General features: G+C 47.9%; 1 protein-coding gene across 2 annotated transcripts; it reads left to right on the top strand.

Moving 5' to 3' along the window:
* The first annotated feature begins 27,101 nt into the window (after window positions 1-27,101).
* Window positions 27,102-143,356, top strand: LOC138658180 (uncharacterized). 2 transcript variants are annotated; one of them, XM_069745707.1, is made up of 10 exons: window positions 27,102-27,183; window positions 42,770-42,844; window positions 43,250-43,343; window positions 66,069-66,119; window positions 83,728-83,778; window positions 87,181-87,237; window positions 140,403-140,494; window positions 140,588-140,628; window positions 142,018-142,143; window positions 143,047-143,356. In XM_069745707.1, the coding sequence occupies exons 1-10, from the start codon at window positions 27,141-27,143 to the stop codon at window positions 143,161-143,163; spliced, it is 747 nt and encodes a 248-aa protein (XP_069601808.1). In that variant the 5' UTR covers window positions 27,102-27,140; the 3' UTR covers window positions 143,164-143,356. The 2 variants fall into 2 exon arrangements, with proteins under 2 accessions (XP_069601808.1, XP_069601804.1); XM_069745703.1 differs by having other exon boundaries at window positions 43,205-43,343.
* Window positions 143,357-144,179: the final 823 nt, after the last annotated feature.

Genomic DNA, 144,179 nt, shown 5'->3' with positions numbered 1-144,179 from the left:
GGTCACGTGGTGCCGCTTATTACAGTAATGAATATGCGGCTCCACCCCTATCGGAGGTGGAGCCGCATATTCATCACTGTAATGTGTGGCACCACGTGACCGCTCACTACAGGACAAGCAGCGATGCTGAAAGGATGTAAGCGCCGAGGGAGCTGGGTAAGTATTTTAATGCCAGCGGGGGGGCACACAGGGGGTGGGAGGGGGCAGATTACCGGCAACTTTATTTTAAAAACAAAAATAAATAAAAAAAAAGATTATTCATTCCTTCTTTCCAGCAAACGCTGCTGGAGAGAAGAAATGAATGGGGCTTCAGCACCACACGTGGGGGGGACAGCGCTTACAGTAGCGCTGTCTCCAGCATGGCACACGGACTGCACACGGACAACATCCGTGTGCGGTACGTGTTTTACACGGACCCATTGACTTTAAGGGGTCCGTGTGATCCGTGCGCTCCCACGAACACTGACATGTCTCCGTGTTTTCCAAACGGACACACGGTCCGTGAAAACACGCTGACATGTGCAGAGACACATTGATTTTAATGTGTCTACGTGAGTCAGTGTCTCCGGTACGTGAGGAAACTGTCACCTCATGTACCGGAGCCACTGACGTGTGAAAGCGGCCTAAGAGAATAAATAGTGATTGTTCACTTAGTGACAGGTGACTGACAGCTGTGGGCCTAAAGGTAAGTTCACACAGGGAGTTTTTGCAGCGTTTTTTAATGCTAATTTTCAGCTGCTTTTTACAATACCAGCAAAGCCTATGAGATTTCAGAAATCTCATGCACACACATTGGTTTTTTGTTTGATCAGTATTTTGTGCTTTGCTGCGTTTTGGACATAGAGCATGTCACTTCTTTCAGCGTTTTTGCTGCGTTTTTCCACTTGAATGGGTATTGAATAAAAACGCAGCAAAAACGCAGCAAAAACACAGGTATCATTATTTGCTGTGTTTTTGCTGCTGAAAATCCAAGGACATTAACATGGACAAAGATAAAAACGCACCAAATACGCAACAAAAACGCACCTAAACCTGTGTTTTTGACACAGCTTCTATCCTGCCAAGAAGATCAGGTTTTGCTGCAGAAAAAAAAGCAATAAAAATGCCCTGTGTGAACTTACTCTTAGGGTGTGAAACAGCAGGTTACAAGAGGGGAAGGCTACTTACAACACGAGTGGGGAAAAAGCGAGGTCAAGGGGGAATAGGCCTGGTGCTCGACGTGTACGTGGTTAGATGTTAATGAAGAGCATGTGCCTCAGTGAATGGCAAGACTTGCATCAACTGGCCTCTCCTCCTCTTCCTCTATCTTAACATCACACACAGTACATTCCTTAGGCTACGTTCACATTTGCGTTGTGTGGTGCTGCGTCAGCGACGCAACGCACAGCGCAAATGTGAACGCATGCACAACGCAGTGTTTTGTCACGCATGCGTTCACTTTTTCATGGTTTTTGGCGCAGAAAAAACTGAATCATGCAGCGTCCTCTGTGCCCTGATGTATGCGCTGCAGTGACGCATGCGTCACAAAACGCAAGTGCAACACATGTCCATGCGCCCCCATGTTAAATATAGGGGTGCATGACGCATGCGTCGCCGCGGTTGCACCCGACGCAACGCAAATGTGAATGTAGCCATAGAGGTGGCACCTAAGTTTCCTCCAGCGTCAAAAATTTCCAAGCACCTAACTGTGGGGAATCTCGGATAGGCAAATCTGAAGAGCTGTTCACGCATTGTATTCCATGGGCATCAGCAGTGTACTCTGAAGAATCACAGAATTCAGAGGAGGAAATTATCTGCACCTATGCAACAAATTTTGACTTTGTCCGGCCCCGGATCCAGCATGACAAAATGCGCTGCTACGGAAAGCACGGTCGCTGTGCGCTCGCTTCTGCACTTCTGTTACGTTCCTTACATTTTTCACCAGGTCGTAAGTGAGACTTCAGTTCCCGGCTGTAAATGCTGGGCCAGACCCGGATACCTCATGCATGGGCTATGGCTTCTGTACCATTACCAAGTTTCTACTGTTGGTCAATTGATGCCAGTTTTCATGGTGTCAGCCCCTAATTTTAGCTATTTGGGAAACATTTTGTCGCCCCTTAAAGTTTATTTAGTTTTTGCTCCCATTGAGTTTAATGGGGTTTGTGTACGTTTGTTAAATATTTTCAGCGAATGTCTAAACGTTCACCGAACCTTGAAAGATTTGCTCATCTCTACTGACACTCTCCATTATAGGTGTTGGATGGGGCTGAGGTCTGAGCTCTGTGCGGGCCGCTCATGTTTTTCACCCTCCATGTCTGTATGCACCATGTGCACTGGGCATAGTCATGGGGAACAGATAAGGCCCAAACTGTTCCCACAAAGCTGAAATTACAAATGTCCACATTGTCTTGTGCTGAAGATCAAGATTTCCCTTCACTGGAGCTGAGGGTCGGTGGCCTCCCCCTGATAACAGGCCAGAGCATTATCTTCCTCCACCATCTGTACAACAGGTACAATGCAGGTGTGATGACGCAGAATTTAATCTTAATTAACCAGACTTCTATTTTCAGCAAGACAGGAGGAATAGACTGTTATCTATATCATAGAATCCTAGAATGTTACAGATGGAAGGAACCTCCAGGGTCATTGGGACCTCCAGGGTCCTCGTGTCCAACCCCCCCGCTCAATGCAGAACTCACTAAATCATCCCAGACAGATGTCTGTCCAGCCTGTGTGAAGACTTCCATGGAAGGAGAACTCACCACCTCTCGTGGCCGCCTGTTCCACTCATTGATCACTCTAACTTTCAAAAAGTTTTTTCTAATATCTAATCTGTGTCTCCTCCCATTCAGTTTCATCCCATTGCTTCTCGTCTTTCCTTGTGCAAATGAGAATAAAGATGATCCTTCTACAATGTGACAGCCCTTGAGATATTTGTAGACAGCTATCAAGTCTCCTCTCAGTCTTCTTTTTTGCAGCAAAAAATTCCCAGATCCCTTAACTGTTCTTTGTGGGACATACTTTGCAGTCCACTCACCATCCTGGTCGCTCTTCTATGAACTTGCTATAAGTTTTAAAGGTCTTTTTTTAAAATGTGCCCAGAACTGCATACAGTATTCCAGATGAGGTCTGACCAAGGACGAGTAGAGGGCAATAACGACTTCACGTGATCTAGACTGTGTGCTTCTCTTAATACATCCTGGAACTGTTTGCCTTTTTTTGCTGCTGCATCACGCTGTTTACTCATGTGCACTCTGTGATCTATTAATATATCCAAGACTTTGTCACACGTGCTGTTGCTTAGTTCCATTCCTCCCATTCTATAGATGTAATTTTCATTTTTCTTGCCCAGATGTAGAATCTTGCATTTTTCCCTGTTAAATACCATTCTATCAGTTGCTGCTAATTGTTCAAGCTTCTCTCAATCCTTCTGAATCCGTTGTCGTCTCTCATGTTAGCCATCTCTCCTAGCTTTGCATTGTCTGCAAATTTAATCAGTTTACCTTCAGTTCCCTTAGTAGATCCTTTATAAAAATGTTGAACAACACTGGGGCCAAGACAGAGCCTTGTGGTACCCCCAATTGAAACACTTTTTGCAATAATATATGCAACCATTTATTACCACTCTGTGAGTATGATCATTGAACCAGTTATGAATTCATCTAACTGTAGCCTTGTCAATCCCATACTATAGTAATTTTTTTTAATAAGGATAGTATGAAATACTTTATGAAATGGTTTGCTGAAGTCTAGATATACTATAGCTACTGCATTTCCCTGATCAACCTAGTCAGTGATTCCATCATAGAAGGAAATTAAGTTAGTCTGGCATGACATGTTTGCTAAAAACCCATGCTGGCTCTGGTTAATTACTGCAATTTTTTAGGTTCTATTGATATTTCTAAATGGATAAATGGCTTATTGTCTGCTATCTTTGCAAGACCGTGATACAGGGTCATTGAACAATGATATTTGCTGTAATGTTGATTACACATTGTCCAGAGAAGCCAGTTTGTTGATTTGCAAAACAAAGGAGGAAAAACTATGCAAATAGATTACACAATTAAACAGTACAAGTTTATCTTGCCACCATTTTTCTCCTTTACTTGTGAAAGCTGGATGAAGGACACTTGTTAACTATAAAAAGAGATTATAAGCCTCTGTAACTAGAGACAGATATTCAGCCAAGACATCCAAAGAACCAAAGACTCTCTATTGGACAGAAGCCAAGACATCATGGCTCCATCACGAGGGACACAGATTTGACTTTCTACAGGATACCAGCTTAGGGGACCATGGGCCCGGCTGAAAGAATGCAGATGTGCTCCATTGACCATCGCTGAACCATGAATATGTTTGGGGTAGTCAGGATTAGCCAGGTTGTGACTCTCCCTTCAACTGATCTTGTACCTCAATGGACTGTCATCTTCCTAAGGCTGGTTTCACATTTGTGTTTCACAGCCCTGCATAGGGCTGCGTACTTTTTCCCTTTATAACCGCACAGCTGCGCATGCATCCTGCGTACCTTTCTTTAACATTGTGTACACAGGGACAAGCGTTTGCGGATACGTCCACGTACGTCATTCTGATGTGCCGCCGAACGCAGCATGTTGCGTTCCCGTGCGGTCGGCAGGCACGTCAAAACGACGCATGCGGACGTGTCTGCAGACAAACGCATATCCCTGCGTACCCAATGTTAAAGATAGGTACGCAGGGGGGGCGTGGCCAGCTGCTGAAGGAACAGGACATGCTCTCCCTGTGCTCCTCTGCTGGACGCTACAATCCACCTATTTTAATCCAATAAAGATACAATCCACTATACCTGAAGGTACCATCGGCTTGCCCTCAGTCCCTGGAGGCATTATTTTGCCACATTGGACACTGGCTGTCATCACGAACGCTGCAGGATCTTGAGGCCTAGAGACGGGCCTGGAGCCTGATCGGAGACACCTCCGGCCCGCCTTCTCATCGCGGTGCACAGCGCTCCTCTACCCTCGCTAGAAGAGGTATTTTCAACACTCCTCCCTCCTGTATAGCTGGAGGCCGGAGGTGCGCCCCCGGGGCCTTGAGACGGTGGAGGAACCCGTGACGAGCGAGGGCCACAGCTCTGTCGGCGGTGTTTCCTGCCCGCCGCCTCTGCCTACTGCTGCGGCCCCGGCACACTTAATCTAGTGACGGCGCCTGCTCACCTGGCCGCTCCGGAGCTGCCTCCTGCCGAGTCGCCTGATTCCTGACTCGTCACCGCTAACGCCGAGGCCGTTGGTGGGGCTGACTGTGGGGAGAAAGCTGCTAGTCCATTGCCGTCGGCGGTGGAGAAAGGTCCTTGGACGCTGCTCCCTCGGCTCTGCTAATCAGCTGACTGGCACCTGGGGGATTCCCTGAGGGTAGCCTGCGCGGTGGCTGTGTCGGGAGAAGACTACCGCAAGGCTGGGGTGATCGCCAGGCCCCTGTATCCGTCACCATAAATACATATAAGACTCATCAGAGTCACTCTTTACCCCCTGGGGCTGTGGGACGCCAGCTGTGGGACCAATAGCAGCTACATACGAGGGTTGCTGTGATCTGTGGTTCATCAGAGTTACTCTTTACCCCCTGGGGCTGTGGGAAGCCAGCCGTGGGACTAATAGCATTTATACATAAGGCTTGCTGTGACCTGTGGTCCCCCTGCAATAAAGAGAAGAGGCTATTTTTGTGGTACTACACTATGATCTAACGGTGGCATAACGGACCTGTTTTTATTTCAGACTGTAATTAACCGCCTCACATATTAACAGGGATAAAAATCCCTTTGTTGATCGATTCGCTACCTATAGGAGGTAACAATACAGAAGCTACTTCATGGTACCACACCGCCATCTCATGGTAGCATAACGGAAGTGCTACTTATTCTTTCTTCCAGACCTCAACCCTGTTTAGTTCATTCTCATTGTTTTTTTTTTTTTCATATATTATATTTAGTGGTTTGTTTTTTTTTACTTCCGTCAAAAACAAAAATGGTTCAACACCGAGGTGACACTTATTGCTAAGTTTATAAAGAGTCGCTCTACACATAACAATGGACAACTAACTTCTTTCTGAATGTTCAAGCGGTGATCATTGCACATCGCGCTACCAGAAGCTTAAACATGGGCAAATAAAGAGTGTGATAAAAGTTCGATTAAAGCTCTAACGGAGAGCCAGAAACGCAACGCTCATGGTGATCTCGATAAATACCTTAAAAAGAGACCTGACGCTGCACAGACCCCTTAACAGCTAAGAGGCCTATCTCCCCTGACACTTTGGGAGACTCAGACTCCAGCGGGGACGGTTCGGATTGCGAATCTACCTTGGCGGACTCGGTTCCAATCTCCAGAGCCTTCATGAAGAAGCTGCTGGCGCAAAGTATGGAACCGCTGCTGGAGGAAATATCTGGCTTGCGGGCAGACATACAATAAATGGGCCAGAGAGTGGAGTCCCTGGAATCGGCTAACGCGGAAGCGACAGATGCCATAATTTGCTTACAAGACCAACTCCTTCAACAACACCAGCTAAACACAGCCCTCCTGGCTGCGGAAGACCAGGAAAACCGTAGCAGGAGAAAGAATATTAGGAGGATGAGAGGTATTCCTGAATCTTTTGCTCGTGAATCCCTGGACAAGGTCTCCAGAGAAATTTTCTCTAACCTTCTTAGCAAAGAAAGAGCCGACCAAATAGTAATCGTAGGAGTCCACCGTGCCCTCAAACCCAAGCCAAAACAGAACGATCCCCCAAGAGACGTCATATGTGGCCTCCTGAGCTTCGTTGACACAGCAGCCATTTTAGCCAGTGCAAAAGAACAAGACAGTCTCTCATATGAAGGCTCCCGACTTCAAATTTTTCAAGATCTCGCTCCATCCACCCTTGCAAAGTGGCGGATTCTCAAACCCCTTCTAACATAATTGAGATCAAGAGGCTTGATATACAAGTGGCTTTACCCTTTTGGTCTCGCTACCACAATGGGCAATCGTCAGATCACAATACGTTCCCCTGCAGACCTAGAATGCGCTTGGAAAGTTCTTGACATTGCACCAATAGACATTCCTTCCTGGATGCCAGTTGACATGGGATGGAGCCTCCCTCAGCTGACGAAGCCGCAGGAGTGGTCTACCAAGAAGAAACATGCCTCCCCTAAACCGAAGAAATCCATATCCAAAATCCACCCCACTTGACTTCTTTAAAACAGTGTGATGGTTTATACTTGGTTGGTGATCTCCTAGTTGCCTGTTCTCTAGTGCACTGTTCTTTTTTGACTACACACTTATACCTTGACTCAGTCTCTCTTCCACTGTTTTACTAGGCTCGGTGCTCTGGACAAGTGAAGTTTTCTCGATGTTTACGTTATTCTTTCTAGACTGCTTGTTGACTGCGGCTGAGCCCGACCTATCTGGAGTTGGCAAAACTCCTTCTACTGTCTGAATAGCTTTTTTTTCTATTATTTTTACTGTTCCATTGGTTCTCTGGAGATAATTTCTTTTTTATGCTTGTCTTTTTGGATATTTCCTTTTCGTTACAGAGTCACCACTTGAACTATCTCTCCTATGTTTGGGTACCTGCACTTCCCCTGCAATGGGCGATTGTCGTTTTGTACAAAGTTGGTTATTTACCCTGTTTTGTTGTTTTTCCAGGCTCTATGATGTGACAAGGGACCTCGAGGACAGGATTGATGGCAACTAGTTTGGTTGATGCGGGCACGGCCACCGTAGCATCTTTTAATGTAAAGTCGGCAGTGAGTGGAGGCCAGGAAAACACCTACAGTGCCCATTTTAATGCCAAAAACATCTATTCTTATTACTGAAGCTTGTTAATCTTAATTTACCTTATAATAATAATTAGGCATTGAAAACAGGGGGTCATTTGGCTAAAGTTTTGGGGGGATAGGGCTGGCTCAAGATTTTTGTGGGCCCAGGAAATGTGGACTACGTCACGGCGGTGGAGCACGGAGAGGTAAGTATTTCAACTTTGCAAGTGCTGTGATCCTGAGCAAGCGGGGGGGGGCCCACAGTGGTGGAGCAGGGAGAGGTAAGTATTGCAAGTGGTAGAGCACTGTTCGAGCTGGGGGGAACACTCTCTCGTGGGCGGCAGTACTGGCACAGGGCCCCTCATATTACGACGGTGTGTCTGACATTGGTTGTGCACCACCACCATCAGAGACACTTCATTGTACTATGAGGGACCCTGTGCCAGTGTCGTCACCCAAGAGTGGGCACACCCACCTGTCCAGGCAAACGGCACTCGTACGGGTGCTTGCGCCAGGTGCTGACCACGGCCCTGTGGGGGGAGTCAGCCCATTTAGGGAGGTGTAAAAATGGCCTATGGTGGACATTCAGCAGCTGCAAATGGAGGAATTGGAGCAGTCAGTAACAGGAGGCCAAAACCAAGACATTTTTCAGGTAAGCTACGTGTCAGCAGGGGAAGGTGGGGCAAAATAATTAGAAATCCATGATTGGTTCATTTTAATTAAGGATAGATCATCTACATTTTGGGTAGCCAGACGAGTCCTTTTTTCTGTTAGTATTGAACCTGCAGCACTGAATACTCTTTCTGATAGGACACTAGCTGCCGGGCAAGCAAGCTTCTGTAATGCATATTCTGCCAATTCAGGCCAGGTGTCTATTTTAGATGCCCAGTAATCAAAGGGGAATGACCTGTGAGGGAGAACATCGATAAGGGAGTAAAAATAGTTAGTAACCATACTGGACAAATGTTGTCTCCTGTCACTTTGAATTGATGCTGCAGTACCTGTCCCGTCAGCGGTCATTGCTAAATCACTTCACAACCTGGTCATAAAACCCCTCTGTCCAACGCCACTTCTGATTTGTGCACCTCTAACTCCTCTGCCCTGTTGCGCCCTGCAGCTCGTGTGAGAACCATCACTGGCACTGTGTGCTGGGAATGCCTGAATCAAACGGTCAACAAGAGTTGCTTGTTTGGTTGCCAATATTTGCTCTAGGTTTTCATGTGGCATAATATTTTGTAATTTTCCTTTATATCGTGGATCCAGGAGGACTGAAGTAGATCCACTTTGTGAGAATTTGAATCTCCCTTTTTTTTTGGGGGGGGGGGAGGAGACTAAACCAAAACTCAGGCCCAGTGCATAAAACAACACAATATAAGTGGCAGACCGTGGCTGGAAGATATATGAAAAAATTCAAGGACTGTAGTACAATTTCAATCTCCCTACAATGATCTCAGGACAAGTATGGCAGCAATAAAAAGGACTGCAGCACACAAAAGTGTGGACAAATATACAAGATAGCTGTGCAGAAAGGAGCAACAGGATTTGTGCTTTGAAAAAAGCAGTTGGTTTGCACAGCGGCGTACAAACAGCAATGCAGCTATCAGGGAGCCTTATAAGGCAGCCTAATAAGCTACAGAGCTGATGCACAAAAATATAAACTCCACTGTCCCTGCAAACAAAAGGTGGTGTTGGACAGTGGAAATCGCTACAGCACAAGCAGTTTCCCTCCCTCCCTAACGATATCCATTCTTCTGACGAAGCGGCAGCAACCTCTCCCTAGGCTCAGATCAGCAGCAGTAAGATGGCGGTCGGCGGGAACGCCTCTTTATCGCCCCTGTGACACCGCAGAAAGAAAGCCAATTACTGTCATGCCCTTCTCAAAGATGGTGGGGACCAGGACCTATGTCATCACGCTGCCCACACTCTGCGTCCACCTTCATTGTCTAAAAAATGGCGCTGAAAGCGGCATACGAAACGCGACTTTTGCGCGCAGATCGCCGACCTCATGGCCGAACCCACAGTGGGATCGGGTCGGGTTTCATGAAACCCGACTTTGCCGAAAGTCAGCGATTTTTTTTTTAATTTGTCCGATCCGTTTCGCTCAGCCCTACTCCCTGCAGTTAATAGACCCCTGGCGTAGCTTCTTCCCTACCACAATAGATTACACTTTCTTCTCGCCTCCAAATAACTCATATCATCGTATAGACTATTTACTTGTACAATCCCGAGCTCTACAGTTAATCAAATCAGCCCGTATTGGTGAAATCACAATTTCGGACCATGCCCCTGTTTTCCTTGAGATACTTATTTTATTATTATTATTTATTTATATAGCACCATTGAGTCCATGGTGCTGTACATGAGAAGGGGTTACATACAAGTTACAGATATCACTTACAGTAAACTAACAATGACAGACTGATACAGAGGGGCGAGGACCCTGCCCTTGCGGGCTTACATTCTACAGGATTATGGGGAAGGAGACAGTAGGTTGAGGGTTACAGGAGCTCCGGTGTTGGTGAGGCGGTAGCTCCGGTGTTGGTGAGGCGGTAGCTTCGGTAGTGATGAGGAGGCAACGGGGTCAGTGCAGGCTGTAGGCTTTCCTGAAGAAATGAGTTTTCAGATTCCGTCTGAAGGATCCGAGGGTGGTGGATAATCGGACGTGTTGGGGCAGAGAGTTCCAGAGGATGGGGGATATTCGGGAGAAGTCTTGGAGGCGATTGGATGAGGAGCGAATAAGTGTGGAGGAGAGAAGGAGGTCTTGGGAGGACCGGAGATCACGTGAGGGAAGATATCGGGAGATTAGTTCAGAGATATATGGAGGAGACAGGTTATGGATGGCTTTGTAGGTCAGTATTAGTAATTTGAACTGGATACGCTGAGGGAATGGGAGCCAGTGAAGAGATTTGCAGAGGGGGGAAGCGGAGGAGTAGCGAGGAGAGAGACGAATTAGTCGGGCAGCAGAGTTAAGGATGGACTGGAGAGGTGCAAGGGTGTTAGCAGGGAGGCCACAGAAAAGGATGTTGCAGTAGTCAAGGCGGGAGATGATGAGGGCGTGCACAAGCATTTTAGCAGATTGGGGGTTGAGGAAAGGACGGATCCTGGAGATATTTTTGAGCTGGAGGCGACAGGAGGTGGAAAGAGCTTGGATGTGTGGTTTGAAGGACAGGGCAGAGTCGAAGGTTACTCCGAGGCAGCGGACTTCCGGTACGGGGGAAAGCGTGTTGTCATTGACTGCAATAGATAGGTCAGGTAAGGAAGATTTGTGGGATGGAGGAAAGATGATGAGTTCAGATTTGTCCACATTGAGTTTGAGGAAGCGAGAGGAGAAGGAGGATATGGCTGATAGGCACTCTGGGATTCTGGACAGCAGAGGTAGATCTGAGTGTCATCAGCATAGAGGTGGTACTGGAATCCATGGGACTTTATGAGTTGTCCCAAGCCAAGTGTATAGATTGAGAAGAGTAAGGGTCCTAGAACAGAGCCTTGGGGGACTCCAACAGAGAGAGGGTGGGATGAGGAGGTAGTGTGGGAGTGGGAGACGCTGAATGTGCGGTTGGAAAGGTACGAGGAGATCCAGGATAGGGCGAGGTCTTTGATGCCAAAGGAGGAGAGGATCTGTAGTAGGAGGCAGTGGTCAACTGTGTCGAAAGCAGAGGACAGGTCTAGAAGGAGGAGTACAGAGTATTGTCCAGTAGCTTTGGCGGTAAGTAGGTCGTTAGTGATTTTGGTCAGGGCAGTCTCAGTTGAGTGATGGGGGCGGAAACCAGATTGTAGATTATCGAACATTGTCGATTATTTCCACCTTACCTAGAGCCACCATGACTTGGCGACTAAACGAATCACTGCTTGATAATCCAAAACATGTAAACAATTTAAAAACAATCATTTCACGATTCTTTGACGAAAATATTAATACTGGCCAAATTACACCCATCATTTGGGAAACACATAAGGCCGTCCTCCTAGGGGAATTTTTTTAATTAAGTTCATATATCAAAAAACCGAGAGATAAAGAAATCCAATCCCTTCTCCATCAAATCAATATATCCACTGGGTCGACAGAGTCCCACCAGGAGCTTATCTCCCTTCGTAATAAACTCCAAGACTTGTTAAACGTGAAATCAGGCAAACTGTTCATGTATTGCAGACATCGCTTCTACATGCATGGCAACAGAAGTGGCAAGCTCACTACACGGATGCTTAAGCAGCAAAAAGAGAAGACATTTATAAAAAATATTCTTACTAAGACAAACAAGAGAGTCGCAGACTCAGACGAAATTGCTGAGACCCTTCGCCAATATTATGAATCCCTCTATAATTTGTCCCCCTCTGACGACATGAGACTGTTCAATGGCCACAACGAAAATTCAAAATTTCTTAGCCCCTCTCTCTCTCCCAACAATTTCCCCTAAAGATTGTAACATACTTCTTGCTAAAGTTACGCTAAAAGAAGTAGAAGACACCTTAAAAAATACCCCCATTGGTAAGGCTCCTGGTCCGGACGGCTTCCCAGTGGGCTACTATAGAAAATTTTCTGACATTCTCCTCCCCCATCTAGTAAATCTTTTCAATTCCTTCTTTGAAGGGAAGACCCTGCCTCGCGAAGTGTTGGAAGACTACATTGCCATTATCCCAAAAGAGGGGAAAGACCACAGCCTATGTAGTAACTATCCTCCCATTTCGTTACTTAACACCTATCTAAAATTTTGGGCTAAGATATTGGCCTCAAGAATTAATGGAATACTGGGTGAGATTATTCGCCCTGATCAACTGGGTTTTGTGAGGGGTCAGGAAGGCAAAGACAACTCTGTTAGGGTCCTCCACACCATTTCTTACGCAAAGAGAACCAAAACGCAACTAACCATCCTATCAACAGATGCTGAAAAAGTGTTTGACAGGATTAGCTGGCAATATATGGTTTGGACATTGCAAAAATTTAGCTTCCCGCCCCCTTTCATAGATGCTATCATGTCCATTTACGTGGACCCATCTGCCAGAGTTGGAGTGAATAGGATCTTCTCAGAGCCCTTTAGTATACGAAATGTCACCAGGCAGGGCTGTCCTCTTTCCCCCGCCCTCTTCGTCATGGTTATGGAGACCCTGATTGAGAGGATAAGGCAAGACACTGATATTAGAGGCCTCGTAGTTGGTGGGGTAGAGGTAAAAGCGGCTGCTTTTGCCGAGGACCTTCTGCTTTTAACCACTAACCCAAATTCCCAGACTTATGACACAGTTCGCAGAATTTGGAGAAATTTCTAATTTTAAAATAAACATGAACAAATCAGAAGTTTTAAATGTCTCGGCTAATACCTCTGATATCTCGGTATTGAAAAAAGACACTTCCTTCAACTGGCCCATAGAAAAATTGAAATGCCTTGGAATTTATTTAACAGCTGATCCTTCCTCCCTCTACAAACATAACTATATCCCTCTCTTAGCTAATCTACAAATGGATTTAAAGAAATATAACCTACCATATTTGTCCTGGATAGGGAGAATCAATGTCATAAAATCTTATATCTTCCCAAAGATTTTTTACACCATGAACATGGTACCTATAACTCTCCCTAACTCCTTCTTCCTCTCGGTTGACCAGTTGGTCTCGCAATTTGTGTGGAAACGCAAAAAAGCTAGACTCCCCCTAAAAATCCTTTCCCTGCCCAGGGGCGGAGGCGGCCTCAGGCTGCCTGACTTCCGCACTTATCACAAAGCAATCCATCTTGCTAGATGGATGAACTTATTAAAACCTAACCTAAGTTATTCCCTGGCTAACGGATTCCAACTACGATGATGCATATGGACTTTGGGAATCCCTGCCTAATGCCACAATGTCCCAATTTCTATCCAAACAGATTCCTTGCACTGACAATTGGCCGACCAATGCTACAAAACAACCCTCAAATTTCCTTCAAAGGAACCATGTACACCACATCATGTCAAAACTTAAATCAATTGAGAGACAATCTTCTGATTGGCTCTGGCTTGAATTTTTGGTCAGACTGAAATCGCCAGTTACTAAATTAGTCTCTAAACTTTATACAAATCTTCTCAAAACCCCAAATCAGTTTAAACCTCTATACCTCTCTTCATGGGAGTCAGAGTTAAAGATTACACTTTCACCCCAAGAAACCCAACCGGTACTAGCTAACTCTCATGGATTTTCTAGATGTATCGTACTACAAAGGTACTGTCACACTAGACGATATCGCTAGCGATCCGTGACGTTGCAGCGTCCTCGCTAGCGATATCGTCCAGTGTGACAGGCAGCAGCGATCAGGCCCCTGCTGGGAGATCGCTGGTCGGGGAAGAAAGTCCAGAACTTTATTTCGTCGCTGGACTCCCCGCAGACATCGCTGAATCGGCGTGTGTGACACCGATTCAGCGATGTCTTCACTGGTAACCAGGGTAAACATCGGGTAACTAAGCGCAGGGCCGCGCTTAGTAACCCGATGTTTACCCTGGTTACCAGCGTAAAAAAACAAACAGTACATACTTACATTCAGCTGTCTGTCCCTTGCCGTCTGGTTCCTGCACTGACTGCTGGCCGTAAAGTGAAAGCAGAGCACAGCCACAGCGGTGAGTCACCGCTGTGTGACTCACCGCTGTGCTGTGCTTTCACTTTCACTTTACGGCCAGCAGTCAGTGCAGGAACCAGACGGCAAGGGACAGACAGCTGAATGTAAGTATGTACTGTTTGTTTTTTTACGCTGGTAACCAGGGTAAACATCGGGTAACTAAGCGCGGCCCTGCGCTTAGTTACCCGATGTTTACCCTGGTTACCGGGGACCTCGGGATCGTTGATCGCTGGAGAGCGGTCTGTGTGACAGCTCTCCAGCGACCAAACAGCGACGCTGCAGCGATCCGGATCGTTGTCGGTATCGCTGCAGCGTCGCTAAGTGTGACGGTACCTCAAGAGAATGCGTTCAAAATTCTCTCTAGGTGGTACAGAACCCCGGGACGATTGTTCCATATGGGATTAACAGATTCCCCATTGTGTTGGAGATGCTCCCTGTAACGGGGTCTACCGTGCTGGAATACCTCTTTCAGTACCACCTCGTGTTTCATGAGGTCCACTCTGCTTTGGCTGGAGTCTGAATGAAGGACGCTGGCTGGAATTGATTGGTTACATGGGCGCATATAAAAGATCACTGCTTCTCCACGCATTTCCAGTCTGACAAAACTTTACTCACAGGACACAGAATATATCGCACAGATACAGAGGGCAGGCCAATAGAAAATCGGCAGGCCAGACATACATTACAATAGCAGCAGGTGGCCGGAGCCTGCCGATATTTACTGTGGGAATTACAAAGGTGGGGGGAGGACAGAAGGGGAATATCGTGTCCCCAGTAACACGGCTCCCCTTTTCAGCGACGCGATCGGCATACACAGTCTGATCCTTAACGGATCGGTTTGGGGATGACCGAAGTTTATGGGGTTGATACAAGTTCCGTTTGTCGACTTAGTCCATCGGCGTTACCGTTTTGTTTGCCGGGTCTGTAGTGGATGGTGAAGTCCAGAGGTTGTAGGGCTAAACTCCACCGCAGAAATCTGGCGTTGTCTCCAGAGACCCGATTAAGCCAGACTAGGGGACTATGGTCCGTTAGGAGGGAAAACTGTCGTCCATACAAATATGGTTGCAACTTTTTGAGTGGCCATACTACCGCCAGGCACTCCTTCTCGATGGCCGCATAGCTCACTTCACGGGGCAGTAGTTTCCGACTCAGGTGAGCTACCGAGTGTTCTTGGCCATCTGGCCCGACTTCGCTCAGTACTGCCCCCAATCCAAACATAGAAGCGTCTGTGTGAACAAGGAAACGTTTAGTTGGATCGGGTGCGGCCAATACAGGGGTATTGGTGAGGGCGTCCTTTAGCTGGCGGAAGGCTTCCTCACACTCTGGGGTCCAGGTTACCTGGCGGGGTTGGTTCTTACGGGTTAGATCAGTGAGGGGCTTGGCCACGCTACTGTAATTGGGAACGAATTTCCTGTAATACCCCGCTGTCCCTAGAAACGCCATGACCTGGGTTTTAGTGCGTGGGGTGGGCCATTTGGCTATGACCTCAATCTTGGCTGGTTCTGGTCGCTGTTTCCCACTTCCCACCCAATGCCCTAAATACTGAACCTCTGCTTTGCCCACGTGACACTTGTTTGGGTTCAGGGTGATTCCGGCCTTGTGGATCTTGTCCAATACTGTCTCTAGGTGATTTAGATGGTCTTCCCATGTCACACTGTAAATGCCGATGTCGTCCAGGTAGGCACACGCATAGTCCTGGAGACCATCCAGAAGCCGGTCAGCCAGCCTCTGGAAGGTCGCCAGGGCATTCTTCATCCCTAATGGCATAACTCGAAACTGGAATAAGCCGAACGGGGTGACAAATGCCGACTTGGGAATAGCATCAGGACTACGGGGAATCTGCCAGTAGCCTTTGCATAGATCGATGGTGGTCAAATACTTTGCCCCCACCAGCCGGTCTAACAACTCATCCACATGCGGCATGGGATACGCATCCGTCACTGTTTTCTCATTGAGCTTACGATAGTCTACACAAAACCATGTAGTCCCATCCTTCTTGGGCACTAACACTATGGGGGATGCCCAGGGACTATCTGACTCTTCAATGACCCCTAAACGCAACATCTCTTCTATCTCTTGTTGCATCCCTCTCGTACAGACTCAGGGACGCGGAAGGGGGGTTGTCGCAGGGGGTCTGATCCTGGGTCTTAACCTTGTGTTGTGCCAGGTGAGTGTACCCGGGTTTCACCGAAAACATCCTCTGTCGCTGCCTCAACAACTCCTCTGCCTGCTGTCTCTCCCGGGGACCTAAGTCTTCACCCCAGTGTACCTGGTCCCATGTTTTAGACTGAGTCCTCTCCCCTAAGACATCAGGCAAGGGAAGTCCGGCTAAATCCTCTGCTTCAGGTGCACAGATGGCCACTACCTCCTCAGGGCGCTCCCGGTAGGGCTTCAGCATATTCACGTGGAACATGCAGATAACCCTGGGGTCATCACAATCGACGACATTATAGGTTGTGTCGGCTAATTTCCCCACTACCTGGTAGGGCCCCTGCCATGCAGCTTGGAACTTGTTCTGCCTGGTGGGCTCTAAGGGTACCATCTCACAGTGGCACTTTGGTCGCTACGACAGCACGATCCGTGACGTTCCAGCGATATACTTACGATCTCGCTGTGTCTGACACGCTCCTGCGATCAGGGACCCCGCTGAGAATCGTATGTCGTAGCAGATCGTTTGAAACTTTCTTTCGTCGTCAAGTGTCCCGCTGTGGCGGCATGATCGTATCGTGTAACAAAGGTGTGCACGATATTGTATACAATGTAATGGGTGAAGGAGCTTGATACGTACGACTTCAACATCGCAAATACGTCATGAAATTATCGCTACAGCGCCGTGCATTGCGAAGTGTGACCACAGTCTACGATGCTGGAGCGATAATAGAGCGACGCTGGAGCGTCACGGATCGTGCCGTCGTAGCGACCAAAGTGCCACTGTGAGACGGTACCTTTACACCAGGACCTTCTGTCCTATTTCCAAGGTGCGCTCTCTGGCCCTCTGATCGTACCATACGCGCTGGCGCCGCTGGGTCACCTGCATATTCTCACGTACAGCCTGGGTCAGCTCCTGTAGGCGGTCCCAGAATTCCAGCACATAGGGTACAATAGGAACCCCTTCTATGATGCCTTCCCCTTCTCAGTGTTCTAGCACTAAGTCTAGGGGTCCCCTTACCCATCTCCCGTATACCAGTTTGAACAGGGAGAACCCCGTGGATTCTTGGGGCACCTCCAGATAGGCAAACAGGAGGTGTGGCAAGAATTTCTCCCAGTCCCTGTAGGTCCTGGTAAAAGTCCCAATGAGTTGTTTTAACATCCCATTAAAGCGTTCACACAACCCATTGGTTTGCGGGTGGTACGGGGCGCTTCTAATGGACTTTACGCCGCACAGCTTCCACAGTTGGTTAGTCACCTTTGCTGTAAACTGGGTACCCTGGTCCGAGATAATCTCCCGGGGAAATCGAACCCGTGAGAAAACCTGGAGCAGGGCAGCCGCCACCATCTCTGCCAGTATGTTAGGTAACGCAACCGCCTCTGGATACCATGTGGCATAATCTCCCACTGTCAATATATACCTTTTCCCTGATGGACTGGGTTTGGCTAACGGCCCTATCAGATCGATCGCTACTCGGCTAAATGGTTCCTCCACAATTGGGAGGGGGCGTAATTTGGCCTTGCATCGATCTCCCCTCTTGCCAATGCGCTGGCAACTGTCACAGGTCTAGCAGTACTGACGAACATCATAGGTTACCCCCGGCCAAAAGAAGTTTTGTGTCAGACGATGCCTGATGCGACTAACGCCGAAGTGCCCAGCCAAGGGTATGTCATGAGAGATTCGCAGTAAAAATATGTAGAAAAAAGCATCACTGCACCACATGCACACCATCCGAATAATAGATTATTATTCGGATGGTGTGCATGTGGTGCAGTGATGCTTTTTTCTACATATTTTTCTGGTTCTGTTTATTACTGCTTTTTGCACCCTCCGAGTTAATATTATATTTATATAGCTGTGCGCCTTATCTTTATTCTGAGAGATTCGCAGTAACTCCTGCCTATACTTCTTGGAACTACCAGCTGTCGTTTTATAGTGGAGCTCGTCCCTGTGTGGTGCTGCTCTGTGATCCGGTAGAGGAGTCCCTGCTTCCATATAAACTGTTCCCCTTCCAATACCCCTCTCCCCTCCTGTGCCTTCCCACGATATCCCTCCAATTTAGGATCCTCAAGTAACTCCCTCTTAACTTCATCTTGGGTGGCCCAAGAAATGTGTCTGGCTATGGGAATACGTGTAGGGCTGGGATGTCTTACCTGGGCCTCCTCTGAGTGTGATTCCACCTCCGCAGCTCGAGCTTGTCTCCGGGTGGTCATAGGATATGTCTCAGCCAGAGGGGCAACCGAGAAGGCAGACAACATGGGCCCCAAGTCATTTCCCAGCAAGACGTCTGCAGGCAAATCCTCCATCAAGCCGACCTCTTGGTTAGTCGTAGCCCCCAATGCCGGGTCAGCATCACCTTGGTAGCAGTGTATGGAGCGCCCCCACGTAAGGGCAATGGGGCACCCGGTATCAGGTCCTTCAGTTCCTTCTGCGAGGATGTCACGGTGGCCCGACCCAACCCGTGGCCCAATAAAAGGCATAGTTCGTAGATAACGGTAGTGTTCGTGACGCCGCCTGTGGTATTTGGTCAGGGTGACCGACGCTGCTTAGGGGTCCGCTGGGGTGGTGTTATGGCAGCTACATGGTATACCTTCCCACAGGGGAAGTATATCCCTAGGGCTTCCCAGAAGTCTAGATGGTGATGGTGCAACGCGCGGTGAATAACGAGGACACAATGGGTGCAGTCTCTTTACCTTTACTGAAGGCTTCAACATCCACAGTCCAGAGTGCCGGATGACAGGGTAGGCAGAGTCCGGCCGGTCTGGTGACAATTCCAGAGTTCCCTTATCCAGGTGGAAATCAGTAGCCTTCCTATTAGCGCTTGTGCATTGTAGTACCTGTTCTTAAGCACATTCAGTCTCTGCTGTATTCAGTGCATAATTGAGATCAGTTTGTGAGTATATGTTCTTTGATCTTTGTAATAAAGAATTACAAAAAAAAAGATAGGTACGCAGGACACATGCGCAGCTGTGCGGATATGAAGGGAAAAAGGTATGCAGCCCTATGCAGGGCTGCAGAACGCAAATGTGTACTTAGCCTCAGCTTGCCGTTACTTACTCTCTGTGTGTGCCGCAGATGGGGTAGTCGGCCCTGGAAGCTCTAAAGCAACAGCTGCTCTTATCTGGAAAGTCAGCGGAAGAGTGAGACTCTGTAATCTGCACCATCTTGGGTACTGTGCTGGGACTGTTCTATGTGTTATTTGCCTGTTTGCCACACTGTTTTACCCTCAACCTGTGTTCTCTGAGTAGCGTCATGCCCCTCGTAGAATGAGAGTGGGCGTTCGGTCATCTCTGGTCCATGTGGTTTTGGGAAGCGGACAGGGCACCTGCTGTACCCCTGTGTCTCCACATTATGGTAGCAGAAGTGGGATACTATGGAAGAAATCCCGTTCTGCCAAGCACTTTATCACATACAAGCAGTCCCTCGCCAGCTTCAAGTCTACTCTCACTGCCTCAAAACAAACTTACTTCTCATCTCTCATATCCTCCCTGTCTCACAACCCTAAACAGCTTTTCAACACTTTCAATTCTCTACTCCATCCCCAAGCACCTCCTCCTTCTCCTCATTTCTGCTGAAGACTTTGCCTCTTTCTTTAGGCAGATCGATAACATAGCAAGCTTTGGCCCGCAGCCCCCAATGCCCTTCCTCTTAACTGCTCAGCCCTGTTCTTCCAGAACCAGCTTTTCCACCATGACAGAAGATCAGCTCTCCACCCTTCTGCCAAGATCACTTCTCACCACTTGCACGATTGACCCACTCTTGTCCCACGTCATCCCTAACCTCGCCACAGTCTTCATCCAAACCCTAACACACCTCTTCAACCTTTCAGTTGCAAATGGTGTCTTCCCCTCATCCTTCAAACATGCCTCAATCACACCCATCCTCAAAAAGCCCTCTCTTGACCCATCCTCTGTGTCTAGCTATCGCCCAATATCACTTCTCCCTTATGCCTCAAAACTACTGGAACAGCACGTCCATCTTGAACTGTCCATCCACATCTCATCCTGCTCCCTCTTTCACCAGTTACAATCTGGCTTCCGACTGCATTCACAATTCAATCTGCCCTAACTAAAGTCACCAATGACCTAGTGACTGCCAAAGCCAAGCGACACTGCGCTAACCTCCTCCTGGACCTGTCTTCTGCCACTGACACTGTGGACCATTCCCTCTTGTAACAGATTCTCTCATCTCTTGGCATCACAGATTTGGCCCTATCCTCGATCTCGTCATATCTAACAGACCGGACATTGTGTCTCCCTCCCCCACACCACCTCCTCACTCCGCCCCGTCTGTTGGTGTTCCCTAAGGCTCAGTTCTTGGACCCCAACTCTTCTCCAGCTACACTTTCGGCCTGGGACAGCTCATAGAATCCTATGGTTTGCAGTATCATCTCTACACCGATGACACTCAGAACTACCTATCTGGACCTGACCACCTTCTTACTGACCAAAATCCCACACTGTCTGTCCGCTATATCATCTTTCTTTTCAGCACATTTTCTGAACATGGACAAAACAGAATTCATCATCTTTCCCCCATCTCACTTTACCCCTCCACCAGACCTATCCATCAATGTCAATGGCTGCTCAATTTCCCTAGTCCGGCATGCTCGGTGCCTCGGGGTGATCCTCGACTCCGCCCTCTCTTTCAAGCCACATATCCAAGCACTTGCCTCCTCCATCCAACTCAAACTCAAAACATTTCCCGGATGGATCCATACATTTTGAAACTGCAAAAACGCTTGTGCATGCCCTCATCATCTCCTGCCTTGACTATTGCAACCTCCTACTCTCTGGACTCCCCTCTAGCACTCTGGCACCACTCCAATCTATCCTAATCTCTGCTGCCTGACTAATCCACCTGTCTCCCGGTTATTCCCCAGCCTCTCCTCTCTGCCATGTCCTTCACGGGCTTCCTATTGTCCAGAGGCTTCGGTTCAAAACCCCAACTATGACATACAAAAAGCCATTCACAAACAGTCTCCTCCATACATCAGTGACTTGGTCTCCCGGTACTTACCTACATGCAACCTTCAATCTTCTCAAGATCTCCTTGTCTACTCCCCTCTTATCTCTGCTTCGCACAACCGCATACAAGACTTCTCCCGTGTTTCCCCCATAGTCTGGAACTCTCTACCCCAACACAGACTTTCTCCTACCACGAAATCCTCAAAAGTAACCTGAAGACTCAGCTCTTCCAACAATTCTACAACCTGCAGTGATCCGCAGTCTACTGAACTGCTACACAACCAGCTCTACCCTCTCCTAATGCATCCTCACCCTTCCCCTGTAGACTTTGAGCCCTCGTGGGCAGGGTCCTCCCTCCTTCTGTACCTGTGTGCCTTGTTTTTGCTCATGTTTATTGTACTTGTCTATGTTCGCCCCCCTTTTTCACATGTAAAATGGCAAGGAATAAATGGCACTATAAAAATGAATAATAATAATTAATAATAATACTCAGCGGATCCAGGGAGCTGCAGGGGACTGGTCTTCTCAGACACTGTAGAAGGCTTCACAACCAGGGAGGTATACAGACAGACCCAGCAGACCATTAGTGAAGCATGCACAGCACGTTTTGGATGCAACTATGCCTAACCCCACCAAATTGGCCTTGGGAAGAAGACCAGAGTAGATGTACAGTGGGTACGGAAAGTATTCAAACCCCTTTAAAGTTTTCAATCTTTGTTTCATTGCAGCCATTTGGTAAATTAAAAAAAATCATTTTTCACATTAATGTCCAATCTGCACCCCATCTTGACTGAAAAAACAGAAATGTAGTAATTTTTGTAAATTTATTAAAGAAAAAGTGAAATATCCCATGGTCATAAGTCTTCAGCCCCTTTGCTCAGACACTCATATTTAAGTCACATGCTGTCCATTTCCGTGTGATCCTTCTTGAGATGTTCTACTCCTTCATTGGAGTCCAACTGTGTGTAATTAAACTGATAGGACTTGATTTGGAGCGGCGCACACCTGTCTATATAAGACCTCACAGCTCACAGTGCATGTCAGACCAAATGAGAATCATGAGGTCAAAGGAACTGGCCAAGGAGCTCAGAGACAGAATTGTGGCAAGGCACAGATCTGGCCAAGGTTACAAAAGAATTTCTGCAGGACTCAAGGTTCCTAAGAGCACAGTGGCCTCCATAATCATTAAATGGAAGAAGTTTGGGACCTCCAGAAGTCTTCCTAGACCCGGCCGTCCAGTCAAACTGAGCAATCGTGGGAGAAGAGCCTGGGTGAGAGAGGTGAAGAAGAACCCCATGATCACTGAGGCTGAGCTCCAGAGATGCAGTAGGGAGATGGGAGAAAGTTCCACAAAGTCAACTATCACTGCAGCCCTCCACCAGTTGGGCCTTTATGGCAGTAGCCGACGGAAGCCTCTCCTCAGTGCAAGACATATGAAAGCCCGCATAGAGTTTGATAAAAAAAAAACTCATGAAGGATTCCCAGACTATGAGAAATAAGATTCTCTGGTCTGATGAGATGAAGATAGACCTTTTTGGTGATAATTGTAAGCAGTATGTGTGGAGAAAACCAGGCACTGTTCATCACCTGCCCAATACAATCCCAACAGTGAAGCATGGTGGTGGCAGCATCATGCTGTGGGGTTGTTTTTCAGCTGCAGGGACATAGTAACATAGTAATATAGTTAGTAAGGCCGAAAAAAGACATTTGTCCATCTAGTTCAGCCTATATTCCATCAAAATAAATCCCCAGATCTACGTCCTTCTACAGAACCTAATAATTGTAAGATACAATATTGTTGCGCTCCAGGAAGACATCCAGGCCTCTCTTGAACCCCTCGACTGAGTTCGCCATCACCACCCCCTCAGGCAAGCAATTCCAGATTCTCACTGCCCTAACAGTAAAGAATCCTCTTCTATGTTGGTGGAAAAACCTTCTCTCCTCCAGACGCAAAGAATGCCCCCTTGTGCCCGTCACCTTCCTTGGTATAAACAGATCCTCAGCGAGATATTTGTATTGTCCCCTTATATACTTGTACATGGTTATTAGATCGCCCCTCAGTCGTCTTTTTTCTAGACTAAATAATCCTAATTTTGCTAATCTATCTAGGTATTGTAGTTCTCCCATCCCCTTTATTAATTTTGTTGCCCTCCTTTGTACTCTCTCTAGTTCCATTATATCCTTCCTGAGCACCGGTGCCCAAAACTGGACACAGTACTCCATGTGCGGTCTAACTAGGGATTTGTACAGAGGCAGTATAATGCTCTCATCATGTGTATCCAGACCTCTTTTAATGCACCCCATGATCCTGTTTGCCTTGGCAGCTGCTGCCTGGCACTGGCTGCTCCAGGTAAGTTTATCATTAACTAGGATCCCCAAGTCCTTCTCCCTGTCAGATTTACCCAGTGGTTTCCCGTTCAGTGTGTAATGGTGATATTGATTCCTTCTTCCCATGTGTATAACCTTACATTTATCATGGTTAAACCTCATCCGCCACCTTTCAGCCCAAGTTTCCAACTTATCCAGATCCATCTGTAGCACAATACTATCTTCTCTTGTATTAACTGCTTTACATAGTTTTGTATCATCTGCAAATATCGATATTTTACTGTGTAAACCTTCTACCAGATCATTAATGAATATGTTGAAGAGAACAGGTCCCAATACTGACCCCTGCGGTCCCCACTGGTCACAGCGACCCAGTTAGAGACTATACCATTTATAACCACCCTCTGCTTTCTATCACTAAGCCAGTTACTAACCCATTTACACACATTTTCCCCCAGACCAAGCATTCTCATTTTGTGTACCAACCTCTTGTGCGGCACGGTATCAAACGCTTTGGAAAAATCGAGATATACCACGTCCAATGACTCACCGTGGTCCAGCCTATAGCTTACCTCTTCATAAAAACTGATTAGATTGGTTTGACAGGAGCGATTTCTCATAAACCCATGCTGATATGGAGTTAAACAGTTATTCTCATTGAGATAATCCAGAATAACATCCCTCAGAAACCCTTCAAATATTTTACCAACAATAGAGGTTAGACTTACTGACCTATAATTTCCAGGTTCACTTTTAGAGCCCTTTTTGAATATTGGCACCACATTAGCTATGCGCCAGTCCTGCGGAACAGACTGGTTGTCATTGAAGGAAACATGAATGCGGCCAAGTACAGAGATGTCCTGGATGAAACCCTCTTCCAGAGGCTCTGGACCTCAGACTTGCCTGAAGGTTCACCTTCCAACAAGACAATGACCCTAAGGCTACGTTCACATTAGCGTTGCGTCGGGGGCAGCCGCGGCGACACATGCGTCATGCGCCCCTATATTTAACATGGGGGGCGCATGGACATGCGTTGCTCTTGCGTTTTGTGACGCATGGGTCACTTTGGCGCAACTGTCAGGGTGCAGAGGACACTGCATGATGCAGTTTTTTTTGCGCCAAAAATCATGATAAAATGAACGCATGCGTGACGCAAATGTTAACTTAGCCTAAGCACACAGCTAAAATAACAGAGGAGCGGCTTCAGAACAACTCTGTGACCATTCCTGACCGGCCCAGCCAGAGCCCTGACCTAAACCCAATGGAGCATCTCTGGAGAGACCTGAAAATGGCGTCCACCAACGTTCACCATCCAACCTGACGGAACTGGAGAGGATCTGCAAGGAAGAATGGCCGAGGATCCCCAAATCCAGGTGTGAAGAACCTGTTGCATCATTCCCAAGAAGACTCATGGCTGTACGAGCTCAAAAGGGGCTTCTACCAATACTGAGCAAAGGGGCTGAAGACTTATGACCATGAGATAGTTCAGTTTTTTTTTGTTAAATTAAATTTGCAAAAATTTCTACATTTCTGTTTTTTTCAGTCCAGATGGGGGCAGAGTGAACATTAATGAGAAGAAAATTAACTTTATTGAATTTACCAAATGGCTGCAATGAAATAAAGAGTGAGAAATGTAAAGGGGTCTGAATATTTTCCGCACTCACTGCACATATAGCACAGCGATGCTCAGGCTTCTAGCTGGTTACTATATACCCAACACTGCGGAGTTAGGATTATTAGCGCTCGGTACAGTGACGAACACAAGGGGAAAGATGTTATCTCATCAGTCACTACTGCTGAACATGAGACCGCCATCATTTTGTAGACCATCATCTTTTCTATCTCCTACATAAATGTGACTTGCGAATATTCAGCATATGATTAGTTATGTAGATTTTTGTCATGTTCCTTCATTGTTACTGTTTTGCTCCTAAAAATTTTAATTTTAATTTTACTATTTTGTAAATCCACCTTTTGGTTTTCAGCACGGCCTGAATCCTTCTGCTCTCCATCAGATTCAAACATCTGATCTCAGGTCTCTTCTACACGTTCCCCATGTTGGTGCACACTGGTCGGCTCACTTAGGGATGTAACGAGTCTTGCAATGTGACTTGGAATTGGAAATGGCGCTCTAGAGGTCCAGTCCTCTGTCTCTCTCTCTGAAGAGGCAATTTGCATATTAAATTTCCCAGAGGAGCATTGCATAATAAGCCTCCTCACCTTGGCATGCCAGAGGCGGTATGTCACTCTCCACAAGGAGGAACGTTACCCCTTAGACCCCATTTCCGATATGTAATTGTTGCGCTCAGTACTTCAAGGTATGTAATCTACACAGTGGAGACGTGGCATAGAACTTTTATAGTTATCCTTCTCTGCAAGTTACCCTTTGTGAGTCCCTAGCCCCTCTTTTCTTTTTCTCTGCACCTTTCTTGATTTTAACCAATTGTTTTTCCATGTCATCAATAAAAAATATATTTTAAAGCTTTAACATTTGTAGCACTTCCCTCTACCTGCGGTAAGTCTAGTTTCACATTTGCGTCTATGTGCACAGCGTATCATCCGCCCCCGCATGCAAAAATGCATTCAAACACATGCTAACGCTGCGTTTTTTATTCACATCAGCTTACAAATGACGTAAAAAAAATGCAGCGTTTGCATGCGTTTGCGCTTTTTATGCGCATGCGTTCAATATTTCCAGGAGGGCATGGGCGTACACATTCCGAAATACGCAAGCGCATCGAACGCATGCGTACACATGTCCTTGCATACGCATGCGTTCCCATAGACAGTAATGTGTTTTTTTAATGCACTCATCCGCATCCGCATGCGCATGCCTGCGCATATTTGACTAATTTTTGACGCTTCCAAAAATGTAACATGTTGCGTTCGCCACGCCCCACCACACACCGCAAGAAAAAACGCATGTCCATGCGTACACCATGTTAAAGATAGGTAAGCATGACATATGCGGAGGTATGCGGGTCGTACGCTGCGTGCACAGACGCAAATGTGAAACCAGCCTAAGCCATGCACCTAGGGTACAATGTTATAATGCTGTAATTGAGCAGATGTAAAGCTCAGAGGGCAATAAAATAGCTGAATACACACTAGGTCTTATTATACGGGCAGTGATGGTGACGATCATACACCTTCACCCCAGGACTGAATTCGGGGAGACTCCGCTGATGCCGCTTCCTGTGCTGTCTCAGATTCAGTTATGGCCTTTCGAGGGTTTCTTCACTCATCCTCGATGCGTCATTTGCTTCTTGTATTTTGAAACTTCTGTTTCCTCAACAATTTCCTGACTCTGTGAAAAAAAATATAACCAAAATCTGAAAGAAGATGATTTATGCATCAGAGCAGCACAGACAAAGCGTGAGGAGATGAAGGGACTCTGTGTACCGGCTCTTCTGGTCTTACACCTGAGTAAGTCAATCATTAGTGTTCCTCCTTCGTGCACCTTCATTCCATGGAGAGTGACCAAGCTTTCCTGTTTGTTGTCCATTCTCTTGAGGTCCATACATGGCATCAGTCTGGGTCTCATGGACTGAACTTCACTAATCGGTGTGTTTGGTGGGTAGATGTAAATGCATGAACCCCAACAATCAGTGAGGGTGATGTCCCAGGAGGCCCAAGTTATAAACCCAACCAATCTCACCAGTTTGTGACATGTGGAACCCAGTGGCTGAACCTTACCAATAAGTGTGGGTGATGTTGGGGGTCCATGTTGTTTAGCCCCACTAATAATACAGTGCACAAAGAATCCCTCCATATAGTGACCAAACAACAGTCCCACGCAATGTCTACACAGTATCACCACACTTCCATAATTAATGGTGGGTACTTCTATCAGTAGAGTCAGAATACATTTATGATGAACCTGTCATCCTTTGAATACGTAGTATAAATTGCGAAGTGTCCCCCTCTTCTATCATCACCCTCCACATCTGCAGGGCATAAAAGGATTTCTGTCAGGGCGTTTTGTCTCCACCATTACATATCTTCAGTTCTTTTACCCATCAATGGAGAGACTTCCTGGTCTACACATTTATAATGCACATAGCTTAGTCCTCTCGGATCGGGGGCAAGAACTTCAATAGTTTTCATTTTTCGTTAATTTCTGCAAATTATAAACTAAACTGAAGCCATTCTTCTCTTCTGCTGTGTTATGTTCGTAGATAATTGGAGCTGTTGTTTCCTCCATTGTCTTGACAACCAATCAAATAGACTAAGATGGATCCAAATGTTCCCCAAGTCAGGTCCCGTGATCTAAATAGGTCCTCATCTATGAGCATGTTGTCTGGGAGTGGTACCAAGATCTGTCCTTGGAGCAGTCTACTCTGAGAAAGCAGAAGCTCCAGATGAATTATGGACTTCAGACACTTGGTGTTTCATTGTCTGCGAACCCCCACCACCCACTGCTGCTGTGGTTCATATCATTTCCTTCTATTTTTTGTAGCTTTTTTTTGCATTTTCATAACTGTAACATTTGACATCACCCAGAGGGCACAGAATATTCTAGGGAGGGCTGGTGACATCAGAGAGAGGAAGCCTGGGCAGGAGTGATGACATCACACAGAGGGCGCAAGGTCTTCTAGGAGGGCTGGTGACATCAGAGAGAGGAAGCCTGGGCAGGAGTGATGACATCACACAGAGGGCACAAGGTCTTCTAGGAGGGCTGGTGACATCAGAGAGAGGAATCCTGGGCAGGAGTGATGACATCACACAGAGGGTGCAAGGTCTTCTAGGAGGGCTGGTGACATCAGAGAGAGGAAGCCTGGGCAGGAGTGATGACATCACACAGAGGGGGCAGAGTCTTCTGGGGAGGGTCGGGGACATCAGAGAGTGTAAGCCTGGGCAGGAGTAATGACATTACACAGAGGGCACAAGTTCTTCTAGGAGGGCTGATGACATCAGAGAGAGGAAGCCTGGGCAGGAGTGATGACATCACACAGAGGGCGCAAGGTCTTCTAGGAGGGCTGGTGACATCAGAGAGAGGAAGTCTGACAGGAGTGATGACATCACACAGAGGGCGTAAGGTCTTCTAGGAGGGCTGGTGACATCAGAGAGAGGAAGCCTGGGCAGGAGTGATGACATCACACAGAGGGCGTAAGGTCTTCTAGAGGGGCTGGTGACATCAGAGATAGGAAGTCTGACAGGAGTGATGACATCACACAGAGGGCACCAGGTCTTCTAGGAGGGCTGGTGACATCAGAGAGAGGAAGCCTGGGCAGGAGTGATGACATCACACAGAGGGCGCAAGTTCTTCTAGGAGGGCTGGTGACATCAGAGAGAGGAAGCCTGGGCAGGAGAGATGACATCACACAGAGGGCACAAGGTCTTCTAGGAGGGCTGGTGACATCAGAGAGAGGAAGCCTGGGCAGGAGTGATGACATCACACAGAGGGCGCAAGGTCTTCTAGGAGGGCTGGTGACATCAGAGAGAGGAAGCCTGGGCAGGAGTGATGACATCACACAGAGGCACCAGAATCTTCTGGGGAGGGCTAGTGACATCAGAGAGAGGAAGCCTGGGCAGGAGTGATGACATCACACAGAGGGAGCAGAATCTTCTGGGGAGGGCTGGTGACATTAGAGAGAGGAAGCCTGGGCAGGAGTGTTGACATCACACAGAGGGGGCAGAATCTTCTGGGGAGGGCCGGTGACATCAGAGTGGAAGCCTGGGCAGGAGTGATGACATTACACAGAGGGCACAAGTTCTTCTAGGAGGGCTGGTGACATCAGAGAGAGGAAGCCTGGGCAGGAGTGATGACATCACAAGGAGGGCATAAGGTCTCCTAGGAGGGCTGGTGACATCAGAGAGAGGAAGACTGGGCAGGAGTGATGACATCACACAGAGGGCGCAAGGTCTTCTAGAGGGGCTGGTGACATCAGAGAGAGGAAGTCTGACAGGAGTGATGACATCACACAGAGGGCGCAAGGTCTTCTAGGAGGGCTGGTGACATCAGAGAGAGGAAGCCTGGGCAGGAGTGATGACATCACACAGAGGGCGCAAGGTCTTCTAGGAGGGCTGGTGACATCAGAGAGAGGAAGCCTGGGCAGGAGTGATGACATCACACAGAGGGCACAAGGTCTTCTAGGAGGGTTGGTGACATCAGAGAGAGGAAGCCTGGGCAGGAGTGATGACATCACACAGAGGCACCAGAATCTTCTGGGGAGGGCTGATGACATCAGAGAGAGGAAGCCTGGCCAGGAGTGATGACATCACACAGAGGGCACAAGGTCTTCTAGGAGGGCTGGTGACATCAGAGAGAGGAAGCCTGGGCAGGAGTGATGACATCACACGGAGGCACCAGAATCTTCTGGGGAGGGCTGATGACATCAGAGAGTGTAAGGCAGGGCAGGAGTGATGACATCACACAGAGGGGGAGAGTCTTCTGGGGAGGGCCGGTGACATCAGAGAGTGTAAGCCTGGGCAGGAGTGATGACATCACACAGAGGGAGCAGAATCTTCTGGGGAGGGCCGGTGACATCAGAGTGGAAGCCTGGGCAGGAGTGATGACATCACACAGAGGGGGCAGAGTCTTCTGGAGAGTGCTGGTGATTATTATTATTACACATTTATATAGTACCGTTTATTCCATGGCACTTTACTTGTGAAAAGGAGCATACATAGACAAGTGCAATAAACCCGAGCAATACAAGGCACACACAAGTACAGGAGGAGAAAGAACGCTGCCCGTGAGGGCTCACAGTCTACAGGGGATGGGTGAGGATACACTAGGTAAGGGTAGAGCTGTTCGTGCGGCGGTTCAGCAGACTAAGGATCACTGCAGATTGTAGCCTTGACGGAAGATGTGGGTCTTTAGGCTCTTTTTGAAGGTTTCTATGGTAGGCGAGAGTCTGAGGTGTTGGGGTAGAGAGTTCCAGACTATGGGGGAAACACGGGAGAAGTCTTGTATGCATGGGAAGAAGAGATAAGAGGGGAGTAGAGAAGGAGATCTTAAGAGGATTGAAGGTTGCGTGTGGGTAAGTACCGGGAGACGAGGTCACAGATATATGGAGGAGACTGGTTGTGGATGGCTTTGTATGTCATAGTTAGGGTTTTGAACTGGAGCCTCTGGACAATAGGAAGCCAGTGAAGGGCTTGGCAGAGAGGAGAGGCCGGGGAATAGCGGGGAGACAGGTGGATTAGTCGGGCAGCAGAGTGTAGGATGGATTGGAGGGGTGCCAGAGTGCTGGAGGGGAGGCCAGAGAGTAGGAGGTTGCAGTAATGGCGGCCGGAGATGATAAGGGCGTGTACAAGTGTTTTTGTGGTTTCATGGTCAAGGAATGCACGGATCCGGGAAAGATTTTTGAGTTTGAGACAGCAGGCGGAGGCAAGGGCTTGGATATGTGGCTTGAAAGAGAGGGCAGAGTCGAGGATCACCTCGAGGCACCGAGTATGCGGGACTGGGGAAAGTGAGGAGCCATTGACATTGATGGATAGGTCTGGTGGAGGGGTAGAGCGAGGTGGGGGAAAGATGATGAATTCTGTTTTGTCCATGTTTAGTTTTAGAAAGCGAGCAGAAAAGAAAGCTGAAATGGCAGACAGACATTGTGTGATTTTGGTGAGTAAGGAGTTGAGGTCAGGTCCAGATAGGTAGATAGGCGTGTCATCAGCATAGAGATGATATTGCAAACTGTGGGATTCTATGAGCTGTCCCAGGCCGAAGGTGTAGATGGAGAAGAATAGGGGTCCTAGTGCAGCGCCCCAGGGTCCTGGTCGTTGCAGTAACGCCATTCTTCCACCAGGGGGAGTGATGTTACGTTTGAAGGCAATAAAGGAGATCTCTTTATCAGGTATCACAAACCACACAACACACTTCACACTCCAGTCCACCAGGGGGAGCTATGCTCCTATTCATTAGGGCACTCTTCACAATTAGGTAAAACTGGTGGTCTGGATAGGAAGTTAGGCAGAAGCTGACTGGGCTTCACCCAGGCAGCACCTGTCAGGAAGCCAGAGGGGAAGGAGGAACATCTAAGAGCTGCAGACAGAGAGGTCCCTGACAGGGGTGGGATCCTGTCAGAGGCCCAGACAGAAGGTCATGGAGCTGCGCCTGCCCGACGTGCGGCAGCATCCTAAGAAAGAGACCCGAACAGCGAATTGTATTGTAGAGGGTGAGAAACGAAGTCATAGCAAAAGAAGAGGAAACCAGAAGGAGTTCTGCCCTGCAAAAGGCTGCCTCCTTTCTGAGGCGCAGGATCCGGTAGCCGGAACACCGAGGGAGTAATCGTCTCCAAGCCTTGCTCCAGAGACCGGCAGCACAGTTAATTCCATATTAGCTGCTCGACCCATACCCAGGAGGCACAGTGGCAACTTGTGGGGGCTGGGGCATGCTAGAGTCCCTGTAAAAAGCCTCAGGCCACCAGTCATACGGGTTTGTCCTATCCTTACCATCAGGACGACAGAGAGAAAGACATAACATCTAGAACACCAACATCAGTTGTGAGGACCTTACCGAGACGCTCAGCAGGGAGGTACTACAACACCCAGGCGCTGGAGGAAGGCTACTGATTTCCACCTGGATAAGGGGACTCTGGATTTGCCTTCAGACTGGCCGGACTCTGCCTACCCTGTGGTCTGTACCCTGGACTGTGGATGCTGAAGCCTTCAGTAAAGGTAAAGAGACTGCAACCTTGTGTCCTCGTTCTTCACTGCACCGCTAACCATCCACTATCTACACTCTGGGAAGCCCTGGGGATACACTTCACCTGTAGGAAGGTATACCATCTAGCTGCCATAACATCACCCCAGCGGACCCCTAAGCAGCGTCGGTCATCCTGACCAAATACCACAAATGGCGTCACGAATATATCCCTTTAAAGACCTTTCCCTTTTACGCGGACATCCCTAGGGCCACGGACCGGGTCAGCCACTGTGACATCCCCCTTGAGAACCGAAGGGCCCGGTACTGAGTACCCCACTGTCCCACGGGGGCGCTCCACTAGAACTGAGCCTTGGGAAACACCAACAGACAGGGGAGAGGTGTGGAGGTGATGTGGGAGAGGGAGTCGCTGAATGTTCGTCTGTCAGATATGACGAGATCCAAGATAGGGCCAAGTCTGTGATGCCAAGAGATGAGAGAATCTGTAGCAGGAGGGAGTGGTCCACAGTGTCAAAGGCAGAAGACTGGTCCAGGAGAAGGAGGACAGAGTAGTGTCGCTTGCTCTTGGCGGTTAGTAGGTCATTGGAGACTTTAGTTTGGTGATGTCAGAGAGAGGAAGCCTGGGCAGGAGTGATGACATCACACACAGGGAGCAGAATCTTCTGGGGACGGCTGGTGACATCAGAGAGAGGAAGCCTGGGCAGGAGTGATGACATCACACAGAGGGAGCAAGGTCTTATGGGGAGGGCTGGTAACAGAGAGAGGAAGCCTGGGCAGGAGTGATGACATCACACAGAGGGAGCAGAATCTTCTGGGGACGGCTGGTGAGGTGTCATCAGGGAGAGGAAGCCTGGGCTGTACTGATGACATCACATAGACAGAGCAGTCTTCTGGGGACAGCTGGTGACATCAGAGAGAGGAAGCCTGGACTGGAGTGAAGTTGGATCTCCCCCAGACACAGGGCCACGCGTTCTCGGTACCGGGCCTCTCTGGTTCGGTTCTGAAGCTGTCACGGTGGCTAGACCCGGTCCGCGACCCTGCTAAGGGGCGTCCAATAAAGGTGGTACAGTCTATCAGGTATTCGTGACGCCACCTGTGGTGTTCGGTCAGGGTGACCGACGCTGCTGTGGGGTCCGCTGGGGTGATGGAATAGCAGCTGGATGGTATACCTTCCCACAGGTGAAGTATGTCCCCAGGGCTTCCCGGTAAGGTGGATGGTGATGGTGTGAGGTGCAGTCAATAACGAGGACACAAGGTTGCAGTCTCTTTACCGCTTTACTGAAGACTTCAGGATCCGCAATCCAGAGCATGCTTAACAGGGCTATCTGAGACCGGCCGGTCCGATGGGCACTTCCAGAATTCACTTTGCAGGTGGAAATCGTTGCCTACCAATAGCGCCTGTGTGTTGTAGTGCTACCCTGCTGAGCATTCGGAATTGTCCTCACAACTGCTGTTCTCGTTTCGTTCGTTCTTTACAGCTCTCTCTCTCTTTAGTTCCAGATGTTTCTAGCTCAACGTCCCCCAGGTATGTTATGGCTAGGATGCACCCGTATGACGGGAAGGCCTGGAGGTCTTCCGGACCCTAGAGACGCCCCTCTCCCACTGTTGCCCCCTATGTCTTCGTAGGTGTTTAGGTTAGACAGCCAACCTATACTTAACTGTCCTGCGGAGTTTGGAGTAAGGCGAAGAGTTGGTTACTCCCTTGGTGTTCCGGCCACCGGCTACACGCCTCAGTAGGATGTTGCCTCGGTCTCACGGCACAACTCCTACTGGCTCTCCTTTGTGCTTGATCTCGTTTCTCACTGTCTCACAATATCCTTCGCTTTGTGTCTCTTTCTTAGGATACCGCCGCGGGGTGTGCAGGCGCAGTTCCGTAACGTTCTGTTCTGGTCGCTAGGTACCTGCCAGGTTCCCACGCCTGACAGGGACCCCCCTGTGTCTTCTCCCTGCAACACCCCCTGCCACGGGATGTTGCCTGAATCCAAACCAGTCAGCTTCTGACTAACTTTCTATCCAACCCCTAGTTTTACCAGTGTGAGGAGGGGCCCAATAAATAAAGCCTTTTGCTCCCCCTAGTGGCCGGAGTGTGAAGTGTAATGTGTTCTGGTGATACCTGGTCAGTAGAATTCCTTCAGTGCCATCAGACGTACCATCACTCCCCTTAATGGCAGAGTGTCATACTGCAACGACCAGATCTCTGGGGCGCTACACTGACATCACACAGAGAGGTGAATTGGAGCAACACGGCACTCGTAGTAATGTGTGGAGTAGGTGCTCAAGTAGGGTATCCAGCCCAAAAGAGTTCAAAATTAGAAGAAATTGGCACTCAAATAAGTTTTGTAGTATAAAGAAAAAAATATTTATTGTTGTGCATCCATATAGGCATGTTAAGTTGAACGTTTTCGGTCCACATCCGGACCTTCATCAGAACAAATATACTGGTATAAAGAGAAGCGTATATCCTGTAACTATAGATTCCAAAAGGTTAGATGGGTAGCCTGGATGCAGCAGGGAAGTCCTCTCCATGTCAGTGCAGGTGTAGAGCGACGGAGGTCGCTATGTGAATCACGTGCTGCATCCAGGCTACCCACCAAACCCTTTTGGAATCTATAGTTACAGGATATACGCTTCTCTTTATACCAGTATATTTGTTCTGATGTGGACTGAAAATGTTCAACTTAACATGCCTATATGGATGCCTCCAGGTATTTTCAGTGGTGAGGAAAACGTCAGCGTCTAGTGGTAGTCAGAGGAGGTACACTAGACACGGAGACGTTTTCCTCCAAATTGTCCTTCAAGGGGACAATTACCATAGGCCCATCCACTCTTATGGTAGAGCGTTGTTTGAACTCCGGGAAGGAGGGCAATTTTATGTCATCTGCTTTCCCCCAACGACATGCAATACCCCTGGTGATGCTCACCAAACCTGTGACTGTTCAAGTGGTAAATGGGTCGACACTACCCTCACAAATTACACACCAAACCATTCCTTTCACCATTTCCATGTCTCCATCTCATCAGGAGATTATCTCTGCTCGTCATTCCCGAGGGAATTGATGAGGTCCTGTTGGGGATACCATGGCTGCGGTACCACTCTCCTTATATAGAGTGGTCTTCAGGGAGAATTCTGGGATGGGGTGAATCTTGTGGGGGTAGATGTCAGAGGGAGTGCGTTCAGGTTGCTACAGCTGAGGTACCCGCAGATATTTCCTCTCTCCCCAAGCACTATTGGCCCTATGCAGACGCGTTCTCCAAAAGGGCTGCAGAGACCCTTCCGCCTCATCGCCCCTATGACTGTCCTATTTACTTCTTGCCTGGTACAGAGCCTCCCTGGGGTCGAGTCTATCCGTTATCTCTTCCGGAGATAGAGGCAATGTCCAAGTACATCTGAGAGAATCTGGCAAGAGGATTCATTAGGAAGTCAGTGTCACCTGCAGGGGCTGGGTTCTTCTTCATACAGAGGAAGAGTAGAGAAATACGTCCATGCATGGACTACAGAGGTCTTAACGCCATCACCGTTAAGAATAAGTACCCACTACCTTTGATATCTGAGCTCTTTGATAGGCTACGGGTAGCAAGGGTATTTACTAAATTAGATCTGCGGGGTGCTAAAAACCTGATTCGCATCCGTGAGGGGGAGGAATGGAAGATGGCTTTTAACACGAGGGATGGGCACTTTGAATATCTGGTGATGCCCTTCGGGCTCTGTAATGCCCCAGCCGTTTTCCAAGACTTTGTGAACGACATCTTCCGGGATATTCTCACCACCCCAGTTGTAGTCTATCTGGATGATATTCTCATCTACTCTCCAGATATTGACTCCCACCGGAGAGATGTTTCCAAAGTCTTCGACCTCTTACGGGCAAACTCCATCTATGCCAAGTTGGAGAAGTCTGTGTTTGAGCAGGAGTCCTTGCCTTTCCTGGGCTATATCATCTGTGCCCAGGGATTGGCTATGGATCCTGCCAAACTACAGGCTGTGGTGGACTGGCAGGAACCCCATTCTCTTAAAGCGGTACAGCACTTTACGGGGTTCATGAATTACTATTGCCAGTTCATTCCCCACTTCTCAACTTTGGTAGCTCCTTTGGTTGCCCTCACCAAGAAGGGAGCCAATCCCAAATTGTGGTCGGAGGAGGTCTCCAAGGCCTTGCTCACTATTAAGTCACACTTCGCTAGCGCTCCCATCTTACATTCCCCCGATGTAGATAAGCCGCTTATAAAGGAGGTGGATGCCTCATCCGTTGGTGCTGGAGCAATCCTCTTCCAAAAGGATGCTCAAGGTCAGAAGCATACTTGCTTCTTCTTCTCCAAGACCTTCTCACCAGCGGAGAGGAATTATTCCATCGGGGACAGGGAGTTGCTAGCCATGAAGTTGGCTTTATCAGAGTGGAGACACCTCCTGGAGGGGGCTCGCTGTCCCTTCCTAGTTTTTACAGACCACATAAAGTTTAGCCCAGCGGCTAAATTCCCGCCAGGCCAGATGGTCCCTGTTCTTCTCCCGGTTTCATTTCACCCTACATTTTCTCTCCATGGGAGAAGAACACTCATGCCGACACTCTCTTTCGCTCTGTTGTGTCATAGGAGGAGGAGGAGCCTCCGTTTATTGTCCCTTCTGAGAACCGTAGCTCCGGTTTTGCTAGAGTTTGTGCCCCCGGGCAAGACTTTCATACCATCAAATTTGTGACCGGAGGTTCTCTCTTGGACTCATTCATCCAGGGTGGGTGGACATTTTGGGACCAAGAGGACATTTGAGCGTCTGGCGAGGACATACAGTTAGGGCCAGAAATATTTGGACAGTGACACAATTTTCGCGAGTTGGGCTCTGCATGCCACCACATTGGATTTGAAATGAAACCTCTACAACAGAATTCAAGTGCAGATTGTAACGTTTAATTTGAAGGGTTGAATAAAAATATCTGATAGAAAATGTAGGAATTGTACACATTTCTTTACAAACACTCCACATTTTAGGAGGTCAAAAGTAATTGGACAAATAAACATAACCCAAACAAAATATTTTTATTTTCAATATTTTGTTGCAAATCCTTTGGAGGCAATCACTGCCTTAAGTCTGGAACCCATGGACATCACCAAACGCTGGGTTTCCTCCTTCTTAATGCTTTGCCAGGCCTTTACAGCCGCAGCCTTCAGGTCTTGCTTGTTTGTGGGTCTTTCCGTCTTAAGTCTGGATTTGAGCAAGTGAAATGCATGCTCAATTGGGTTTAGATCTGGAGATTGACTTGGCCATTGCAGAATGTTCCACTTTTTGGCACTCATGAACTCCTGGGTAGCTTCGGCTGTATGCTTGGGGTCATTGTCCATCTGTACTATGAAGCGCCGTCCAATCAACTTTGCAGCATTTGGCTGAATCTGGGCTGAAAGTATATCCCGGTACACCTCAGAATTCATCCGGCTACTCTTGTCTGCTCTTATGTCATCAATAAACACAAGTGACCCAGTGCCATTGAAAGCCATGCATGCCCATGCCATCACGTTGCCTCCACCATGTTTTACAGAGGATGTGGTGTGCCTTGGATCATGTGCCGTTCCCTTTCTTCTCCAAACTTTTTTCTTCCCATCATTCTGGTACAGGTTGATCTTTGTCTCATCTGTCCATAGAATACTTTTCCAGAACTGAGCTGGCTTCTTGAGGTGTTTTTCTGTCTATTTTTGGTATTGATGAATGGTTTGCATCTAGATGTGAACCCTTTGTATTTACTGTCATGGAGTCTTCTCTTTACTGTTGACTTAGAGACAGATACACCTACTTCACTGAGAGTGTTCTGGACTTCAGTTGATGTTGTGAACGGGTTCTTCTTCCCCCAATTAAGTATGCGGCGATCATCCACCACTGTTGTCATCCGTGGACGCCCAGGCCTTTTTGAGTTCCCAAGCTCACCAGTCAATTCCTTTTTTCTCAGAATGTACCCAACTGTTGATTTTGCTACTCCAAGCATGTCTGCTATCTCTCTGATGGATTTTTTCTTTTTTTTCAGCCTCAGGATGTTCTGCTTCACCTCAATTGAGAGTTCCTTTGACCGCATGTTGTCTGCTCACAGCAACAGCTTCCAAATGCAAAACCACACACCTGGAATCCACCTCTGACCTTTTAACTATTTCATTGATTACAGGTTAACGAGGGAGACGCCTTCAGAGTTAATTGCAGCCCTTAGAGTCCATTGTACAATTACTTTTGGTCCCTTGAAAAAGAGGACGCTATGCATTACAGAGCTATGATTCCTAAACCCTTTCTCCGATTTGGATGTGGAAACTATCATATTGCAGCTGGGAGTGTGCACTTTCAGCCCATATTATATATATAATTGTATTTCTGAACATGTTTTTGTAAACAGCTAAAATAATAAAACTTGTGTCACTGTCCAAATATTTCTGGCCCTAACTGTACTGGTTGCCGCATATGGCTCGTGACGTCGGGGATTATATTCGGGCATGTGTCTCCTGCGCCAAGAATCGATCTCCTCGGCAATGGCCTGCTGGGCTTCTTTACCCCCTGCCGGTGGCAGACAGGCCCTGGGAGTTGGTCAGGATGGACTTCGTGGAGGGCTTGCCTAAGTCTCGTAGCTGCACCTTTATCTGTTTAGTCACCGATCATTTTTCTAAAATGGTGCACTTGGTTCCGCTTCCACAGTTATTTTCTGCACGGGCCTTGGCGGCGTTGTTCATAATACATATTTTCCGTCTATATGGCATGCCTGACAAAACTGTCAGTGACCGGGGTCCCCTGTTTGCATCTCGGTTTTGGAGAGAACTCTGTCATTTACTCTGCATTGAGCTGTTTCTCTCTTCTGCATACCTTTCCGAGACAAATGGGATGGTAGAGAGGGCCAACCAGGCTCTGGTGACATACCTGCGACATTTTGTCTCTGTTAGGCAGGATGACTGGGCATCTTTGCTACCTTGGGCAGAATTTGCTTTGAACAACGCTGTAGCCAACTCCACTGGGCAGACTTCATTTCTCCTTAATTACGGCCAGCATCCGTGTGTCCCTGTGCCCATGCCTGTGTCATCCACTGATTCCAGGGTGGCAGACTGGGCAGTGGAGGCATGTGACATTTGGGACCACACACAGGTTGCCAATTGGGCCTCCAAGGAGAGAATGAGGGTTTCTGCCGATGCACACCGGCGCCCCACTCCGACCTTCGCTCCTGGCGACTTAATGTGGCTCTCCGCCCGTAACATAAGGCTGCGAGTTGAGTCCACTAAGTTTGCGCCTCGTTACATTGGTCCTTTCAAGGTTCTGGAACAGGTTAACCATGTGGTCAACTGTCTCTCTATTCGTCCGCGCCTTGGTATCACCGACACCTTTCATGTTTCTCTCTTAAAGGCCGTCTATATGTCCCGGTTTTCCGAGTCATCTGCCAGCACATCGGGTTCATCCATGGATGAGTACGAGGTGAACTCTATCTTGGGGTGTAAGGTGGTACGTGGCAAGAAATAATATCTGGTGGACTGGAAGGGTCACGGTACAGAGGACAGAACCTGAGAACCTGTGGAGCACATTCGGGCACCGCTGCTCATTGCAGCCTTTGAGCATAACGAGGCTCAAGGAGGAGGGGGCTCTAGGAGGAAGGTAATGTTTGGTGTCGAGTTCCTGCCGCTGCACAGGGGGAATCTCAAACCATGTCTGTTGCGGTCTCCCATTCTCCTTCAGCTGCAGTGGAACCTGCTCAGCAGAGACGTCGGTCCTAGCATCTGGCTCAGCCTGATACTGTGTGAATGGTTACTGCTACCTTTCCAGACTCTGTAGCCAGCACTGGTCAGCGGCAAGCAGGCTTTTCTGGGACTAAGTCCTGCTTTTCACGCACTGAGCATGCCCACGGGAAGACCTCTCATTGGAGGTCGGGGGTCACACGCTTAGGTCCTGTAGCAGCTCCTATTGGTCCACCAGAAAGGTCCTGAAGAGCTGCAACTACAAAAGGTTCGCATGACCACGATGTGTTTGGCTTATGCCAGTGGTTACTATACCACTCTATACATATGGGGTGTGAGGCTGTAGATTTGGGACTGTACATCCAGTCAGGCAGCTAGCGTCAGTGGGGGCAATTAGCCTTGGCTTAGCATCTGGCTCCTTCATGTGTGCGGTTAGCACAGAAGAGTTCCAGAGCAAGCACAACCCTAAGTTAGGGTAATAGTTTTGTGTACAGCGCGACTCTGTGAGTCAACAGAGATCGCTTCCAATTCACACGGGGTGAAGCTTAAACCACATGTGAGCTCAGAGGTTATCCGCCATTACTTTGCAGCAGATATCTGCACGGTGGACCCCGGGCTGCGAACGCACCTTGTAGTTACCTATCTATACTCGGTGCGTTCCGCTAGGCCTAACACACGTAGCATAGTTCTGTGTGCTAGACTTGCTCTACTCTTTTTTTTTTTATTTAAAAAATTCACAAAAAACAAAAAAATTATTTATACAGTTTGTTATGTCAGGCTGAGGCCTGGTATATCTGTGGTGGAAAAAATCATAGGTTTGCAGGCAGACGTAGCATACTGTAGTTCTGTGTGCTAGCCTTGTTCTACTCATTTTTTTTTTTCAAAAATCACCAAAAGCAAAGAAAAATGTATACAGTCTTTTATGTCAGACTGAGGCCTGGTGTATCTGTGGTGGAAAAACTGTAGCTTCGCAGGCATACTTAGCATAGTTCTGTGTGCAAGCTTTGTTCTACTCATTTTTTATTTTTTTCCAAATTTCACAAACAACAGGAAAAAAATGATACAGTCTGTTATCTGTGGCTGCGGCCTTGTGTATCTGTGGTGGAAAAATCGTACCTTCGCAGGCATAAGTTGTATAGTTCTGTCTGCTAGCCAAGTTGTACTCATTTTTTTTTCCAAATTTCACATACAACAGAAACAAAATTATACAGTCTGTTATCTGTGGCTGTGGCCTCGTGTATCTGTGGTGGAAAAATCATAGCTTTGCAGGCATACTGATCAAATATAATTTTGCTCCAAATAAATACATTTGTCTTGAGCTTTTGAAATAGTTCAGTAGTCCATTTAAAATGGGCAAGGGGCAAGGGACGGGGAAGTGAACATGATGCTGATGGTGCATGCAGAGGACGAGGCCGTGGCTAAGCTGAAAGTGGGCAACAATAAAGACCCACATCTTCTCGCTCGACCTTCCTGTCCCAGTTTCTAGGGGACAGCAGCACACCATTATTGAAGCCAGAGCAGTGTGAAACTGTTGTTGATTGGATAGCGGATAATGCTTCCAGTCACTTAGCCAGCATCACCACCACCATGTCTTCCACACGGTCAAGTATGAGTTGCATTGAGTGTGGACCGGATATTCCTCACCCTTATCCTCCTTCCTCCCACAATGCTGAGTGCCCTGAGTCAACTAATCCCACACTTGGACACTCCGAAGAGCTGCTCAGTTTACCATTTAAAGATTCTGGACTTTCGGCTGGTCAACTTGAAGTGGGGCCAGATGAGATCACATGTAGTGATGGCCAAAGCTTTGACAGCCACAGTCACACGAAGGCGATGGTGGGAAAGCGTTACAAGAGGTGGACGATGATGAGGCACAATTGCCAGAAAGTCAGGAGGAGGAGCAGGGTGCGGATGTGGAAGATGAGGTGGTGGATGACATAATGACTGACCCAACCTGACAGGAGGACATGCATAGCGAGGACAGCAGCAAAAATAGGGAAGGAGGCATATCACCCAAACAGGCAGGAAGAAGCAGTGTGGTGGCCACAGACAGAAGGCGTGCATCCGTTCCCCGTAACAGCAACATGAAGCAAGTTGCCATTCCAACTGTTAGATCTTTCCTAGTCTCATTATGTTTTAAAGACTCTGCCGCTAACCCGAAACAGGACATTTGCAGCACCTGCCATGCCCACATCAGTAGGGGTAGCAAAACTACCAGCCTGACCACCACCAGCATGATCAGGCACGTGCAAGCAAAGCACCCGACTTTGTGGGCCGAACCCCAGGCTCCAGGACCACTGCCTGCTGGTCACACCACTGCTTCTTCCACTGTTTTGCATAGAAGCCAATCCCCAGTCCACCGTGCATGTGAAGATGCCTCTAGCCCTGCACCTGTTGTGGCCCACAGTCAAGCATGCCAAGTGCAGACTCTTCCTCCGTTCTCTCTACATTATACCAAGTGGAGACTCTTCCTCCATCCTGTCTTCTATATCCTGAATGCATGCTCTCAGGCCATAAATATACGTATTTTCCACTGATATTACTGGCACCCTGGCCACCATTGACCTTTATTATGTACAGGAGAAACATTGGTAACATCCTGGGGAAATCTATTGCAGACATCTGTCGGTTCCTATGTGACAATTTTTTGGTGATCTTTCATGTAAGATACAAGCATTAGGGCTGAATGATTTGTGTCTAACAAGTTACTAGTTTGGTTTCTGTTCTCAGGTTTCTTTGCACCAGGCAGCACCAAAGTCTGTGATGAATATGAAAGTGATGAAGATGGAAAAAGCAGTGATGAGGGTAATGATGAAATTAAAAATTTTCGTTTTGTCGTTGACTTTGATGATAATATTGATTTTGGGATGATGAGAACGAGGGAAAGTGCTTTGATAATGATAAGTATATGGATGATGTCTGTGATAAGGTGAATGATAGTGATAAAGATGATGATGAAGATATGAGAAGATGATGATGATCATCGTGATGTTGATATCATGATGGTATAACTGATTATGATGAGTATAATGATATTGATTTTTCATAAAGCTTTTTTTAAACATTTTCATTGTAGGGATGTGTTGGATGTCACATAACCATGATCTTTGTGTTTCTTTTGTTCACTGGGACTGGGATCTTTCACTAAATTAAAAAAAAAAACAGGAAGAATTATTCTTGAATCTTTACTTTCACTGATACCACTCCCAGATATTTCCACGAGACCCAAAAAGAAGTGTGATGGGGAAAAGGAAAATAAAAGTGGAGGAAGAAGAAATCCTGATGAGAACTCGCTGACCACAAGGTACATGCAGCAGTGAGACTTACATTTTTTAATAATAAAAGTATAAAAACATTTATTGTGACAGCTCAACTCGCCTCCTTGACCTTCAGAAGGTCATTCACCAACAACAATTATAACCTTCAAAATCACTCATGGGTGATAGATGTTTGGAGTTGTTCATATCAAAGGCCCTAAATCCCATCATACACTGTAGATAGTCATTGGCTATATGCTAGCCGACTCTCCCATACACAGGAGTCGTTGATGTGTGACCTGTGATCTCTATGAAAGAGAGACATTTCTGGTGGTGGCTTATCTCTGACATAAAGGATCAGCGAGCAAAATAAGTCATCCAGATCTTTATCTCTCCCAACATTATTTGTTAGGGGCCCCCACAATTAGACTGTTGGCCGAACCCATCAATATTGGCAAGTTCACCTGACTCTGGTATAATGTGTATGTGGACCTTAAACATCTGGAGTGTCCGTAATCAAATGGTGGAGAAAAGTGTATGAAGTCCTACTCCTCCTCCCGCTCACTCTGAAGAGTAGTGTTGAGCAATACCTTCCGATATCGGAAAGTATCGGTATCGGATTGGATCGGCCGATATTCAAAAAATATCGGATATCGCCGATACCGATACCCGATCCCAATGCAAGTCAATGGGACCAAAATATCGGAATTAAAATAAACCCTTTCTTTCCTTGTAGGTTCATTCTACATGAAGGAAAACAACTAAGAATAATGCAGGATGTATTTGGGGAGGTGGCGGAGACATTAAAGGCATAGAGGATTAGCCCAATCAAATAGAATAGCAGGAATTTTTATTTTTTTTAAAGACGTTCGGAGTTACAAAGATATTGACTATGTTTTTTTTTTTTTATTTTGTCAGATATTGATGTTTCACTATTTTACGCCCTTCCCCTTTTTTTTTTTTTACTTTTCCCACACTTTCATCTTCATCATCATCAGCATCTTTGACATCAACTTCTTCTTCACCTTATTCATCTTCTTCTTCATCTTCTACCTATTTTTTTTTTAATGACATTCTTCATATTCATTTTCTTCAACTATTATTATTCTTCCTACTCTACTTCATCATATTCTCATTTGTGACAGGCATTCCCGTAGTTGTTATCTATAAAAGTTTGAAGATTACACCTTCCGTTCTGCCTGTCACAAAAGTTACATTTGTCCGCGTTCAGTTTGGCCTGCAGCATCAGGCTTTATCCAGGGGCACCACGAGGAGGAACGGACTCACCCCCATACACTGCTTAGTCTTCTTCTGCATATAATTTAGATAATATCTTTTGCTCTGATATTAAGTGTTATGCTTAATGTTCTTCTGCTCTTTGTTCTGCAGCCTCTTGTTCTTCTGCTTCTCGGTCTTCCATGTCGTCATCTCCAGGGTCGTCGTCTCCAGGGTCGTCGTCGTCGTCATCGGGGTGGTCTTCAGGGTCGTCATCTCCAGGGTCGTCGTCATCTCAGTGGTTGTCGTCTCCGGTGTCGTCGTCATCTTAGGGGTGGTCTTCCGGGTCGTCGTCTTTAGGGTCTTGAACTTGGAAATGTAGCAGAAGGTACAAGAAGGCTGAGAAAATCCCGAGAACCAGCTGATGGAACTGGAACTCGGATGGCTACCCGAAGGTCCAAGAGCCAATGGAACTACCGAGGACCTGTTGACGTTACTAGAACCCGGTTACTAAGCAGGAGGTACCCGTGCTAAAAAGCACTACCAAGGACCGCCTGACGTTGGCGGAACTCGGATACCCAGAAGGAGGCACCTAAGCCAAAGGCTCTGCCCGGAACCAGCTGACGGTACTGGAACCAGGATGGGGAGCAGAAGGTACAAGAGCAAAAGACACTGCCGAGAATCAGCTGACAGTACTGGAACCCAGATGGGTAGCCGAAGGTCCAAGAGCCAATGGAACTACCGAGGACCAGCTGACGTTACTGGAACCCGGTTACTAAGCAGGAGGTACCCGTGCCTGAAAGCACTACCAAGGACCACCTGATGTTGGTGAACTCGGAAACCCAGAAGGAGGCACCTAAGCCAAAGGCTCTGCCCGGAACCAGCTGACGGTACTGGAACCAGGATGGGGAGCAGAAGGTACAAGAGCAAAAGACACTGCCGAGAACCAGCTGACGGTACTGGAACCCGGATGCGTTGGCCAACTGTGCAAGAGCCAATGGCACGACCGAGGACCAGCTGACGGTGCTGGAACACGGTTACAAAACTGTAGGTACCCGCGCTTAAAAGCACTACCAAGGACCGCCTTGCGTTGGCGGAACTCGGATACCCAGAAGGAGGCACCAAAGCCAAAGGCTCTGCCTGGAACCAGCTGACGGTGCTGGAACCAGGATGTGGACCAGAAGGCCCACAGGAGAGGAGAGAACAGCTAGGCCGTGAGGCAGCCGCAGTTACCGAACACCAACAGTCCTACAGGGGGAGCTGGGCCTACTGGCACTACAGAACCAGCCTTGACTAACAGTTCACGCAGCCCACATAGGAAGCTCCTAAACTGGAGGCACCATGGAGTTGGCTAACCCGACCGCAACACGACGGGACAACGTATAGGTGTGTCAGTGACCTTGACAATACCCGGATCCAGCTGACGGTGCTGGAACCAGGATGCGTTGCCCCAGTGTGCAAGAGCCAATGGCACCGAGGACAAGCTGACGGTGCTGGAACCCGGTTACTAAGCTGTAGGTGCCCGCGCTTAAAAGCACTACTAAGGACCGCCTGGTGTTGGCGGAACTCGGATACCCAGGAGGAGGCACCAAAGCCAAAGGCTCTGCCCGGAACCAGCTGATGGTGCTGGAACCAGTATGTGGACCAGAAGGCCCACAGGAGAGGAGAGAACAGCTAGGCCGCGAGGCAGCCGCAGTTACCGAACACCAACAGTCCTACAGGGGGAGCTTGGCCTACTGGCACTACAGAACCAGCCTTGACTACCAATTCACACAGCCCACATAGGAAGCTCCTAAACTGGAGGCACCATGGAGTTGGCTAACCCGACCGCAACACGACGGGACAACGTATAGGTGTGTCAGTGACCTTGACACTACCCGGAACCAGCTGACGGTGCTGGAACCAGGATGCGTTGCCTATTCAAGATTGTCTTCCTACAGCCCCAACTAGCGGTGTTGGAGCAAAGGGTAAGCAGGGGGAGCAGAGTGTAGGCCGAAGCCTGCACTGGAGGCAGCTTTGTGTCTGCGTTGCGTTTGCAGGACACTTTGCCGGCTACACAGCGGGGGAACAGCTGGCGTTGCTGAACCCCACTGACACAATGGCGGGTGTTTTTCTCTGTGCAGCCTGCACTTCCAGGCACCAACTGGCGGTGTTAGAGCCCAGGGTCTGCAGGAGGAGCAGAAAGCCTAATTGAACCAATTTCAAAGGTAACCTTTAACCCACCCTCAGGTATTACAATGTGGAAGAGCCACACCTTGTGCAGCATTAATGCTCCACAAGTGAAAGGTTGTTCTTTAAATTTTGCTCATTGCACACGCTGAATGAAAGACGTACACAATTTTGCCCTTTATAGAGTAAAACTGTATTGGAGGCGTGACTTGTCTTTGTAAGGAGACGCAGCACAGGTGTCCAAAATAACGCCTTGGTGCTGGGCGCATCCTCCTGTGCGTCGTTATTTGCTGTACAGGAGTCTGCGCTCATTTCATGTTGGCCGGTGCGGTTAGCGATGGCCAGGAAACCCAGACCCGCAGTGTTTTTTCTTTAAGTCACACTACGGGGCTGGGACTCATGGCCTTGCGCAGTAAATTTTTTCGCCTGTCACTCATGTCCTTACACCTGCTTCAGACTGGGCGGCCTCAGCTGATCCCTTCTCGCATGCCGCGGCCATGAGGCCGCACAGTCTGAAGAAGGCGGAAGGAGATGAGTAAAGACAGGCGAAGATATGCACTGCTCGTGCCCATCAATCACACCCTCGCAGTCAAAATAAGTAAGACAACGAGGGGCATTGTTTCAGGCAGGGCGGACGCACAGGCGCAGCCAGCCAACCAATGATGTCAGAAGACGGGCAGCGCTACCAAGGGGGGTGCTGCGTATCATTAGAAAGGAAAGTCACACCTCAGGGACAGTAGAATGGTCTCTACTGAGACACATTTTGTACGTGTTGAGTTCCACGTGGGCAAGGAGAAAAAGTCAGCCACCTTGTATAAATGCAGCATTACTGCTGTACAAGGTGGCTGTTATACATAGAAACACCTTGGGGTGGGTGGCAGGGTCCGTTTAATTTCAGTTCATGTGCCTGCGTGGCGTTTGCAGGTCACGTTGCCGGCTACACAGCAGGAGAACAGCTGGCGGTGCTGAACCCCACTGACACATTGGCTGGTGTTTTTCTCTGTGCAGCTAGCAGTTCCGGGCAAAAACTGGCGGTGTTAGAGCCCAGGGTCAGCAGGAGGAGGAGAGGAGCAGAGTGTAGGCCGAAGCCTGCACTGGTGGCAGCTTTTGCTCGGTTGTGCCAGCGTGGCTTGTGCTGGACACGTGGCCGACTACACAGCAGGGGAACAGCTGGCGGTGCTGAACCCCACTGACACAATGGCGGGTGTTTTTCTCTGTGCAGCCAGCACTTCCGGGCACCAACTGGCGGTGTTATAGCCCAGGGTCAGCAGGAGGAGGAGAGGAGCAGAGTGTAGGACGAAGCCTAGTAGAACCAATTTCAAAGGTAACCTTTAACCCCCCCTCAGGTGTTGCAAGGTACAAGAGCCACACCTTGTGCAGCATTAATGCTGCACAAGTAAAAGGTTGCTCTATTAATTTTGCTCCTTGCACACGCTGAATAAAACACGTACACTATTTAGCCCATTCTACAGTCAAACAGTAGTGGAGGCGTGACTTGTCTTTTTACGGAGACGCAGCACAGGTGTCAAAATTTACACCTTGGTGCTGGGCGCAGCTTCCTGAGCGTTGTTATTTGCTGTACAGGAGTCTGCGCTCTTGTTATCCCTTGGCCATGCGCTGTGAGCGCTGCCTGTCTTCTGACCTCATTTCTTGTTGGCCGGTGCGGATAGCGATGGCCATAAATCCCAGACCCGCAGTGTCTTTTCTTTAAGTCACACTACGGGGCTGGGATTCGTGGCCTTGTGCAGTAAATATTTTCACCTGTCACTCATATCCTTACACCTGCTTCAGACTGGGCGGCCTCAGCTGATCCCTTCTCGCATGCCGCGGCCATGAGGCCGCACAGTCTGAAGAAGGCGGAAGGAGATGAGTAAAGACAGGCGAAGATATGCACTGCTCGTGCCCATCAATCACACCCTCGCAGTCAAAATAAGTAAGACAACGAGGGGCGTTGTTTCAGGCAGGGCGGATGCACAGGCGCAGCCAGCCAACCAATGATGTCAGAAGACAGGCGGCGCTACCAAGGGGGGTGCTGCGTATCATTAGAAAGGAAAGTCACACCTCAGGGACAGTGGAATGGTCTCTACTGAGACACATTTTGTACGTGTTGAGTTCCACGTGGGCAAGGAGAAAAAGTCAGCCACCTTGTACAAATGCAGCATTACTGCTGTACAAGGTGGCTGTTATACATAGAAACACCTGGGAGTGGGTGGCAGGGTCCCTTTAATTTCAGTTCATGTGCCTGCGTGGCGTTTGCGGGTCACGTCGCCGGCTACACAGCAGGGGAACAGCTGGCGGTGCTGAACCCCACTGACACATTGTCGGGTGTTTTTCTCTGTGCAGCTAGCATTTCCGGGCAAAAACTAGCGGTGTTGGAGCCCAGGGTCAGCAGGAGGAGGAGAGGAGCAGAGTGTAGGCCGAAGCCTGCACTGGTGACAGCTTTTGTTGTGTTGTGCCAGCGTGGCTTGTGCTGGACACGTTGCCGACTACACAGCAGGGGAACAGCTAGCGGTGCTGAACCCCAATAACACATTGGCTGGTGTTTTTCTCTGTGCAGCTAGCACTTCCAGGCTACAACTGGCGGTGTGATAGCCCAGGGGCAGCAGGAGGAGGAGAGGAGCAGAGTGTAGGCCGAAGCCTAGTTGAACCAATTTCAAAGGTAACCTTTAACCCCCCCTCAGGTGTTACAAAGTACAAGAGCCACACCTTGTGCATCATTAAGGCTGCACAAGTCAAAAGTTGCTCTATGAATTTTGCAACTTGCACACGCTGAATGAAACACGTACACAATTTAGCCCATTATACAGTCAAACTGTAGTGGAGGCGTGATTTGTCTTTTTAAGGAGACGCAGCACAGGTGTACCAAATAACACCTTGGTGCATGGGCGCAGCTTCCTGAGCGTTGTTATTTGCTGTACAGGAGTCTGCGCTCTTGTTATCCCTTGGCCATGCGCTGTTAGTGCTGCCTGTCTTCTCACCTCATTTTATGTCGGCCGGTGCTGTTAGCGATGGCCATGAATCCCAGACCCACAGTGTGTTTTCAAAAATGCACACTGCGTGGCTGGGATTCGTGGCCTTGTGCTGTAAATATGTTTGCCGCTCACACATGTCCTTACACCTGCTTCAGACTGGGCGGCCTCATCTGATCCCTTATCGCATGCCGCGGCCATGAGGCCGCACAGTCTGAAGAAGGCGGAAGGAGATGAGTGAACACAGGCAAACATATGCACTGCACATGCCCATCAATCACACCCTCGCTGTCAAAATAAATAAGACACCGAGGGGCGTTGTTTCGAGCAGGGCAGACGCACAGGCGCAGCCAGCCAACCAATGATGTCAAAAGACGGGCAGCGCTACCAAGGGGGGTGCTGCGTATCATTAGAAAGGAAAGTCACACCTCAGGGACAGTGTAATGGTCTCTACTGAGACACATTTTGTACGTGTTGAGTTCCACGTGGGCAAGGAGAAAAAGTCAGCCACCTTGTACAAATGCAGCATTACTGCTGTACAAGGTGGCTGTTATACATAGAAACACCTGGGGGTGGGGGGCAGGGTCCCTTTAATTTCAGTTCATGTGCCTGCGTGGCGTTTGCAGGTCACGTTGCCGGCTACACAGCAGGGGAACAGCTGACGGTGCTGAACCCCACTGACACATTGGCGGGTGTTTTTCTCTGTGCAGCTAGCACTTCCGGGCTACAATTGGAGGTGTTATAGCCCAGGGGCAGCAGGAGGAGGAGAGGAGCAGAGTGTAGGCCGAAACCTGCACTGGTAGCAGCTTTTGTTCTGTTGTGCCAGCGTGGCTTGTGCTGGACACGTTGCCGGCTACACAGCAGGGGAACAGCTGGCGGTGCTGAACCCCACTAACACATTGGCTGATGTTTTTCTCTGTGCAGCTAGCACTTCCAGGCTACAACTGGCAGTGTTATAGCCCAGGAGCAGCAGGAGGAGGAGAGGAGCAGAGTGTAGGCCGAAGCCTAGTTGAACCAATTTCAAAGGTAACCTTTAACCCCCCCTCAGGTGTTACAAAGTACAAGAGCCACACCTTGTGCAGCATTTATGCTGCACAAGTCAAAGGTTGCTCTATGAATTTTGCAACTTGCACACGCTGAATGAAACACGTACACAATTTAGCCCATTGTACATAGTTACATAGTTACATAGTTATTAAGGTTGAAGGAAGACTATATGTCCATCTAGTTCAACCCATAGCCTAACCTAACATGCCCTAACATGTTGATCCAGAGGAAGGCAAAAAAAACCCATGTGGCAAAGAGTAAGCTCCACATTGGGGAAAAAAATTCCTTCCCGACTCCACATACGCAATCAGACTAGTTCCCTGGATCAACGCCCTATCAAGGAATCTAGTGTATATACCCTGTAACATTATACTTTTCCAGAAAGGTATCCAGTCCCCTCTTAAATTTAAGTAATGAATCCCTCATTACAACATCATACGGCAGAGAGTTCCATAGTCACACTGCTCTTACAGTAAAGAATCTGCGTCTGTTATTATGCTTAAACCTTTTTTCCTCCAACCGCAGAGGATGCCCCCTTGTCCCTGTTTCAGGTCTATGATTAAAAAGATCATCAGAAAGGTCTTTGTACTGTCCCCTCATATATTTATACATTAAAATAAGATCACCCCTTAGTCTTCGTTTTTCCAAACTAAATAGCCCCAAGTGTAATAACCTATCTTGGTATTGCAGACCCCCCAGTCCTCTAATAACCTTGGTCGCTCTTCTCTGCACCCGCTCCAGTTCAGCTATGTCTTTCTTAAACACCGGAGACCAGAACTGTGCACAGTATTCTAAATGTGGTCGAACTAGTGACTTGTATAGAGGTAAAATTATATTCTCCTCATGAGCATCTATGCCTCTTTTAATGCATCCCATTATTTTATTTGCCTTTGTAGCCGCTGCCTGACACTGGCCACTGAATTTAAGTTTGTCATCCACCCATACACCCAGATCTTTTTCATTGACGGTTTTGCCCAGAGTTTTAGAATTAAGCACATAATTATACAGCTTATTACTTCTACCCAAGTGCATGACCTTACATTTATCCCCATTAAAGCTCATTTGCCATTTATCAGCCCAAGCTTCTAGTTTACATAAATCATCCTGTAATATAAAATTGTCCTCCTCTGTATTGATTACCCTGCAGAGTTTAGTGTCATCTGCAAATATTGAAATTCTACTCTGAATGCCCCCTACAAGGTCATTAATAAATATGTTAAAAAGAAGAGGGCCCAATACTGACCCCTGTGGTACCCCACTGCTAACCGCTACCCAGTCCGAGTGTGCTCCATTAATAACCACCCTTTGTTTCCTATCCCTGAGCCAGCTCTCAACCCACTTGCACATATTTTCCCCTATCCCCATTATTCTCATTTTATGTATCAACCTTTTGTGTGGCACCGTATCAAAAGCTTTTGAAAAGTCCATATACACTACATCCACTGGTTTCCCTTGGTCCAATCCGGAACTTACCTCTTCATAGAAACTGATCAAATTAGTCTGACATGAACGGTCCCTAGTAAACCCGTGCTGATACTGGGTCATGAGGTTATTCCTCTTCAGATACTCCAGTATAGCGTCCCTTAGAATGCCCTCCAGGATTTTACCCACAGTAGAGGTTAAGCTTACTGGCCTATAATTTCTAGACAGTAGAACTGTATTGGAGGCGTGACTTGTCATTTTAAGGAGACGCAGCACAGGTGTCCCAAATAACGCCTTGGTGCTGGGCGCAGCTTCCTGAGCATTGTTTGTTTGCTGTACAGGAGTCTGCGCTCTTGTTATCCCTTGGCAATGCCCTGTTAGCGCTGCCCGTCTTCTGACCTCATTTCATGTTGGCCGGTGCGGTTAGCGATGGCCATGAATCCCAGACCCACAGTGTGTTTTCAAAAATTCACACTGCGTGGCTGGGATTCGTGGCCTTGTGCAGTAAATATGTTCGCCGCTCACACATGTCCTTACACCTGCTTCAGACAGGGCGGCCTCATCTGATCCCTTATCGCATGCCGCGGCCATGAGGCCGCACAGTCTAAAGAAGGCGGAAGGAGATGAGTGACGACAGGCGAAGATATGCACTGCTCGTGCCCATAAACCACACTCTCGCTGTCAAAATAAATAAGACACCGATGGGCGTTGTGTCGAGCAGGGCGGACGCACAGGCGCAGCCAGCCAACCAATGATGTCAGAAGACGGGCAGCGCTAACAAAGGGGGTGCTGCGTATCAGTAGAAAGGAAAGTCACACCTCAGGGACAGTGGAATGGTCTCTAATGAGACACATTTTGTACGTGTTGAGTTCCACGTGGGCAAGGAGAAAAAGTCAGCCACCTTGTACAAATGCAGCATTACTCTGCTGTACAAGGTGGCTGTTATACATAGAAACACCTGGGAGTGGGTGGCAGGGTCCCTTTAATTTCAGTTCATGTGCCTGCGTGGCGTTTGCAGGTCATGTTGCCGGCTACACAGCAGGGGAACAGCTGGCGGTGCTGAACCCCACTGACACATTGGCGGGTATTTTTCTCTGTGTAGCTAGCAGTTCAGGCCTAAAACTGGCGGTGTTAGAGATCAGGGTCTGCAGTAGGAGCAGAGTGTAGGCCGAAGCCTGCACTGGAGAAAGTTGAAAGGGAACCTTTAACCCCCCCCCCCCCAGGCATTTGTTGCTGAAAGAGCCATCTTGTACAGCAGTAATACTGCAAAAGGAAAAAGGTGGCTCTTTAAATTATGCTCCTTGCAAACGTTCGTTGAACTACACACTCATATAATGTGTCCCCTCACACCGTTAAACCATCCCGGAGGTGGAACTTTCCTTTGTAATGTGACACAGCACAGCCGTCATTACAACCCCCTTGGTGCCGTGCGCCGCCTCCTGAGCGTTGTTTGATTCTGTCACGGAGCCTGTGCTGTAATGTTATCCCTTGGCCATGCACAGTTAGCGGTGCCCGTCTTCTGACATCATGTAGGTGTCAGGCTGGCAGTGCCTGTGCGTCCAAGCTGCCCGAGATCCAACCTCGCAGTGTCATCTAATGTAATCCCACTGCGGGCCTGGGATCCATGAGCATGCGCAGTGCATATCATTGCCTCTCACTCCCCTCCTTCCTGCTTCTTCAGACTGTGCGGCGTCACGGCCGTGGCATGCTATTAGGGATCAGCTGACGGCGCACAGTCTGAAGAAGGTGGAGGGAGATGAGCGAGAGCCTGAGGGGAAGATATGCACTGCGCATGCCCATGGATCACAGGCCCGCAGTGTGATAACATCAGAAGACACTGCGAGGCGGGATCTTGGGCAGCGCGGCCGCACAGGCGCAGGCAGCCTGACACCAAATTATGTCAGAAGACAGGCAGCACAAATTGGGCATGGCCAAGGGATAACGGAACAGCGCAGACTCCGTGACAGCTTAAAACAACGCTGAGGAGGCAGCACACGGCACCAAGGGGGTAGGAATGACGGCTGTGCTGCGTCACATTACGAAGGAAAGTCCCACCTCCAGGACGGTATAACGGTATCAGTGAACAACACATTTTATAAGTGTTAAGTTCTGCGTGTGCAAGGAGCACAACTAAAAGAGCTACCTTTTCCTTGTGCAGCATTACTGCTGCACAAGGTGGCTCTTTCAGTAACAAACGCCGAGGGGGGGGGGACAGGTTCCCTAACATTTAGGTTGGTGTGCCAGCGTGGCGGTCGCAGGACACATTGCCGGCTACACAGCTGGGGATCAGTGTTATGGCTGGCAATCAGGCAACACAGCGTGCAGTAATCAGCGCACATACAGAGATCTGGCAATAACCAAAAACAATAGGACGAGCTCTGAGACGTGGAATCTCTGTAGACTGCAGTACCTGATCTATCCTCACACAACTATAAGCAGCAGTGGATTGCGCCTATAACTACCTATGCAACTCGACACTGCCTGAGGAGCTGACTAGCCTGCAGATAGAAATACAAGCCTGACTTACCTCAGAGAAATACCCCAAAGGAATAGGCAGCCCCCCACATATAATGACTGTTAGCAAGATGAAAAGACAAACGTAGGAATGAAATAGATTCAGCAAAGTGAGGCCCGATATTCTAGACAGAGCGAGGATAGCAAAGAGAACTATGCAGTCTACAAAAAACCCTAAAACGAAAACCACGCAAAGGGGCAAAAAGACCCACCGTGCCGAACTAACAGCACGGCGGTGCACCCCTTTGCTTCTCAGAGCTTCCAGCAAAAGTTAATAGCAAGCTGGACAGAAAAAACAGAAAACAAACTAGAAGCACTTATCTAGCAGAGCAGCAGGCCCAAGGAAAGATGCAGTAGCTCAGATCCAACACTGGAACATTGACAAGGAGCAAGGAAGACAGACTCAGGTGGAGCTAAATAGCAAGGCAGCCAACGAGCTCACCAAAACACCTGAGGGAGGAAGCCCAGAGACTGCAATACCACTTGTGACCACAGAAGTGAACTCAGCCACAGAATTCACAACAGTACCCCCCCCTTGAGGAGGGGTCACCGAACCCTCACCAGAACCCCCAGGCCGACCAGGATGAGCCACATGAAAGGCACGAACAAGATCTGGGGCATGGACATCAGAGGCAAAAACCCAGGAATTATCTTCCTGAGCATAACCCTTCCATTTGACCAGATACTGGAGTCTCCGTCTAGAGACACGAGAATCCAAAATCTTCTCCACAATATACTCCAATTCCCCCTCCACCAAAACAGGGGCAGGAGGCTCCACAGATGGAACCATAGGTGCCACGTATCTCCTCAACAACGACCTATGGAATACATTATGTATGGAAAAGGAGTCTGGGAGGGTCAGACGAAAAGACACCTGATTGAGAATCTCAGAAATCCTATACGGACCAATAAAACGAGGTTTAAATTTAGGAGAGGAAACCTTCATAGGAATATGACGAGAAGATAACCAAACCAGATCCCCAACACGAAGTCGGGGTCCCACACGGCGTCTGCGATTAGCGAAAAGCTGAGCCTTCTCCTGGGACAAGGTCAAATTGTCCACTACCTGAGTCCAGATCTGCTGCAACCTGTCCACCACAGAATCCACACCAGGACAGTCCGAAGACTCAACCTGTCCTGAAGAGAAACGAGGATGGAACCCAGAATTGCAGAAAAATGGAGAGACCAAGGTAGCCGAGCTGGCCCGATTATTAAGGGCGAACTCAGCCAACGGCAAAAATGACACCCAATCATCCTGGTCAGCGGAAACAAAACATCTCAGATATGTTTCCAAGGTCTGATTGGTTCGTTCGGTCTGGCCATTAGTCTGAGGATGGAAGGCCGAGGAAAAAGATAGGTCAATGCCCATCCTACCACAAAAGGCTCGCCAGAACCTCGAGACAAACTGGGAACCTCTGTCAGAAACAATATTCTCAGGAATGCCATGTAAACGAACCACATGCTGAAAGAACAAAGGCACCAAATCAGAGGAGGAAGGCAATTTAACCAAGGGCACCAGATGGACCATTTTAGAAAAGCGATCACAGACCACCCAAATGACCGACATTTTTTGAGAAACGGGAAGGTCAGAAATGAAATCCATCGAAATATGTGTCCAAGGCCTCTTCGGGACCGGCAAGGGCAAAAGCAACCCACTGGCACGTGAACAGCAGGGCTTAGCCCTAGCACAAATTCCACAGGACTGCACAAAAGCACGCACATCCCGTGACAGAGATGGCCACCAGAAAGATCTAGCAACCAACTCCCTGGTACCAAAGATTCCTGGATGACCGGCCAGCACCGAATAATGAAGTTCAGAGATAACTTTACTAGTCCACCTATCAGGGACGAACAGTTTCTCGGCCGGACAACGATCAGGTTTATTAGCCTGAAATTTCTGCAACACTCTCCGCAAATCAGGGGAGATGGCAGACACAATGACTCCTTCCTTGAGGATACTCGCCGGCTCAGATAACCCCGGAGAATCGGGCACAAAACTCCTAGACAGAGCATCCGCCTTCACATTTTTAGAGCCCGGAAGGTACGAAACCACAAAATCAAAACGAGCAAAAAATAACGACCAACGGGCCTGTCTAGGATTCAAGCGCTTGGCAGACTCAAGATAAGTAAGGTTCTTATGATCAGTCAAAACCACCACGCGATGCTTAGCACCCTCAAGCCAATGACGCCACTCCTCGAATGCCCACTTCATGGCCAGCAACTCTCGGTTGCCCACATCATAATTACGCTCAGCAGCAGAAAATTTCCTGGAAAAGAAAGCACATGGTTTGAACACTGAGCAACCAGAACCTCTCTGTGACAAAACCGCCCCTGCACCAATCTCAGAAGCATCAACCTCGACCTGGAACGGAAGAGAAACATCAGGTTGACACAACACAGGGGCACAGCAAAAACGACGCTTCAACTCCTGAAAAGCTTCCACGGCAGCAGAAGACCAATTAACCAAATCAGCACCCTTCTTGGTCAAATCGGTCAATGGTCTGGCAATGCTAGAAAAATTACAGATGAAGCGACGATAAAAATTAGCAAAGCCCAGGAATTTCTGCAGACTTTTCAGAGATGTCGGCTGAGTCCAATCCTGGATGGCCTGAACCTTAACCGGATCCATCTCGATAGTAGAAGGGGAAAAGATGAACCCCAAAAATGAAACTTTCTGCACACCGAAGAGACACTTTGATCCCTTCACGAACAAGGAACTAGCACGCAGTACCTGGAAAACCATTCTGACTTGCTTCACATGAGACTCCCAATCATCTGAGAAGATCAAAATGTCATCCAAGTAAACAATCAAGAATTTATCCAGATACTCACGGAAAATGTCATGCATAAAAGACTGAAAAACAGATGGAGCATTGGCAAGTCCGAACGGCATCACCAGATACTCAAAATGACCCTCGGGCGTATTAAATGCCGTTTTCCATTCATCTCCCTGCCTGATTCTCACCAGATTATACGCACCACGAAGATCAATCTTAGTAAACCAACTAGCCCCCTTAATCCGAGCAAACAAGTCAGATATCAATGGCAAGGGATACTGAAACTTAACAGTGATCTTATTAAGAAGGCGGTAATCAATACACGGTCTTAGCGAACCATCCTTCTTGGCTACAAAAAAGAACCCTGCTCCCAATGGTGACGACGATGGGCGAATATGTCCCTTCTCCAGGGACTCCTTCACATAACTGCGCATAGCGGTGTGTTCAGGTACGGACAAATTAAATAAACGACCCTTAGGGAATTTACTACCAGGAATCAAATCGATAGCACAATCACAATTCCTATGCGGAGGTAGGGCATCAGACTTGGACTCTTCAAATACATCCTGAAAGTCCGACAAGAACTCTGGGATGTCAGAAGGAATGGATGACGAAATAGACAAAAATGGAACATCACCATGTACTCCCTGACAACCCCAGCTGGTTACCGACATAGAGTTCCAATCCAATACTGGATTATGGGTTTGTAGCCATGGCAACCCCAACACGACCACATCATGCAAATTATGCAGTACCAGAAAGCGAATAACTTCCTGATGTGCAGGAGCCATGCACATGGTCAGCTGGGCCCAGTACTGAGGCTTATTCTTGGCCAAAGGTGTAGCATCAATTCCTCTCAACGGAATAGGACACCGCAAAGGCTCCAAGAAAAATCCACAACGTTTAGCATAATCCAAATCCATCAGATTCAAGGCAGCGCCTGAATCCACAAACGCCATGACAGAATATGATGACAAAGAGCACATTAAGGTAATGGACAAAAGGAATTTGGACTGTACAGTACCAATAACGGCAGAGCTATCGAACCGCCTAGTGCGTTTAGGACAATTAGAAATAGCATGAGTAGAATCACCACAATAGAAACACAGTCTGTTCAGACGTCTGTGTTCGTGCCGTTCTACTTTAGTCATAGTCCTGTCGCACTGCATAGGCTCAGGCTTACTCTCAGACAATACCGCCAGATGGTGCACAGATTTACGCTCGGGCAAGCGACGACCGATCTGAATGGCCAAGGACATAGACTCATTCAAACCAGCAGGCATAGGAAATCCCACCATTACATCCTTAAGAGCTTCAGAGAGACCCTTTCTGAACAAAGCCGCTAGTGCAGATTCATTCCACAGAGTGAGTACTGACCATTTCCTAAATTTCTGACAATATACTTCTACATCATCCTGACCCTGGCATAAAGCCAGCAGATTTTTCTCAGCTTGATCCACTGAATTAGGCTCATCGTAAAGCAATCCCAGCGCCTGGAAAAATGCATCAACATTACTCAATGCAGAATCTCCTGGTGCAAGAGAAAACGCCCAGTCCTGTGGGTCGCCGCGCAAAAAAGAAATAATAATCAAAACCTGTTGAATAGGATTACCAGAAGAATGAGGTTTCAAGGCCAAAAATAGCTTACAATTATTTCTGAAGCTCAGGAACTTAGTTCTGTCACCAAAAAACAAATCAGGAATCGGAATTCTTGGTTCTAGCATCGATTTCTGATCAATAGTATCTTGAATCTTTTGTACATTTACAACGAGATTATCCATTGAGGAGCACAGAGCCTGAATATCCATGTCCACAGCTGTGTCCTGAAGCACTCTAATGTCTAGGGGAAAAAAAAGACTGAAGACAGAGCTAAGAAAAAAAAATGATGTCAGGATTTTTTTTTTCCCTCTATTGGAAATCATTGGATTGGCTCCTTGTACTGTTATGGCTGGCAATCAGGCAACACAGCGTGCAGTAATCAGCGCACATACAGAGATCTGGCAATAACCAAAAACAATAGGACGAGCTCTGAGACGTGGAATCTCTGTAGACTGCAGTACCTGATCTATCCTCACACAACTATAAGCAGCAGTGGATTGCGCCTATCAACTACCTATGCAACTCGGCACTGCCTGAGGAGCTGACTAGCCTGCAGATAGAAATACAAGCCTGACTTACCTCAGAGAAATACCCCAAAGGAATAGGCAGCCCCCCACATATAATGACTGTTAGCAAGATGAAAAGACAAACGTAGGAATGAAATAGATTCAGCAAAGTGAGGCCCAATATTCTAGACAGAGCGAGGATAGCAAAGAGAACTATGCAGTCTACAAAAAACCCTAAAACGAAAACCACGCAAAGGGGCAAAAAGACCCACCGTGCCGAACTAACAGCACGGCGGTGCACCCCTTTGCTTCTCAGAGCTTCCAGCAAAAGTTAATAGCAAGCTGGACAGAAAAAACAGAAAACAAACTAGAAGCACTTATCTAGCAGAGCAGCAGGCCCAAGGAAAGATGCAGTAGCTCAGATCCAACACTGGAACATTGACAAGGAGCAAGGAAGACAGACTCAGGTGGAGCTAAATAGCAAGGCAGCCAACGAGCTCACCAAAACACCTGAGGGAGGAAGCCCAGAGACTGCAATACCACTTGTGACCACAGAAGTGAACTCAGCCACAGAATTCACAACAGATCAGCTGACGTTACTGAAACCCAATAACACTGGGTCGTATGTTTTGACTGTGCAGCCTGCACTTCTGAGCCGCAACTGGCGGAGTTGGAGCCCAGGAATTACAGTTCAGGTGGTAGAAAGATGAACACATCAGAAGACCTGGATGACACCCAATTACTTAATCAGGCAGAGGAGTGGCAAATTCCTGCGAGATCCAGGCCTGGTTCATTTTCAGAAAAGTAAGCCGGTCAACGTTATCGGAGGATAGTCGCATGCGACGGTCTGTTAGTACACCACCTGCGGCACTAAAGACACGTTCCGATAAGACACTAGCCGCAGGGCAAGCCAGCACCTCCAATGCATACTGGCTTAGCTCTGGCCAGGTATCCAGCTTAGAGACCCAAAACTTGAAAGGGGAAGAGCCGTCTGGGAGTACAGTAAGAGGGCAAGACATGTAGTCTGTCACCATCTGACGGAACCGTTGCCTCCTGCTGACTGGAGCCGCCGGTGATGGTGTAGACATTTGGGGCGGGCACACAAAAGTTTTCCACAGTTGTGCCATACTGGTCTTGCCTTGGGCAGAGGCACTGCTTCTGCTCCCTCTTTGTACAGAGCCTCCTCCACTGCCTCGACGCACTGAGCTGCTTTATAAAGCACTAGCAGCACTCCTCTCAGTTGGACTGGAGAAGATGATGGAATTCACCAGTGTGTCGTGGTACTCCCGCAATTTACGCTGCCGTGTCAACGCCGGGATGAGGTTTTGGACGTTGTCACGGTAGCGAGGATCGAGGAGGGCGTACACCCAATAATCAGGCACGTTGAGAATGTGGTCGATGCGGCGGTCGTCTCTCAGGCACTGCAACATGAAATCAACCATGTGCTGCAGACTGCCAACTGGCCCAGAAACGCTGTCCCCTGCTTGAGACATGATCTCTGCCCGCTCTTCATCACCCCACCCTCGCTGTACACACTGACCACTGGACAATGGTGTAACTCCCTCCTCTGGACGTAGCTCTTCCTCGTCCATTGACTCCTCCTCATCCTCCTCACAAAGGGTCTCCTGCCGAACCCTTTGTGAGGAACCACGTGGCGCTGACTGTCCAGAAGCTGATGGAAAAGGTGACTCCTCATCCTCCACCTCTTCCACATTATCCCTTGCAGGGTTTCTTGAAGCAGGCAGATAAGGGGGACAGTCATGCTGACTAGTGCATCATCTGCACTTGCCATCCGCGTGGAATAATCGAAAGGACGCAAAACCTGGCAGACTTCCTTCATAGTGGCCCACTCTGTGGTTGTGAAGTCTGATCGGCGCTGACTGCGACTTCTTTGCGCCTGATGCAGCTGGTACTCCATTACTGCTTGCTGCTGCTCACACAAACGCTCCAACATATGTAACGTGGAACTCCACCTGGTAGGTAGGTCACATATGATGCGATGTTCAGGAAGGCGAAATCGACGCTGCAGAGCAGCAATGCGGGATCTTGCCAAGCTGGAACGCCGCAAGTGAGCACACTCTAGGCGGGCCTTGTGCAGAAGTGCATCAAGATCTGGATAGTCCCTCAGAAAACTCTGCACAACCAAATTGAGCACATGTGCCAGACATGGGATGTGAGTAAGGTTGCCAAGGGCTAAAGCTGCCACCAGATTTCGGCCATTGTCACACACTACCATGCCTGGCTGGAGATTCGCTGGCAGTAACCACACATCGCTCTCCTGCTTTAGGGCATTCCAGAGCTCCTGCGCTGTGTGGCTTCGATTCCCCAAAGAAACTAATTTCAAGACGGCCTGCTGACGTTTGGCCACGGCTGTGCTCATGTCAGTCGTAACAGGTAAACGTTCACGGGTCCATGTGGAGGTGGACTGTGACGGATCCTGCAGCGATGAATCTGAGGAACTTGTGTAAGAGGAGGAGTCAATGCGTACAGACTGGATTCCTGCAATCCTTGGAGTGGGCAGGACACGTCCTGCGCCACTCGCACGGTCTGTACCCGGCTCAACAACATTAACCCAATGGGCAGTGACGGTAAGGTATCGCCCCTGTCCATGTTGACTGGTCCACGCATCGGTGGTGAGGTGGACCTTGCTACTGACGGCGTTCAGTAGCGCGTGTTTTATTTGTCCCTCCACATGCTTGTGCAGGGCAGGGACAGCCTGCCTGCTGAAGTAAAAGCGGCTGGGCACCTTGTACTGTGGGACTGCCAATGCCATCAAGTCACGGAAGCTGTCAGTCTCCACCAGCCTGAATGAGAGCATTTCCAGCGACAGAAGTTTGGCAATGCCTGCATTCAGAGCCTGTGCTCAGGGGTGGTTTGCCGAGAATGCCCGCCTTTTCTCCCATGCCTGTACTACCGATGGCTGTAGACTAGGCTGGGAGTGTGAGGATGACTGGGAACGTGGTGCTGTGGGTGGAATTACACTAGGTCTCTGGACAACAGTGCCAGAGGTTCTTCCATGGCGATCCAGGGAGGAAGCCGAACCAGCTGTGCGTGAGCTGGAGGAAGAGGCAACACGAGCTGAAGAGGTGGTAGCTGCCGCTGTTGGTTGGCCTAGGTCTTCAGTGTGTTTTTGTAACTCCACCGCGTGCCTGGTCCGCACATGTTTCCACATATTTGTGGTATTGAGGTTGCTGACACTTTTCCCTCTTTTTACTTTCTGATGACACAGCTTGCATTTGACAAAACAAATGTCATCTGCAACTGTGTCAAAAAAGGACCAGGCACTGCAAGTCTTGGGAGCGCCCTTTTTGGCTTGTGGAAGAGACAGGCTCCTAACGGGTGCCAAAGTGGAGGCTACAGGCTCCGCAGTCTTCCCCCTCCCTCTCCCTCTTTGGCCCGTTTGGGGAATCTATTCCTCAGAGCTGCTCCCACCACCTTCCTGTTCCTCACGCCAAGATGGGTCAAGGACCTCATCATCTCCACTACCCTCTGCCACCAACTGCTCCTCCTGGGTAGTCTCGGCAGCACAGTACGCACCAGAAAGCGGCACCTGAGTTTCATCATCAGATGCGTACTGTGCTGTGGTCACCGGAGGCACTGGCCCACCCGCCTCTTCAGAGTCAGAGAGACAAAGCTGTTGGACATCACTGCACACTGCCTCTTCTTCCATTTCTCCAATACTGCTTGGCTGTCCCCCTGTTTCCAAGCCAAGAGATTCAGAGAACAGAAGTAGAGACGGCTCCTGTCCTGGGCTCTCTGACTGCCTGGCCAATTTGGCAGGTGGTGAAGAGACAGATGGCTGCTCTCCAGTGGTCTGTGCCTGAGAGGATGTGGCACTAATTGAAGTCGATGCCAATGCGTTAGCTGCCATCCATCCGACAACGGCTTCAATTTGATCTTCACGCAGCAGCGGTGCACGGCGCTCTCCGACAAAGCTGCGCATGAAGGACTGTTCCCTGCTGAAACTGGGTGATGATAAGTCACCGGTGCCCGCAGCAGGCACAGAATCACCACGTCCTCTCCCTGCTCCTCTCCCTGCTCCGTGCCCACGCCCCTTACTCCCTGCCCTCTTCATCTTGGTTGACAGATAAAGATAAGCAGAAAAGTACTAAGGCCTTAGTGTGCTTATTCCTGAAATGCTCCTCCTAACAGGTGTAAGAAACACTAATGTTGTAAAGTGTGGACTAGACTTTATTATTGATAAAATGTGGCCTACACAAGTGTTAAGTGGTGTTTGGTGAACTTTACTTTTTTTTTGGGCAGATCAGGCTACAGAGCGAGTTTAACTTACACGGGGACCGTGCAGACAGCCGTAAACGGCGCTGCAAGGCCCAAAAACCCTCCTCTAGGTTATCCTATGTAGTGTTTTTCCACTATTTTGCTGGAGACGGGTGGAAAGACACTAATAGGACATTTTTTACAAAATTTTCAACAGGCTGCACTAGTTGAAAAAAAAGGACAAGTTATTTAACGGTATGAGGCAGTGACAAACCCTGAGCTGAATACAACCGGCTGTGGCTGCACACAGACTACATGGCGAGCTGCGCTCACACGGAGACCGTGCAGACAGCCGTAGACGGCGCTGCAAGGCCCAAAAACCCTCCTCTAGGTTATCCTATCTAATGTTTTTCCACTATTTAGCTGGAGACGGGTGGAAAGACACTAATAGGAATTTTTTTAAAAATTTTTAAACAGGCTGCACTATGAGCAAAAAAGGACAAGTTATTTTACAGTATGAGGCAGTGACAAACCCTGAGCTGAATACAACCGGCTGTGGCTGCACACAGACTACAGGGCGAGCTGCGCTCACACGGAGACCGTGCAAACAGCCGTAAACGGCGCAGCAAGGCCCAAAAACCCCCCTCTAGGTTATCCTATGTAGTGTTTTTCCACTATTTAGCTGGAGACGGGTGGAAAGACACTAATAGGAAATTTTAGAAAAAATGTGCAGCAGGCTGCACTATGAGCAAAAAAGGACAATGGATAGAACTGTATGAGGCAGTGTGAACCCCCCCTGAGCTGAATACAACCGGGTATATGGCTGCACACAGACTACAGAGTGAGCTGCACACACACACACACAGAGACCTTGCAGAACGCTGTTGAAACAGCGCTGCAAGGCAAGAGCAAGGTGAACAGTGAAGAACACACAGCGTTTTGCTAAATTAGCCTTGGGAAAGGAAAATAAAGCAATTAGCTATCTCAACTGGCCCTCAGTTAGAACACAGCGTCCTGTCCCTAACTGAAATCACAGCAGAGTGAGCGCAAAATGGCGGCAGCGTTTTTTATAGTGCATGGTGACATCATTTCAGCAGCCAATCACAGCCTTGCCAGTACTTACATACCCACCATGCTAAACAGGATGTGCCCACACTTCCATTCATTCCTCATTGGCTGCTGTGTGCAGTTTGAATTCTGAGAACTTCCGATTCCGGTATCCGATACGCGGGAAGTATCGGAATTTGGTATCGGAATTCCGATACCGCAAATATCGGCCGATACCCGATACTTGCGGTATCGGAATGCTCAACACTACTGAGGAGTCATCTATCACCATGTTATCCATCTATAGGAATCCAGTCATCTCTACACGAAATTCCCAGGTCAGGTCACTCCATCTGTAGGCAGTAACTCCCTCTCGAAGGACAATGTGCCCTACACACAATGGACCTCAGCAAGTTTCTTATTGATCCCATGTAAAGGCCCCTTCACATTAAGCGACGCTGCAGCGATACCGACAACGATCCGGATCGCTGCAGCGTCGCTGTTTGGTCGCTGGAGAGCTGTCACACAGACCGCTCTCCAGCGACCAACGATGCCGGTAACCAGGGTAAACATCGGGTAACTAAGCGCAGGGCCGCGCTTAGTAACCCGATGTTTACCCTGGTTACCATCCTAAAAGTAAAAAAAACAAACAGTACATACTTACCTTCCGCTGTCTGTCCTCCAGCGCTGTGCTCTGCACTCCTCCTGTACTGTCTGTGTGAGCACAGCGGCCGGAAAGCAGAGCTGTGACGTCACCGCTCTGCTTTCCGGCTGACCGACGCTCACAGCCAGTACAGGAGGAGTGCAGAGCACAGCGCTGGAGGACAGACAGCGGAAGGTAAGTATGTACTGTTTGTTTTTTTTACTTTTAGGATGGTAACCAGGGTAAACATCGGGTTACTAAGCGCGGCCCTGCACTTAGTTACCCGATGTTTACCCTGGTTACCAGTGAAGACATCGCTGGATCGGTGTCACACACGCCGATTCAGCGATGTCCACGGGAGATCCAGCGACGAAATAAAGTTCTGGACTTTGTTCAGCGACCAGCGATCTCCCAGCAGGGGCCTGATCGTTGGTCGCTGTCACACATAACGATTTTATTAACGATATCGTTGCTACGTCACAAAAAGCAACGATATCGTTAACAATATCGTTATGTGTGAAGGTACCTTAAGACCTAGATAAATGGTTTGTGGGTTATAAATATGGAAGCAGGTGTGTTTGCTCAGAAATAAGTTTGCAGCCAGTGTTTGAGTTTCTTAACATTTTCATCTAATATTTTTTTATAGACCAACATCAAGAACAACTACAGAGCCGTTGTCAGCTTCCCTATGGAGCAGGTCAGGATTGCTTCTTCTTGTCATAGAGCTCTGCGTTCTGCTTTATAAAGGTTATATTCTAAGACCGATCAATAGTCATAAATACCGTAATTCTTGATAAATCACACAGTCTTTATTAACGTGAGTCTATTCTTTATCATTTTTGATCATTCTAAATGATTTCATTCAAGAGAAATATGTACAATATTTAATAGTTTCTTTAACCCCTTAGCGACCGCCGATACGCCTTTTAACGGCGGCCGCTAAGGGTACTTAAACCACAGCGCCGTTAATTAACGGCGCTGTGGAAAAAGTCAATAGCGCCCCCCAGAGGCCGATTTTCTCCGGGGTCTCGGCTGCCGGGGGTAGCCGAGACCCCAGAGAACATGATTCGGGGTTTTTTTAACCCTCCCCGCATTTGCGATCGCCGGTAATTAACCGTTTACCGGCGATTGCAAAAAAAAAAAAAAAAAAACGCGATCTCTTTTTAATTTCTAACATAGTAACATAGTAACATAGTTAGTAAGGCCGAAAAAAGACATTTGTCCATCCAGTTCAGCCTATATTCCATCATAATAAATACCCAGATCTACGTCCTTCTACAGAACCTAATAATTGTATGATACAATATTGTTCTGCTCCAGGAAGACATCCAGGCCTCTCTTGAACCCCTCGACTGAGTTCGCCATCACCACCTCCTCAGGCAAGCAATTCCAGATTCTCACTGCCCTAACAGTAAAGAATCCTCTTCTATGTTGGTGGAAAAACCTTCTCTCCTCCAGACGCAAAGAATGCCCCCTTGTGCCCGTCACCTTCCTTGGTATAAACAGATCCTCAGCGAGATATTTGTATTGTCCCCTTATATACTTATACATGGTTATTAGATCGCCCCTCAGTCGTCTTTTTTCTAGACTAAATAATCCTAATTTCGCTAATCTATCTGGGTATTGTAGTTCTCCCATCCCCTTTATTAATTTTGTTGCCCTCCTTTGTACTCTCTCTAGTTCCATTATATCCTTCCTGAGCACCGGTGCCCAAAACTGGACACAGTACTCCATGTGCGGTCTAACTAGGGATTTGTACAGAGGCAGTATAATGCTCTCATCATGTGTATCCAGACCTCTTTTAATGCACCCCATGATCCTGTTTGCCTTGGCAGCTGCTGCCTGGCACTGGCTGCTCCAGGTAAGTTTATCATTAACTAGGATCCCCAAGTCCTTCTCCCTGTCAGATTTACCCAGTGGTTTCCCGTTCAGTGTGTAATGGTGATATTGATTCCCTCTTCCCATGTGTATAACCTTACATTTATCATTGTTAAACCTCATCTGCCACCTTTCAGCCCAAGTTTCCAACTTATCCAGATCCATCTGTAGCAGAATACTATCTTCTCTTGTATTAACTGATTTACATAGTTTTGTATCATCTGCAAATATCGATATTTTACTGTGTAAACCTTCACATCGGAGGACAGAGAAAAGGGGTCCCAGGTGGCCCCCCAATACTCACCTAGCTCCCCCAATGCTCCTCGTGTCTCCCGGTGGGCGCCGCCATCTTCAAAATGACGGGCGCATGCGCAGTGCGCCCGCCGGCCGGGACCGGGAGAATCTTTGGGGTCTCGGCTGCCGGGGGTAGCCGAGACCCCAAAGAGCATGATCGGGGTCGGTTTTACCGACCCCTGTTTTGCGATCGCCGGTAATTAACTGTTTACCGGTGACCGCAAAAAAAAAAAAAAAGTAAAGTGTAATTCTCTGTCCTCTGATGTGATCGCACATCAGAGGACAGAGAAATAGGGGGATTCGGGGACCCTACAATACTCACCTGTGTCCCTGGATCCTCTTGCTGCTCCTCCTGGCCGCCGGCAGAAGAACATGGCGGACGCATGCGCAATGCGCCCGCCATCTGTCTCCATCTGCCGGCCGGCAGGAGAACAGCAGTTGGGGCTAAAATTAGGGTTAGGGTTAGGGTTAGGGGTAGGGTTAGGGTTAGGGGTAGGGTTAGGGGTAGGGTTAGGGGTAGGGTTAGGGGTAGGGTTAGGGGTAGGGTTAGGGTTAGGGTTAGGTTAGGGTTAGGGGTAGGGTTAGGGGTAGGGTTAGGGGTAGGGTTAGGGTTAGGGGTAGGGTTAGGGGTAGGGTTAGGGGTAGGGTTAGGGTTAGGGGTAGGGGTAGGGTTAGGGTTAGGGCTAGGGTTAGGGCTAGGGTGAGGGATAGGGTTAGGGCTAGGGTTGGGGCTAAATTTAGGGTTAGGGTTGGGGCTAAATTTAGGGTTAGGCTTCTTTCACACTTACGTCGGTACGGGGCCGTCGCAATGCGTCGGCCCGACATACCGACGCACGTTGTGAAAATTGTGCACAACGTGGGCAGCAGCTGTAGTTTTTCAACGCATCCGCTGCCCAATCTATGTCCTGGGGAGGAGGGGGCAGAGTTACGGCCACGCATGCGCGGTCAGAAATGGCGGATGCGACGTACAAAAAAACGTTTCATTGAACGTTTTTTGTGCCGACGGTCCGCCAAAACACAACTGATCCAGTGCACGACGGACGCGACGTGTGGCCATCCGTCACGATCCGTCGGCAATACAAGTCTATGGGCAAAAAACGCATCCTGCGGGCACATTTGCAGGATCCGTTTCTTGTCCAAAACGACGGATTGCGACGGAATGCCAGACGACGCAAGTGTGAAAGTAGCCTTAGGGCTAGGGTTAGGGTTGGGGCTAAAGTTAGGGCTAGGGTTGGGGCTAAAGTTAGGGTTAGAGCTGGGATTAGGGTTAGGGTTTGGATTAGGGTTGGTATTAGGGTTAGGGTTGGCATTAGGGTTACGCTTGAGATTAGGGTTAGGTTTGGGATTAGGGTTAAGGTTAGGGTTGTGATTAGGGGTGTATTGGGATTAGGGTTAGGTTTGAGGTTAGGGTTGAGATTAGGATTAGGGGTGTGTTGGATTTAGGGTTTTGATTAGGGTTATGGTTAGGGTTGACATTAGGGTTGTTTTGGGGTAAGGGTTGTGATTATGGTTAGGGTTAGTGATTAGGATTATGGATCAGGTTGGGATTACGGTTAGGGGTGTGTTGGGGTTAGGGTTGGAGCTAGAATTGGGGGTTTCCACTGTTTAGGTACATCAGGGGGTCTCCAAACACGACAGCCAATTTTGCGCTCAAAAAGTCAAATGGTGCTCCTTCCCTTCCGAGCTCTGCCGTGCGCCCAAACAGTGGTTTACCCCCACATATGGAGCATCAGCGTACTCGGGATAAATTGGACAACAACTTCTGGGGTCCAATTTTTCTTGTTACCCTTGTGAAAATAAAAACTTGGGGGCTACAATATCTTTTTTGTGAAAAAAAAAATATTTTTTATTTTCACGACTCTGCATTCTAAACTTCTGTGAAGCACTTGGGCATTCAAAGTTCTCACCACACATCTAGATAAGTTCCTTGGGGGGTCTAGTTTCCAAAATGGGGTCACTTGTGGGGGGTTACTACAGTTTAGGTACATCAGGGGCTCTGCAATCGCAACATAATGCCCACAGACCATTCTATCAAAGTCTGCATTCCAAAAAGGCGCTCCTTCCCTTCCGAGCTCTGCCGTGCGCCCAAACAGTGGTTTACCCCCACATATGGCGCATCAGCGTACTCGGGATAAATTGGACAACAACTATTGCAGTCCAATTTCTCCTGTTACCCTTGTGAAAATAAAAACTTGGGGGCTACAATATCTTTTTTGTGGAAAAAAAAATATTTTTTATTTTTACGACTCTGCATTCTAAACTTCTGTGAAGCACTTGGGCATTCAAAGTTCTCACCACACATCTAGATAAGTTCCTTGGGGGGTCTAGTTTCCAAAATGGGGTCACTTGTGGGGGGTTACTACAGTTTAGGTACATCAGGGGCTCTGCAATCGCAACATAATACCCGCAGACCATTCTATCAAAGTCTGCATTCCAAAAAGGCGCTCCTTCCCTTCCGAGCTCTGCCGTGCGCCCAAACAGTGGTTTACCCCCACATATGGGGTACCAGCATACTCAGGACAAATTGGACAACAACTTTTGGGGTCCAATTTCTCTTGTTACCCTTGTGAAAATAAAAACTTGGGGGCTAAAAAATCTTTTTTGTGGAAAAAAAAATATTTTTTATTTTCATGGCTCTGCATTATAAACTTCTGTGAAGCACTTGGGCATTCAAGGTTCTCACCACACATCTAGATAAGTTCCATGGGGGGTCTAGTTTCCAAAATGGGGTCACTTGTGGGGGATTTCTACTGTTTAGGCACATCAGGGGCTCTCCAAACGCGACATGGCGTCCGATCTCAATTCCAGCCAATTCTACATTGAAAAAGTAAAACGGCACTCTTTCTCTTCCAAGCTCTGCGGTGCGCCCAAACAGTGGTTTACCCCCACATATTGGGTATCGACGTACTCAGGAGAAATTGCACAACAACATTAGTGGTCTAATTTCTCCTGTTACCCTTGTGAAAATAAAAATTTGTGGGCAAAAAGATCATTTTTGTGTAAACAAAAGCGATTTTTTATTTTCACGGCTCTACGTTATAAACTTCTGTGAAGCACTTGGGGGTTCAAAGTGCTCACCACACATCTAGGTAAGTTCCTTAAGGGGTCTAGTTTCCAAAATGGTGTCGCTTGTGGGGAGTTTCCACTGTTTAGGTACATCAGGGACTCTCTAAACGTGACATGGCGTCCGATCTCAATTCCAGCCAATTCTGCATTGAAAAAGTCAAACGGCGCTCCTTCACTTCTACGTTCTGCGGTGCGCCCAAAAAGTGGTTTACCCCCACATATGGGGTATTGGCGTATTCAGGAGAAATTGCATAACAAAATTTATGGTTACATTTCTGTTTTTACACTTGTGAAAATAAAAAAAAATGGTTCTGAATTAAGATGTTTGCAAAAAAAAGTTAAATGTTCATTTTTTCCTTCCACATTGTTTCAGTTCCTGTGAAGCACGTAAAGGGTTAATAAACTTCTTGAATGTGGTTTTGAGAACCTTGAGGGGTGTAGTTTTTAGAGTGGTGTCACACTTCATTATTTTCTATCATATAGACCCCTCAAAATGACTTCAAATGAGATGTGGTCCCTAAAAAAAAATGGTGTTGTAAAAATGAGAAATTGCTGGTCAACTTTTAACCCTTATAACTCCCTAACAAAAAAAAATTTTGGTTCCAAAATTGTGCGGATGTAAAGTAGACATGTGGGAAATGTTATTTATTAACTATTTTTTGTGAGATATCTCTCTGATTTAATGGCATAAAAATACAAAGTTTGAAAATTGCAAAATTTCAAAAATTTTCACCATATTTCTGTTTTTTTCATAAATAATCGCAAGTAATATCGAAGAAATGTTACCACTAACATGAAGTACAATATGTCACGAAAAAACAATCTCAGAATCAGCGGGATCCGTTGAAGCGTTCCAGAGTTATAACCTCATAAATTGACAGTGGTCAGAATTGCAATAATTGGCCTGGTCATTAAGTACCAAATTGGCTCTGTCACTAAGGGGTTAAACAAAAAGTAATTAAACTAAGTTTATTTCGAATTTACTCGGGTGGTCACTAGTGGAAATGTTAGTTCTGCCTAATAACGGTCTACACATTTAGGAATCAAGGACCCCTGAGCTTAATTACATTTTATAGACAGGATTCTTTTTTTAGGCCGGAGTCAGATGCAACGTATGAGAAATCGGTCTGATTCTCTCGCAGCAATGTTTTCCGTATTTAATCCATTTGCAATGCGATGATGTGATTTCCTTGCACACATGTATCTGTATGATATGTATGATATCTGTACGGCTTTACTTTTCTCACTGCTTTTGCCCAGTGAATTTTATGGTTCAATGGGCTGAAATGAGGAGAATGGCTGCGTAATTGTCACAAGTCGCACTGATGGTCCGTGTGGTCTGTGATTTTTTTCTCGTATTGGCGAGACTCAGGCGATATATGCGGGAAATCGCAGAATGCAGATTACGCCCTAGAAAAAAACGGTGATGTGATCTGCCCCATAGATGAAGACTGGGCCGAGCGCTGCAATGTTTTCTCACAGAGCAATCGCCCGTATTCTACGCTAGTGTGACCCCGGCCTTAGTTTGTTAGTAGACCCATCATGAACATCTGAAGAATGAATCCTGCAGGGGGCGCAATGCTGCTATTTGAAGGATTTTTACAAGGATTTTAACTCTTTCACCACAGGGTGATTTTTGCTATTTTTCGTTTTCCTCCCGTTCTTCCCAGAGCCATAACTCTTTTGTTTCTTTCAATATGGCCGTACAAGGGCTTGTTTTTTGTGGGATAAGTTGCAATTTTGAATGACACCATTGACACGGGGAAATTTTTTTTGAAGGCATTGAAATTGCAAAAAAAAGTGCAATTCCACAATTGCAAGATAAACAAACACACATGCGCACCTAGGGAGAGACTGAAGAATAAGGATATAATGGTGTACTAACAAAGTGACAGCTTTGCGGCTGCAGGTGAAAAAACAGGTTCTGTGCAAAACCTGTTCAATAGTGTAATAGCGTTAATAAAGAATACAAATCACCGCGCTGCAATGCAGATATGTGAGTCTACGACGTTCCTGGGGTGCATATATAATGACAAAGGGGCTTACTTGGTTAGGCTTGAGAGGATGCTGGTGTACCGATGGCATGGATAGTGGGCGCGCGGAGAGGCCAAGGTGTGGCGAGCGTCCTCCCGTGGTGGTGACTCTTGCAAGCCTGGGATCCGCAGGAGAAAGGTGCACGTGTATCAGGTCAGAAAAACTAGCAGCGGGCTCTGTCCGGATGCACCGCCGCAGTGAAGCAAGTTTGCCGGTTGCCGAGGGAACGTGACGTCATGTATGGTAAGGACGGGTGTGGAGAGGGGACAGCAGTCAACCAACGCATTTTGAAGGACAGCGGTCCTTCTTCATTAGGGTTACGGCTGATGTCTCAAGACAGTCCTTAGATAGTGAGTCTCAGTAAGGTGGTGCAGCTGCTGGCTAATGATCTGCTGGTGTAACTAGTCAGCAGCGTGTTGAGTCCTGGAAGCTGCACATATTTGAGGGGGCTGAAGTTTATAATAAAGGTTCATTATGGAGAAAAGACTATATTGTGTTGTGTGTGATTTGGCCCAAGATGTAAAAAGATGAAGATAATTACACATTATATATTCTATACAGCAGTAAACTGATTGGGCTCACGGAAGGTATCCACAGTATATACATATGTATTGTAAGACTCATGCTGGTGTGGTAGATGGAGGCAGGTATATCTCGCCCAGGTGTTTGTCCTATGTGAATTAGGCCACTCAGTATCTTCAGGGTGCTAATGGGTTAATGATTGCAGGAATAAAAGATGACCAGCTGGGTGTTTCCAGTGTCTGCCTGGGGCACACAGATTGCCTGCCTGTGTGAGACAAACGTGAGTGAAGAGCTCTGCTCAAGATCTGTATGATGTTAGCTGGGTGGGAGAAGCCCCCCCAGTTGTTGAGATAGCAATGTATTTGTTTAGTTAGTGCCGGACAGGCTAGGGTTTATTTTTATGTTTTGTGTTTTGTGTTGCTTTCACGTTAATAAATCTGACCTGAGGTCAGCCTGCTCAGAAACCTGCTGTACGCCTCAGATTCAATGCACAAACCACGTGTCCTTTGACCCCAGCAAAGGCGATCCCAGAGTGTTTTGTCACAGTATACAAACCCTATAAGTGAATATATGGGTTGCAAGAGCTGGTTGTTGTTAGGGCTAGCGGAACGCACCAAGTAATAGGGTGATAGATACAAAGTGCGTTCGCAGCCAGGGGACCACCGTGGGCCTCGCTACGCTCAAAGGCTACAATGAGCTGCAGAGCCCGAATGTGCTCCACAGGCTCCCAGGTTCTATCCTCTGGGCCATGGCCCTTCCAGTCCACCAGATAGTATATTTTGCCACGTACCACCTTGCACCCCAAGATAGAATTCACCTCGTACTCATCCGTGGACTAACCCAATGTCCCGGCAGATGACTCAGAAAACCAGGACATGTAGACGGGCTTTAAGAGGGATACATGAAAAGTGTCGGTGATACCTTGGCGCGTTTCAAGGTATGTTGTATGTGGAATTTCCTGAAGAAGAGGTCGCACTGACCTTGAAACGCGTTGAATAAACCACCTTTTAAATTTATTATCCTTGGAACTTCATTATTAAGGCAGCGCGGATTTAACCCACACCTCCTGCACAGTTTATATAGCCATGAAGTTGGCGTTTTCGGAGTGGAGATACCTCCGGGAGGAGGCTCATTTTCCCTTCCAAATTTTCACTGACCACAAAAATTTGGTGTATTTGCAAACCACCCAGCGGCTAAACTCTCGCCAGGCCAGATGGTCCCTGTTCTTCTCCTGGTTCCACTTTACCCTCCAATTTCTCTCTGGGGAGAAGAACACTCGGTACAACAGGTATGTTGTATGTGGAATTTCCTGAAGAAGAGGTCGCACTGACCTTGAAACGCGTTGAATAAACCACCTTTTAAATTTATTATCCTTGGAACTTCATTATTAAGGCAGCGCGGATTTAACCCACACCTCCTGCACAGTTTATATTGTCATACGGCCGTTGATCGGCTTGTGGATCTGCAGCAGCCTAAATCGCTACATGCTCTTCATTCAACAAAATCAGGTGAGCAATTCTAAGAAAGCTCTCTTGGTTATCTAGAGGATAAGACCCTATTTTGCGCTTTGTGTCTCCATTTTCTTCCTATAGCAACTTCATGGCTAGCAGCTCCCTATCCCCGATGGAATAATTCCTCTCTGCCGGTGTGAAGGTCTTGAAAAAGAAGAAGCAAGGATGCTTCCGACCTTGAGCATCCTTCTTGAAGAGGACTGCTCCAGCACCGACGGAAGAGGCATCCATCTCCATGATAAATGGTTTATCAACATCGGGGTGATGTAAAATGGGAGCGCCAGCGAAGTGTGACTTGATAGAGAGGAAGGCCTTGGAGACCTCCTCCGACCACAATTTGTGATTAGCTCCCTTCTTGGTGAGGGCAACCAGTGGAGCTACCAAAGTTGAGAAGTGGGGAATGAATTGGCGATAATAGTTGATGAATCCCATAAAGCGCTGCACCGCTTTGAGAAACTGGGGTTCCTGCCAGTCCATCACAGCCTGTAGCTTGGTGGGATCCATAGCCAATCCTTGCGCCGAGATGATATAGCCCAGGAAAGGCAAAGATTCCCGCTCACACTTCTCCAACTTGGCATATAGGGAATTTGCTCGTAGGAGGTCAAAGACTTTGCAAACATCTCTCCGGTGGGAGTCTATAGCTGGAGAGTAGATGAGAATATCATCCAGGTAGACTACAACCGAGGTGGAGAGCATATCCCAGAAGATATCATTCACAAAGTCTTGGAAAACGGCTGGGGCATTTCAGAGCCCGAAGGGCATCACCAGATATTCATAGTGCCCATCCCTGGTGTTAAAAGCCGTCTTCCATTCGTCCCCCTTACGGATGCAAATCAGGTTGTAAGCACCCCGCAGATCTAGGTTGGTAAACACCCTTGCTCCCCGAAGCCTATCAAAAAGCTCAGATATCAGGGGCAATCAGTACTTGTTCTTAACGGTGATGGCGCTAAGACCCCTCTGTAATCAATGCATGGAAGTAATTCTCCAATCTTCTGCATGAAGAAGAACCCAGCCCCTGCGGGTGACACTGACTTTCTAATGAATCCTCTTGCCAGATTTTTCTGGATGTACTGAGACATTTCCTCTGTCTCCGGTAGAGATAACGGATAGACTTGACCCCGGGGAGGCTCAGCACCAGGCAAGAGGTCAATAGAACAGTCATAGGGGCGGTGAGGCGGAAGGGTCTCTGCAGCACTTTTGGAGAACACGTCCGCATAGAGCCAATTGTTATGACCTGGTGGTTAGGACAAGAATGGACCTGATGATCAAGAGCACCCGGAAAACCTGATAGCTACAAAAACACAGGACAAGCTCTGGGAAATGGGAACTCTGCTGACCGCAATCCCTGATCCTATCACACACACTAAAAATAGCCGTGGATTACTCCTAACGCTCCCTAGGCAACTCTTCACAGTCTAAGAACTAGCTAACCCTAAAGAAAGGAAAATAAAGCCTACCTTGCCTCAGAGAAATTCCCCAAAGGAAAAGGCAGCCCCCCACATATATTGACTGTGAGTAAAGATGAAATCACAAACACAGAGATGAAATAGATTTAGCAAAGTGAGGCCCGACTGACTGAATAGACCGAGTATAGGAAAGATAACTTTGCGGTCAGCACAAAAACCTACAAAAAGCCACGCAGAGAGTGCAGGGAAAAATAAACCTTCCGCACCGACTAACGGTGCGGAGGTGCCCCTCTGCGTCCCAGAGCTTTCAGCAAGCAAGGTAATATTCACAACAGCAAGCTGGACAGAAAAAATACAAAACAAGAAAATAGCAAGAGGAACTTAGCTTCTGCTGGAGCAAACAGGCAACCAGAACGATCCAGGAGCGAACAAGACCATAGTACAACATTGACAGCTGGCATCTAGCAATGATCCAAGTGGAGTTAAATAGAGTAGCCAGCTAACGAATTAAGCTCGTCACCTGTGGAAGGAAACTGAGAAACACCCACAGCCACCAGAGATAGTCCATGGACAGAATCAGCCGAAGTACCATTCATGACCACAGGAGGGAGCTCGACAACAGAATTCACAACAGTACCCCCCCTTGAGGAGGGGTCACCGAACCCTCACCAGAGCCCCCAGGCCGACCAGGATGAGCCAAATGAAAGGCACGAACGAGATCGGCAGCATGAACATCAGAGGCAAAAACCCAGGAATTATCTTCCTGGCCATAACCCTTCCACTTGACCAGGTACTGGAGCTTCCGTTTCGAAATACGAGAATCCAAAATCTTCTCCACCACATACTCCAACTCCCCCTCAACCAACACCGGGGCAGGAGGATCAACGGATGGAACCACAGGCGCCACATATCTCCGCAATAACGACCTATGGAACACATTATGGATGGCAAAAGAAGCTGGAAGGGCCAAACGAAATGACACAGGATTGAGAACCTCAGAAATCTTATACGGACCAATGAAACGAGGCTTAAACTTAGGAGAGGAAACCTTCATAGGAACATAACGAGACGACAACCAAACCAAATCCCCAACACGAAGTCGGGGACCCACACAGCGCCGGCGGTTAGCGAAACGTTGAGCCCTCTCCTGGGACAATGTCAAATTGTCCACCACATGAGTCCAAATCTGCTGCAACCTATCCACCACAGTATCAACACCAGGACAGTCCGAAGACTCAACCTGCCCTGAAGAGAAACGAGGGTGGAAACCAGAATTGCAGAAGAACGGCGAAACCAAAGTAGCCGAGCTGGCCCGATTATTAAAGGCGAACTCAGCCAAAGGCAAAAAGGACACCCAATCATCCTGATCAGCAGAAACAAAGCATCTCAGATATGTTTCCAAAGTCTGATTAGTTCGTTCGGTTTGGCCATTTGTCTGAGGATGGAAAGCCGAGGAAAAAGACAAATCAATGCCCATCCTAGCACAAAAGGATCGCCAAACCTTGAAACAAACTGGGAACCTCTGTCCGAAACGATGTTCTCCGGAATGCCATGTAAACGAACCACATGCTGGAAAAACAATGGCACCAAATCAGAGGAGGAAGGCAATTTAGACAAGGGTACCAAATGGACCATATTAGAGAAGCGATCACAAACCACCCAAATGACCGACATCTTTTGAGAGACAGGGAGATCCGAAATAAAATCCATAGAAATATGCGTCCAGGGCCTCTTCGGGACCGGCAAGGGCAAAAGCAACCCACTGGCACGAGAACAGCAGGGCTTAGCCCGAGCACAAGTCTCACAGGACTGCACAAAAGAACGCACATCCCGTGACAAAGACGGCCACCAAAAGGATCTAGCCACCAAATCTCTGGTACCAAAGATTCCGGGATGACCAGCCAACACTGAACAATGAATTTCAGAGATAACTCTATTAGTCCATTTAGCAGGGACAAACAGTTTCTCTGCTGGGCACCGGTCAGGTCTATCAGCCTGAAATTTTTGCAGCACCCGCCGCAAATCAGGGGAGATGGCAGACAAAATTACCCCTCTTTGAGAATACCCGCGGCTCAGGAACACCCGGAGAGTCAGGCACAAAACTCCTTGACAGGGCATCCGCCTTCACATTCTTAGATCCCGGAAGGTACGAAACCACAAAATCAAAACGGGAGAAAAATAGCGACCATCGAGCCTGTCTAGGATTCAACCGTTTGACAGACTCAAGATAAGTCAAATTCTTGTGATCTGTCAAGACCACTACGCGATGCTTGGCTCCTTCAAGCCAATGACGCCACTCCTCGAATGCCCACTTCATGGCCAACAACTCTCGATTATACCAACATCATAATTGCGCTCAGCAGGCGAAAACTTTCTAGAAAAGAAAGCACATGGCTTCATGACCGAGCCATCAGAACTTCTCTGCGGCAAAACAGCCCCTGCTCCAATCTCAGAAGCATCCAACTCAACCTGAAACGGGAGCGAAACATCTGGCTGGCACAACACAGGGGCAGAAGAAAAACGACGCTTCAATTCCTGAAAAGCTTCCACAGCCGCAGAAGACCAATTGACCACATCAGAACCCTTCTTGGTCAAATCAGTCAACGGTTTAGCAACACTAGAAAAATTAGCGATGAAGCGACGATAAAAATTAGCAAAGCCCAGGAATTTCTGCAGGCTCTTCACAGATGTCGGCTGAGTCCAATCGTAAATGGCCTGGACTTTAACAGGGTCCATCTCGATAGTAGAAGGGGAAAATATGAACCCCAAAAATGAAACCTTCTGAACTCCAAAGAGACACTTTGACCCCTTTACAAACAAGGAATTCGTACGAAGGACCTGGAACACCATTCTGACCTGCTTTACATGAGACTCCCAATCATCCGAAAAGACCAAAATATCATCCAAATACACAATCAGGAATTTATCCAGGTACTCTCGGAAGATGTCATGCATAAAGGACTGAAATACTGATGGAGCATTGGAAAGCCCGAATGGCATAACCAGGTACTCAAAATGGCCCTCGGGCGTATTAAATGCTGTTTTCCATTCATCGCCCTGTTTAATACGCACAAGATTATACGCCCCTCGAAGATCTATCTTGGTGAACCAACTAGTCCCTTTAATACGAGCAAACAAATCAGACAACAACGGCAAAGGATACTGAAATTTGACTGTAATTTTATTAAGAAGGCGGTAATCAATACAAGGTCTCAAAGAACCATCCTTCTTGGCCACAAAAAAGATCCCTGCTCCTAACGATGATGACGACGGGCGAATATGACCTTTCTCCAATGGATTCCTTTATATAACTCCGCATAGCGGCGTGTTCTGGCACAGATAAATTGAACAGACGGCCCTTAGGAAACTTACTACCAGGAATCAAATTAATTGCACAATCGCAATCCCTATGAGAAGGTAGGGCACTGGCTTTGGGCTCATCAAAAACATCCCGATAATCCGATAAAAACTCCGGAACTTCAGAAGGAGTGGAAGACGAAATTGACAAAAATGGAACATCACCATGTACCCCCTGACAACCCCAGCTGGACACAGACATAGATTTCCAATCCAATACTGGATTATGAACCTGTAGCCATGGTAACCCCAAAACGACCACATCATGCAGATTATGCAACACCAAAACGCGGATATCCTCCTGATGTGCAGGAGCCATGCACATGGTCAATTGGGTCCAGTACTGAGGCTTATTGTTGGCCAAAGGCGTAGCATCAATTCCTCTCAATGGAATAGGATACTGCAAGGGCTCCAAGAAAAAACCACAGCGCCTGGCAAACTCCAAGTCCATCAAATTCAGGGCAGCGCCTGAATCCACAAATGCCATAACAGAATAGGATGACAAAGAGCAAATCAGAGTAACGGATAATAGAAATTTAGACTGTACCGTACCAATGGTGGCAGACCTAGCGAACCGCTTAGTGCGCTTAGGACAATCGGAGATAGCATGAGTGGAATCACCACAGTAGAAACACAGCCCATTCCGACGTCTGTGTTCCTGCCGTTCAGCTCTGGTCAAAGTCCTATCACATTGCATAGGCTCAGGCCCATGTTCAGATAATACCGCCAAATGGTGCACAGCTTTGCGCTCACGCAAGCACCGATCGATCTGAATGGCCAAAGACATAGACTCATTCAGACCAGCAGGCATGGGAAATCCCACCATGACATCCTTAAGGGCTTCAGAGAGACCCTTTCTGAAGATTGCTGCCAGGGCACACTCATTCCACTGAGTGAGCACAGACCACTTTCTAAACTTCTGACAATATATCTCCGCTTCATCCTGACCCTGACACAAAGCCAGCAAGATTTTCTCTGCCTGATCCACTGAATTTGGTTCGTCATAAAGCAATCCAAGCGCCAGGAAAAACGCATCAACATCACGCAATGCCGGATCTCCTGGCGCAAGGGAAAATGCCCAGTCTTGAGGGTCACCACGCAACAAAGAAATAATGATCCTTACTTGTTGAACAGAATCACCTGAGGAGCGGGGTTTAAAGGCAAGAAACAATTTACAATTATTCTTGAAATTCAAGAACTTAGATCTATCACCAAAAAACAAATCAGGAATTGGAATCCTAGGCTCTGACATCGAATTCTGAACCACAAAATCTTGAATGTTTTGTACCCCTATAGTGAGATGCATTAATACTTTGGGCCACTGTACTGTTATGACCTGGTGGTTAGGACAAGAATGGACCTGATGATCAAGAGCACCCGGAAAAACCTGATAGCTACAAAAACACAGGACAAGCTCTGGGAAATGGGAACCGCAATCCCTGATCCTATCACACACACACTAAAAATAGCCGTGGATTACTCCTAAGAACACAGCCTAAGAACTAGCTAACCCTAAAGAAAGGAAAATAAAGCCTACCTTGCCTCAGAGAAATTCCCCAAAGGAAAAGGCAGCCCCCCACATATATTGACTGTGAGTAAAGATGAAATCACAAACACAGAGATGAAATAGATTTAGCAAAGTGAGGCCCGACTGACTGAATAGACCGAGTATAGGAAAGATAACTTTGCGGTCAGCACAAAAACCTACAAAAAGCCACGCAGAGAGTGCAGGGAAAAATAAACATCTGCGTCCCAGAGCTTCCAGCAAGCAAGGTAATATTCACAAAAGCAAGCTGGACAGAAAAAATACAAAACAAGAAAATAGCAAGAGGAACTTAGCTTCTGCTGGAGCAAACAGGCAACCAGAACGATCCAGGAGCGAACAAGACCATAGTACAACATTGACAGCTGGCATCTAGCAATGATCCAAGTGGAGTTAAATAGAGTAGCCAGCTAACGAATTAAGCTTGTCACCTGTGGAAGGAAACTCAGAAACACCCACAGCCACCAGAGAAAGTCCATGGACAGAATCAGCCGAAGTACCATTCATGACCACAGGAGGGAGCTCGACAACAGAATTCACAACAGCCAATATTGCTTGGGGAGGGAGGAAAGATCTGCGGGTACCTCAGTAGTAGCAACCTGAATGCATTCCCTCTGACATCTACCCTCACAAGACTCTCTCCATCCCAAAATTCTGCCTGTGGACCACTCAATATGAGGGGAGTGGTACCGTAGCCAATGTATCCCTAACAGGACCTCATCAATTCTCTCAGGAATAGCAAGCAGAGATATAATCTCCTGATGAGATGGCGACATAGATAGAGTAAATTGGATGGTCTGGTGTGTTATCTGTGAGGGCAGTGCCGATCCATTCACCACTCGTACGGTCACTGGTTTGGCGAGCATCACCAGGGGTATTGCGTGTCGTTGGGCGAAGGCAGATGACATAAAATTGCCCTCCGCCCCAGAATCCACGCAAAGCTCTACCGAATGAGTGGATGAGCCTAAGGTAATTGTCCCCTTAAAGGACAGTTTGGAGGCAAACGTTGTCGTGTCTAGTGTACCCCCACCTACTACCACTAGACGCTGACGTTTCCCCGACTGCTGGGGACATCTTGTGGCAAGATGTCCTGACTGCCGGCGGACATGTCAGACCTTGAGTGCACGAGCGGTCTGGGACTTAGATCCCGCTCGTGACACCTCCATGGCCTCATGTGACTCGGGCGCTATTACAAGCCAGACCCTGGCGCTAGCGTAATGATAGAACTAGCGGAACACACCAAATTATAATTAGAGATGATATAAGGTGATGGACTATATGGCAGTATAGTGTGAGTACACACATGGGTTAGCTTCACCTGGTATGAAGGAAGTGAACCCTGTTGCGTCACAGGGCCGCGATACTTCTCAGAGAGCGCAAGCAAGGCGACACAGAACTCTGCCCCAAGACTCAGGGTAAGAGTCCCTCTAGATCTCTTGCGCTCGACACTGCTACTGTGGTGACAGGGAATCAACTTAAACTAAACATTTACCGCACAGGAGTGCGTGCAGCGCCGCTCTGGTGGACGCCACTAACCACCCTAACTAGGGCCAGGAAAGCACACAATCTGCGTACGGCGCCGCTCTGGCAGTCACTGCTAACTAGAATCAGTAACTTGTGCTAATGTGCAGGATAGCATTGTTGGGCGCTAGGTAGCTCTACCATTTGCAAGCAGGCAACAACTCTAGGGATGGGAATGATTCGGAGCATTCATCCATTGACAGGCATACATCCACACACACAAGTTAACAAGTTTACACCAGCACATGGCCGAACGGCCATGCGAACCTTTTATAGTAGTAGCGCTCCAGGACCTTCCTAATGGTCCAATAGGAGCTGCAACAGGACCTGAGCATGTGACCCCCGACGTCCAATGGGAGGTCGTCCCGTGGGCATGCTCAGTGTGGGAAAAGCAGGACTTAGTCCTTGAAATGCCTGCTCGCTGCTGATCAGTGGTGGCTACAGAGGCAGAGCCTGGAAAGGCCGCAGTAACCAAGCGCACAGTATCATCTTGAGCCAGACTCTGGGACTGACATGTCCGCTGAGCAGGTTCCACTGCGGCTGGAGGAGAATGGGAGACCGCAGCCGACCCTTTGCAGCGGCAGGAACTCGACACCTAACATTGCTTTTGTCTCCATTCTCCAAACTCGTAATGTTTCAATTTTTGGGCCATGTGAGGTTTATTTTTTGCGCCCTGACGTTTTTCCTGATTCCAAGGTGTTTTAATCTCCTATAATTGCATTTTACTTGTAATGTTGCTGCAGCCAAAAAACGTAATAATGGCATTTTGATTTTTTTGTTCTCACAGCACCGTTTCCCAATTGAACTAATTACTTTATATTTTGATAGATCAGACTTTTACAAATGCAGTGATACCAAATATGAGTATGTTTAAAAAATGTTTTAATGCTATTATCAGTGTAGGTCCTGCCATATTGTTCAGAGGCCCCCAAGGGTATGGGGGCACTGGGCAATTGCCCAAGGTTTCTCCCTAACACCGACCCTGGTTGCATGTATTTGGGGATCATGTCTACTAAAGTGGAAAACCTCTTAATTTGCCATGGATTTGTTGTCCAAGATGCCCATATGAAAGCCCCCATTTGCAGCAGGTTGAGAGTGAGGTCAAACATAAGCTTTCAGCAGGACTTAAAGTTGTTTGATTTTTTTATTTATTTATTTTTTGTTGCTCTTTAGGCCAGCATCGGAAACAATTGGCAAGTCACCATCTCCAGCCCTAACGCGCAGGTCAGAATTACTTCTTTACAGCTCTGTTTTTCTCGTGAAAAGTTATGTTGTAAAAGAGATGGATGTATATTCATACAATAATATAATATATTTATTCAAAGCCCAGTTCCATATCAGAAATACCAGTGTCTCTATCTGTGGTGTGGAATCTTACAGTATCCGTAGAATCTGACGGATTGTAGACTGAAGTCTTCAGATGGGTGTAGAACAAGTCGCAGCTGAAAAATCTATAATATAACGCTGGGAGCGTCACTCTGTCCGAAGCCTTAATAGACTGCGCAGGCGCGACGCTCCCAGCGTTACATTATAGATGCCGCCGAGAGCAGGGGGTCGGGAGTACGGGGAAATGCCGCCGAGAGCAGGGGGTCGGGAGTACGGGGAGATGCCGCCGAGAGCAGGGGGTCGGGAGCACGGGGGCGCCGTATGTGCGCCCGGCACAGAAAGTTTTTACTTACGCCAGTTCCGGCGCCATTGTCTTTCTCCTCCTGGTGCCGGAATCGGCGCCTGCGCAGTACGCGCTTTCCGGCGCCATTTTATTGAAGACACACTGCAGTGTCTTCAATAAAATGGCGCTGGAAAGCGCGTACTGCGCAGGTGCCGATTCCGGCTCCAGGAGAAGCAAGACAATGGCGCCGGAACTGGCGTAAGTAACAAATTGCTGTGCCATGAGGCTGTGGCACTTCATGCCACAGCCATTTGTTACTTACGGCATTTCCACCGCCAATATCTTTCTCCTCCTGGTGCCGAAATCGGCGCCTGCGCAGTACGCGCTTTCCGGCAGTGTCTTCAATAAAATGGCGCCGGAAAGCGCGTACTGCGCAGGCGCCGATTCCTGCTGCCGGAATCGGCGCCGGCGCAGTCCGTGCTTTCCTGCGCCATTTTCTTGAAGACACCTGCAGTGGAGCCGGACGATAGGTGAGTATGGTATTTTTTTTTTTTTTATATGGCAGCAGCATACTGGGGCATATAATACAATAGTGGCGCAGGATGGGAGCAGCACATGACAGAACGGGCGCAGGATGGCAGCAGCACATGACAGAACGGGCGCAGGATGGCAGCAGCACATGACAGAACGGGCGCAGGATGGCAGCAGCACATGACAGAACGGGCGCAGGATGACAGCAGCACATGACAGAACGGGCGCAGGATGGCAGCAGCACATGACAGAACGGGCGCAGGATGGCAGCAGCACATGACAGAACGGACGCAGGATGGCAGCAGCACATGACAGAACGGGCGCAGGATGGCAGCAGCACATGACAGAACGGGCGCAGGATGACAGCAGCACATGACAGAACGGGCGCAGGATGGCAGCAGCGCATGACATAACGGGCGCAGGATGGCAGCAGGATGGGAGCAGCACATGACAGAACGGGCGCAGGATGGCAGCTGCGCATGACAGAACGGGGGCGCAGGATGGGAGCAGCACATGACAGAACGGGCGCAGGATGACAGCAGCACATGACAGAACGGGCGCAGGATGGCAGCAGCACATGACATTACGGGCGCAGGATGGCAGCAGCACATGACAGAACGGGCGCAGGATGGCAGCAGCGCATGACATAACGGGCGCAGGATGGCAGCAGGATGGGAGCAGCACATGACAGAACGGGCGCAGGATGGCAGCTGCGCATGACAGAACGGGGGCGCAGGATGGGAGCAGCACATGACAGAACGGGCGCAGGATGACAGCAGCACATGACAGAACGGGCGCAGGATGGCAGCAGCACATGACATTACGGGCGCAGGATGGCAGCAGCACATGACAGAACGGGCGCAGGATGGCAGCAGCGCATGACATAACGGGCGCAGGATGGCAGCAGGATGGGAGCAGCACATGACAGAACGGGCGCAGGATGGCAGCTGCGCATGACAGAACGGGGGCGCAGGATGGGAGCAGCACATGACAGAACGGGCGCAGGATGGCAGCAGCACATGACAAAACGGGCGCAGGATGGCAGCAGCGCATGACAGAACAGGCGCAGGATGGCAGCAGCACATGACAGAACGGGCGCAGGATGGCAGCAGCACATGACAGAACGGGCGCAGGATGGCAGCAGCACATGACAGAACGGACGCAGGATGGCAGCAGCACATGACAGAACGGGCGCAGGATGGCAGCAGCGCATGACATAACGGGCGCAGGATGGCAGCAGGATGGGAGCAGCACATGACAGAACGGGCGCAGGATGGCAGCAGCACATGACAGAACGGGCACAGGATGGCAGCAGCGCATGACATAACGGGCGCAGGATGGCAGCAGGATGGGAGCAGCACATGACAGAACGGGCGCAGGATGGCAGCAGCGCATGACAACGGGGGCGCAGGATGGGAGCAGCACATGACAGAACGGGCGCAGGATGGCAGCAGCGCATGACAGAACGGGCGCAGGATGGCAGCAGCACATGACAGAACGGGCACAGGATGGCAGCAGCACATGACAGAACGGGCGCAGGATGGCAGCAGCACATGATGGAGACCATATACCAATATAAATGCTCGCCACCCGGGCGTAGAACGGGTTCAATAGCTAGTACTATATAAAGGGTCAAAGCAATAATCAGCTTCCAGGAGCGAAGCGAGGTCATAAACGGCAAAGAAAAAACATCTGATGATCTTGGGGCTCCATGTTGCCGATCCAGCAGTAGAAGACCTCAGAGCACCTCATCACAGAGACCTGCTCAAAACCTCCAGAGCTCAGACCGGTCAGAAAGAATTTAATTGTTACTAACGTTGAGTCATGAAGGAAATGAGATTTATCTCTAGAATTTGGGCACTAGAACTAATAACTGGTCTTGATAAGAATGCTTTGATGCCTAAAGAGTCTAGTCGGAATTGATCCCTTCCATTAGTGGGATGTTGGTGGGACATGACAAAAGACCCTGAGACCGACCCAGGAGGATGTTCTCCCTGAATGGATTTAGCTTTGGGCTAAACGAGGGACTAGACTCTTAAGGATTCCTTGGGATTCAACATACAGAGTTCTGGGCTTGGATGCAAACCATCATCGAGCTGTAACTTTCAATATGTGTTACCGAGCAGAACATGAGAAGCCAGATAGACCATTGGCGTTCTTCCACATTAGTAGGCTGAGACTTGGTCATGGCCGGCGACTTTTCGACAATCAAAGCCTGGAGACAAGCCAGATCCGTTACAGAATAGTTAAAACTAAATACCATCTTCACTTATACAGAAGGAAAGAACGAGGGCCAGAAAACAAGCTGTGGCCGCGATAGTGAATGATTGTGACCAAACTTCCCATCTGTGGGCATCCTCTTTCTTATCCATGAATGTTTTAGGTTACAATACTTCCCTTTCATCACCTTCATTTCTTTTCATAACCTTGTTGGGTCAGACATGTGTTTGTTTCCTTATATGAATTCATTTTATTGTTATCCGTAGGTCGGCAACCGGCACAGCTGCAGAGTCGCCGCCGTCGCCAGCGCCCCTATCGAGCAGGTCTGCATTGCTTCTTCTTGTCACAGCGCTGACTTCTGCTTTTATTGTAGGACGGATGAATATTCACATTCACTTCAATTAATTCCATTTCCAAACTTCAGTGATCATGTATCTGTCCCGTTCTCACCAGTAATTTGGGAACCAGTAACATCTCGGTCTTTAGCTCTGGATGGATGGCAGGAATTGGTAGGAAGGGAATTAATAATATTAACAGTTATTCAGAGCCCCCCAGTTATTTCATTCTTCTCCGCTAACACTGCTCTCCTTTATGCACATCATTACTTACAATCTAAATTCTTTTTAGAAATAGTATCACATGTTTAACATATGGTGTAACATGGGAAATATGTGTATCTAGGATGTGAGATAAACCCCAGTGAAGCTAGGACCAACTTGTGTGAACAGGTAAATAAGACTGGGGTTTGCTTAACCCTGCTGTTGTCTTCGGTCAAAAACGACCGACCTTGAACTTCAATATTCTTTAAAATATTCAAGATGCGGCTCTGAAACCCGTGGCCGACCAACCCATCCTCATTTAAGTCAATCAACCACAAGTTTCAGAACCGCATCTTGAACACCCCCAAAAATACCAAAGTTCAAAATCGGTCTCCGAAGACAACAGCACTGTTAATAAAAGGTGGAGAAGTGGGCTCTTCTCAGGGATAAGCTGCTATGATGAAAGAACCTCCCCTGTCACCAATGTACAGTTATGAATATTGGGATTATTACATTTAATACATTATCAACGTAAGGACTAATAGGGGAAGAAGATGCATATTTTTTCCATAACTGTGAGACATGCCAATCAGCCCCAAATCAACAGTAGCCAGACAATATTTTTTATCTATGAAAAGTTAAAATCCCAATAAAAAATATAACGGTGATATCGATTGCCTTGTACCCACCGGAGCGAAGATATTGTGAATGATGGGAATAACCCTGTTATGAGTTATCAAGCAGAGGTGTTTGGGTGTAACTTAGGTGCTTATAAATAGGCAAATTATGACAATGCCGGAAAATACATCGTCATGTTGGCTTGATCCACATTTATGGACTTTTTCATTAGGAGCACTTCCCCCCACAAATCTGAAGCCATTGCAGTGACATTAGGTGTAGTAGGTTTTGTTTGTCGATCATTGTTATTTTATGTATTTGTACATGGTGTATTGTTTTGTCCCCTTTGAAAAATCTTTTGTGTATATTTTATAAACTGCCTTTAGTTCTGCATTAAATATAAGGTCAGGTTTCTAATTGGCCTGTATAAATGATTGGTGGTAGCGGTGTGTACCTACTTTTGTTATTGCAGAGACGGCAGTGACAGTAATGGAGGTATATACAGTACACATATTCCATGACTTAGAATTCGAGGTGTATAAACCGCACGCTCACTGTTAGTTCTCCAATAACCGGCTTATTAATGGTAACAGCCGCAGCCTCTTCCGTAACGGTCTGTCAATTACGTAATTGTCCGGATGATAGGGGGCAGCAGAGGGATGTTTGTGACAAAAAGGTTACAGTATGGTGGGTTCTCACCCGGTTGTGAGCTTTGACAGTCTTCAAACTGAGGAAGTTTCACTGACGACTAAGACACGCCTCATATCGTCTGGTCTTTTCTGTAGTGACATATGTATGTCAAACCTGAATGATTAAAAAAAAAACAAATCAGAAAAAGTAACACCTTCAAAATGTGGTGCTGGAGAAGAATGTTATCAATACCATGGATGGCAAGAAGAACAAATCAACCATCAGACATGTCACTGGAAGCAAGGCTCACCAAGCTACGACTGGCCTACTGTGGACACATCATATGAAGAGAGCAATCACTGGAGGACGACATCATGGTGAGAAGAATAGAAGGAACAAGGTGAAGAGGAAGGCCAGCAACCCAATGGCTGGATACTATCAAGATAATGGAGGAGAAGACCCTGGTGGACCTATCTACGCGTACACATGACCAATCTTCATACAGAGCGTTCCCCAATCAAGTCCCCATGGCTTGAGATTAAGATGAAGGCTGTATAATAATAATAATAATAATAATGTGCTACAATGACGCTCCAGGCTTTTAACCCCTGATTGACACATTATCTAGCCTGTCATACATATATCTTAAAACAGGACTCAAACACAGCTGCCTTCACCTCAGAAGACACTGGCAACCTGGAGAAACTCGTCTTGGGATTTTTATGTCCTGACTAATAGTTACAGGGATAGTGGAGCCCATACGTTGCCAATCATAAAGAGCGTCACATCGCTCCTCCTGCGGGTCGATATATACATACTGTATATAAACAATCTGGGCACTTATCCATTCTGCCAGGGACGAGCTTGGCGTTCTTGGTTTACCAGAGGTCCTTCAGCCTATATGTATGATAGACCATAACAAGCAGTCATCCTGATAACCCCGCAGAGGGATGGATGACAGAAGCTCTGCAGTGACCGTACCAAGTGAGAAGCAGCAGTACAGAAGGTATTTGGGTGATACGTGGTATACATTTGTTTATGGGAGCACAATTATAGCCTGGTACTCAATTACTGCATAATTATACCTAGGGGTGAACCTAGCCTGTCTGCTGCCTGAGGCAAACTGCAAACCCACGTAGTAAAATCAGAACAAATAAGTCTTAGCAGGACCATATCTGACAACCTCAGCTCATCCACATAGGGTAACACACACCAACGCTGCTATATCCCACTTCCTTACTGCTTTCAGATCTGAAAACCCAGCTGGTTCAGATAGCTTATCCACTTCTGACAGTCTGATGGAGGGAAGCGGTGAACCGTGACAGAGCTGTGCAACAGCAGCATGTGGGGCTTGGGGGGCAGGTGCAGGTGATGTTTTTTACAGTTATTTACTGCCGGTTACTGCTCTGCGACTAGTCCGACTCCCCAGCAATGTGTGTCCCAGCAGGTCAGGAGACTCCTCAGCCCGGGTAACTAACAGTCACCTGCCGGGCACCTTAGGTTGTTGTGACACTGCACTGTCAGCAAGTGTCAGAGCAGGGATTACAGGGAGAGTCGGCACCTTGTGTTCTGACTGCCGCTCTGCCGCCCCCTAGGGCTCCATACAATGCGTCCTTATGCCCCACTTCTTGGTACACAGTATAGAGATTATAAGCTCAGCTGTCCACAAGGGGCGTCAGATGTCCTCCCGGCCTTGGCCCTTTATTTCGCAGTGCGGTTAGTATCAGGACAAGGAGCATCAATGACAACGATGACACAAAGGGGATTTTATTCCGTTATGTTCTACATTCACATTTCTTTGTCTTCTCTATGTGATGATGTGTTACAAAAGTGGAGAGCACGAAACGCGAGCAGGAAGAGAAAAAAAGAATAAAATAATGTGGGGGGTCTTAATCATAGAAAATATTATTTATTCTACTCTTAACGATTCCCGACTCAACGATTGAGTTTATTGGATTCATGATGTGAACAGGACAATCTGTGTGATCCACAATGTGAAGTGTGTGCAGTAAGAACAGTCAGGTGATAATTACATTGGATGGATCGATAATTGTCAGAGCATCAATGTCCATCATCTGAGACAAGTCTGGTCATGTTTTTGATTTAGGTAGGTTGGAAATGTCTTCTTCCAGTCACATGTGGCATCTGATGGTCAATACAAAATATTTGGGAGTGGTCAGGAGAAGACCTGTTTGTTGTCTGGAGTAGTTGGGAGCAGACCTGTATGTAGATGAGAATAGTTGGGCGTAGTCAGAAGTAGACCTATATGTAGTTGGGAGCAGACCTGTATGTAGTTGGGAGTAGTCGGTAGTAGAAATGTATGTATTCTGAAGTAGTCGGGAGTAGAGATGTATGTATTCTGGTGTAGTCGGGAATAGACCTGAATGTAGTTGGGAGTAGTCAGGAGTAGAGCTGTATGTAGTTGGGAATAGTTGGGAGTTGTCAGAAGTAGACCTGTATGTAGTTGGGAGTAGGTCGGAGTAGACCTCTATGTAGTCGAGAGTAGTTGGGAGTAGTCGGGAGTAGACCTGCATGTAGTTGTGAATAGTTGAGAGTAGCCGGGACCAGACCTGTATGTAGTTGGGAGTAGTCGGGACCAGACCTGTATGTAGTCTTAAGTAGTTGGGAGTAGACCTGTATGTAGTCGGGAGTAATTGGGAGTAGACCTGTATGCAGTCTGAAGTAGTCGGGAGTAGACCTGTATGTAATCGGGAGTAATTGGGAGTAGACCTGTATGTAGTCTTAAGTAGTTGGGAGTAGACCTGTATGCAGTCTGAAGTAGTCGGGAGTAGACCTGTATGTAATCGGGAGTAATTGGGAGTAGACCTGTATGTAGTCTTAAGTAGTTGGGAGTAGACCTGTATGTAGTCGGGAGTAATTGGGAGTAGACCTGTATGTAGTCGGGAGTAATTGGGAGTAGACCTGTATGCAGTCTGAAGTAGTCGGGAGTAGACCTGTATGTAGTTGGGAGTAGACCTATATGTGTTACCATGTGACCTGACCCAACGGGGATTCGGTCAGCAGATGGCACAACACACTAACAACGGGATGGAAATGGGGTGAGGAAGGCCCTACTGATAGGGAAATGGGGGATGGTCACCACCTGACCTCAAACCTGAGCCTGTCTCTGCACTCCCCTAACTCCCTAAGTGGGTCCTCATTTCTCGCTGTCACCTAATACTGTCCTGGCTAGTGCACTGGTTGGCAATGGGCGCTAGCCTCTCCACTGCAGATAATACCACACACGGGACAGTTACAAACACAAAAGGGACGGGCTAAAAACACAACTTAGCTTCAACTTCCTCTGCTGCAGCGCACCGCACAGCAGAATAAAGGCGCCAGGATTACAAGCTCAGGAAACCAGCTGATACACCACAGCAGCCAGCGAGCCCCTTACTCCAGGCTTGGTCACTCTAGATTGCTCACTGACAGTCAGCTGATGCATCAGGTGACCATTTAGAGGATGGTGGGAGTGGTCACCACCCACATCAGCTGACCTAGCCACACTGCAGTTACAGCTCATAGCCATCTGAAAGAAAAATGCTATATTTAAAATCAGTAAAATCAGAGTTGCTGTAATAATAATAATAATAAATAATATTTTTTTATTTAAATAGCGCCAACATATTCCGCAGCACTGTACATTATAGAGGGGACTTGTACAGACAATAGACATTACAGCATAACAATAATCACAGTTCAAAACAGATACCAGGAGGAGTGAGGGCCCTGCTGCTCGCAAGCTACAAACTATGAGGAAAAGGGGAGACACGAGAGGTGGATGGTAACAATTGCTTTAGTTATTCGGACCAGCCATAGTGTGAGGCTCGGGTGTTCATGTAAAGCTGCATGAACCAGTTACCTGCCTAAGTATGTAGCAGTACAGACACAGAGGGCTATTAACTGCATAAAGTGTATGAGAACATGATGCGAAGAACCTGATTATGGTTGAAGTTTTTTGAATGGGCCACACAGGGATAGTTAGGTTAATGCGTTGAGGCAGTAGGCCAGTGTGAAGAAGCCAGATTGTATCTTAATTACCCAGACAGCTACGTTTTTGCATAAACAAAAGAACTTTTTTTTATCTGTATATTGGCTTGTGAATTTAAGGGTACCGACACACAGTGGCATTTTGATCGCTACGACGGCACGATTCGTGACGTTCCAGCGATATATCCGTGACGTTCCAGCGATCTTGCCGTGTCTGACACGCTCCTGCGATCAGGGACCCCGCTGAGAATCGTACGTCGTAGCAGATCGTTTGAAACTTTCTTTCATCGTCTAGTGTCCCGCTGTGGCGGCATGATCGCATGGTGTAACAAAGGTGTGCACGATATTGTATACGATGTGCACATAGTAACCAACGGCTTCTACATCGCACATGCGTCATGAAATTATCGCTCCAGCGTCGTACATTGCAAAGTGTGACAGCAGTCTACGACGCTGGAGCGATATTGTTACGATGCTGGAGCGTCACGGATCGTGCCGTCGTAGCGATCAAAATGCCACTGTGTGACGGTACCCTTAGTGTTTATGTCTGGTGGGTCAAAAAGACAGACCGCCCACTGATATACTATCTAACATACTGTGTAAGTCTGTAATAGTGACTGTACATTGAGTGTGTAAAGGCCCCGTCACACATAGCGAGATCGCTAGCGAGATCGCTGCTGAGTCACAAGTTTTGTGACGCAACAGCGATCTCAGTAGCGATCTCGCTTTGTGTGACACGTACCAGCGATCAGGCCCCTGCTGTGAGATCGCTGGTCGTGTCGGAATGGCCTGGGCCATTTTTTGATCGTTGAGGTCCCGCTGACATCGCTGAATCGGCGTGTGTGACGCCGATTCAGCGATGTCTTCGCTGGTAACCAGGGTAAACATCGGGTAACTAAGCGCAGGGCGGCGCTTAGTAACCCGATGTTTACCCTGGTTACCATCCTAAAAGTAAAAAAACAAACGCTACATACTTACCTATCGCTGTCTGTCCTCGGCGCTGTGCTTCTCTGTTCTGGCTGTGAGCGCCGGTCAGCCGGAAAGCAGAGCGGTGACGTCACCGCTCTGCTTTTCGGCCGCTGTGCTCACAGCCAGAACAGAGAAGCAGAGCGCCGAGGACAGACAGCGATAGGTAAGTATGTAGCGTTTTTTTTTTTTTACTTTAACGATGGTAACCAGGGTAAACATCGGGTTACTAAGCGCGGCCCTGCGCTTAGTTACCCGATGTTTACCCTGGTTACCGGGGACCTCGGGATCGTTGGTCGCTGGAGAGCGGTCTGTGTGACAGCTCTCCAGCGATCAAACAGCGACGCTGCAGCGATCCGGATCGTTGTCGGTATCGCTGCAGCGTCGCTATGTGTGACGGGGCCTTTAAGCTTTGTTTATTGATGTGTGCTTATATGCTAATAGTGCTACTTAATCCCATCACCATTGTTTTCCATATCTTGATGTTGAACTAAAGGACACTGGGTAATTCTAAAAATAGCTTACATGCCTTGGGTATAAATTGACTCAGAGATCACATCCTGGCTGAAGTAACACAGAGCCACCAGCCAGACATTCTGCAAACCACCCAACAGACAAGAGAAAGGACTGCAGCCAATTCATCATGGCACCATCACTAGGGACACTGATCTAGGATTCTATAGGATACAACCTAGGGGTTTTCGGCTCCGGTTGGAAGGACACAGATCTGATCCAGTGACCATCTCTGCACCATGGATATGTTTGGAGAAAGCCAGGGTTGGGACCCGCTGGTCGCCTGGTTGCATGGAGATGGTCAGATAAGCCAGGTGGTGACGCTCGTGTCAACTGGCTTTGGACCTTGTATGGACTCTATGGACAGTTCTTGGTCATCAGCCAGTCTGAACAAATGAGTTTTTAGGGCACTCTTAAAACTGTGTGGATTGGGGATTAATCGTATTAACCTAGGTAGTGCATTCCAAAGAATTGCGGAAGCATGTGAAATGTCTTGGAGAAGTGAGTGGGAGGTTCTGATTATTGAGGATACTAACCTCAGGTTAGTAGCAGAATGGAGAGCGCGGGTAGGGTGGTAGACTGAGACCAGAGAGGAGATGTAGGGCGGTGCTGAGCCATGGAGGGCACGGGTAGGGTGGTAGACTGAGACCAGGGAGGAGATGTAGGGTGTTGCTGAGCCATGGAGGGCACGGGTAGGGTGGTAGACTGAGACCAGGGAGGAGATGTAGGGTGGTGCTGAACCATGGAGGGCACGGGTAGGGTGGTAGACTGAGACCTGGGAGGAGATGTAGGGTGGTGCTGAGCCATGGAGAGCACCAGTAGGGTAGTAGACTGAGACCAGGGAGGAGATGTAGGGTGTTGCTGAGCCATGGAGGGCACGGGTAGGGTGGTAGACTGAGACCAGGGAGGAGATGTAGGGTGGTGCTGAACCATGGAGGTCACGGGTAGGGTGGTAGACTGAGACCAGGGAGGAGATGTAGGGTGTTGCTGAGCCATGGAGGGCACGGGAAGGGTGGTAGACTGAGACCAGGGAGGAGATGTAGGGTGGTGCTGAACCATGGAGGGCACGGGTAGGGTGGTAGACTGAGACCTGGGAGGAGATGTAGGGTGGTGCTGAACCATGGAGTGCTTTGTGGATGAGGGTAGTAGTTTTGTACTGGATTCTGGAGTTGATGGGTAACCAGTGTAATGACTGGCACAGGGTAGAGGCATCGGTGTAATGGTTGGTGAGGAATATGATCCTGGCAGCAGCATTCAGGACAGATTGGAGCGGGGAAAGTTTGGTAAAGAGGGAGGCCGATTAGTAGAGAGTTACAATAGTCCAGACGAGAATGAATAAGTGAAACAGTAAGAGTTTTTGCAGAGTCGAAAGTAAGAAAAGGGCGAATTCTAGAAATGTTTTTGAGATGCAGATAAGAAGAGCGAGCCAGTGATCGGATGTGGGGGAGAATGAAAGCTCAGAATCAAGTATGACCCCAAGGCAGCGGGCATTTTGCTTGGGGGTAATGGTGGAACCGCACACGGAGATGGCAATGTCAGGCAAAGGTAGGTTAGCAGAGGGAGAGAACATGAGAAGTTCAGTTTTTGACAGATTCAGTTTCAGATAGAGGGAGGACATGATGTTAGAGACAGCGGTAAGACAATCACTGGTGTTTTCTAAAAAGGCAGGCGTGATATCAGGAGAAGTGTATAATTGAGTGTCGTCAGCATAGAGATGGTACTGGAAACCAAATCTACTGATTGTTTGTCCAATAGGGGCGGTATACAAAGAGAAGGGGGCCTAGGACTGATCCTTGAGGAACCCCAACAGTAAGGGGAAGGTGAGAGGAAGAGGAACCAGCAAAAGATACAGCGAAGGATCGGTCAGAGAGATAGGAGGAGAACCAGGACAGAACGGTGTCTATAGGTCTATAGAGACAAGTCTATAGTTAGCGGCACAGTTTTTGGTCGAGGGATGGTTTTTTAAGTAATGGATGTATGAATCCAAACATGGATTGTGACAGTATGTAGTTGGGAGTAGATTTGTTTGCAGTTGGGAGTAGTTGGGTGTAAACCTGTGGGTAGTTGCGGATAGTTGGGAGTAGTTGGGAGCAGATCTGTATGTCTGTATGTAGTTGGAAGCAGACCTATACGTAGTTGGGAATAGTTGGGAGTAGTTGGGAGTAGTCGGGAGCAGACCTGCATGTAGTTGAGAATAGTTGTAAATAGTCAAGAGCAGACCTGTATGTAGTTGAGAATAGTTGGGAGTAGTTGAGAGCTGACCTGTATGTAGTTGGGGGTAGATCTGTATGAAGTTGGGAGTAATCGGGAGCAGAGCTGTATGTAGTTGGGAACAGTTGGGAGTAATCAGGAGTAGACCTGTGTGTAGGTGGGAGTAGTCGAGAGTAGTTTGGAGTATACCTGTATGTAGTTGGAAGTAGTTGGGAGCAGACCTGTATGTTGTCTGGAGTAGTTGGGAGTAGAGCTGTATGTTGTCTGGAGTAGTTGGAAGCAGTCGGGAGCAGACCTGTATGCTGTCTGGAGTGGTTGGAAGTAGATGGGAGTAGACCTGTATGTTGTCTGGAGTAGTTGGGAGCAGATCTGTATGTTGTTTGGAGTAGTTGGGAGTAGACCTGTATGTTTTCTGGAGTAGTTGGGAGCAGTTGGAAGTAGTCGGGAGTAGACCTGTATGTTGTCTGGAGTAGTCGGGAGTAGACCTGTATGTTGTCTGGAGTAGTTGGGAGTAGTCGGGAATAGACCTGTATGTTGTCTGGAGTAGTTGGGAGCAGATCTGTATGTTGTTTGGAGTAGTTGGGAGTAGACCTGTATGTTTTCTGGAGTAGTTGGAAGTAGTCGGGAGTATACCTGTATGTTGTCTGGAGTAGTCGGGAGTAGACCTGTATGTTGTCTGGAGTAGTTGGGAGTAGTCGGGAATAGACCTGTATGTTGTCTGGAGTAGTTGGGAGTAGTTGGGAGTAGACCTGTATGTTGTCTGGGGTAGTTGGAAGTAGTCGGGAGTAGACCTGTATGTTGTTTGGAGTAGTTGGAAGTAGTCGGGAGTAGACCTGTATGTTGTCTGGAGTAGTTGGAAGTAGTCGGGAATAGACCTGTATGTTGCCTGGGGTAGTTGGAAGTAGTCGGGAGTAGACCTGTATGTTGTCTGGAGTAGTTGGAAGTAGTCAGGAGTAGACCTGTATGTTGTCTGGAGTAGTTGGGAGTAGACCTGTATGTTATCTGGAGTAGTTGGGAGTAGTCGGGAGTAGATCTGCATGTTGTCTGGAGTAGTTGGAAGTAGTCGGGAGTAGACTTGTATGTTGTCTGGAGTAGTTGAAAGTAGTTGGGAGTAGACCTGTATGTTGTCTGGAGTAGTCGGGAGCAGACCTGTATGTTGTGTGGAGTAGTCGGGAGTAGACCTGTATGTTGTCTGGGGTAGTTGGAAGTAGTCGGGAGTAGACCTGTATGTTGTCTGGAGTAGTCGGGAGTAGACCTGTATGTTGTCTGGAGTAGTCGGGAGTAGACCTGTATGTTGTCTGGAGTAGTCGGGAGTAGACCTGCATGTTGTCTGGAGTAGTCGGGAGTAGACCTGTATGTTGTCTGGAGTAGTCGGGAGTAGACCTGTATGTTGTCTGGAGTAGTTGGGAGTAGACCTGTATGTTGTCTGGGGTAGTTGGAAGTAGTCGGGAGTAGACCTGTATGTTGTCTGGAGTAGTTGGGAGTAGTCGGGAGTAGACCTGTATGTTGTCTGGAGTAGTTGGGAGTAGTCGGGAGTAGACCTGTATGTTGTCTGGAGTAGTTGGGAGTAGTCAGGAGTAGACCTGTATGTTGTCTGGAGTAGTTGGAAGTAGTCGGGAGTAGACTTGCATGTTGTCTGGAGTAGTTGGAAGTAGTTGGGAGTAGACCTGTATGTTGTCTGGAGTAGTCGGGAGTAGACCTGTATGTTGTCTGGAGTAGTTGGGAGTAGACCTGTATGTTGTCTGGGGTAGTTGGAAGTAGTCGGGAGTAGACCTGTATGTTGTCTGGAGTAGTCGGGAGTAGACCTGTATGTTGTCTGGAGTAGTTGGAAGTAGTTGGAAGTAGTTGGGAGTAGACCTGTATTTTGTCTGGAGTAGTTGGAAGTAGTCGGGAGTAGACCTGTATGTTGTCTGGAGTAGTCGGGAGTAGACCTGTATGTTGTCTAGAGCAGTTGGGAGTATGTTATGGACCTGGTGGTTAGGAGCACCAGGAACGACCTGATGGTTAAACTCACACAAGACAAGCTCTGGGAAGTGGGAACTCTGCTGACCGCAACCCCTAATCCTATCACACAACTAGAAATAGCCGTGGAGCATACCTAACACGGCCTAGACGCCTTTTCACAGCCTAAGAGCTAACTAGCCCTAAAGAGAGAAAATAAAGCCTACCTTGCCTCAGAGAAATTCCCCAAAGGAAAAGGCAGCCCCCACATATATTGACTGTGAGTAAAGATGAAAGTCACAAACACAGAAATGAAACAGGTTTCAGCAAAGGGAGGCAAGACTTACTAAATAGACAGAGGATAGGAAAGGTAACTTTGCGATCAGCACAAAAACCTACAAAAGACCACGCAGAGTGTGCAAAAAGACCTCCGCACCGACTCACGGTGCGGAGGTGCCACTCTGCATTCCAGAGCTTCCAGCTAGCAAAACAAAATCATGATAGCAAGCTGGACCAGAATACAATGAACAAATAATAACTAGCAGGGACTTAGCTTCTGCTGGAGTAGACAGGTCACCAGAAAGATCCAAGAGCGAACTGAACAAGTACAAGAACATTGACAACTGGCATGGAGTAATGATCTGAGTGGAGTTAAATAGAGCAGCCAGCCAACGAATAAACTCCGTCACCTGTGGAAGGAACCTCAGAAGCAGCAGCACCACTCACAGCCACCAGAGGGAGCCCATGGACAGAACCCGCCGAAGTACCATTCATGACCACAGGAGGGAGTTCGATAACAGAATTCACAACAGTACCCCCCCTTGAGGAGGGGTCACCGAACCCTCACCAGAGCCTCCAGGCCGATCAGGACGAGCCAAATGAAAGGCACAAACTAGATCGGCAGCATGAACATCAGAGGCAAAATCCCAGGAATTATCTTCCTGACCATAACCCTTCCACTTGACCAGGTACTGGAGCTTCCGTCTCGAAATACGAGAATCCAAAATCTTCTCCACCACATACTCCAACTCCCCCTCGACCAACACCGGGGCAGGAGGATCAATGGAGGGAACCATAGGCGCCACGTATCTCCGCAATAACGACCTATGGAACACATTATGGATGGCAAAAGAAGCTGGAAGGGCCAAACGAAATGACACAGGATTGAGAACTTCAGAAATCTTATACGGACCAATGAAACGAGGCTTAAACTTAGGAGAGGAAACCTTCATAGGAACATGACGAGACGACAACCAAACCAAATCCCCAACACGAAGTCGGGGACCAACACAGCGCCGGCGGTTAGCGAAACGTTGAGCCTTCTCCTGGGACAATGTCAAATTGTCCACCACATGAGTCCAAATCTGCTGCAACCTGTCCACCACAGTATCCACACCAGGACAGTCCGAAGATTCAACCTGCCCTGAAGAGAAACGAGGATGGAAACCAGAATTACAGAAAAAGGGCGAAACCAAAGTAGCCGAGCTGGCCCGATTATTAAGGGCGAACTCAGCCAAAGGCAAGGACACCCAATCATCCTGATCAGCAGAAACAAAGCATCTCAGATATGTTTCCAAAGTCTGATTAGTTCGTTCGGTTTGGCCATTTGTCTGAGGATGGAAAGCCGAAGAAAAAGACAAATCAATGCCCATCTTAGCACAAAAAGGACCGCCAAAACCTAGAAACGAACTGGGAACCTCTGTCCGAGACGATGTTCTCCGGAATGCCATGCAAACGAACCACATGCTGGAAAAACAATGGCACCAAATCAGAGGAGGAAGGCAATTGAGACAAGGGTACCAAATGGACCATCTTAGAGAAGCGATCACAAACCACCCAAATAACCGACATCCTTTGAGAGACAGGGAGATCTGAAATAAAATCCATGGAAATATGCGTCCAGGGCCTCTTCGAGACCGGCAAGGGCAAAAGCAACCCACTGGCACGAGAACAGCAGGGCTTAGCCCGAGCACAAGTCCCACAGGACTGCACAAAAGAACGCACATCCCGTGACAAAGAAGGCCACCAAAAGGATCTAGCCACCAAATCTCTGGTACCAAAGATTCCCGGATGACCCGCTAACACCGAACAATGAACCTCAGAGATAACTCTACTAGTCCATCTATCAGGGACAAACAGTTTCTCTGCTGGACAACGGTCAGGTCTATCAGCCTGAAATTTCTGCAGCACACGCCGCAAATCAGGGGAGATGGCAGACAAAATTACCCCCTCTTTGAGAATACCCGCCGGCTCAGGAACATCTGGAGAGTCAGGCACAAAACTCCTTGACAGGGCATCAGCCTTCACATTCTTAGAGCCTGGAAGGTACAAAACCACAAAATCGAAACGGGAGAAAAACAGCGACCATCGAGCCTGTCTAGGATTCAACCGTTTGGCAGAATCAAGATAAGTCAAATTCTTGTGATCCGTCAAGACCACCAAGCGATGCTTGGCTCCTTCAAGCCAATGTCGCCACTCCTCGAATGCCCACTTTATGGCCAACAACTCTCGATTGCCAACATCATAATTGCGCTCAGCAGGCGAAAATTTTCTAGAAAAGAAGGCACATGGTTTCATCACCGAGCAATCAGAACTTCTTTGCGACAAAACAGCCCCTGCTCCAATCTCAGAAGCATCAACCTCGACCTGAAACGGAAGTGAAACATCTGGCTGGCACAACACAGGGGCAGAAGAAAAACAACGCTTTAACTCCTGAAAAGCCTCTACAGCCGCAGAGGACCAATTGACCACATCAGCACCTTTCTTGGTCAAATCAGTCAACGGTTTAGCAACACTAGAAAAATTAGCGATGAAGAGACGGTAAAAATTAGCAAAGCCCAGGAACTTCTGCAGGCTCTTCACAGATGTCGGCTGAGTCCAATCATAAATGGCCTGAACTTTAACAGGGTCCATCTCGATAGTAGAAGGGGAAAAAATGAAACCCAAAAATGAAACCTTCTGAACTCCAAAGAGACATTTCGACCCCTTCACAAATAAGGAATTCGCACGAAGGACCTGGAACACCATTCTGACCTGCTTCACATGAGACTCCCAATCATCCGAAAAGACCAAAATATCATCCAAATATACAATCATGAATCTATCCAGTGTAGCGTGGCTAAAGGGTGTCTAATCGATGGGAGATATGTCCCTTATAGATGGCTTGCTACTGTGATGTAACCATAGCTACCTATATGTGTTTCAGGACCTGTGGTGATGTCACAACCACATGTCTGGTCATGTGATGGGTTCTGGGTGTGGTTAGACATATAAAAGAAAGCCTAATGCTTAACACAGAGAGATATGTGTGGAGGTGAAACCCTCCTGAGTGTGTTACGGCTTCAGGACTGAGCCGGATGAACTGGACCCTTGTTTTTCTTTGCCTGACCCAAAGGCTATTTGCTTTCTGTTGTTTTGTCATATGGTTTATGGAGCAATAAACCCAGTGAACTTTAAAGGAACCTGCCTCCTGAGTGTCAGCCGTCGCAGCTGAGTGAGTGGAACCCCTACAATTGGTGGTAGACATGCGAGCAGCGTTCCCAGCGGAGAAGTGAGTTTATTTTTTGAATGTCCTGGGTCAAGGCTGTTGCAAGCCAGCAAGCATTGCCGGAGAAAATGGAGGACTTGCTGAAACACTTGGTCCAGCAGGAGCAAAGGCAGCAAGAGACCAACAGGCTGTTGATGCAGCAGGTACAACAGAGCCAGCAGCAGATGCAGCTTCTGGCAACCGCCATCCAGGGCAAGGCGAGCGCCCCAACCCCAGGTTTGGCTGATGACACCCACGTCCGAAAGACGGTAAGACGCGCATTGCAGAAAATAACTCCCGGGGATGATGTTGAGGCCTTCCTGACGGTGTTTGAGAGGGTCGCTGAGAGGGAAAAACTTCCGCCAGAGCAGTAGGCAGAGGTACTTGCGCCATACCTGACAGGCGAACCCCAGAAGGCGTACTATGATTTGACCTTGCAGGATGCCAAAGAGTATCACAAATTGAAAGCCGAGATTCTCGCACGTTTGGGGGTGACACTGACTGTCAGGGCACAGCGAGTTCACTCCTGGGGCTATCACCGGGACAAACCACCTCGTTCCCAAATGTTTGATCTGTTGCACCTGGTCCAGAAATGGCTGCAGCCAGAATCCTCTGCGCCTGCACAGATGGTAGAACGGGTGATGATGGATCGGTTTGTCCATTCCCTCCCGAGGCCTATACAGTCTTGGGTTGCCCAGGGTGATCCCCAGAATGCCGACGAGCTGATCGGACTGGTTGAGAGATACCAAGGGTTGGAAGGCTCCTTCGGGAGGCAGCCCATGCCGTACTGGGGGTCCCAGAAGGCAGCTGAGTCCCAAAAAGGGGTGGTGCGTCCAAGGTCACAAAGGGCGGGGGAGGTGGTGCCCAAGGTCCCCACGGGTGATATTATTTGTTGGAGGTGCCACAAGCCAGGACATATAGCTGCCCGTTGTTCCCAAACCACTGAGCAGATGGACTGCAGCATGGGACGCCGTTGTTCATACTATGCGTATCCAGCCTGTAGTGTGAACTCTCCATCTAACGAGGGACCTCAAGCGTGTCCCGTAAAGGTGAACGGTCGAGCAGTAACGGCACTGTTAGACTCGGGGAGCCTAGTGACCCTGGTGAGGGCCACTTTTCCTCTCCACCTGCTCCCAGGAAAGAAGGTCGGAGTGCGGTGCATACATGGTGATGCAAAGGACTACCCTATGGCCAGGGTGGACATTGAAACGGCATGTGGCACTGAGTCCCACATAGTCGGCGTAGTTCAGGACTTGTTGCACCCTATAATTATTGGCCGGGATTTCTGTTTGTTTTGGGATTTGTGGGGAAAAGGTTCTGAGCTCCCTGGCAGGGAACCAGTGAACCCTGGAAGGGTATCGCCACACCCAGAGGCAGACAGCTTTCCTTTTTTGTGTTCTGGTTGGGGATGAGGAGGAAGTATCCCCTACATCTGACATTTTGGAGTTAGAAGTTACCGGTGAAAATTTTGGGACTGCCCAACATAGGGACCCCACTCTGAGGGAAGCCTTTAATAATGTCACAGTTATTGACGGGGTGGTACAGGAGCCGGGGGCAGACACAAGATTTCCCCATTTTCTGTTGAGGGGGGAGTTGTTGTACCGGGTCACGAAAATAAGGGAGGAGTTGGTAGAGCAGTTGATAGTGCCGGGTCCGTATAGACGGAAAGTGTTGGACATGGCCCATTCACACATCTTGGGTGGACACCTGGGGGTGGAAAAAACGCAGGAACGGGTTGTGCAGAGGTTCTATTGGCCTGGGTGTCACCGGGAAATAGTGAACTATTGCAGGTCCTGCCCTACATGTCAGCTAACTGCTCCCACTCCTCATTTCCGGAACCCCCTTGTGCCACTGCCCATTATTGAGGTACCGTTCGAGAGAATTGCCATGGACTTGGTCGGTCCCTTAGTTAAATCAGCTCGGGGCCATCAGTATATATTAGTCATCCTGGACTATGCCACACGCTATCCTGAGGCAATTCCCTTGAGAAATTCTTCCTCAAAAAGCATAGCCCGCGAGTTGGTCCATGTCTTTTCCCGGACAGGTCTGCCAAAGGAGATCCTGACTGACCAGGGTACACCTTTCATGAGCAAGGTGATGAGGGAGTTGTGCAAAGCCCTGAAGATCTCCCAGTTGAGGACCTCGGTGTACCATCCCCAGTCAGATGGCCTTGTTGAGAGGTTTAACAAGACACTAAAGAGCATGCTGAGAAAAGCTATAGAGAAAGACGGTAGAGACTGGGATTGTCTCTTACCCTATCTGATGTTTTCCATTCGTGAAGTTCCACAGGCCTCCACAGGGTTCTCACCGTTTGAGCTTCTATATGGCCGACATCCACGAGGACTCCTGGATATAGCCAAGGAAACCTGGGAGGCCGAAGTCACGCCCCACAGAAGCGTCATTGAGCATGTGGCCCTGATGCAGCAGAGGATTGCAAAGGTGATGCCGATCGTGAAAGAACACCTTCTTCAAGCACAAGAAGCTCAAGCCAGGGTCTACAACCGGTCTGCAAGAGTGAGGCAGTTCAATCCGGGAGACCGAGTTCTTGTGTTAGTTCCAACGGTGGAAAGCAAGTTCTTGGCCAAATGGCAAGGGCCATATGAGGTTGTCGAGAAACTTGGTGAGGTAAATTATAAAATTCATCAACCAGGAAGACGGAAACCATTCCAAGTTTACCATGTCAACCTCATCAAGCCATGGCAAGATAGAGAGCCGACAGTAACTCCGTCATTGTTAAGCAACCCAGAAGGTGAGGTTGGAGCGGTGCCGGGAGTTACTCCAGAAAAACAGGGACCTGTTTTCAGAATTGCCAGGATACACGAAGGTCATAGAGCACGAGGTCCTAACAGAGCCACATGTGCGGGTGAATGTGAAACCTTATCGTATTCCTGAGGCTCGTCGAGAAGTTATCTCCAAGGAAGTGGAGCGTATGTTGAGGCTTGGAGTCATTGAGGAATCCAAGAGCGGTTGGTCGAGCCCAATTGTCCTGGTCCCAAAACCTGATGGGGAGTGGAGATTTTGCAACGACTATAGGAAGTTGAATGAGGTCTCTAAGTTCGACGCATATCCCATGCCCCGCGTTGATGAGCTCATCGAAAGGCTTGGGCCCGCCAGGTACATAACCACCTTGGATTTGACGAAGGGGTATTGGCAGATCCCCATGGCACAGGAAGCCAAGGAGAAGACGGCGTTTTCTACACCAGATGGGTGCTTCCAGTATGTCCGGATGCCATTTGGCCTACAGGGAGCTCCGGCCACCTTCCAAAGGGCTATGGATAGAGTCCTTGCACCCCACAAGGCATACGCTGCTGCGTACCTAGATGATATCGTCATCTTTAGCCCGGACTGGGAGAGTCATCTGGAGAAAGTCCAAGCGGTGTTTGATGCTATAAGAGAGGCCGGATTTACAATAAACCCGAAGAAGTGTGCATTGGGTAAAGAAGAAGCTAAGTACCTTGGATACATAGTGGGTCATGGAGAAATAAAACCCCAAATCAGTAAAGTGGAGGCAATTCAAACATGGCCAAAACCAGTTTCCAAGAAGCAGGTTAAAGCCTTCCTGGGAATCGTGGGATATTACAGGAGGTTCATCCCAAACTTCGCCACAATGGCGGCGCCTCTGACTGACCTGCTAAAAGGGACAAAATCAGTAATGGTTAAGTGGTCCGAAGAAACAGATTCAGCCTTCCAAGAAATGAAAGAGGCTTTATGTAAGCAACCTGTTCTGATGGCCCCAAACTTCAAGAAAGAGTTTATTCTTCAAACAGATGCCTCAGATGTTGGGGTGGGAGCAGTCCTTTCCCAAGAACTACATGGAGAGGAGTATCCTGTTCTCTATCTGAGTAGGAAGCTGTCCTCGTCTGAAAAGAACTACTCAGTCGTTGAAAAGGAGTGCTTGGCCATAAAATGGGCAGTCGACACATTACGATACTATTTGCTGGGACGTAAATTTAGACTGATATCCGACCATGCCCCACTTAGGTGGATGAGGGAAACGAAGGGTAGAAATGCTAGGGTCACCCGTTGCTTCTTAGCCCTGCAGGACTTCTGTTTCCATGTGGAACATAGGGCCGGAAAGCTGCACAGTAATGCTGATGCCCTGTCAAGAATCCCTTGTCTAGTGGGAGAAAGTGCCAAGCCCCACGGCTTTAGGCAGAGGGGGGAGGTATGTAGCGTGGCTAAAGGGTGTCTAATCGATGGGAGATATGTCCCTTATAGATGGCTTGCTACTGTGATGTAACCATAGCTACCTATATGTGTTTCAGGACCTGTGGTGATGTCACAACCACATGTCTGGTCATGTGATGGGTTCTGGGTGTGGTTAGACATATAAAAGAAAGCCTAATGCTTAACACAGAGAGATATGTGTGGAGGTGAAACCCTCCTGAGTGTGTTACGGCTTCAGGACTGAGCCGGATGAACTGGACCCTTGTTTTTCTTTGCCTGACCCAAAGGCTATTTGCTTTCTGTTGTTTTGTCATATGGTTTATGGAGCAATAAACCCAGTGAACTTTAAAGGAACCTGCCTCCTGAGTGTCAGCCGTCGCAGCTGAGTGAGTGGAACCCCTACACCAGGTACTCTCGGAAGATGTCATGCATAAAGGACTGAAACACAGTGTTAGGACTGGCGGAACGCACCAAGAAAGATGTAATAGATGCGTTCGCAGTCCGGGGTCCACCGTGCAGGTAAAAACCTGCTGCTAGTAAATGGCAGCGTAATATGGCGGTGGAAGCGAACCCGGTAAAACCACAGGTCCGCAATACCGCACTAAAGAGTGCAAGCAAGGAGTCAGCGAACACAACCCCAAGACACAGGATTGAAGTCCGATTAGACCACTTGCTGACACAACACCGCAACAGGGTGTGTTAGGCAACTCTTATAATTAGAGCACCGAAGTGCGAACTGTGCCATGCTGGCAGGCACCACTAAGCACCCAGACGTGGGTCAGGAAGCGCACTACTGGCGCGTGGCGCCGCACTGGCGGTCACAGCAATAGACGCTGATACGTGTGTGACACGTTGAGTGATTTGTCGGGCGCTAGATAGCAGCCATACTCCATACGCGAACAGTCATACAATAGGGTAGGGGTATTTAATGAACGACTTGCAGTCACAACAAACACACGTATTCAATAGTAAGACAATACTAGCGCATGGCCGTGCGGTCATGCGCAGTTTATATAGCAGCAGCACAGGAAGTGGCTACAGTACCTTTGCCCTTCCAAGACCTGCCAAAAGGACCAATGGAATGTGCTACAGAGCCTGAGCACATGACCCTCGATCTCCAACGGGAGATCTTACCCTGGACATGCTCAGTACGTGCAGACAAGGACTTAGTCCCAGAGAAGTCCGCTCGCTGCTGACCAGCACTGACTTTAATGGCAGAGACTGGAGAAGCAGCAGTAACTCTCAGAACAGAGTGAGAATGAGCAAGACGCTGGGACCGACGTCTTTGCTGAGCAGACTCCACTGCGGCTGAACAAGAATGGGAGACCACAGCGGAGGTGGCTCGAGATTCCCCCTGTGCAGAAGCGGGAACTCGACCCCTAACATTACCCCCCCCCCCCTAGGGCCCCACCCTCCTTGGGCCTCGCTACGTTCGAAGGCAGCAATGAGCTGCGGAGCCCGAATGTGCTCAGCAGGCTCCCAGGATCTATCCTCAGGACCGTAACCCCTCCAATCCACCAAATAAAATTTTTTGTCACGAACCACCTTGTACCCCAAGATAGCGTTCACCTCGTAATCGTCCGTAGATGAACCCGACGTCCCAGTAGATGACTCAGAAAACCGGGACATGTAGACGGGCTTAAGGAGGGACACGTGAAAGGTGTCGGTGATACCTAGGCGTGGAGGAAGGGCCAGACGGTAAACCACAGGATTAACCTGTTCGAGGACCTTAAAAGGACCTAAGTAGCGAGGTGCAAACTTGGTAGACTCAACTCGCAGTCTGATGTTACGAGCGGAGAGCCACACCAAGTCGCCAGGAGCAAAGGTTGGAGCGGGGCGCCGATGTGCATCGGCGGAGGACCTCATTCTCTCCTTGGAAGCCTGAATGGCATCCTGAGTGCGATCCCAAATGTCCCGTGCCTCCACAGCCCAGTCTGCCACCCTGGAATCGGCGGAAGACACGGGCATGGGCACAGGTACCCGCGGATGCTGACCATAGTTAAGGAGGAATGGAGTCTGTCCAGTGGAATCAGCGACGGCATTGTTAAGAGCAAACTCCGCCCACGGTAGCAAAGATGCCCAGTCATCCTGCTTAGCCGAAACAAAATGTCGCAGATATGTGACCAAGGTCTGGTTGGCTCTCTCTACCAACCCATTCGTCTCGGGATGATAAGCCGAAGAGAGATTCAACTCGATACTGAGAAGACGACAAAGCTCTCTCCAGAACCAAGACGCAAACTCAGGACCTCGGTCACTGACAATTTTGTCCGGCATACCGTGAAGACGGAAGATGTGTTTGACAAACAACGCTGCCAAGGCCCGTGCAGAAGGTAACCGGGGAAGCGGCACCAAATGCACCATTTTAGAAAAATGGTCGGTGATTACCCAAATAATGGTACAGCCACAAGACTTGGGCAGACCCACAACAAAATCCATCCCGACCATCTCCCAGGGCCTGTCTGCCACCGGCAGAGGGTATAACAAACCAGCTGGCCGTTGTCGGGAAGACTTATTCTTGGCACAAGAGACATATGCCTGAATGTAGTCTCTGACGTCACGAACCATATGTGGCCACCAGTACGTCCTCGCCAGTAGCTCAGATGTCCTTTTTGCCCCAAAGTGTCCACCCACTCTGGATGAATGAGCCCAAGCGAGAACCTCCGGACGCAAATTGATGGGAACAAAAGTCTTGCCCGGGGGCACAGACTCCAGCGAAACCGGAGCTACAGTTCTCAGACTCTCCAAAGGGACAATGAGCCGAGGCTCGTCCTCCTCCTCCTCATCTGACACAAAGGAGCGAGAGAGAGCGTCAGCTCGAATGTTCTTCTCCCCGGCAAGATAATGTAGGGTAAAGTGGAACCGGGAGAAAAACAAGGACCATCTGGCCTGACGAGAATTCAGCCGCTGGGCTGTTTGTAAATAGACCAAATTCTTGCGATCCGTGAAAACTTGGAATGGGAACCGAGCACCCTCCAAGAGATGTCTCCACTCCGAAAAGGCCAACTTCATTGCCAGCAACTCTCTATCCCCGATGGAGTAATTTCTCTCCGCTGGTGTGAAGGTGTTTGAGAAAATGAAGCATGGGTGCTTCCGACCCTGAGCATCCTTTTGATAGAGGACTGCTCCAGCACCAACGGATGAGGCATCCACTTCCAAAAGGAATGGCTTACCCACATCGGGACGATGTAAGATAGGAGCACTGGCAAAATGGGACTTTATAGAAGAGAAGGCCTTGGAGACCCCTTCGGACCACGATTTGGGATTCGCTCCCTTCTTGGTGAGGGATACCAAGGGAGCTACCAAATTTGAGAAGTGGGGAATGAACTGGCGATAGTAATTTATGAACCCCATAAAGCGCTGCACCGCTTTAAGAGAATGGGGTTCCTGCCAGTCCATCACTGCTTGTAGTTTGGCAGGATCCATAGCCAATCCCTGGGCCGAGATGATATAGCCCAGGAAAGGCAAGGACTCCTGTTCAAACACACACTTCTCCAACTTTGCATATAAGGAATTCGCCCGTAAGAGTTCGAAGACTCTGCCAACATCTCTCCGGTGGGAGTCAATATCTGGAGAGAAGATGAGAATATCATCCAGATAGACTACAACCGAGGTGGAAAGCATATCCCGGAAGATATCGTTGACAAAGTCCTGAAAAACGGCTGGGGCATTACAGAGCCCGAAGGGCATCACCAGGTACTCATAGTGCCCATCCCTGGTATTGAAAGCCGTTTTCCATTCGTCCCCCTCACGGATGCGAATCAAGTTGTAGGCACCCCGCAGATCTAATTTGGTGAATATCTTTGCTCCCCTTAGCCTGTCAAAGAGCTCCGATATCAGGGGCAACGGGTACTTATTTTTAATGGTGATAGCATTGAGACCTCTGTAATCGATGCAAGGACGTAATTCCCCGTTCTTCTTCTGTACGAAGAAGAATCCCGCCCCTGCAGGAGACACTGACTTCCTAATGAATCCTCTTGCCAAATTCTCCTGGATGTATTGAGACATAGCCTCCGTCTCAGGGAGAGAGAGGGGATATACCCTTCCCCGAGGAGGTTCAGCTCCAGGCAAGAGGTCAATAGGACAGTCATAGGGGCGATGAGGCGGTAGAGTCTCTGCTGCCTTTTTAGAGAATACATCTGCATAGCACCAATAGTACATTGGAAGAGATGAAAGGTCTCCGGGTACCTCGGTAGTAGAGACCTGTACACACTCACTCACACACCTGCCCATACAAGACTTACTCCAACCCAATATTCTCCCAGAGGACCACTCAATATGTGGGGAGTGGTAACGGAGCCAGGGTATTCCCAGTAAAATCTCATCCATTCCCTCGGGTAGGACTAGAAGGGAAATAATCTCCTGGTGGGAAGGGGACATGGACAACAAGAATGGAACAGTCTGGTGTGTGATTTGTTGTGGAAGTGTCGACCCATTCACAACTCTAACAGTTGCAGGTTTGGCGAGCATAACAAGTGGTACAGCGTGGTGCAGAGCAAAAGCAGAGGACATGAAATTTCCCTCTGCTCCTGAATCCACACAAAGCTCGACTGGTAGAGTGGATGAGTCAAACAGGATTGTCCCTTTAAAGGACAGTTTGGAGGAAAAAGCCGCTGTGTCTAGTGAACCTCCCCTAAGGTTACTAGACGCGATCGTTTTCCCGACCGCCGTGGACATTTATTAGTGTAATGTCCTCGTTGGTGACAATTTTCACAAACCATGGGTACTCGAGCAGCCTGAGACTTAGGTCCCGCTCGAGAAACCTCCATGGGCTCATGGGAGTCGGACGCCAAAACGGAAGATTCAAGAGATCTGGCGAAGGTGGGAGCCAGTTTAAACCTCTGCCTACACTGGGTCTGCTCTAACCTTCGTTCGTGAAAACGGAGGTCGATGCGGGTAGATAGAGAAATAAGCTCCTCCAGTGTGGCGGGTATCTCCCTGGTGGCTAAGGCGTCCTTCACGTGGTCTGCCAGTCCCCTCCAGAACACCGGAATTAGAACTTTATCCGACCACTCTAACTGACTGACCACGGACGAACCCTGAGTGACTGTCAATAACTGGAGCGCGGTATCGTGTGTAATACGGGGTCCCAAAAAGACCTGCTTCAGAGCGTCCAGAAAGAGCGGAGCACTCTGTACCACACGGTCATCACGCTCCCAATCCTAAAATTTGTTGGGCAATTTCTCCCGAGTACGCCGATACCTCATATGTGGGGGTAAACCACTGTTTGGGCACACGGCAGGGCTCGGAAGGGAAGGCGCGCCATTTGACTTTTTGAATGGAAAATTAGCTCCAATTGTTAGCGGACACCATGTCGCGTTTAGAGAGCCCCTGTGTGCCTATGCATTGGAGCTCCCCCACAAGTGATCCCATTTTGGAAACTAGACCCCCCAAGGAACTTATCTAGATGCATATTGAGCACTTTAAACCCCCAGGTGCTTCACAGAAGTTTATAACGCAGAGCCATGAAAATAAAAAATAATTTTTCTTTCCTCAAAAATGATTTTTAGCCTGGAATTTCCTATTTTGCCAAGGCTAATAGGAGAAATTGGACCCCAAATGTTGTTGTCCAGTTTGTCCTGAGTACGCTGATACCCCATATGTGGGGGTAAACCACTGTTTGGGCGCACGGCAGGGCTCGGAAGGGAAGGCACGCCAATTGGCTTTTTAAATGGAAAATTAGCTCCAATCATTAGCGGACACCATGTCACGTTTGGAGAGCCCCTGTGTGCCTAAACATTGGAGATCCCCCACATATGACCCCATTTTGGAAACTAGACCCCCAAAGGAACTAATCTAGATGTGTGGTGAGGACTTTGAACCCCCAAGTGCTTCACAGAAGTTTATAACGCAGAGCCATGAAAATAAAATAAAAATTTTATTTTCTCAAAAATGATTTTTTAGCCTGCAATTTTTTATTTTCCCAAGGGTAACAGGAGAAATTTGATCCCAAAAGTTGTTGTACAGTTTCTCCTGAGTACGCTGATACCCCATATGTGGGGGTAAACCACTGTTTGGGCACATGCCGGGGCTCGGAATTGAAGTAGTGACGTTTTGAAATGCAGACTTTGATGGAATGCTCTGCGGGCGTTACGTTGGGTTTGCAGAGCCCCTGATGTGGCTAAATAGTAGAAACCCCCCACAAGTGACCCCATTTTGGAAACTAGACCCCGAAAGGAACTAATCTAGATGTGAGGTGAGCACTTTCAACCCCCAAGTGCTTCACAGAAGTTTATAACGCAGAGCAGTGAAAATAATAAATACGTTTTCTTTCCTCAAAAATAATTTTTTAGCCCAGAATTTTTTATTTTCCCAAGGGTTACAGGAGAAATTGGACCCCAAAAGTTGTTGTACAGTTTCTCCTGAGTACGCTGATACCCCATATGTGGGGGTAAACCACTGTTTGGGCACACGTCGGGGCTCAGAAGGGAAGTAGTGACTTTTGAAATGCAGACTTTGATGGAATGGTCTGCGGGCGTCACGTTGCGTTTGCAGAGCCCCTGGTGTGCCTAAACAGTAGAAACCCCCCACAATTGACCCCATTTTGGAAACTAGACCCCCCAAGGAACTTATCTAGATATGTGGTGAGCACTTTGAACCCCCAAGTGCTTCACAGACGTTTACAACGCAGAGCCGTGAAAATAAAAAATCATTTTTCTTTCCTCAAAAATGATGTTTTAGCAAGCAATTTTTTATTTTCTCAAGGGTAACAGGAGAAATTGGACCCCAGTAATTGTTGCCCAGTTTGTCCTGAGTACACTGATACCCTATATGTGGGGGTAAACCACTGTTTGGGCACACGTCGGGGCTCGGAAGAGAAGGAGCACCATTTGACTTTTTGAATAAAAGATTGGCTGGAATCAATGGTGGCGCCATGTTGCGTTTGGAGACCCCCTGATGTGCCTAAACAGTGGAAACCCCTCAATTCTAACGCCAACACACCCCTAACCCTTATCCCAACTGTAGCCGTAACCCTAACCACAACCCTAACCCCAACACACCCCTAACCACAACCCTAACCCCAACACACCCCTAACCCTAACCACAACCCTAATTCCAACCCAACCCTAACCCTAAGGCTATGTACCCACGTTGCGGATTCGTGTGAGATTTTTCCGCACCATTTTTGAAAAATCCGCGGGTAAAAGGCACTACGTTTTACCTGCGGATTTACCGCAGATTTCACCTGTGGATTCCTATTGAGGAATAGGTGTAAAATGCTGCGGAATCCGCACAAAGAATTGACATGCTGCGGAAAATACAACGCAGCGTTTCCGCGCGGTATTTTCCGCACCATGGGCACAGCGGATTTGGTTTTCCATAGGCTTACATGGTACTGTAAACCTGATGGAACACTGCTGCGGATCCGCAGCGGCCAATCCGCTGCGGATCCGCAGCCAAATCCGCACCGTGTGCACATAGCCTAATTCTAAAGGTATGTGCACACGCTGCGGAAAACACTGCGGATCCGCAGCAGTTTCCCATGAGTTTACATTTCAATGTAAACCTATGGGAAACAAAAATCGCTGTACACATGCTGCGGAAAAACTGCACGGAAACGCAGCGGTTTACATTCCGCAGCATGTCACTTCTTTCTGCGGATTCCACAGCGGTTTTACAACTGCTCCAATAGAAAATCGCAGTTGTAAAACCGCAGTGAAATGCGCAGAAAAACCACGGTAAATCTGCCATAAATCCGCAGCGGTTTAGCACTGTGGATTTATCAAATCCGCTGCGGAAAAATCCACAGAGAACCAGAATACGTGTGCACATACCGAAATCCTAACCCTACCCCTAACCCTAACCCTAACCCTACCCCTAACCCTAACCCTACTTCAAACTCCAACCTTAGTGAAAAAAAAAAAAAATCTTTATTTTATTATTGTCCCTACCTATGGGGGACAAAGGTGGGGGGGGTCATTTACTGTTTTTTTTATTTTGACCACTGTGATAGGTTTTATCACAGTGATCAAAATTCACATTGGAACGAATCTGCCAGCCGGCAGATTCGGCGGGCGCACTGCGCATGCGCCCGCCATTTTGGAACATGGCGGCGCCCAGGAAAGAAGACGGACGGACCCCGGCAGGATCGGCAAGTATAAGGGGGGGAGATCAGGGCACGGGGGGGGGGGCGTCGGAGCACGGGGGGGAGGGATCGGAGCATGGGGGAGAGGGATCGGTGTGCGGGCGGGTGGATCGGTGTGCGGGGGGGTGGATCGGTGTGCGGGGGGGTGGATCGGTGTGCAGGGGGGTGGATCGGTGTGCAGGGGGGTGGATTGGAGCACGGGGGGTGGGATTGGAGCACAGGGGGAGCGGACAGGAGGACGGGGGAGCGGAGCACAGGACGGAGGCGAGTGGGCCACAGATCGGGGGGCTGGGGGGGAGATCGGTGGGGTGGGGTGGGGGCACAGTAGTGTTTCCAGCCATGGCCGATGATATTGCAGCATCGGCCATGGCTGGATTGTAATATTTCACCATTTTTTTAGGTGAAATATTACAAATCGCTCTGATTGGCAGTTTCACTTTCAACAGCCAATCAGAGCGATCGTACCCACGGGGGGGTTAAGCCACCCCCCCTGGGCTAAACTACCACTCCCCCTGTCCCTGCAAATCGGGTGAAATGGGAGTTAACCCTTTCACCCGATCTGCAGGGACGCGATCATTCTGTGACACAGCATATGCGTCACAGGTCGGATTGGCACCGACTTTCATGACGCATAGGCTGTGTCACAGGTTGGGAAGGGGTTAATATTGGCCTCTGGGCTTGTGTGCCAGTCCTGAGCGTGCCATCTCTCTCACAAATAGTGGGCCATAGAAAGCCTATTTATTTATTTTTTTTTGGTTTTATAAATTCTCCCTGAAAAAAAAAAGGGAGATTAATATTGGCTTCTGGGCTTGTGTGCCAGTCCTAAGCGTGCCATCTCTCTCTCTCAGATAGTGAGCCATAGAAAGCCTATTTATTTTTTTGGTTGATTTGGGTTCTAAATTCTACCTGAAAAAATGAATAAATCAATCAGTGGGAGATAAATATTGGCCTCTGGGCTTGTGTGCCACTCCTGACTCCTGTGTGTGGCATCTCTCACTCAGTGGGGCATAGAAAGCCTTTTTTTTTTTTTTTATTTGGCTTCTAAATTGTCATTGGAAAAATCATTTTATGTTATTTGGTTTCTAAATTCTTCCTGAAAAAATCATTTTATTTTATTTTGTTTCTAAAGTCTCCCTGAAAAAAAATAAAATAAAAAAAAACAGTGGGAGATTAATATTTACATTTGTGCTTCAGTGACAGTCCTGCGTGTGTGGCATCTCTCTCATTTGTTGCCACCAACAACAGAGTGTGTAACATTGTGCCTGATTTTCGTTGTGGTCTCACTCACCTGTAAAGGGGTAGCTAAATCATACTGAAGTTATAGCTCACCGTGTAATTTGTGTGACAGCAACAAATACCGTTAGTTTGTTTACGTTTTTAAAACAATGAGGAAGTCTGGTGGAAGAGGTCGTGGCCGGGGGCGTTCATTGTCAGCTGGTAATGAGGGTAGTGGTAGTGGTGGAGCATCAGGTGGTCGTGGGAAAAAAATATTGCACCTAAGTCTGGAGCTGTGGAGCCAGGTTTGTCGTCTGGCTACACAAGGCCTCGAACGCTCCCTTTTCTGGGAGTAGGAAAACCGCTTTTAAAGCCGGAGCAGCAAGAGCAAGTTTTGGCTTATCTTGCTGACTCAGCCTCTAGCTCTTTTGCCTCCTCTCGTGAAACTGGTAAATGTAAAAGCAGCGCGTCGTTAGTGGATGTTCACGGTCAGGGACAAGTCGCTTACTTGTCCTCTTCAGCAAAAACAACAACAGAGAAGAATGCAGCAGGCGACACAACGAGTTACTCCATGGAGCTCTTTACACATACCGTCCATGGCTTAGAAAGTGAAGCAGTTAACAGTCCATGCCCATTACAAGTTGAATCTGACATGGAGTGCACTGATGCACAGCCACAGCCAGACTACTATGCTGGTCCTTTGACTCAGACCACAACATTGCCCTCGCAGTGTAATGATCAAGAATCAGACCCTGATGAGACTATGTTGCCCCATCACGAACGCTATACCACCGACCGACACGGTGACACAGACGAAGTTGCACACGAGCTACAAGAAGAGGTAATAGATGACCCAGTTGTTGACCCCGATTGGCAGCCATTGGGGGAACAGGGTGCAGGCGGCAGCAGTTCTGAAGCGGAGGAGGAGGGGCCGCAGCAGGCATCAACATCGCAGCAGGTTCCATCTGCCGGGCCCGTATCTTGCCCAAAACGCGTGGCAAAGCCAAAACCTGTTGGAGGACAGCGTGGCCATCCGGTTAAAGCTCAGTCTGCAATGCCTAAAAAGGTATCCGATGCTAGAAAGAGTGCAGTCTGGCATTTTTTTAAACAACATCCAATTGATCAGCGCAAAGTCATCTGTCAAAAATGTTCAACTACCTTAAGCAGAGGGCAGAATCTGAAAAGTCTCAATACAAGTTGCATGCATAGACATTTAACCACCATGCATTTGCAAGCTTGGACTAACTACGAAACGTCCCTTAAGGTTGTAGCACCCTCGGCCAATGAAGCTAGTCATCAACGCAACATCCCTTCCGGCAGTGTAGGGCCACCATTTTCCGCACCACCTGCAGTATCTGTGCAGGTTTCTTTGCCAGGCCAAAGCAGTCAGGGTCAGGGAATCACCAGTTTCGTAGTAGGAAACACTGCCTCATCTAGGGCACCGGCGGCAACAATACCATCTCCCACCGTCTCTCAGTCTGCCATGTCCACCGGCACCCCCGCTAGTTCCACGATCTCCAGCTCTCCAGTCCAGCTCACCCTACATGAGACTATGGTTAGAAAAAGGAAGTACTTAGCCTCGCATCCACGTACACAGGGTTTGAACGCCCACATAGCTAGACTAATCTCGTTAGAGATGATGCCCTACCGGTTAGTTGAAAGCGAAGCTTTCAAAGCCCTGATGGACTACGCTGTACCACACTACGAGCTACCCAGTCGACACTTTTTTTCCAGAAAAGCCATCCCAGCCCTCCACCAGCATGTTAAAGAGCGCATCGTCCATGCACTCAGGCAATCTGTGAGCACAAAGGTGCACCTGACAACAGATGCATGGACCAGTAGGCATGGCCAGGGACGTTACGTGTCCATCACGGCACACTGAGTGAATGTTGTGGATGCAGGGTCCACAGGGGACAGCAATTTTGGGACAGTTCTGCCTAGCCCACGGTCTAGGAAACAGTTGGCTGTAGCCGTTCGCACCCCCTCCTCCTCCTCCTCCTCGTCCTCCTGCAGAAGCGAGAGCTCGTCCACAGACCGCAGTCGCACAACCACTCCATCCGCAGCTGCCACTGTTGCACACCAGGTCTCCCATTATGGGGCAGCTACTGGCAAACGTCAGCAGGCTGTATTGGCTATGAAGTGTTTGGGCGACAACAGACACACCGCGGAAGTTCTGTCCGAGTTCTTGCAGAAAGAAACGCAGTCGTGGCTGGGCACTGTAGATCTTGAGGCAGGCAAGGTAGTGAGTGATAACGGAAGGAATTTCATGGCTGCCATCTCCCTTTCCCAACTGAAACACATTCCTTGCCTGGCTCACACCTTAAACCTGGTGGTGCAGTGCTTCCTGAAAAGTTATCCGGGGTTATCCGACCTGCTCGTCAAAGTGCGTGGACTTTGCTCACATATCCGCCGTTCGCCCGTACACTCCAGCCGTATGCAGACCTATCAGCGTTCTTTGAACCTTCCCCAGCATCGCCTAATCATAGACGTTGCAACAAGGTGGAACTCAACACTGCACATGCTTCAGAGACTGTGCGAACAGAGGCGGGCTGTTATGTTTTTGTGGGAGGATACACATACACGGGCAGGCAGTAGGATGGCAGACATGGAGTTGTCAGGTGTGCAGTGGTCGAAGATTCAAGACATGTGTCAAGTCCTTCAGTGTTTTGAGGAATGCACACGGCTGGTTAGTGCAGACAACGCCATAATAAGCATGAGCATCCCCCTATTGCGTCTGCTGATGCAAAGTTTGACGCACATAAAGGAGCAGGCGTCTGCAGCTGAGGAAGAGGAAAGCCTTGATGACAGTCAGCCATTGTCTGGCCAGGGCAGTGTACAGGACGAGGTAGCGGGCGAAGAGGAGGACGAGGAGGATGATGGGGATGATTATATTTTTAATGAGGAAGCTTTTCCGGGGCAACTGGAAATTGTTGGCGCGGCAAGGCCGGGTTCTGGTTTTTTGAGGGACACAAGTGCCGTAGATTTGCCTGAAACTGCCCCTCAACCAAGCACAACCGCAGATTTGAGAACTGGAACTTTGACCCACATGGCGGATTATGCCTTAGGTATCCTCAAAAGGGACACACGCATTACTAAAATGATGAACGATGACGATTACTGGTTGGCCTGCCTCCTTGATCCTCGCTATAAAGGCAAATTGCAAAATATAATGCCACATGAGAACTTGGAAATAATATTAGCAACCAAACAATCAACTCTTGTTGACCGTTTGCTTCTGGCATTCCCTGCACACAGCGCCCATGATCGTTCTCACACGAGCTGCAGGGGCCAGCAGACCAGAGGTGTTAGAGGGGCAGAAATCAGAAGTGGCGTTGGCCAGAGGGGTTTTCTGACCAGGTTGTGGAGTGATTTTGCTATGACCGCAGACAGGACAGGTACTGCAGCATCAATTCAAAGTGACAGGAGACAACATTTGTCCAGTATGGTTACAAACTATTTTTCATCCCTTATTGACGTTCTCCCTCAACCGTCATTCCCATTTGATTACTGGGCATCCAAATTAGACACCTGGCCAGAATTGGCAGAATATGCATTGCAGGAGCTTGCTTGCCCGGCAGCTAGTGTCCTATCAGAAAGAGTATTCAGTGCTGCAGGTTCAATACTAACAGAAAAAAGGACTCGTCTGGCTACCCAAAATGTAGATGATCTAACCTTCATTAAAATGAACCACAACTGGATTTCGAAATCTTTTGCCCCACCTTGCCCGGCTGACACCTAGCTTTCCTATGAAAAGGTCTTGCCTGTGGACTATTATGAATGACTTTTCCAATCTCGTAATTTGCTGCACCTGATTGTCCAGCATACGACATGTTTACACCTCCCTAAATGGCCCAACTCCCCACACGGGGCCGTGGTATCGCCACTTGGCGCCAGCACCCATGAGAGTGCTGTTTTTTTTCTGAAGAGGTGGGTGTGCCCGCTTTTGGTCGACGGCACTGCCACTGGGTCCCTCATAGTACAATAAAGTGTCTCTGGCGGTGGTGGTGCGCACCCAACGTCAGACACACCGTTGTAATATGAGGGGCCCTGGGCCTGTACCGCCGGCCACAAGACAATTCCCCCCCCCCAGCTCAAACAGTGCTCTACCACTTGCAAAATTATCTCTCACAGCTCCACCAATGTTTAGTCTATGCGCTGACATCCTTCAATGCCTGGCACTGACAATACCATTGTATTGACATTTTTGTTATGTTAGGCCTTCGAAGCCTGTCTGCGGTCCCTCCTTCCACTAGGCCTCCACTGACCATTGTACTGCTGCCCGTATACCCCTGGAACCAATTTTAAATTGCCAACAGCCCTATTTTTTTATGTTAGGCCTTCGAAGCCTGTCTGCGGTCCCTCCTTCCACTTGGCCTCCACTGACCATTGTACTGCTGCCCGTGTACCCCTGGAACCAATTTTAAATTGCCAACAGCCCTATTTTGTTATGTTAGGCCTTCGAAGCCTGTCTGCGGTCCCTCCTTCCACTAGGCCTCCACTGACCATTGTACTGCTGCCCGTGTACCCCTGGAACCAATTTTAAATTGCCAACAGCCCTATTTTTTTATGTTAGGCCTTCGAAGCCTGTCTGCGGTCCCTCCTTCCACTTGGCCTCCACTGACCACTGTACTGCTGCCCGTGTACCCCTGGAACCAATGTAAAAGTGCCTACAGCCTGTCCAATTTGTTATGTTAGGTCTTCGAAGCCTGTCTGCGGTCCCTTCTTTCTACTACTACTACACTGACCAGACCACTGCTGCCCGTGTACCCCTGGAACCAATGTTAAATTGCCTGCACCCCTATTTTTGTTATGTTAGGCCTTCGAAGCCTGTCTGCGGTCCCTCCTTCCACTAGGCCTCCACTGACCATTGTACTGCTGCCCGTGTACCCCTGGAACCAATTTTAAATTGCCAACAGCCCTATTTTTTTATGTTAGGCCTTCGAAGCCTGTCTGCGGTCCCTCCTTCCACTTGGCCTCCACTGACCATTGTACTGCTGCCCGTGTACCCCTGGAACCAATGTAAAAGTGCCTACAGCCTGTCCAATTTGTTATGTTAGGCCTTCGAAGCCTGTCTGCGGTCCCTTCTTTCTACTACTACTACACTGACCAGACCACTGCTGCCCGTGTACCCCTGGAACCAATGTTAAATTGCCTGCACCCCTATTTTTGTTATGTTAGGCCTTCGAAGCCTGTCTGCGGTCCCTCCTCCCACTAGGCCTCCACTGACCATTGTACTGCTGCCCGTGTACCCCTGGAACCAATTTTAAATTGCCAACAGCCCTATTTTTTTATGTTAGGCCTTCGAAGCCTGTCTGCGGTCCCTCCTTCCACTTGGCCTCCACTGACCATTGTACTGCTGCCCGTGTACCCCTGGAACCAATGTAAAAGTGCCTACAGCCTGTCCAATTTGTTATGTTAGGCCTTCGAAGCCTGTCTGCGGTCCCTTCTTTCTACTACAACTACACTGACCAGACCACTGCCGCCCGTGTACCCCTGTAACCTATTTTAAAGTGCATACAGCCAATTTTTTTTCTCTATTTTACAATTATAAAGCCCAGATGGACTACGCTGTACCACGGTAAGAGCTACCCAGTCGTCACTTCTTTTGCGAGAAAAGCCATCCCAGCACTACAGCATCATGTAAAAATCTGCATTGTCCATGCTCTCTGGCTATCTAATAGTAGAAAGGTGCACCTGACAACAGATGCATGGACCAGTAGGCATGTCCACAAAAGGTTAGATGTCCATTACGGCGCACTGGGTTAATGTTGTGGATGCATGGTCCACAGGGGACAGCCTACAAAGTCTGTCTGCAGTCCCAAATATAAATTGTCCTCCGCTTACCACACCAATGCTGCCTGTGTACCCCTGGAACATTTCATAAACTCCATTGACCAAAATTTGGGGTTTACAGCCTACTACCAGTGTCTGCCGCTCCAAGGTGTTCCCCGGGTTGCCTTTTCTGAGCTTTGATCTTCAGGCTCTTCTTAAGAAGTTGTTGAAAACAACACTGCATTCGGCCTACAAGTTGGGTCTGGGGTGTAGAGATGGTGTGTTCCACTCCAAGGTGTTCCCCAGATTTCCTCGCCATTGCTGCGATCTTAATGCTCTCGTTTAGTAGTTGTTGGAAACTACAGTGCATTGGGCCTACAAATTGGGTATGGGGTGTAGAGAGATGGTGTGTTCCACTCCAAGGTGTTCCCCAGGTTTCCTCTCCATTGCTTCGATCTTCCTGCTCTCGTTTAGTAGTTGTTGGAAACTACAGTGCATTAGGCCTACAAATTGGGTATGGGGTGTAGAGAGATGGTGTGTTCCACTCCAAGGTGTTCCCCAGGTTTCCTCTCCATTGCTTCGATCTTCCGGCTCTCGTTTAGTAGTTGTTGGAAACTACAGTGCATTAGGCCTACACATTGGGTATGGGGTGTAGAGAGATGGTGTGTTCCACTCCAAGGTGTTCTCCAGGTTTCCTCTCCATTACTTCGATCTTCCTGCTCTCGTTTAGTAGTTGTTGGAAACTACAGTGCATTAGGCCTACAAATTGGGTATGGGGTGTAGAGAGATGGTGTGTTCCACTCCAAGGTGTTCTCCAGGTTGCCTTTCCTGAGCTTCGATCTTCCGGCTCTCGTTTAGTAGTTGTTGGAAACTACGCTGCATTAGGCCTACAAATTGGGTATGGGGTGTAGAGAGATGGTGTGTTCCACTCCAAGGTGTTCCCCAGGTTTCCTCTCCATTGCTTCGATCTTCCTGCTCTCGTTTAGTAGTTGTTGGAAACTACACTGCATTAGGCCTACAAATTGGGTATGGGGTGTAGAGACGGTGTGTTCCACTCCAAGGTGTTCTCCAGGTTGCCTTTCCTGAGCTTCTATCTTCAGGCTCTTGTTAAATAGTGGTTAAATGGAACAACTGCATTTGGCGTACTAGTTGGTTTGGGGCCTACTAACAGTGTCTGCCGCTCCTTGTTGTTCTCCTGGTTTCCTGTCCTGAAATTCCATTTTCAGGCTCTCGTTAAGTAGTTGTTAATGTTAGACTGCATTTGGCCTACTAGTTGGGTTGGGGCCTACTATCGGTGTCTGCCACTCCTTGCTGTTCTCCTCCACTGAACAAAGCTGTGCCGCCTGTTTACTACGGTTGCCAATTTTGAACTGCATTTCGACTACTTACTGATTTGGGCCTACTCTCTGTGTCAGCCTCTCATTCCAGTTGTCCTCCACTGCAATGCCCCCTGGTTAGTCCTGTGTTACCAATTTTGAACTGCATTTAGCCCACTTTATTCTTTGGGCCTATATCTGTGTTTCCTCCTCATCCTGCCCATTGCCCAGCCAGTGATAGATGAGTCTGCTGGTACATTGACCCAGAACGCAAAATTCCCAGTGCACGCTACACAGCAAGATTGTGACCCTGCTGAATGTCAGGTTCCTCTTCCCGCATACCATACCACCTTACACGGGGACAAAGAGGAAGGTGCAGATGAAAGTGCAGGTTCCTTCATCAGGTGGGGGGAGGAATACTAGTTGGCGACGTCACTGGCACAGGGCCTCTCATAGTACGCAAAAGTGTTGCTGCCGGTGGGAGGCGCCCCCGCCGTGCAAACACACCGCTGTACTTTGAGGGGCCCTGTGCCAGTTCCAATGCCAACTAGTGACCCCCCCTGCTTGCTCAGGATCACAGCACTTGCAAAGTTTAAATACTTACCTCTCCCTGCTCCACTGCCGTGACGTGTTCCAGATTTCCTGGGCCCACTAATTACTTGAACCAGCCCTACCCCCCACAACTTTAGCCAAATGACCCCCAATTTCAAATGCCTTCCAATTATTATAAGCTAAATTACGATTGACAAGCTTCAGTAACAAGAATGGATGTTTTTGCCATTAAAATGGGCAGTGTAGGGGTTTTCCTGGCCTCCACTCACTGCCGACTATGCTCCCCCATTGACTTGCATTGGGTTTCGTGTTTCGGGCGATACCCGACTTTTCGCGATAATCGGCCGATTCCACTCGACTCGACTTCTAAGATAGTCGGGTTTCGCGAAACACGACTCGACTCTAAAAAGGTCAAGGTCGCTCAACCCTAACGGTGAGAGGAGGGGAAAATAACATACGCAGAGATTAAATCAGATTTTAGCATAGGAGGCCAGTCTAGCTTGATAGATAGGACAGGAAAGGATACTGTGCGGTCAGTATAAAAACTACAAAACAATCCACACAGAGTTTACAAAATCTCCACACCTGACTAAAGGTGTGGAGGGTAAATCTGCTTCCCAGAGCTTCCAGCTAACAGAAAAAATCCATAATGACAAGCTGGACAAAAATAGAATGCACAGAACAATAAGTCCACAACATGTGGACTGAAATGAGCAAAGCCAGAACTTATCTTTGCAGAACTGGTCAGGAAACCAGGAGAATCCAAGCAGAGATGTGAATCCAGCCAGAGAACATTGACAAGTGGCATAGGCTGAAGACTAGAGCCAGGTAAAATAGCAGAGCCAGGAGAGACGATTAGTGAAAGCAGCTGCTAAAGCTAAACCCAAGGAGCGGCAGTTCCACTCAAAACCACCAGAGGGAGCCCAAGGGCAGAATTCACAAAAGTGCCATTTACAACCACCGGAGGGAGCCCAAGAACGGAATTCACAACAGACCTGTATGTTGTCTGGGGTAGTTGGGAGTAGTCGGGAGTAGACCTGTATGTTGTCTGGGGTAGTTGAGAGTAGACCTGTATGTTGTCTGGAGTAGTCGGGAATAGACCTGTATGTTGTCTGCGGTAGTTGGAAGTAGTCGGGAATAGACCTGTATGTTGTCTGCGGTAGTTGGAAGTAGTCGGGAATAGACCTGTATGTTGTCTGCGGTAGTTGGAAGTAGTCGGGAATAGACCTGTATGTTGTCTGGAGTAGTTGGAAGTAGTTGGGAGTAGTCGGGAGTAGACCTCTATGTTGTCTGGAGTAGTTGGGAGTAGTTGGGAGTAGACCTGTATGTTGTCTGGAGTAGTTGGAAGTAGTCGGGAGTAGACCTGTATGTTGTCTGGGGTAGTTGGGAGTAGTCAGGAATAGACCTATATGTTGTCTGGAGTAGTTGGGAGTAGTTGGAAATAGACCTGTATGTTGTCTGGAATAGTTGGGAGTAGTTGGGAGTAGACCTGTATGTTGTCTGGAGTAGTTGGAAGTAGTCGGGAGTAGACCTGTATGTTGTCTGGAGTAGTCGGGAGTAGACCTGTATGTTGTCTGGGGTAGTTGGGAGTAGTCGGGAATAGACCTGAATGTTGTCTGCGGTAGTTGAAAGTAGTCGGGAATAGACCTGTATGTTGTCTGCGGTAGTTGGAAGTAGTCGGGAATAGACCTGTATTTTGTCTGGAGTAGTTGGAAGTAGTTGGGAATAGACATGTATGTTGTCTGGAGACAACAATATTGTCTGGAGTAGTTGGAAGTAGTTGGGAGTAGTCGGGAGTAGACCTGTATGTTGACTGGGGTAGTTGGGAGTAGTCGGGAGTAGACCTGTATGTTGTCTGGGGTAGTTGGTAGTAGTCGGGAATAGACCTGTATGTTGTCTGGAGTAGTCGGGAGTAGACCTGTATGTTGTCTGGAGTAGTTGGGAGTAGTCGGGAATAAAACTGTATGTTGTCTGGAGTAGTCGGGAGTAGTCGGGAATAGACCTGTATGTTGTCTGGAGTAGTCGGGAGTAGACCTGTATGTTATCTGGAGTAGTTGGGAGTAGTCGGGAATAGACCTGTATGTTGTCTGGAGTAGTCGGGAGTAGACCTGTATGTTGTCTGGAGTACTTGGGAGTAGTCGGGAGTAGACCTGTATGTTGTCTGGAGTAGTTGGAAGTAGTTGGGAGTAGTCGGGAGTAGACCTGTATGTTGACTGGGGTAGTTGGGAGTAGTTGGGAGTAGACCTGTATGTTGTCTGGGGTAGTTGGTAGTAGTCGGGAATAGACCTGTATGTTGTCTGGAGTAGTTGGGAGTAGTAGGGAATAGACCTGTATGTTGTCTGGAGTAGTCGGGAGTAGACCTGTATGTTGTCTGGAGTACTTGGGAGTAGTCGGGAGTAGACCTGTATGTTGTCTGGAGTAGTTGGAAGTAGTTGGGAGTAGTCGGGAGTAGACCTGTATGTTGACTGGGGTAGTTGGGAGTAGTCGGGAGTAGACCTGTATGTTGTCTGGGGTAGTTGGTAGTAGTCGGGAATAGACCTGTATGTTGTCTGGAGTAGTCGGGAGTAGACCTGTATGTTGTCTGGAGTAGTTGGGAGTAGTCGGGAATAGACCTGTATGTTGTCTGGAGTAGTTGGGAGTAGTCGGGAATAGAACTGTATGTTGTCTGGAGTAGTCGGGAGTAGACCTGTATGTTGTCTGGAGTAGTTGTGAGTAGTCGGGAATAGAACTGTATGTTGTCTGGAGTAGTTGGGAGTAGACCTGTATGTTGTCTGGAGTAGTTGGGAGTAGTCGGGAATAGAACTGTATGTTGTCTGGAGTAGTCGGGAGTAGACCTGTATGTTGACTGGGGTAGTTGGGAGTAGTCGGGAGTAGACCTGTATGTTGTCTGGGGTAGTTGGGAGTAGTCGGGAATAGACCTGTATGTTGTCTGGAGTAGTCGGGAATAGACCTGTATGTTGTCTGGAGTAGTCGGGAGTAGACCTGTATGTTGTCTGGAGTAGTTGGGAGTAGTCGGGAATAGACCTGTATGTTGTCTGGAGTAGTCGGGAGTAGACGGGAATAGACCTGTATGTTGTCTGGTGTAGTCGGGAATATACCTGTATGTTGTCTGGAGTAGTCGGGAGTAGACCTGTATGTTGTCTGGGGTAGTTGGGAGTAGTCGGGAATAGACCTGTATGTTGTCTGGAGTAGTCGGGAGTAGACGGGAATAGACCTGTATGTTGTCTGGTGTAGTCGGGAATAGACCTGTATGTTGTCTGGAGTAGTCGGGAGTAGACCTGTATGTTGTCTGGGGTAGTTGGGAGTAGTCGGGAATAGAACTGTATGTTGTCTGGAGTAGTTGGGAGTAGACGGGAATAGACCTGTATGTTGTCTGGTGTAGTCGGGAATAGACCTGTATGTTGTCTGGAGTAGTTGGGAGTAGACCTGTATGTTGTCTGGGGTAGTTGGGAGTAGTCGGGAATAGACCTGTATGTTGTCTGGAGTAGTCGGGAGTAGACCTGTATGTTGTCTGGGGTAGTTGGGAGTAGTCGGGAATAGACCTGTATGTTGTCTGGAGTAGTCGGGATTAGACCTGTATGTTGTCTGGAGTAGTCGGGAGTAGACCTGTATGTTGTCTGGAGTAGTTGGGAGTAGTCGGGAGTAGACCTGTATGTTACATAGTAACATAGTAACATAGTAACATAGTAACATCGTTAGTAAGGCTGAAAAAAGACATTTGTCCATCCAGTTCAGCCTATATTCCATCATAATAAATACCCAGATCTACGTCCTTCTACAGAACCTAATAATTGTATGATACAATATTGTTCTGCTCCAGGAAGACATCCAGGCCTCTCTTGAACCCCTCCACTGAGTTCGCCATCACCACCTCCTCAGGCAAGCAATTCCAGATTCTCACTGCCCTAACAGTAAAGAATCCTCTTCTATGTTGGTGGAAAAACCTTCTCTCCTCCAGACGCAAAGAATGCCCCCTTGTGCCCGTCACCTTCCTTGGTATAAACAGATCCTCAGCGAGATATTTGTATTGTCCCCTTATATACTTATACATGGTTATTAGATCGCCCCTCAGTCGTCTTTTTTCTAGACTAAATAATCCTAATTTCGCTAATCTATCTGGGTATTGTAGTTCTCCCATCCCCTTTATTAATTTTGTTGCCCTCCTTTGTACTCTCTCTAGTTCCATTATATCCTTCATGAGCACCGGTGCCCAAAACTGGACACAGTACTCCATGTGCGGTCTAACTAGGGATTTGTACAGAGGCAGTATAATGCTCTCATCATGTGTATCCAGACCTCTTTTAATGCACCCCATGATCCTGTTTGCCTTGGCAGCTGCTGCCTGGCACTGGCTGCTCCAGGTAAGTTTATCATTAACTAGGATCCCCAAGTCCTTCTCCCTGTCAGATTTACCCAGTGGTTTCCCATTCAGTGTGTAATGGTGATATTGATTCCCTCTTCCCATGTGTATAACCTTACATTTATCATTGTTAAACCTCATCTGCCACCTTTCAGCCCAAGTTTCCAACTTATCCAGATCCATCTGTAGCAGAATACTATCTTCTCTTGTATTAACTGCTTTACATAGTTTTGTATCATCTGCAAATATCGATATTTTACTGTGTAAACCTTCTACCAGATCATTAATGAATATGTTGAAGAGAACAGGTCCCAATACTGACCCCTGCGGTACCCCACTGGTCACAGCGACCCAGTTAGCGACTATACCATTTATAACCACCCTCTGCTTTCTATCAGTAAGCCAGTTACTAACCCATTTACACACATTTTCCCCCAGACCAAGCATTCTCATTTTGTGTACCAACCTCTTGTGCGGCACGGTATCAAACGCTTTGGAAAAATCGAGATATACCACGTCCAATGACTCACCGTGGTCCAGCCTATAGCTTACCTCTTCATAAAAACTGATTAGATTGGTTTGACAGGAGCGATTTCTCATAAACCCATGCTGATATGGAGTTAAACAGTTATTCTCATTGAGATAATCCAGAATAACATCCCTCAGAAACCCTTCAAATATTTTACCAACAATAGAGGTTAGACTTACTGGCCTATAATTTCCAGGGTCACTTTTAGAGCCCTTTTTGAATATTGGCACCACATTTGCTATGCGCCAGTCCTGCGGAACAGACCCTGTCGCTATAGAGTCCCTAAAAATAAGAAATAATGGTTTATCTATTACATTACTTAGTTCTCTTAGTACTCGTGGGTGTATGCCATCCGGACCCGGAGATTTATCTATTTTAATCTTATTTAGCCGGTTTCGCACCTCTTCTTGGGTTAGATTGGTGACCCTTAATATAGGGTTTTCATTGTTTCTTGGGATTTCACCTAGCATTTCATTTTCCACCGTGAATACCGTGGAGAAGAAGGTGTTTAATATGTTAGCTTTTTCCTCGTCATCTACAACCATTCTTTCCTCACTATTTTTTAAGGGGCCTACATTTTCAGTTTTTATTCTTTTACTATTGATATAGTTGAAGAACAGTTTGGGATTAGTTTTACTCTCCTTAGCAATGTGCTTCTCTGTTTCCTTTTTGGCAGCTTTAATTAGTTTTTTAGATAAAGTATTTTTCTCCCTATAGTTTTTTAGAGCTTCAATGGTGCCATCCTGCTTTAGTAGAGCAAATGCTTTCTTTTTACTGTTAATTGCCTGTCTTACTTCTTTGTTTAGCCACATTGGGTTTTTCCTATTTCTAGTCCTTTTATTCCCACAAGGTATAAACCGCTTACACTGCCTATTTAGGATGTTCTTAAACATTTCCCATTTATTATCTGTATTCTTATTTCTGAGGATATTGTCCCAGTCTACCAGATTAAGGGCATCTCTAAGCTGGTCAAACTTTGCCTTCCTAAAGTTCAGTGTTTTTGTGACTCCCTGACAAGTCCCCCTAGTGAAAGACAGGTGAAACTGCACAATATTGTGGTCGCTATTTCCTAAATGCCCAACCACCTGCAGATTTGTTATTCTGTCAGGTCTATTAGATAGTATTAGGTCTAAAAGTGCTGCTCCTCTGGTTGGATTCTGCACCAATTGTGAAAGATAATTTTTCTTGGTTATTAGCAGAAACCTGTTGCCTTTATGGGTTTCACAGGTTTCTGTTTCCCAGTTAATATCCGGGTAGTTAAAGTCCCCCATAACCAGGACCTCATTATGGGTTGCAGCTTCATCTATCTGCTTTAGAAGTAGACTTTCTATGGTTTCTGTTATATTTGGGGGTTTGTAACAGACCCCAATGAGAATTTTGTTACCATTTTTCCCTCCATGAATTTCGACCCATATGGACTCGACATCCTCATTCCCTTCGCTAATATCCTCCCTTAAAGTGGACTTTAGACAAGACTTTACATAGAGACAAACCCCTCCTCCTCTCCGATTTTTACGATCCTTTCTAAACAGACTGTAACCCTGTAAGTTAACTGCCCAGTCATAGCTTTCATCTAACCATGTCTCGGTTATTCCCACTATGTCAAAGTTACCTGTAGATATTTCTGCTTCTAGTTCTTCCATCTTGTTTGTCAGGCTTCTGGCGTTTGCGAGCATGCAGTTTAGAGGATTTTGTTTTGTTCCAATCTCCTGTTGTCTGGAGTAGTTGGGAGTAGTCGGGAATAGACCTGTATGTTGTCTGGAGTAGTCGGGAGTAGACCTGTATGTTGTCTGGAGTAGTCAAGAATAGACCTGTATGTTGTCTGGAGTAGTCGGGAATAGACCTGTATGTTGTCTGGAGTAGTTGGGAGTAGTCGGGAGTAGACCTGTATGTTGTCTGGAGTAGTTGGGAGTAGTCGGGAGTAGACCTGTATGTTGTCTGGAGTAGTTGGGAGTAGTCGGGAGTAGACCTGTATGTTGTCTGGAGTAGTTGGGAGTAGTCGGGAATAGACCTGTATGTTGTCTGGAGTAGTCGGGAGTAGACCTGTATGTTGTCTGGAGTAGTTGGGAGTAGTCGGGAATAGAACTGTATGTTGTCTGGAGTAGTCGGGAGTAGACCTGTATGTTGTCTGGAGTAGTCGGGAGTAGACCTGTATGTTGTCTTGAGTAGTTGGGAGTAGTCGGGAATAGAACTGTATGTTGTCTGGAGTAGTCGGGAATAGACCTGTATGTTGTCTGGAGTAGTCGGGAGTAGACCTGTATGTTGTCTGGAGTAGTTGGGAGTAGTCGGGAGTAGACCTGTATGTTGTCTGGAGTAGTTGTGAGTAGTCGGGAATAGAACTGTATGTTGTCTGGAGTAGTCGGGAGTAGACCTGTATGTTGTCTGGAGTAGTTGGGAGTAGTCGGGAATAGAACTGTATGTTGTCTGGAGTAGTCGGCAGTAGACCTGTATGTTGACTGGGGTAGTTGGGAGTAGTCGGGAGTAGACCTGTATGTTGTCTGGGGTAGTTGGGAGTAGTCGGGAATAGACCTGTATGTTGTCTGGAGTAGTCGGGAGTAGACCTGTATGTTGTCTGGAGTAGTTGGGAGTAGTCGGGAATAGACCTGTATGTTGTCTGGAGTAGTTGGGAGTAGACCTGTATGTTGTCTGGAGTAGTCGGGAATAGACCTGTATGTTGTCTGGAGTAGTCGGGAATAGACCTGTATGTTGTCTGGAGTAGTTGGGAGTAGTCGGGAGTAGACCTGTATGTTGTCTGGAGTAGTTGGGAGTAGTCGGGAGTAGACCTGTATGTTGTCTGGAGTAGTTGGGAGTAGTCGGGAGTAGACCTGTATGTTGTCTGGAGTAGTTGTGAGTAGTTGGGAGTAGACCTGTATGTTGTCTGGAGTTGTTGGGAGTAGTCGGGAATAGACCTGTATGTTGTCTGGAGTAGTCGGGAGTAGACCTGTATGTTGTCTGGAGTAGTTGTGAGTAGTTGGGAGTAGACCTGTATGTTGTCTGGAGTTGTTGGGAGTAGTCGGGAGTAGACCTGTATGTTGTCTGGAGTTGTTGGGAGTAGACCTGTATGTTGTCTGGAGTAGTTGGAAGTAGTCGGGAATAGACCTGTATGTTGTCTAGCGTAGTTGGAAGTAGTCAGGAGTAGACCTGTATGTTGTCTGGAGTAGTCGGGAGTAGACCTGTATGTTGTCTGGAGTAGTTGGGAGTAGTCGGGAGTAGACCTGTATGTTGTCTGGAGTAGTTGTGAGTAGTCGGGAATAGAACTGTATGTTGTCTGGAGTAGTCGGGAGTAGACCTGTATGTTGTCTGGAGTAGTTGGGAGTAGTCGGGAGTAGTTGGGAGCAGTCGGCAGTAGACCTGTATGTTGACTGGGGTAGTTGGGAGTAGTCGGGAGTAGACCTGTATGTTGTCTGGGGTAGTTGGGAGTAGTCGGGAATAGACCTGTATGTTGTCTGGAGTAGTCGGGAGTAGACCTGTATGTTGTCTGGAGTAGTTGGGAGTAGTCGGGAATAGACCTGTATGTTGTCTGGAGTAGTTGGGAGTAGACCTGTATGTTGTCTGGAGTAGTCGGGAATAGACCTGTATGTTGTCTGGAGTAGTCGGGAATAGACCTGTATGTTGTCTGGAGTAGTTGGGAGTAGACCTGTATGTTGTCTGGGGTAGTTGGAAGTAGTCGGGAGTAGACCTGTATGTTGTCTGGAGTAGTTGTGAGTAGTTGGGAGTAGACCTGTATGTTGTCTGGAGTTGTTGGGAGTAGTCGGGAGTAGACCTGTATGTTGTCTGGAGTTGTTGGGAGTAGACCTGTATGTTGTCTGGAGTAGTTGGAAGTAGTCGGGAATAGACCTGTATGTTGTCTAGCGTAGTTGGAAGTAGTCGGGAGTAGACCTGTATGTTGTCTGCGGTAGTTGGGAGTAGTTGGGAGTAGACCTGTATGTTGTCTGGGGTAGTTGGGAGTAGTCGGGAATAGACCTGTATGTTGTCTGGAGTAGTCGGGAGTAGACCTGTATGTTGTCTGGAGTAGTTGGGAGTAGTCGGGAATAGACCTGTATGTTGTCTGGAGTAGTTGTGAGTAGTTGGGAGTAGACCTGTATGTTGTCTGGGGTAGTTGGGAGTAGTCGGGAATAGAACTGTATGTTGTCTGGGGTAGTCGGGAGTAGACCTGTATGTTGTCTGGAGTAGTTGGGAATAGAACTGTATGTTGTCTGGGGTAGTTGGGAGTAGTCGGGAATAGACCTGTAAGCAGTCAGGAGGAGTTTGTTGTAGTTGGAAGCAGTCGGTATTAGACCTGTAAGCAGTCAGGAGGAGTTTGTTGTAGTTGGAAGTAGTCGGGAATAGACCTGTATGTTGTCTGCGGTATTTGGGAGTAGTTGGGAGTAGACCTGTATGTTGTCTGCAGTATTTGGGAGTAGTTGGGAGTAGACCTGTATGTTGTCTGGAGTAGTCGGGAGTAGACCTGTATGTTGTCTGCAGTATTTGGGAGTAGTTGGGAGTAGACCTGTATGTTGTCTGGAGTAGTCGGGAGTAGACCTGTATGTTGTCTGGAGTTGTTGTGAGTAGTCGGGAGTAGACTTGTATGTTGTCTGTGGTAGTTGGGAGTAGACCTGTATGTTGTCTGGGGTAGTTGGGAGTAGTCGGGAATAGACCTGTAAGCAGTCAGGAGTAGTTTGTTGTAGTTGGGAGTAGACCTGTATGTTGTCTGGGGTAGTTGGGAGTAGTCGGGAGTAGACCTGTATGTTGTCTGCGGTAGTTGGGAGTAGTCGGGAATAGACCTGTAAGCAGTCAGGAGTAGTTTGTTGTAGTTGGGAGTAGACCTGTATGTTGTCTGGGGTAGTTGGGAGTAGTCGGGAGTAGACCTGTAAGCAGTCAGGAGTAGTTTGTTGTAGTTGGGAGTAGACTGTTGTGAATTCTGTGGCTGAGTTCACTTCTGTGGTCACAAGTGGTATTGCAGTCTCTGGGCTTCCTCCCTCAGGTGTTTTGGTGAGCTCGTTGGCTGCCTTGCTATTTAGCTCCACCTGAGTCTGTCTTCCTTGCTCCTTGTCAATGTTCCAGTGTTGGATCTGAGCTACTGCATCTTTCCTTGGGCCTGCTGCTCTGCTAGATAAGTGCTTCTAGTTTGTTTTCTGTTTTTTTCTGTCCAGCTTGCTATTGTCTTTTGCTGGAAGCTCTGAGAAGCAGAGGGGTGCACCGCCGTGCTGTTAGTTCGGCACGGTGGGTCTTTTTGCCCCTTTGCGTGGTTTTCGTTTTAGGGTTTTTTGTAGACTGCATAGTTCTCTTTGCTATCCTCGCTCTGTCTAGAATATCGGGCCTCACTTTGCTGAATCTATTTCATTCCTACGTTTGTCTTTTCATCTTGCTAACAGTCATTATATGTGGGGGGCTGCCTATTCCTTTGGGGTATTTCTCTGAGGTAAGTCAGGCTTGTATTTCTATCTTCAGGCTAGTCAGCTCCTCAGGCAGTGCCGAGTTGCATAGGTAGTTGTTAGGCGCAATCCACTGCTGCTTATAGTTGTGTGAGGATAGATCAGGTACTGCAGTCTACAGAGATTCCACGTCTCAGAGCTCGTCCTATTGTTTTTGGTTATTGCCAGATCTCTGTATGTGCGCTGATTACTGCACGCTGTGTTGCCTGATTGCCAGCCATAACAGTACAAGGAGCCACACCAATGATTCCCAATAGAGGGAAAAAAGAAATCCTGACATCATTTTTTTTTCTTAGCTCTGTCTTCAGTCTTTTTTTTCCCCTAGACATTAGAGTGCTTCAGGACACAGCTGTGGACATGGATATTCAGGCTCTGTGCTCCTCAATGGATAATCTCGTTGTAAATGTACAAAAGATTCAAGATACTATTGATCAGAAATCGATGCTAGAACCAAGAATTCCGATTCCTGATTTGTTTTTTGGTGACAGAACTAAGTTCCTGAGCTTCAGAAATAATTGTAAGCTATTTTTGGCCTTGAAACCTCATTCTTCTGGTAATCCTATTCAACAGGTTTTGATTATTATTTCTTTTTTGCGCGGCGACCCACAGGACTGGGCGTTTTCTCTTGCACCAGGAGATTCTGCATTGAGTAATGTTGATGCATTTTTCCAGGCGCTGGGATTGCTTTACGATGAGCCTAATTCAGTGGATCAGGCTGAGCAAAATCTGCTGGCTTTATGCCAGGGTCAGGATGATGTAGAAGTATATTGTCAGAAATTTAGGAAATGGTCAGTACTCACTCTGTGGAATGAATCTGCACTAGCGGCTTTGTTCAGAAAGGGTCTCTCTGAAGCTCTTAAGGATGTAATGGTGGGATTTCCTATGCCTGCTGGTTTGAATGAGTCTATGTCCTTGGCCATTCAGATCGGTCGTCGCTTGCGCGAGCGTAAATCTGTGCACCATCTGGCGGTACTGCCTGAGAGTAAACCTGAGCCTATGCAGTGCGACAGGACTATGACTAAAGTAGAACGGCAAGAACACAGACGTCTGAAAGGTCTGTGTTTCTACTGTGGTGATTCTACTCATGCTATTTCTAATTGTCCTAAACGCACTAGGCGGTTCGATAGCTCTGCCGTTATTGGTACTGTACAGTCCAAATTCCTTTTGTCCATTACCTTAATGTGCTCTTTGTCATCGTATTCTGTCATGGCGTTTGTGGATTCAGGCGCTGCCCTGAATCTGATGGATTTGGATTATGCTAAACGTTGTGGATTTTTCTTGGAGCCTTTGCGGTGTCCTATTCCGTTGAGAGGAATTGATGCTACACCTTTGGCCAAGAATAAGCCTCAGTACTGGGCCCAGCTGACCATGTGCATGGCTCCTGCACATCAGGAAGTTATTCGCTTTCTGGTACTGCATAATTTGCATGATGTGGTCGTGTTGGGGTTGCCATGGCTACAAACCCATAATCCAGTATTGGATTGGAACTCTATGTCGGTAACCAGCTGGGGTTGTCAGGGAGTACATGGTGATGTTCCATTTTTGTCTATTTCGTCATCCATTCCTTCTGACATCCCAGAGTTCTTGTCGGACTTTCAGGATGTATTTGAAGAGTCCAAGTCTGATGCCCTACCTCCGCATAGGAATTGTGATTGTGCTATCGATTTGATTCCTGGTAGTAAATTCCCTAAGGGTCGTTTATTTAATTTGTCCGTACCTGAACACACCGCTATGCGCAGTTATGTGAAGGAGTCCCTGGAGAAGGGACATATTCGCCCATCGTCGTCACCATTGGGAGCAGGGTTCTTTTTTGTAGCCAAGAAGGATGGTTCGCTAAGACCGTGTATTGATTACCGCCTTCTTAATAAGATCACTGTTAAGTTTCAGTATCCCTTGCCATTGATTTCTGACTTGTTTGCTCGGATTAAGGGGGCTAGTTGGTTTACTAAGATTGATCTTCGTGGTGCGTATAATCTGGTGAGAATCAGGCAGGGAGATGAATGGAAAACGGCATTTAATACGCCCGAGGGTCATTTTGAGTATCTGGTGATGCCGTTCGGACTTGCCAATGCTCCATCTGTTTTTCAGTCTTTTATGCATGACATTTTCCGTGAGTATCTGGATAAATTCTTGATTGTTTACTTGGATGACATTTTGATCTTCTCAGATGATTGGGAGTCTCATGTGAAGCAAGTCAGAATGGTTTTCCAGGTACTGCGTGCTAATTCCTTGTTCGTGAAGGGATCAAAGTGTCTCTTCGGTGTGCAGAAAGTTTCATTTTTGGGGTTCATCTTTTCCCCTTCTACTATCGAGATGGATCCGGTTAAGGTTCAGGCCATCCAGGATTGGACTCAGCCGACATCTCTAAAAAGTCTGCAGAAATTCCTGGGCTTTGCTAATTTTTATCGTCGCTTCATCTGTAATTTTTCTAGCATTGCCAGACCATTGACCGATTTGACCAAGAAGGGTGCTGATTTGGTTAATTGGTCTTCTGCTGCCGTGGAAGCTTTTCAGGAGTTGAAGCGTCGTTTTTGCTGTGCCCCTGTGTTGTGTCAACCTGATGTTTCTCTTCCGTTCCAGGTCGAGGTTGATGCTTCTGAGATTGGTGCAGGGGCGGTTTTGTCACAGAGAGGTTCTGGTTGCTCAGTGTTCAAACCATGTGCTTTCTTTTCCAGGAAATTTTCTGCTGCTGAGCGTAATTATGATGTGGGCAACCGAGAGTTGCTGGCCATGAAGTGGGCATTCGAGGAGTGGCGTCATTGGCTTGAGGGTGCTAAGCATCGCGTGGTGGTATTGACTGATCATAAGAACTTGACTTATCTCGAGTCTGCCAAGCGCTTGAATCCTAGACAGGCCCGTTGGTCGTTATTTTTTGCTCGTTTTGATTTTGTGATTTCATACCTTCCGGGCTCTAAAAATGTGAAGGCGGATGCTCTGTCTAGGAGTTTTGTGCCCGACTCTCCGGGGTTATCTGAGCCGGCGAGTATCCTCAAGGAAGGAGTCATTGTGTCTGCCATCTCCCCTGATTTGCGGAGAGTGTTGCAGAAATTTCAGGCTAATAATCCTGATCGTTGTCCGGCCGAGAAACTGTTCGTCCCTGATAGGTGGACTAGTAAAGTTATCTCTGAACTTCATTGTTCGGTGCTGGCCGGTCATCCAGGAATCTTTGGTACCAGGGAGTTGGTTGCTAGATCCTTCTGGTGGCCATCTCTGTCACGGGATGTGCGTGCTTTTGTGCAGTCCTGTGGAATTTGTGCTAGGGCTAAGCCCTGCTGTTCACGTGCCAGTGGGTTGCTTTTGCCCTTGCCGGTCCCGAAGAGGCCTTGGACACATATTTCGATGGATTTCATTTCTGACCTTCCCGTTTCTCAAAAAATGTCGGTCATTTGGGTGGTCTGTGATCGCTTTTCTAAAATGGTCCATCTGGTGCCCTTGGTTAAATTGCCTTCCTCCTCTGATTTGGTGCCTTTGTTCTTCCAGCATGTGGTTCGTTTACATGGCATTCCTGAGAATATTGTTTCTGACAGAGGTTCCCAGTTTGTCTCGAGGTTCTGGCGAGCCTTTTGTGGTAGGATGGGCATTGACCTATCTTTCTCCTCGGCCTTCCATCCTCAGACTAATGGCCAGACCGAACGAACCAATCAGACCTTGGAAACATATCTGAGATGTTTTGTTTCCGCTGACCAGGATGATTGGGTGTCATTTTTGCCGTTGGCTGAGTTCGCCCTTAATAATCGGGCCAGCTCGGCTACCTTGGTCTCTCCATTTTTCTGCAATTCTGGGTTCCATCCTCGTTTCTCTTCAGGACAGGTTGAGTCTTCGGACTGTCCTGGTGTGGATTCTGTGGTGGACAGGTTGCAGCAGATCTGGACTCAGGTAGTGGACAATTTGACCTTGTCCCAGGAGAAGGCTCAGCTTTTCGCTAATCGCAGACGCCGTGTGGGACCCCGACTTCGTGTTGGGGATTTGGTTTGGTTATCTTCTCGTCATATTCCTATGAAGGTTTCCTCTCCTAAATTTAAACCTCGTTTTATTGGTCCGTATAGGATTTCTGAGATTCTCAATCCGGTGTCTTTTCGTCTGACCCTCCCAGACTCCTTTTCCATACATAATGTATTCCATAGGTCGTTGTTGAGGAGATACGTGGCACCTATGGTTCCATCTGTGGAGCCTCCTGCCCCTGTTTTGGTGGAGGGGGAATTGGAGTATATTGTGGAGAAGATTTTGGATTCTCGTGTCTCTAGACAGAAACTCCAGTATCTGGTCAAATGGAAGGGTTATGCTCAGGAAGATAATTCCTGGGTTTTTGCCTCTGATGTCCATGCCCCAGATCTTGTTCGTGCCTTTCATGTGGCTCATCCTGGTCGGCCTGGGGGTTCTGGTGAGGGTTCGGTGACCCCTCCTCAAGGGGGGGGGTACTGTTGTGAATTCTGTGGCTGAGTTCACTTCTGTGGTCACAAGTGGAATTGCAGTCTCTGGGCTTCCTCCCTCAGGTGTTTTGGTGAGCTCGTTGGCTGCCTTGCTATTTAGCTCCACCTGAGTCTGTCTTCCTTGCTCCTTGTCAATGTTCCAGTGTTGGATCTGAGCTACTGCATCTTTCCTTGGGCCTGCTGCTCTGCTAGATAAGTGCTTCTAGTTTGTTTTCTGTTTTTTTTCTGTCCAGCTTGCTATTGTCTTTTGCTGGAAGCTCTGAGAAGCAGAGGGGTGCACCGCCGTGCTGTTAGTTCGGCACGGTGGGTCTTTTTGCCCCTTTGCGTGGTTTACGTTTTAGGGTTTTTTGTAGACTGCATAGTTCTCTTTGCTATCCTCGCTCTGTCTAGAATATCGGGCCTCACTTTGCTGAATCTATTTCATTCCTACGTTTGTCTTTTCATCTTGCTAACAGTCATTATATGTGGGGGGCTGCCTATTCCTTTGGGGTATTTCTCTGAGGTAAGTCAGGCTTGTATTTCTATCTTCAGGCTAGTCAGCTCCTCAGGCAGTGCCGAGTTGCATAGGTAGTTGTTAGGCGCAATCCACTGCTGCTTATAGTTGTGTGAGGATAGATCAGGTATTGCAGTCTACAGAGATTCCACGTCTCAGAGCTCGTCCTATTGTTTTTGGTTATTGCCAGATCTCTGTATGTGCGCTGATTACTGCACGCTGTGTTGCCTGATTGCCAGCCATAACAGTAGACCTGTTTGTTGTCTGGGGTAGTTGGAAGTAGTCGGGAGTAGACCTGTATGTTGTCTGCGGTAGTTGGGAGTAGTCGGGAATAGACCTGTAAGCAGTCAGGAGTAGTTTGTTGTAGTTGGGAGTAGACCTGTATGTTGTCTGGAGTAGTCGGGAGTAGACCTGTATGTTGTCTGGAGTTGTTGTGAGTAGTCGGGAGTAGACTTGTATGTTGTCTGTGGTAGTTGGGAGTAGACCTGTATGTTGTATATTGGGAAGAAGTGAGACAAAAACCATTGAGCCAAAGCATGATAGGCAGGACAAGATGCTCGACATGCTCATCACAAGTCATTATGGCTGTTTTCCATTCCTCACTCTCAGAGATACAGATTACAATGTAAGCCATTGAGGATCCGTGGGGTCCGCTCACTGGGGTCACTACAAATCCAGAGGACTGGGCTCTCAATTGCGCTCTATCCATTCTCTATGGGGCTGCTGGAGATAACTGAATACAGTCCCATAGACAGTGAATGGAGCGATGGCATACATGAGTGGCATTTCAGAGACTATTCTCAGGATGGGTGGGGGGTCCCAGACTTCGGCACCTATTTACATTTTGGATAGGTAATAACTTTTAATGTTTCTTAGATTTGGGTGAGACTGATCAGACGACAGGCAGACAAGAGGAGTCGTTTTCTCTCCATCTAAGAATCTTGCTGGAGATCCAGTTTTTGACTGTTGTGTGTAGTTCTCCTTAAAGATGGCGGCACATGGACCTTTGCATAACATAAAACATCTGCTGGTTATGGAGTGACCCTACATGCAGAAACATTGCTAAAGTCCCGGCAGATGTATTTAAGAAGAACTTCACCTTTATCCGGGCAATAAAGAGATTTTGTTTCCAGCTGCCTAATAGAAGTCCGATAATAGAAGTCCAAGAATTGGTGTAGAACGTTTTCTGCAGACCCAGAATCCCACAGAAAAGAGGACTTCAGGAAAGATCAAGGTAGCGGGCATGAAGACATGTATGACGTCCAGAACTTCCCGGCTATGCCGGACAACACCGGGGGGAATGGCGTGTATCTCCACAATATAGGGACAGGTTATTACTAGACTTCTGGTGACGTTCTTCTATGGAACGTTTCTGACTTTCCTTCTGCACGGCCTCTTCAGAGCGGATGTAGGAACAGGAATTGGCAGAGTGGAAAACAAATAATAGTTTGGAAAATAAACTTATCCCAAGTTCAGTGCAGATCACAACCAGCTAACTGGTCTTATAGATGGCGCGCTATTCCTTTTCAAAATGTGGCTACCAGACCATCATTCTTCTTGTTACAGGGAATCCATCAGCAGGTTTTTGCTATGGAATTTGTAAGCATGATGATGACGGGCAGAGATCCTGATTTCAGCAATGTGTCACTTACTGGGTTGCTTGATGTAAATGTACCAGTGCTCAGAATGCTGAGCCTGTATAACCCCGCCCACACCCATGATTGGCAGCTTCCTGCCAATCAGTGGTCGGGACGGGGCTGGACTGCCTGGCACTTTACACCTAGTCCTGTAGTCCTAATCTTCCCCTGATAAAACACTGATTGTACTGAAACAACAGCACACATCCTAGTAAGTGACACATCCCTGGAATCAGCCTCACTTGCCGTACAATAGGCTTTCTTGGATTACATAATATAAACCTGCTGATAGATTCCCTTTAGGTTCAGAAGTCTCCCATGGTATTGGGAGAACTGGAGGTTTGTGATGATGATGATGATGATATCATTGTAAGCTGTCCTTGGTGGCCTGACATGGGGCAGTCTTCTTCTGATGGCATAGCACAGTCACTGGTTATGGAAGAAAACAGCTCTCTATAAATCCTCATTATTCTGGAATGAGATGCCCGACAAGCTCATATCCTTGTGGTACGCACTGCACACTTTTGGCCGTATAGTCGACATACATTTCAGTACATTTCTTACCATGTGTCTTCTTCTCCCTCAGGGTCGCCATCTTTGTTCCAGTAGCCATCCTCCTGTTCCTCCTGGTTCTTCTCGCTGCTTTTCTCCTGTGGAAATATTCTCACTACTTCCTCTGTAAGACATATACAATATATATATATATATTCGTAGCCGGTGACCAGATAATTTCTTTTGCCTGATATTCAATATTTTCAAAAATGATTGCAGGTCGGAGAAGACTCGGGGGAAAAGATGAGGGCACAGTGAATGTAAGTTCCCTACAAGCGATCCAATAGCTTCTTCATGTGAGTCCTCAGAGTTGTCCATGTGAACAGGACGTCACCACAATGTCCTGTCAGAGCAGAACAAGAAGATGCTAAATATCTTCCAGGTAGATAGAAGAGATAACAATGACCCACAAAACATGTCCCCAAAATCACCTCAGAGAACAAAAAACTCAGAGAAGAAACTTCTCCTGAGGACAAAACAAAATCCGAGAGCACATAGCCTGAGGGGCCAAACTTTCTGGAAACCTAGGAGGAACTCTTGTAGATTCCTCTGATGCTTCCGGCTGTCAAGGAATGGTGCATGGATAAGACCAGCTCTGGCTGACAGCTAGCGGGGCCCTTTCTTTAGTAGTGACCATTCACACTTTACTGGTCTGTTTGTAGAATATAGATGATCGGGAGGACTATCGGGGGAGCCGCAGTGAGCACCACAGCTTCATCTACTAGGACATGTAAACTGTAGGTGGTCATTGTGCTGGAGCCGGCAAATGCTTGTGATCCAATGAAGGTGTAGGCACCAGGTGCCATATCATTGTGGCCTCTGTTCAGACTGTGTGCTCACACTCAATGCTGTCCACCTTCTTGTCCTCGACCACTCTTGAGTAGGCCCAGGATGTGGCGCTGAACATCTACTTTTTTCTAAGGTTTTTTGAAGATGTGGACAACATGAAGGCCAATTTATGTTTTTTTAACTGCATGTAGTTTTGTCTAAAACTCGTTCCATTAATTGAGATTTTTTTGTGTTGTGCTGTGTAATGGTAGCTCCAGACTGAGGCGGCTGAGTACCAACAGTGAGCTTCTGCTGACGGGAGAGAATATGACCATTATCGTCCTTCTTCTTGGCTCCTGTCAGCTGATTAATGACTACATGAAAGATGAGCTGTACTTTGTGGTCATAAATCAGCTGAGAAGATTAAAGTTGTAAACCCTCTCCTGAGAACAAGCTCACTGACAGAGGCTTGATTTACTTGTTCTTCAGCCATTAATAGACATCATATAAGTCAGTGGTCCCCAACTCCAGGCCTCGAGGGCCGCCAACAGTGCAGGTTTTCAGGATTTCCTTAGTATTGCACAGGGGTTGGAATCATCACCTGTGCAGATGATCACATTACCACCGATGCAATACTAAAGGAATCCTGAAAACCTGCACTGTTGGCGGCCCTCGAGGCCTGGAGTTGGGGACCCCTGATATAAGACAAGAAGTGAAAAATATTTTGATGAAACTCAATTGTGAAATTATATTTTTATACAAAATTCCCTAAATTCAAGTAAAAATAAAATGCCCAGTTGGTGTCTGTGTCTTTTAGAGTCTTGCTCTGCGTCACTCAGTTCTATGGAGTCTCATTGGTATTTTTCTGTTGCTCTTGAAAGATGAAGCCTCAGAATAATGAAGTCACCATCCTCCCTCCGGTCACTCATCCACCTGGCAGTGAAAACCAACCACAGCTCCCACCATCTGGACACTTCTACCAGGAGATCTCTGATGTCCGCGTGGGGGTAAGATCTCAGCAGGGTTACATCATCTTCAGATGGTTACAAGGTACACAATCCCCAAATCTCAGCCACATTGATGATCTCGAGAGGAGGTGGAAAATGATGTGAGCGGGATGGAGGCAAATTAAGCAATTGGGAGCCCATATTTACCAGAATACTGTTTGGTAACCCTCGAAAATAAACCAGTCTGGACCTCAAGGAGCGGACGTCTTTTTCTGTAGAGCAGTCAATAAAAATGGGCATGTTGCACCTAACAGGAATCCAGTACGTACTCAGACCTGCAGTCATAAACTAGATCCAGGGTTATCTTGGTCATCATTAGGACCAGGTGTGAAAAACTAGGCTACGGCACACCCCTATGTCACATCACTCCCTCTAAGGTCGAGCACACAAGCGGTAAATTAAGGGAATCTGAGAGCAGGAGCTGTGACCAGGGTGGATTCTGGTATCTGTTCTCAGAATTATTTCAAGGGTCTGGATCCATTTTAAGCTGTAGTTGGGTGTCCGTGTTATGTCCTGGTATAATATTTTAGGAGTTTTTGGCATTAAATTGACATGGACTTTACGTTATAATGCATCAGAGGCTCAGCCTTATTGTTGACTTATACACATCCTGTCTTGGGATGTTTATTCCTATCCTGTTTTTTAATTTTCCTCCTATTCTGTTTTCTATGTATATTTTTAATAATGTACATCACTAAATTGTAATTTTTATTAAAAAAACTATTGCTGGAATCTCTCTATATTTTAAGGCGGTAAAAGACCGTTAGATAGGATAAGTGTGAGTTGTTAATCATCCATCATCTGATTGTGAGAGTTGTGCCTCATCCTGACATGGATGGAATTTCAGGAGTGAAACTCAGTCTCCTGCTGCAGGCGAATAATAAGTTATATTTTTGATTCCAGGTACCTGGTCCAGATGCATCATACTCTACTGTTGGGTTTCCATATCATGATCAGAAGGCGGCAGACAAGCAACCACCAGATGGACAATATAGTCTACTAGGATTAGCCAGCCAGTGATAAAGAATCCTAGCGAATAATGAGACGTTCTGTATTTTATCCAGGGTGATAGTCTGACCAGGGGGTTACATTATCAAATGCTTGACATCATATGCTGTAGCACTTATTAAGCTGTAAGAGAAAGGACTGTGAATGGTGTTAGGGAGATATAGACTGTATTATACTCCAGAGCTGTGCTCATTACTCTAAAACCCATTCTACTTGTCACTTTTTCTTCTCCTTGTCTACATTCATGTTCTCCTTGTCTCGTCTGACTATTCCTTGCCCCCCTTTTCTTCCCATTGTCTCCCCTTTTTTCCCTTGTTCCCTATTGTCTTTGCCTTGTCCCCTCAACTTTTGCTTGTCTGTTCTTGTCTTCCCTTTGTCTCCTCTTGTCTTCTCCTTGTTTACTCTTGTCTTCCCCTTGTCTCCTCTCCTCTTCCCTTTGTCTCCTCTCATCTTCCCCTTGTCTCCTTTCAGCTTCCCTTTGTCTCCTCTCGTTTTCCCCTTCTCCATTCACCTTCCCCTTCTCCTCTCGTCTTCCTCTTGTCTCCTCTCATCTTCCCCTTGTCTCCTCTCATCTTCACCTTGTCTCCTCTCATCTTCCTTTTGTCTTCTCCCTCTTTCCCCTTGTCTCCTCTCGTCTTCGCCTTGTCTCCTCTCGTCTTCGCCTTGTCTCCTCTTGTCTTCCCTTTGTCTCCTCTCATTTTCTCTTTGTCTCCTCTCATCTTCCTCTTGTCTCCTCTCATCTTCCTCTTGTCTCCTCTCATCTTCCCTTTATCTCCCCTCTCTTTCCCCTTGTCTCCTCTCGTCTTCGCCTTGTGTCCTCTTGTCTTCCCTTTGTCTCCTCTCATCTTCCTCTTGTCTCCTCTCATCTTCCCTTTGTCTCCCCTCTCTTTCCCCTTGTCTCCTCTCGTCTTCGCCTTGTCTCCTCTTGTCTTCCCTTTGTCTCCTCTCATTTTCTCTTTGTGTCCTCTCATCTTCCCTTTGTCTCCTCTCATCTTCCTCTTGTCTCCTCTCATCTTCCTCTTGTCTCC

This window comes from Ranitomeya imitator, chromosome 1 (genome assembly GCF_032444005.1).
Source record: "Ranitomeya imitator isolate aRanImi1 chromosome 1, aRanImi1.pri, whole genome shotgun sequence".
NCBI lineage: Eukaryota > Metazoa > Chordata > Amphibia > Anura > Dendrobatidae > Ranitomeya > Ranitomeya imitator.
The sequence above is the reverse complement of the archived record's forward strand: the minus strand, read 5'-3'. Positions and strand labels throughout refer to the sequence as shown.

Bases quoted from the DNA above. Each gene is read 5' to 3' on its own strand.
- LOC138658180 (XM_069745703.1), top strand. From the start codon at position 27,141: ATGAAGGGACTCTGTGTACCGGCTCTTCTGGTCTTACACCTGA. The intron at 42,845-43,204 runs GTAATGATGAAA...AAAAAAAAACAG, and splicing joins TGGAAAAAGCAGTGATGAGG to GAAGAATTATTCTTGAATCT. The intron at 43,344-66,068 runs GTACATGCAGCA...ATTTTTTTATAG, and splicing joins GAGAACTCGCTGACCACAAG to ACCAACATCAAGAACAACTA.